Raw genomic sequence first — 144,179 nt, 5'->3', positions numbered from 1 at the left:
TCCGCTGAGCCACGCTGCTTCTCTGAGATAACTGAGGCTCAGAGAAGTTAAGTGGCTTGCCCAAGGTCACACAGCAGACAAGTGGCAGAGTCAGAATTAAAACCCACATCCTCTGACTCCCAAGCCCCTGCTCTTTCCACTAAGCCATGCTGCTTCTCCATGGACTGATCGGTTGAAGTATAGAAGACGACAAGAAGATAAGCCATAGGTATTTATTGAATGTCTTCCAGGCAGACAGTGTGGTTCAAGGGCCTTGGGGTTACAGAGTTGTTGTTTTTTTAAAAAAAAGCTAGGGTCCCACCTGCAAGTAGTTTACAATTTCAGCGGTTCGAAGAGGATGCTGCCAAATGAAAGTGAGGCTCTTCCCATGAATGAGCCCGGGAGACTCTCTTGCGCACTCCATCCGTGAAAGTACAGTCGGCCTCCTTTTCTAATTCCTGACATTTAGGTGAACACTGCTTAGGCACTTGTGCAGAAGAGGGAAAATGATAATAATAGTAATAATAACCGTATCTGTTAAGTGCTTCCTACGCCCGAGGCACTCGACCAAGTGCTGGGGTAGATCGAATGAGATCAGATCCGACGCGGGCTCCGTCCCGCGTGAGGTCCGCGGTCTAAGCAGGAGGAGGAACAGGTGTCGAATCCCCGTCTGACGGGTGAGGAAACGAAGGCTCGGAGAAGTCAAGTGACTTTCCGACAATCACACAGCAGGCAAGTGGCAGAACCGGGATCAGAATCCAGATTCTCTGATTCCCAGGTCGGTATTCTTACACTAGGCTACGCACAGGTGCTTGAGTTGTTTTCGCAGTAGTGGCGATGCTTTGTATCGAATCAATCCCGCTCTCTCACTCATTTCCCCTGAGCCCAGAGGCACAAACTACTCTAACAATGAGTGTTTATGAATTACAAGAGTAAACCGAGGGTCCAGATCGGATCTGAGATTGTGCCGGAAGATTGGAGAAATGGTGGGACTTTGTAAACTCAGCCCTGCTCTGCAGGCCCGGAGAGCAGTTGACTTTCTCCAAATGTAAGCAGCCCTTGGAGATCTGGCTGGAAGGAAGGGGAGTCTCTCCAGCTCTGGGGTCGGGGGTCAACCTCCCTTAAGCCTCATTTCTTTAAAAAAAAAAAAAAACTTTGTAAAACTTGCACACATGTGAGCCAGGTGTTTGTAATCTTTCTCTTCCTCTCTCTCTCTCTCTCTCTCTCTTTCTCTTTTCTCCCACCCCCTTCCCCTCCACAGGCCTGGGAATCAAAAGTAGCTGGGTTGTAATTCCAGCTCTGTCACTTGCCTGCTCTGTGACCTGGGGCAAGTCACTTCACTTCTCTGTGCCTCAGTTCCCTCATCTGTAAAATGGGGATTGAGGCTGTGAGCCCGAGATGGGACAGGGACTGTGCCCGAACCTATTTACTTGTATCCACCCCAGCACTTAATAATAATAATAATGATGGTATTTAAGTTTTTACTATGTGCCAAGCACTGTTCTAAGTGCTGTGAGAGTGCCTGGTACATAGTGAGTGCTTACCAGGTACCATAATTACCCTTTATTCATCCCCATCCCACCCCTGCCCAGCCTCACAGCACTTACGTACATATGTGTAATTCATTTATTCATATTAATGTCTGTCTCTCCCTCTAGACTGTAAGCTCACTGTGGGCTGGGAATGAGATATTTTTTAAGCATTTACTATGGGTCAAGCACTGTTTTAAGTGCCTGGGTAGATGTAAGAACATCAGGTGGGAAACAGTCCCTTTCCTTCATGGGGCTCACAGTCTTCATCCGCACTATGCAGATGAGGTAACTGAGGCCCAGAGAAGTAAAGTAACTTGCTCAAGGTCACACAGCAGATAAGTGTGAGGCAGGATTAGAACCCAAGTCCTTCTGTTAACCAGGCCTGTGCTTTGCCCACTAGGATATGCCTGTAATATTGTTATACTGTACTCTCCCAAATGCTTAGTATAGTGCTCTTCACACAGTAAGCACTCAATGAATACAATTGACTGACTGACTGTTTTTCTCTCTTTCTCTCTCTCTCTCTGTATTTGTTAAGCACTTACTGTGTTCTAGCACTTACTATGTGCTAAGTGCTGGAGTAGATACAAGAACATCAGGTCAGACACAGTCCAGGTCCCTCCCTGGACTCACAGTCTCAATCCCCATTTTACAGGTGAAGTAATTGAGGTACAAGGAAGTTAAATGATTTGCCCAAGGGCACACAGAAGATATGTGGTGGAGCTGGGATTAGAACTCAGGCCCATCTGACTCTCAGGCCTGTGCTCAATCTACTAGGCCATGCTACTTTTTCTTTCTTTCTTTCTTCCTTCCTTCCTTTCTTCCTTCCTTTCTTCCTTCTTTTCTTCCTTCCTTCCTTCCTTCCTTCCTTCCTTCCTTCCTTCCTTCCTTCCTTCCTTCCTTCCTTCCTTCCTTCCTTCCTTCCTTCCTTCCTTCCTTCCTTCCTTCCTTCCTTCCTTCCTTCCTTCCTTCCTTCCTTCCTTCCTTCCTTCCTTCCTTCCTTCCTTCCTTCCTTCCTTCCTTCCTTCCTTTCTTTCTTTCTTCCTTTCTTCCTTTCTTCCTTTCTTTCTTTCTTTCTTTCCTTTCTTTCCTTTCTTTCCTTTCTTTCTTTCTCTTTCTTTCTTCATTCCTTTTCTTCCATTCTTCCTCTAGTTCTCTCTCTGTTTCTGAGTCTCTCTCTGTGTCTTTGACTCTCTCTCTCTCTCTCTCTCTCTCTCTCTGTCTCTCTGTGTCTCTCTCATTTGTCACAGTGGTCTCATTATCCCTATGCAGTAACATATCATTTATGTGGTGTGAACTAGCCTAACTGAGCATCTTAAATTTCCACAAATTACTCCTAGTGGGTGTGTAGTTATGTTACTCAGGTCTCTTCACTATAAAAAAAAAAATGGAAGTTGAAGAGAAGCGTTACAGATACCAACCCCCTTCTCGCTCAGGGCTTCACGTTTACCGTTCGTGAAGTTTTCATAAGTTGTCGGTCAACAGGGCAGGAAAATAACTAGAAATTACTGCAAGTCAGGATTATAGTGTAGAAGATTGAAGGTTTGAGGTATTATTACAATTTTCTTGGCTATCTTCCTCACTCAAAATTTAAAGTAAATAAAAATCATTTTTACTGGTCCATAAATTAAACTTCCAGTTGGCTTTATAACCCAGCCAGGAAGGCCTGCAGCTTCCTTCTTTTCTTTTTTTTTATCGGTATTCAGCGACCATTTCAGGCTATCCCCAGCTGGATAATAATAATAATAATAATAATTATTATTACTATTATGTTATTTGTTAAGTGCATAGTCCGTGACAGGCACTATACTAAGCACTGAGCCACTGTACTGATCGCTGAACTGGGACTCTGACCCTCTCACCCCTTTGTGTCTGACCTACACTTCCCGAATCATTGGCAGATAAAATAAGACTCTAAAACTGCCAATGTCTCAATGTCGAGATGGCTGATGCTCCCACGGGGGCTACTCAGGGTAGCTCCACTCACTTCGTTCCACTGCCTCGGATCCAGAACTGTTTTTATTAAATTCTCCATCGAGAATAAGTGAGAAATTGTCACTTTTTTGGAAGGGGACCAGCATCTCTTATGAGGGATATAAGAGGGCCACCAAATTGAGTTTTGAAAATATATTCCCGAAATTCACACATACGAAAGTATCAGACTTGTCATAAGTTTTTGCTTATATGGACATTTAATTGCACTGGGCATAGAATCCGTACTTGAACATTCTAGGACAAACTAACAAATCAGTAAATTTGTCAGTGAAGGTTAAGAACATAGTAGCAAACATGAGTAAAACACTCAGAGTCAAATACATTGTTAGAGAAAACACGGGATAAAACTTGTAATCAGCAGCTAAATATCCTCAGACAGGCTGACGAAAATGACTTAGTGTTAATAATAACATTATTCATAGAGAACATGCTACAAAATTTGAGACTCAAAGTCAAAGGCATCGATAGCGACAAGTCAAGAGAATGCTTGAATGGCATCCTAAAATGAGTACCATACCAACACAGGAGTTAGAAACTATTTAAATCTTTGAAGTCAATATTTCTGGCAAGTACAATTTATTTACACTCTAATCAAGCTGAGATGGAATCGAGATTGTCATGAAGTCCAGCCCCAAATGTTTGCCTCCTTGTGTTCTGATTGAATATACGGAGAACATGAAAGTATTCCTTGGTCTCTGCTAGAGAAAGATTATGTGATTTTTTTTTTTTTTTTAACGGTACTTGTTAAGTGCTTACTCTGTGCCGGGCTCTGTAATAAAATACTGGGATAGTTAGTAATTATGGTATTTGTTAAGCGCTTACTATGTGCAGAGCACTGTTCTGAGCGCTGGGGTAGATACAGGGTAATCAGGTTGTCCCACGTGAGGCTCACAGTTAATCCCCATTTTATAGATGAGGTGACTGAGGCCCAGAGAAGTGAAGTGACTTGCCCACAGTCACACGGCTGCCAAGTGGCAGAGCCGGGATTAGAACCCATGACCTCTGGCTCCCGAGCCCGGGCTCTTTCCACTGAGCCATGCTGCTTCTCTAAAGTTAAATGATAATCAGGTCAGACACAGTCCCTGTTCCGCACAGGGTTGACGGTCTTATTCCCCATTTTGCAGATGAGGTAATTGAGGCTCCAAAAGGTTAAGGAACTCGCCCGAGATCGCACAGCAAACAAGCGGTAGAGCCAGGACATGCTGCCTGCACAACCAAACACGGTAAAATATTCCAAAGAACCATTTCTAGCTGATAGACTCTACTTCTGGGTAATTGGAATCGCCTGATTAAGTTGGGTGGTCCCTTGCTTGAAAGACTCAGAGAGTTGTGGTCATTCATTCATTCAGTCAGTCAGTCAGTCAGTCAGTCATATTTCTTGAGTGCTTACTGTGTGCAGAACACTGTACTAAGCACTCGGGAAATACAATTCGGCAACAAATAGAGACAATAATAATAGTGTTGGTATTTGTTAAGCACTTACTAGGTGCCAAGCACTGTTCTAAGCCCTGGGGTAGATACAGGGTCATCAGGTTGTCCCACGTGGGGCTCACGATCTTCATCCCCATTTTACAGATGAGGGAACTGAAGCCCACGAAGTGAAGTGACTTGCCCACAGTCACACAGCTGACAAGTGGCAGAGTCGAGATTCGAATCCATGACCTCTGACTCCAAGGCCCGTGCTCTTTCCACAGAGCCACGCTGCTTCCTCCCTACCCACAACAGGCTCACAGTCTAGGAGTGAAGAGACTGACATCGAAACAAGTAAACGAGCATCAGCGGAGTCATTATAAACGAATAGAATTATAGATATAATGATGACAATGGTTTTTGTTAAGCACTTACTGTGTGGAAAGCACTGTTCTAAGCACTGGGGTAGATACAAGGTAATCAGGCTGTCCCACATGGGGCTCACATTCTTAATTCCCATTTTACAGATGAGGCAACTGAGGCACAGAGAAGTTAAGTGACTTGCCCAAAGTCACACCAAGTCACATAGATATATACACATCTTTAATAAAAATAAATAGATTTATAATCATAAATGGAGGGAGCAATACAAGTGGCCTCCCCTCTTTGTTTTTTGTACGCTGAGACCTCCTAGTTGTGTGGAACATGGATAGACTTGGGTTCTCACCCTGGCTCTGCCTCGCGTCTGCTGTGTGACCTTGGTCAAGTCACCTAACTTCTCGGTGCAGCAACTCCTTCCTCTGTAAAATGGGAATTACGACAGTGAGCCCCATGCGGGACATGGACTGTGTCCAACCTGATTAGCTTGTATTTACCCCAGGCCTTAGTAATAATAAAAATAATGATGATGATATTTGTTAAGTGCTTACTATTTGCCAAGCACTGTTCTCACGACTGAAAGCAATACAAGGTAAGCAGGTTGTCCCGCGTGGGGCTCACAGTCTTAATCCCCATTTTACCGTGTTGTGTCTTCTCCTAAGCGCTTAATGCAGTGCTTTGCACACAGTAAAGACTCAATAAGAACAACTGATTGATTGATTGATTGATTGATTGATTGATTGATTTAAGATGAAATCCTCACCAGGATGTGCTTTATAAGCTTGACAGAGGTTTTCCTCTGTCTCAACATGGCCTAGTGGCAAGAGCATGAGCCTGGGAGTCAGAGAACTCGGATTCTAATCCCAGCCGTGCCACTTGTCCGCTGCTTGACGTTGGGCAAATCACTCAGCTTCTCTGTGCCTCAGTTTCCTCACCTGTAAAATGGGGATTGACTCCAACTTCCTCCTATTTAGACTGTGAGCCCCATGTGGAACAAGACTATGCCCGACCTGGTTATCCTGGATCTGCCGCAGTGCTTGCGACACAGTAAGTGCACGGCAAGTGCCGTAATTATTAGAAGAGCCATTTTATCAAGTTCATTGGTTTGGTCCTAGTTTGTCTTCATTTTCCTTCCTGCCAAGTGCAAGGACCGGAGCTCCAGCTGTTTCTCATGTACGAAAATGGAAAGCAATTGAAGAGTTGAGAGCGGGGAAGGGCATTTCTTTCCGCTGAAACTTTCTAAAAATGAATGCTTGATCACAGCCCAGAGGTTTAGAGTTCAAGCCCCAGAGCTCCTTTCTCTTGAAAAGGGTGAAACCCCCAAGTGGTTAGTTTGACCAGGCCTTTAGTCGGTGGTTCGAAGTTCCCAGGCTGCAGCTTGTGGTTTCTGCAACTCGGTCTTACCTAAACCACCCAAGAGCACCCTCTAATTTTAGACTGGCAGGGGATCCCTCCTGGCTATAATTTTGGAAGAAAATGGCATAATTCTCAAAGGTTTATCTTTTAAAACGGTAGCGAAATACTCTCTCTGAGAAGGCACTGCAGTATTTTTGTATCGACGTTTAGACGGAAGGCATTTCTTAACAGACACCTGGCAGTAAGGGCTGGCCGGCTTTCGAAAACCACCTTGGTCTGTGGATCACTTCGGAAGATTGTTCTTTTTATAGATGACTGCAACACCACGTAAGTAACTCTGCCTTATCGCTCACATTTAGAATGAAAAAGTTCACTCCATGTTTCAGAAAGAATGGACAGGTTTTTCATGAATTCTTCTAGCATTCTCTAAGATTTATTGAGATCCTACTATGTGCAAAATACTGAATTGAGAGGTTGGGGGCATACATTAGAATTAGTAGGTATAATCCCTACCTTTGAGAATCATAATAATAATAATAATAACAATAATTGTGGTATTTATTAAGTGCTTACTAGGTGCCAGGCACTGTACAAAACGCTGGGGTGGATACAAGAAGAGCGACGGGACACAGTCCCTGTCGCAAGTGGGGCTTACAGTCTCAATCCCCATTTTACAGATGAGGTAACTGAGGCCCAGAAAAGTGAAGTGACTTGCCCCAGGTCACACAGCAGACAGGTGGTGGAGCTGGGACTAGAACCCGTGGCCTTCTGACTCCCAGGTCCGTGTTCTGTCCACTCTATTGAGTGGGGTTTAAATTACAGATCATGTTACGTTTTGGTAGTTGACCTTTTTTGACAGAACTTTATCTAGATCGATCCATTGTATTTATGGAGCGCTTACTACATGCAGAGCACTGTCCTAAGCACTTGGGAGACTGGAATGCAACAGAATAAGCAGGCACGTTCCCTGCCCGTAATGGGTTTATAATCTGGGGGGGTGGGGGGGGGCAGACATCAATAGAAATATAATCAATTAGTGGTAAGTACATAAGCACTGTGGGACTCAGCGGAGTCAAGGATGACACCGAGGCCGCGGGCCGGTGAGACGGGAGGGACGGTCGGGCCATCCACAGGGATGGGAAAGTCACGGAGAAGACAGGATTTGGGAGGGAACATGTCAGTCTTGGAAATGTTGAGTTTTAGGTGGTGGGAAGACATCCAAGTGGAGATGACCTGGCTTCCACTCCCCGTTCCGCCACTTGCCCTGGGCAAGCCACCTAACTTCTCTATGCCTCAGTTTCCTCATCTGTAAAAGGGTGATTAAATACCTGTTCTCTCTCCTACTTAAACCGTGATCCCCATGTAGGACAGGGACTACGTCTGACTTGAAAATTTGTATCTGCCCCAGTGCTTAATATAGTGCTCGGAACATAGTAAACACTTAATGAAGGCCATTATTATCATTATTATAAGTTGTAATAATACTAATGGGAGTGGGAAAGGGAAGACCAGAGAGAATGGGGTAGAACTGGGGACAGGAGGAGGAAGTTTCAATCGGTCTGTTAATCACTTATATTTATTGAGTGCTTACTTGTTATTTACTGGGTACGGAGCACCGTATGAAGCACTTGGGAAAGTTATTAGACGAGTTCCTTGCCCACAACAAGCTTACAGTCTTAAGGGGGAGAGGGGTGTAAATATAAATAAATTACAGATATGTACGTAAGAGCTGTGGGACTGAGGGAGGGGTGAATAAAGGGAGCAAATCCAAGTGCAAGAGTGACCCGGAAGTCGGCGGGAGAAGAGAAAATGAGGGTTTAGTCTAGGAAGGTTTCTTGGCCGAGATGCGTCTCCAATAAGGTTTTGAAAATGGGGAGAGGGAGAGATGAAGAGGGAGGGCATTCCAGGCCAGAAGCAGGGTGTGGGTGAGGGGTCGGCGGTGAGATAGATGAGATTGAGAAAGTGAGAATGCCGGAATTAGAGGAGCAAACTGTGGGGTCTGGGTTGCGGTAGGAGAGTAGCAAGTTGAGGTCGGAGGAGACAAGGCGTTTGAGGGTTTTCAAGCTGATGGTGAGGAGTGGGGAAACATGGATCGAATGTTTTTGTGGAAAAATAAACGGGGCAGCAGAGTGAAGTATGGACTGCAGTGGGGAGAGACAGGAGGGAGGGAAGTCGGCAAGGAGGCCGATACAGTAATCAAGGTGGGATAGGATAAATGCTTGGATTAATGTGGTAAACAGTTTGGATGCCGAGGAACGGGCAGATTTTCGCGATGTTCCTTTATCCGTTCATCCGTATTTATTGAGTGCTTACTGTGTGCAGAACACTGTAATAAGGATGTTGGTATTTGTTAAGCGCTTACTATGTGCCGAGCACCGTTCTAAGCGCTGGGGTAGACACGGGGGAATCAGGTTGTCCCACGTGGGGCTCACAGTCTTAATCCCCATTTTACAGATGAGGCAACTGAGGCACCCAGAAGTGAAGTGACTTGCCCAAAGTCACCCAGCTGACATGTGGCCGAGCAGGGATTCGAACCCATGACCTCTGACTCCAAAGCCCGTGCTCTTTCCACTGAGCCACGCTGCTTCTCTGTACTGTACCGAGTGCTTGGAAAGTACAATTCAGCAATAAAGAGAGACAATCCCTGGCCACGTCGGGCTTACAAGATGGAACCTATAGGGTTGAGTGATAGATTGAACGTGTGGGTTGGAGAGAAAGGAGTCGGGGATAACAACGAGTCCACAAAGAGGAGCTGCAAAGAGGAGCCGGACCACAGATGCCCGAGAGAAAATCCAGGGAAGTGGAAAAGTCGAAGGGAGTGGGAAGAAGACAGAATGTACGTGGGGAGATGGGCTTGAAAAGAACAACAGAACTATCGACGAATCACTCCAACCATGTTGGGGTCAAAGCCCCTGGATGGAGAGAACATTTTGGAGAAGCGATGTTTTTCATTTTAAGAACCTTCATTATATGAGGTCTTCATCCGAAATGGCTCTTCCTTCTCTTCACGGAGGAGGAAAAATAGGCTTATAGTCCTCTTGCAATGTGTGCTTTTGGCAATAGGGGACTGGATAAGAGACAGTGTGGTGGGCTCAGTGTAAAATGACTGTATTAATGAAAATCAACCAAGCGTGTTTCCTGCTGGCCCCGGGATGCCCCATTATTACATCCTCAGTGGTGGCATCTTGGAGGATGAAAGCCATCTACATACAAACTTTATTCATTCATTCATTCATTCAGTAGTATTTATCGAGCGCTTACTATGTGCAGAGCACTTTACTAGCTCCTGGGATGTACAAATCGGTAACAGATAGAGACAGTCCCTGCCCTTTGACGGGCTTACGGTCTAATCGGGGGAGACGGACAGACAAGAACAGTAGCAATAAATAGAATCCAGATAGCAATAAATAGAATCAAGAACTTAGTTTTTGGTCTCTTTGTTACATTAGACGTATATGCCAGTGAAACCCAATTTACATAATAGCACAGACATTGAAACACCCCTATTATTGTGCTCTGCACATAGTAAGTGCTCAGTAAGTACCACTGATTGATCTGGGATCCATTCTATTATGAAACGTTGTTCTTTTGCAAAGAGCACTCCCATTTATTAAATTGAATGCAAGGCTTATGGAAGTCACTCTTGTCCCTAGGGTTGAACAATAATAATAACAATGATAATGGTATTTGTTCGGCACTTACTATGTGCCAGGCACCGTACTAAGTGTTGGGGTGGATACAAGCAAATCGAGCTGGACACAGTCCCTGTCCCATGTGGGGCTCACAGTCTCAATCCCCATTTTACAGATGAGGTGATTGAGGCCCAAAGAAGTGAAATGACTTGCCCAAGGACACACAGAAGACAGGTGGCGGAGCTGGGATTAGAACCCATGACCCTCTGACTCCCAGTCCCGTGCTCTTTCCACTAGGCCATGCTGCTTCTCAGAAAAAACGAAAAAGTCATCATTTTAATTAACTGGGAAACAGCTGAACGAAATTCAAACTGACATTTGATCTGTGTGGGGATTTGCCCCTTTATTTGTGAATGCGGACACGGAAAAGTCAATTATTTCATATAAATGTTGAAAGGGGAAGAGCAGTGTGTTTTTTCATGTAACATGATAGCTACTAACATGAGAATCGTCTTGCTCAGGAATTCTCAAGAGGGAATCTTGCTTGTTCCAAGAAAAATAGTTTAGACATTGTTCTTCCTAAGCATTCACATGCTGTTTTATGGTGGGTTATCAACTTAAGCAGCAGGGGATTTGGTGGGGAAGACTCAGTTATTGCTACAGCCCTGATGAACTAAAATATACTTTTGATTCAGGAAGTGCCTTTCTTTCACCTTTTCTGCATCTGCACATTCGCTTCACAACATCCCTGGGAGAAGAGATCATTTGTTCATCACTTCTCGGAGCCGGAGAAGGTAACTTGCCAAGAGTTGCAATTAGTCAGGCAGAACTGTTTCCTCAGGACTTTTGTACATATTTTCATTTAGTTGTACATTTTATTACTTTGATTATTTCTGTAAATACGACAGTGTTCATCTCCCCTCTTGTAGCTCTTCACGGACAGCGGATGTTTCACTTCTTTCTTTTGAAGAACTTGATTGAGGACCAAGTGGGTCCTCGGTAAATACCCATCAACACTTGTTAAGCCCTTCCTGTGTGTCAGACACTGTTCTAAGTGTTGGGGTAGATACAAAGTAATCAGGTCGGATGCCCTCTGTGTTTCACAGAGGGCTCACAGTCTTAATCCCCGCTTTACGGATGAGGTAACCGAGGCACAGATAAGTGAAGCGACCAGAGGGCTCACAGTCTTAATCCCCACTTTACGGATGAGGTAACCGAGGCCCAGATAAGTGAAGTGACTTGCCCTAGTTCACACAGCGGACACGTGGTGGAGTTGGAATTGGAACACACGTCCTGTTGGCCCCCAGTCCTGTGCTCTGAGCTCTTACTGCACACAGAGCACAGTGCTTGCCACAGAGTATAAGCGCTTAATAAATACCAACATTATTATTATTATTGTAACTGAGTGCCTGGGAGAGCATAATACAAAAGAGTTGATCCCTACCCACAAAGACCTTATGGAGGAGGAGAGAGACATTAAAAGAAATTACAAAAAAACGGAAATGGCAGGGGGTATGGATATGTCAATTCATTCATTCATTTATTCAATCGGGCTTATTCTTGTGTGCGGAGCACTGTACTAAGCGCTGGGGAGAGTACAGTGCAGCCATAAACAGCCGCATTCCCTGCCCTCAGTGAGCTTACAGTCTAGGGGGGGAGACGGACATGACTACGAATAAATAAAATTGTAGACATGTACATAAGTGCAAGTGCTAAGGACTGAGAGTGGGGTAATAATGTTGGTATTTGTTAAGCGCTTACTATGTGCAGAGCACCGTTCTAAGCGCTGGGGTAGACACGGGGGAATCAGGTTGTCCCACGTGGGGCTCACAGTCTTCATCCCCATTTTACAGATGAGGCAACTGAGGCACAGAGAAGTGAAGTGACTCGCCCACAGTCACACAGCTGACAAGTGGCAGAGCCGGGATTCAAACTCATGATCTCTGACCCCAAAGCCCGTGCTCTTTCCACTGAGCCACGCTGCTTCTCGAGTTGTTTAGAGTGGGGTGAATATCAAGGGCTTCGGGGTTACAGATCCAAGTGCATAGGGAAGGGAGGGCAAAATGGGGAAAAGAGGGGTTAGTCAGGAAAAACGTCTCGGAGATGTAATTTTAAAAGGGCTTTAAAGCTGGGGTCATGTGGTAGCTACTCTCACTATTTATGCCTGTCTCTGACCTCTAATGAAAAAGACACAGAGGTGGGAATCAGGAGACCTGGGTTCTAAACCCAGCTCTGCCACTTGCCAACTGTGTGACCTTGACCAAGTCACTTAGCTTCTCTGTTCCTCAATTTCCTCATAAATGGAGATTAAATACCTGTTCTCCTTCCTCATTGGACAGTAAGCCTGATGTACCGCAGAGACCCAGTCCATTCTAATAATCTTGTCCCTACCTCATCACCTTGAACGGTGCTTGACTCAGAATAAGCATTTTACAAATATCACTATTATCATAATTATCATCATCATCAGGAAACATAAAAAAAACCCTCAATCAAAAGGGCGATGTATCTTCCTTGTAGAATTTTAATGCAAGATCAAGAGGAAATCTCTTTCTCTCTTTATTGCTGAACTGTACTTTCCAAGCACTTAGTACAGTGCTCTGCACACAGTAAGCGCTCAATAAATATGATTGAATGAGATAGAGAAGGAATCTTTCAGAGTGAATAAGAAATCTCAGTATTCTTAAAAATATTTTTGAAATGATATGAATTTCACCTCATCAATCAGCATGGCCTAGCTGAAGGAGCACCAGCTTGAGAGTTAGAGGACCTGGGTTCTAATCCCGGCTCCCGGCTAACTGTGGTACCTGTTGAGCACTTACTATGTGCCAAACACTCTTCTAAGCTCTGGGGTAGATACAAGTTTTTGCTAAATTGGGCACAGTCCCTGTCCCACGTGGAACTCACTCTCTTAATCCCAATTTTACAGATGAGGTAACTGAGGCCCAGAGAAGTTAAGCGACTTGCCCAAGGTCACAGGTGGCGAGCTGAGATTAGAGCCCATGTCCTTCTGACTTCTAGGCCTGTGGTCTATCCGCTACACCTTGCTGCTTCCGTTCTAATAATAATGGTATTTATTAAGCGCTTACTATGTGCCAAGCACTCAAATCTGCTGGATGACCTGTGTGTCATCTATAAATGGGGATCCAATACCTGTCCTTCCTCTTAAAGTGTGGGGAGCACTGTAGTAAACGCTTGGGAGAGTGCAATGCAACAATAAACAGATAGAATTCATTGCCCCGGATGAGCTTATATTTCAACAATTCCACAATACAGGGATCGTTATCTTTTATTGTGCAAAACCCTCCATTACCCCCCCGCCCTTTCCCTCTGCTCCTCCCCCTCTCCCTTCCCCTCCCCTCAGCACTGTGCTCGTCTACTCATTTGTATATATTTTTATTACCCTTTTTATTTTGTTAATGAGATGTCCATCCCCTTGATTCTATTTATTGCTACTGTTTTTGTCTGTCCGTCTCCCCCGATTAGACTGTGAACCCGTCAATGGGCAGGGACTGTCTCTATCTGTTGCTGATTTGTACATTCCAAGCATTTAGTACAGTGCTCTGCACATAGTAGGCGCTCAATAAATATTATTGAATGAAAACCGAATTCACTGGCACTGTGAGCCCCTAGTGAGATCGGGATTGTGTCCAATCTGATCATTGGGTATCTTCCCCAGTGTTTAATACACTGTTTAGCACTTAGTAAGTTCTCCATCAGTGAAATAACGTCTTCCCCTTCAATCTGGTTCATTTCTTAATCCCCCTGCTTTTCCCTCATCATTAATTTTATTTATTAATGATGTCCAGGGTTCACGGAGCCATTCATTAATAATAATAAAAATGATGGTATTTGTTAAGTGCTTACGATGTGCCTTCAAGCACTGTTCTCAGCACTGGGTTAGATAGAAGTTGATCACGTTGTCCTACGTGGGGCTCACAGCCTTAATCCACATTTTATTGATGACGTAACTGAGGCACAGAGAAGTGAAGTGACTTGTCCAAAGTCACACAGATGACAAGTGGCGGAGCCGGGATTAGAAACCATGAACTCCGACTCCCAAGCCCGGGCTCTTTCCACTAAGCCGCACTTTCTGACACGAGCCGCCTTCCTTCCTTCTAGAGAGCTTTCACACTGGAGATAAGACAAATCCAAAACCGGACCCTCGATCAGTCAGTATTGTGTGCAGAGGATGGTCCTGACAGCTTGGGAGAGCACATGTGAAAAATTCCTCTTTGCCCCACGGTCCAAGGCAGGAAGGAAAGGGAACAAAGATGGGGAGCGAGCATGAAAAGGGGCCACAGAAGAAGATGCTGATCTAAGTCCAAAAAGAAGGGTGGAAAGAGGAAAAAATGAGAGCGAAGCAATGAAGCTAAACAAGTAGAAGAAAGGAAAGGGGAAAACTTTACCTATTCTAAGACATCTTAAATCTGTTTCATAAAATGCTTGCACCAGCCAGGGTGAATGAGATTCTGGAAGCCGGAAAATCTTCCCGACTCTGAATGAACGGCGCTTTAACTCCATCTAAGGATTCAAATTCCCACCCTGGGATTTCCACATCTGGTTTAATTCAACAGGCACTAACAGCCCTCATGCTTCTAAGTGAAGCCTCAGTTGTGGACAGGGCACATGTTGACCAACTCTGTTCCACTGTGCTCACCCAAGTGCTTAGTACAGTGCTCTGCACCTGGTAAAAGCTCAGTAATTACCACTGACTTCTAAAGGATTTTTCAACAGTGTAGTCTAGTGGTTAGAACCTGGGCCCGAGAGTGAGAAGGACTCAGGCTCCATCAGGGGCTCCACCACTTGTCTGCTTAGGGTCCTTGGGCAGTCACTTAACTTCCCCCGTTCTTCCGTTAACTCATCTGTAAAACGGGGATTAAGACTGTGAGCCCGACAGAGATTTAGATCGGTGCTCTGCACACAGTAAGTGCTCAATAAATACCGATGATTGAGTGAAAACCAATTTTAGGGTCAAAAAATACACCACTCTCTATGTTCCGGTTAGTCGTTCATTACTCGGGACACGGGGCATTATATCGGGCAAACGCTAATGCCAAGGTTAAGTCCTCAATTAGCAAATCTTAAATGCCCAGACAATAGACATAATTAAAAAAATTAATTAGAGCTGGTATTTGAAAAACACAATTGCATCCAGGAAGACCTCCAAGCGTCAACACATTAATAGAGACGAAACATGAGTTTCTTCAGGAGCCAGAAAATTTTGTGTATAAAGACACCGGCCTGGGGGTCAGAGGACCTGGGTTCGTCTCCCGACTCTTGTTTGCTGTGTGACCTTGGGTAGGTCACTTCACTTCTCTAAGTATAATTTACCTCATCTGTGTAAAGTGGGGATTAGGACTGTGAGTCTAATGTGGAATATGGGTTCTGTTTGTGTCTACCCCAGTGCTTAATACAGTGCCTGGCACATAATAAGCATTTAATCTTGAAAGGAAAATACTAATCCCTAGTATTAGAGATTAGTTTAGAGAAGCAGCGTGGCTCAGTGGAAAGAGCCCGGGCTTGGGAGTCAGAGGTCATGAGTTCGACTCCCGGCTCTGCCACTTGTCAGCTGGGTGACTGAGGGCAAGTCACTTCACTTCTCTGGGCCTCAGTTACCTCGTCGGTAGAATGGGGATGAAGACTGTGAGCCTCATGTGGGACAACCTGATTACCCCGTATATCCCAGCGCTTAGAACAGTGCTCTGCACATAGTAAGCGCTTAATAAATACCAACATCATTATAATCAATCCCACCTTTCCTCATGCTGTGACCTTGCATAGGGTGCTTTGGCCTGGATCGGACCATCCCAGAGTGGCCCCTGGAACCTCCTCCTTCCCCTGTGTCCCTCTCTTGTGCACCGAGGCCTGCTGGCAACCTAGCAGTGTAGCCTAGTGGCAAGAGCACAGGCCTGGGAGTCAGAGGACCTGAGTTCTAGATCCAGCTCTGCTCCTCGTCTCCAGTCTCTAAGCTCGTCGTGGGCAGGGAATGGATCTGCCAACTCTGCTGCATTCGAATAATAATGTTGGTATTTGTTAAGCGCTTACTATGTGCACAGCACTGTTCTAAGCGCTGGGGTAGGCACAGGGGAATCAGGTTGTCCCACGTGGGGCTCACAGTCTTAATCCCCATTTTACAGATGAGGGAACTGAGGCGGCACAGAGAAGTGAAGTGACTTGCCCACAGTCACACAGCGGACAAGTGGCAGAGCAGGAATTCGAACCCATGACCTCTGACTGACCTCTGACTCCAAAGCCCGTGGTCTTTCCACTGAGCCACGCTGCTTCTACTCTCCCAAGTGCGTAGTACAGTGCTTTGTACACAGTAAGTGCTCAATAAATATCATTGGTTGATTGTCTGTGGTGTGACCTTGGGCAAGTCACTTCTCTGTGCTGCCTCAGTTACCTCATCTGTGACCCTGAGCCCTGTGCGGGACAGGGACCAGTCCAACCTGATTAGCTTGCCTCTACCCCAAAGCTTAGTAACCGTCCCGTCACACGGTAAGCGCTTAACACATATCATTTACCGAAAAAGCCGCTTAACTTCTCCGTGCCTTGATTTCCTCATTTGTAAAATGGAAATTAAATACCGGTTCCCCTTCCCTCTTAGACTGTGAACCGCCTTAATGATAATGCTAAGCGCTTACTATGTGCCAAGCACTCTTCTGAGCCGTGGGGTAGATACAAAGTAATCAGGTTGTCCCATGTACGGCTCGCAGTCTTCATCCCCATTTTACAGATGAGGTGACTGAGGCACGGAGAAGTTAAGTGACTTGCCCAAGGTCACACAGCTGTGGGATAGGGATTGATCTGACCGTATTGCCGCTTATGGGAAGCAGCGTGGCTCAGTGGAAAGAGCCCGGGCTTGGGAGTCAGAGGTCATGAGTTCGACTCCCAGCTCTGCCCCTTGTCGGCTGTGAGACTGTGGGCGAGTCACTTCGCCTCTCCGGGCCTCAGTGACCTCCTCTGTAAAATGGGGATTAACTGTGAGCCCCGCGGGGGACAACCTGATGACCCTGTATCTACTCCAGCGCTTAGAACAGTGCTCTGCACCTAGTAAGCGCTTAACGAATACCAACATTCTTATTACCGCAGTGCTTAGCACAGTGTTTGGCACACATAGAGTGCTTAGCAAGTACCACGATTACTATTGTTAGTGGCTGTGGAGAGATGGGGCGAGGCCTGCCAAATCTGCTCGGAGGTCGAAGTCTGAGGCTGCGTCCTGAAACAGACACCGTCACCGACTCTGCCCTGCCCGAATGCTATTGCAGGATTCTGACTCCGGCCTGTCTAGTCGTGCAGAAGTCAACTTCGTGATTTTTCTGTTGCAGATGTTTTTGTAAAAAAAATAATAATCATGATAATAATATTTGATAAATGCCTATTATATAATAAGCACTGTACTGCTAATAATAAAATAATGACGACTTCGCTAAGCACTTACTATTTGCTGGAGTCGTTAGAAGAAAATCGGTTCACGATCCCCGTTCCCCGTGAGGCTCACGGTCTACGTAGGAGGGGAGGAAGGACAAAGGAGGAAAGTGAGGGAGAAGGGAGGTATTTGGTCTCCATGTGCCCAAGGAGGAAACCGAGGCACAGGGAATGTAAGTCAAGGAATGAAACGACTTGTCCAGGTTCTCCCAGCGGGCGAGTGACGGAGCGGGGTTCGGAACCCAGATTCCTCCACCGCCCCACCTTCCATCGACAGTACGTGCCGTTCTAAGGATCGTCTTTCCGAAGCTCTCCTCGGTAGCGCTCCTCTAAATCCCCCACCGGCCTGGAGTTTCGTGGCTCGGTGGAAAGAGCCCGGGCTTTGGAGTCAGAGGTCGTGGGTTTGAATCCCGGCTCGGCCACTTGTCAGCTGTGTGACTCTGGGCGAGTCACTTCACTTCTCGGTGCCTCGGTTACCTCCTCTGGAAAATGGGGATTAAGACTGCGACCCCCACGTGGGACGACCTGATTTCCCCTGTGTCTACCCTAGCGCTTAGGACAGTGCTCGGCACATGGAAAGCGCTTAACAAATACCGACATTATTATTATTATTACCACAGATTCTAGGCTGACCGGTGACAACCCGACCCACAGTCTTCTTTCCTCGCAAGCCCACTTCCTAACTAGGCCCGGCTCTCAATTCTCCCCCCCAACTTCCCTCCCTCACAGTGATCCCCCCCCCCCCAGCTCGCAACTCCCTCCCACCCACCTGGGGCGGATGGCTTCTCTCCTCTCTGAAATCCCACTCCCTCCCGCCAGCTTTTCCAGATGAATTTTCCAGATCGATTTGCCAGCACTCTGAGTCGTATCATCGCCTCGGCCAGCTCTAGCACTTAGGAACTCATTTACAACCCCCTTACCGTTCCTATGTTCACGTCCGTATGTATTTTAGACCTCTCTAGCTGGGGAAGCAGCGTGGCTCGGTGGAAAGAGGCTGGGCTTCGGAGTCAGAGGTCATGAGTTCGACTCCCGGCTCTGCCACTTGTCAGCTGTGTGACTGTGGGCGAGTCATTTCACTTCTCTGGGCCTCAGTTCCCTCATCTGTAAAATGGGGATGAAGACTGTGAGCCTCACGTGGGACAACCTGATGACCCTGTATCTACCCCAGCGCTTAGAACAGTGCTCTGCACATACTAAGAGCTTAACAAATACCAACATTATTATTATTATTAAATGCTTTTAAGTCTGCCCTCCCCATTAGAGTGCAAGCACCTTATGGGCAAGAGGTTCAATGGGAAGAGCACGGGCTTGGGGGTCAGAGGTCATGGGTTCGAATCACCGCTCTGCCACTTGTCAGCTGTGTGACCGTGTGCCTCAGTTCCCTCATCTGTAAAAGGGGGATTAAGACTGTGAGCCTCATGTGGGACAACCTGGTTACCCTGTATATTCCAGCGCTTAGAACAGTGCTCTGCACATAGTAAGTGCTTAACAAATACCAACATTTTTTTTTTTTTAGTATTTATTGAGCTCTTACTATGTGCAGAGCGCTGTACTAAGCTCTTGGAATGTACAAATCGGCTGCAGATAGAGACAGTCCCTGCCCACTGACGGGTTTACGGTCTAATCGGGGGAGACGGACAGACGAAAACAATAGCGATAAATAGTATCAAGTAATTATGGTATTTGTTAAGCGCTTACTATGTGCAGAGCACTGTTCTAAATACTGGGGTAGATAGAGGGTAGTCAGATTGTCTCACGTGGGGCTCACATTTTTTAATCCCCATTTTTTACAGATGAGGTAACTGAGGCACAGAGAAGGCCCAAGGTCACACAGCAGACAAGTGGCAGAGTCGGGATTAGAACCCTCGACCTCTCTTTTTTTTAATTCTGAACTTCCCAAGTGCTTAATACAGTGTCCCACACCAAAACCTTCAATAAATCTACTATCGTTAGCATTAGTATTATTATTAGCAGTAATACTATTATTAGTATTCCTACTATTAGTAGTAGTAATACTATTATTAGTATTCCTACCACTAGTACTACTTAGAGAAGCAGCACGCTCGGTGGATAGAGCCCGGGCTTGGGAGTCAGAGGTCATGAGTTCTGATCCCGTTTCTGTCACTTGTCAGCTGTGTGACCTGGAGCAAGTCACTTCACTTCTCTGGGCCTCAGTTCCCTCATCGGTAAAATGAGGATTAAGACTGTGAGCCCCACCTGCTTACCTTGTATCTACCCCGGCGCTTAGAATGGAGCTTGGCACATAGTAAGCACTTAACAAATACCATAATTATTATTATTACTATTATTATTATTGGATTTAAACCCAAAGATCAACTTCACCGTCAGTGATGTTGCCAAATATGGAGGATAACTTTGTGTATCCAATGGTATAAGAGTATTGTAAATATGAATCTCCTAAATGAAGGGCAATTTTACTCTTATTGAGCCTGTCTTAGGAAAAAAGGAATCCACATTACAGAGCACTTGAGGTTGACTTGTACATCTGATTTTATCCCCTACAGGTATGGTTTATTTTCTCCACTCTGAACTTTTCAGACCCCCCAATTTCTTTCTAAAAAGCTTGCAACAGAACTGGATTTTAATTTTATTTTTGCTCCTCACTTTGATTTTTGAACCGATTTAGTGAGATAGATTTTCCTAATCACTTTGGAAGGTCCCTAAGCAAAGATCTGAAACCTTTCAATTCCATACAGCTGAAAATGAATTCTGCGGTTCACTAAATGCACTTATCTATTTTTTTCTTTTATACCTTATTTTGAACAATGATTCATGAAGATGTCTGTCAAGACACTTTAACACCCTCACTTTCATTCATTCATTCAATAGTATTTATTGAGAGCTTACTATGTGCAGAGCACTGTACTAAGCGCTTGGAATGAACAAGTCGGCGACAGATAGAGACGGTCCCTGCCGTTTGACGGGCTTACGGTCTAATCGGGGGAGACGGACGGACGAGAACGATGGCGATAAATAGAGTCGAGGGGAAGAACGTCTCGTAAAAACAATGGCGACTAAATAGAATCGAGACGATGTACATTTCATTAACAAAATACATAGGGTGCTGAAAATATATACAGTCGAGCGGACGAGTACGGTGCCGAGGGGATGGGAAGGGAGAGGGGGAGGAGCGGAGGGAGATGGGGGGATAAGAGGGTTAAGCTGCGGAGAGGTGAAGGGGGGGGCAGAAGAGGGAGTAGAGGGAGAAGAGGAGCTCAGTCTGGGAAGGCCTCTCGGAGGAGGTGAGTTTTAAGTAGGGTTTGGAAGAGGGGAAGAGAATCAGTTTGGCGGAGGTGAGGAGGGAGGGCGTTCCGGGACCGCGGGAGGACGCAGCCCGGGAGTCGACGGCGAGGAGGTGGGCGGCGGAGGAGCGGAGCGTGCGGGGTGGGCGGTAGAAAGAGAGAAGGGAGGAGAGGTAGGAAGGGGCAAGGTGACGGAGAGCCTCGAAGCCTAGAGTGAGGAGTTTTTGTTTGGAGTGGAGGTTGATAGGCAACCACTGGAGTTGTCTAAGAAGGGGAGTGACATGCCCAGATCGTTTCTGCGGGAAGATGAGCCGGGCAGGAAGGGAGATCGGAGAGAATGCCGATACAGTAGTCTAGCCAGGATCTAACGAGAGCCCGTAGCAGTAAGGGAGCCATCTGGGTGGAGAGGAAAGGGCGGATCTTGGCGATATCGTAAAGGTGAAACCGGCAGGTCTCGGTAACGGATAGGATGCGCGGGGTGAACGAGAGAGACGAGTCGAGGATGACATCGAGATCGCTGGCCCGAGAGACGGGAAGGATGGTGGTGCCATCGACGGTGATAGAGAAGTCTGGGAGAGGACCGGGTTCGGGAGGGAAGATGAGGATCTCGGTCTCGCTCGTGTTGCGTTTTAGGTGGCGGGCCGACATCCAGGTGGAGACGTCCCGGAGGAGGGAGGAGATGCGAGCCTGACGGGAGGGGGAGAGAACTACAACCCAGAGGAGATGGAGTATCAGCTTCCTGTGCTCCTTGCTCTTAGAACAGTGCTTGGCACATAGTAAGCGCTTAACAAATACCATAATTACTACGGAAAATGAATTCCTTTTCTGTAACTAAAGGCATGTGCCGTTCAAAAGATGGCTTCTCGTGTGCTAACTTCCAAAATTTCAGGGATGACTCACGAGCTCTTTAACGTAAGAAGCAGCATGGCTCAGTGGAAAGAGCCTGGGCTTCGGAGTCAGAGGTCATGGGTTCGACTCCCGGCTCTGCCCCTTGTCAGCTGTGTGACTGTGGGCAGGTCACTTCACTTCTCTGGGCCTCAGTTACCTCATCTGTAAAATGGGGATGAAGACTGTGAGCCTCACGTGGGGCAACCTGATGACCCTGTATCCACCCCAGCGCTTAGAACGGTGCTCTGCACATAGTAAGCGTTTAACAAATACCAACATTATTATTATTATTAAAGCAGTGCTGCCTAGTGGATAGAGCACAGGCCTGGGAGTCAGAAAGACCTGAGCTCTAAGCCCAGCTCTGCTCCTTTTTGCTGCGTGATTGGGAGCAACCACTTAGCTTCTCTTGGCCTCATTTGCCTCATCGGTAAAACTGGGATTAAAACTGTGAGTCTCGTGTGAGACACGGGCTGTGTCCAATCTGACTAGCTTCAATCTACCCCGGCGCTTAGAACAACGCCTGGCACAGAGTGACTACTTAACAAACACCCCCAAAAAACAAAAAAAGTCTCCAGTCTACACCGAAACCTCGGATGTCGTGAGAGCTACGCGCATTCGCTCAATCAGTGGTATTAACTGAGCACTTACTGTGTGCAAAGCACTGCATTACGTGTTTGGGAGAGTACATTACCGTAGATGTGGTAGACACGCTCCCAGACCACAGTGCGCTTAGAGTCTAGACAGACATTAATATAAATAAATGATATATAATAATTAATTTAAAGATATTTACATAAGTGCTTCTACCCTGTAAACCCATTACAGGTTAGACCGTAAGCCCGTCAAAGGGCAGGGACCGTCTCTATCTGTTGCCGATTTGTCCATTCCAAGCGCTTAGTACAGTGCTCTGCACATAGTAAGCCCTCAATAAATGCTACTGAATGAAAGTAAACCCAGCGTGGGCAGGGAGTGTCTCTCTCTATTGCTGAATTGTACTTTCCAAGCGCTTAGTACAGTGCTCTGCACACAGAAAGCGCTCACTAAATCCGACTGAATGAATGTGGGACTGAAGGGCGTATAATGAATGTCCAAAGGGCACAGATAATAATAATGTTGGTATTTGCTAAGCGCTTACTATGTGCAGAGCACTGTTCTAAGCACTGGGGGTAGATACAGGGTAATCAGGTGGTCCCACGTGAGGCTCACAGTTGAGCCCCATTTTACAGATGAGGTAACTGAGGCCCAGAGAAGTGAAGTGACTTGCCCACGGTCACACAGCTGACCAGCGGCAGAGCCGGGATCCGAACCCATGACCTCTGACTCCCAAGCCCGGACTCTTTCCACTGAGCCACGTTGCTTCAAGTGAGAAGACGATGCAGAGGGGAGAAGGAGCTGGGGAAAAGAGTAAGCTCGTCCTCTAGCCTGTAAGCACCCAAGCATTTAGTACAGCGCTCTGCACAGTGAGTGTTCCTATAAATACGATTGGTTGGTTGATTGATTGACTGATTGATTGATTGATTGATTGATTGAAAGAAGGGCTTAACTAGGGAGGGCGTAATCGGAGAAGGCACTGTATTAGCCAAACAGCAGAGTGTAATACGATGCCACATGGATCCTTTTGTGGAAGTCAGCATGAACCTAGAGAGCTTTACCAGGGAAATGCCTCAACCTCCCCCTCATTGCAGCCACTGCATTTCCGGTCTACATCCCTCTGAACCTTCATTCATTCACTCATTCGGTCGTATTTATTGAGCGCTTTACTGTGCAGAGCACTGTACTAAGCGCTTGGGAGAGTCCAAGATAACCACAAGCGGATATATTTCCTGCCCAGGTTCCATACCTCGAAACCCAGAGACCGGAGCTGAGGCAGAGAGAGGCCTGTAAGCTCCTTCCGCGGAGGAACTGCGCCTTCGGCATTAATAACTGTGGTCCTCGTGAAGTGTTGACTATGTGCCGAGCATTGTGCTGAGTGTTGGGGTAGGTAAAAGCTCACCTCCTCCAGGAGGCCTTCCCAGACTGAACACCCCCTTTCCTCTGCTCCACCTCCCCTCCCCATCTCCCCTACTCCCTGCCTCTGCTCTACCCCCTCCCTGCCCCACAGCACTTGTGTATATATGTACATATTTCTTATTCTCTTTATTTTATTAACGATGTGTATCTATCCATAATTCTATTTATATTGATGCTCCTGATGCCTGTCTACTCGTTTTGTTTCGTCGTCTGTCTCCCCCGTTCTAGACTGTGAGCCTGTTGTTGGGTAGGGATTGTCTCTATCTGCTGCCGAATTGTACTTTCCAAACGCTTAGTACGGTGCTCCGTACACAGTGAGCGCTCAATAAATACGATTGAATGAATGAATGAATGAATAAAAGATAATCAGGTCAAATATAGGGCCTGTCCATCATGGAGTCTAAGTAGTAGGAGAGAGAAAGGAGGCTCTTTCCACTAGACAATGCTGTTTCCCCGTCTGCTTCCTTCCCTTTGCTCTCCCAAGCACCTAGTACAGTGCTCTACCGAGACTAAGTGCTCAATAAATACCACGGATTGATCGACAGATAGATTGGGGCTAAAATAAAATAGTAAAGATCTGGCTGGTCCTCGCGAAGTGTTTACTATGTGCCAATCATTGTGCTGAGTGTTGGGGTAGGTAAAAGCTCACCTCCTCCAGGAGGCCTTCCCCGACTGAACGCCCCCTTTCCTCTGCTCCACCTCCCTGTAAGCTTATGGTGGGTAGGGAAAGGGTCCATTACATTGCTGTGTTGTACTCTCCCAAGCGTTTAGTACGGTGACCTGAGCACAGTAAGTGCTCAATAAATAAGACTGATCGATCGATGACATATCTGACCCGGGCAAGGGACAGATGCACCGAAAACTGGGCCATCCAGTATAAAGCCAAGTGCAACGGTCACCCTGAGTAAGAGCCGCTTGGTTGAGGGCCTCCTACGGAAGAGGATTCTCCTCTGAGGTTGGGGAGCTTCGGGCAACCCTCTGTAATGTGTTTCTAGCCCCAACTGTACCTCCGTCCTAGCTTGCCCAAGGGGCCAGTGCTTGGGCCAGACCGCACTGCTACGATGACGTGAAAAACTTAAAGGAATGAACGGAAGGGCAGGAGTGGAGCCTGTGGATTAATTGGACTCGACCCTGGAAACCTCACCCGGCCTGGACCCGGAAAAGAGTAACAGATTTATTGTTGTGTTGGACTTTCCCGTACCGTGCTCTGCGCACACTAGGCGCTCAGTAAATACGATCGAATGAATGAGTGGATGAATCGATAGCTCTTTCTCGAAACCGTGGGTGACGGTTCATGACCGTTCTTAGTTGGTGGAGAGATGGGTCTAGTACCGATGACTGTCTCCCCCCTCTAGACTGTAAGCTCGTTGTGGGCCGAGAAAATGTCTGTTTATTGTTGGGTTGTATTTTCCCAAGCCCTTAGTACAGTGCTCAGCACAGAGCTCAAATAAATACGACCAAAGGAATCAAGGAAGTTCAGCCTGGCCTCAGATCTGGCACATCCTGGCCAGCCTGGAGTTCCAGCCATTTTGGCCAACTGAAGGTTGGGTCTGTGCCTCCAAAGTGAAATAATAATAATAATAATAATAATGGTATTTGTTAAGCGCTCCCTATGTCCCAAGCACTGTGCTAAGCACTGGGGAAGATACAAGGTGATCAGGTCATCCCACATGGAGCTCACAGTCTTAATCCCCATTTTCCAGATGAGGTAACTGAGGCACAGAGAAGTGAAGTGACTTGCCCAAAGTCACACAGCCGACAAGTGGCGGAGCTGGGATTAGAACCCGTGACCTCTGACTCCCAAGCCTGGGCTCTTTCCACTGAGCCACCCGGCTCTCCTAAATTTCAATCGGAGGCTCATTCCCTTAGGCTATTTGAGAAAATGAAGTTCCAGGAGAGTGAGTACCAGTCTTGTAGCCTGGATTTTCAATTTATATCCGTTGGATTTAATTGGAGGCTGATGTAATATTTAAGACGTTCAATGATTAATAAAAATACGGGGTTCTTTCGGCTGATGTATAATATACGCGTATCTTTCGGGGTTTGTTTCATTTCGTACCTTTCAAATATATGAAATATTAACTTTTGTCGGGAAATGTACTTAGATCTATTTATAAAACGCTGCTATATAGCTAAAAGATGCAAGATTTGGTTTTAATGTGGCTTCTGGGAGAATCATGAAAGCCTTGGTGGAACACATTGCTCCCAGCTGCGGTGAAATATCCATCACTAAAAATCACAGCGCTTTTAATTCCTTCTCAATGACATCATTGGGATAATTGAAATATTATGAACATGTGGGAAGCAGTTTTCCATGGATGAGAAATTATCAACACAACGGGCTCAAAGAAAGAACTTCAGTCGGGAGAAATGGGACGGGATCTTCTTTCCCTTTGTCATTATCCCGTTTTCCCGACAATTCCAAAATGGCAAAATGTACACTGGGTTACCATCCTAAACTAGTGGGAGAGAGAGAGATGAGGTTCTACGGTGACCAGAAAAGACACGGGATTTTTCTTCAGCTCTCGGAGGTTTAGTCCATATTCAGATGGAAAATTATCCTTTGATTTCAGAAGGAAAATAGTGGTATTTTGAGGAGCTTGGGAGTGTAGGGCATAGGTGGATTCGGGCTAGACTAGCAGCAGAAGGACATGCCTACTTGTGCCCAAGGAGGGGCAATCAGAAAGGTGACCCGATAAGGAGAGGGAAGCTCCGAACGCGGCAGCACTCGATCAATCAATCGGTTGTATTTATTGAGCAATTACCGTGCGCAGAGCACTGTACTGATCGCTTCTATTCATTCAATAGTATTTATTGAGCGCTTACTATGTGCAGAGCACTGTACTAAGCGCTTGGGATGAACAAGTCGGCAACAGATAGAGACGGTCCCTGCCGTTTGACGGGCTTACGGTCTAATCGGGAACGATGGCGATAAATAGAGTCGAGGGGAAGAACATCTCGAAAAACCGATGGCGACTAAATAGAATCGAGGCGATGTACAATTCATTAACAAAATAAATAGGGTAACGAAAATATATACAGTTGAGCGGACGAGTACGGTGCTGTGGGGATGGGAAGGGAGAGGTGGAGGAGCAGAGGGAAAAGGGGAAAAGAGGGTTAAGCTGCGGAGAGGTAAAGGGGGGATGGCAGAGGGAGTAGAGGGGGAAGAGGAGCTCAGTCTGGGAACGCCTCTTGGAGGAGGTGAGTTTTAAGTAAGGTTTTGAAGAGGGAAAGAGAATCAGTTTGGCAGAGGTGAGGAGGGAGGGCGTTCCGGGGGCGGAAGAGGGAGTAGAGGGAGAAGAGGAGCTCAGTCTGGGAAGGCCTCTTGGAGGAGGTGAGTTTTAAGTAGGGTTTGGAAGAGGGGAAGAGAATCAGTTTGGCGGAGGTGAGGAGGGAGGGCGTTCCGGGACCGCGGGAGGACGTGACCCGGGGGTCGACGGCGGGATGGGCGAGACCGAGGACGGCGAGGAGGTGGGCAGCAGAGGAGCGGAGCGTGCGGGGTGGGCGGTAGAAAGAGAGAAGGGAGGAGAGGTAGGAAGGGGCGAGGTGATGGAGAGCCTCGAAGCCTAGAGTGAGGAGTTGTTGTTTGGAGCGGAGGTCGATAGGCAACCACTGGAGTTGTTTAAGAAGGGGAGTGACATGCCCAGATCGTTTCTGCAGGAAGATGAGCCGGGCAGCGGAGTGAAGAATAGACCGGAGCGGGGTGAGAGAGGAGGAAGGGAGGTCAGAGAGAAGGATGGGGGAGACGTGGGCATGTTTGAAGGCAGAGGGGAAGGAGCCCTTGGAGATTGAGTGGTTAAAAATAGAAGTTAAGGAAGGTAGGAGGGCAGGGGCGATGGTTTTAAGAAGGTGAGAGGGAATGGGGTCCGAGGCGCGGGTGGAGGGGGTGGCACTTGCGAGGAGGGAGGAGATCTCTTCTGAGGATACTGCAGGGAAGGATGGGAAAGTAGGGGTGGGGGTCGGTGGGGGGGAGGGGAGAGGCGGAGGGGTGACTTTGGGGAGCTCAGACCTGATCGTGTCGATTTTCGTGAGGAAATAGGCGGCCAGATCATTGGGGGTGAGAGATGGGGGAGGGGGAGGAACAGGGGGCCTAAGGAGAGAGTTAAAGGTCCGGAACAGTCGGCGGGGGTGACGGGCATGGGTGTCGATGAGGGAGGAGAAGAAGCTTTGCCTGGCGGAGGAGAGGGCAGAGTTAAGGCAGGAAAGGATAAATCTGAAGCGCGTGAGGTCGGCTCGGTGCTCGGACTTTCGCCAGCGGCGCTCGGCAGCTCGAGCATAGGAGCGTAGGAGGCGGACGGAGGAGGCGATCCGGGGCGTGGGTTAGTGGAGCGAGAGCGGCGGAGGGAAAGGGGGAGGAGAGAGTCGAGATGAGTAGAGAGGGTGGAGTTGAGAGCGGAGACCTGATCGTCGAGAGTGGGAAGAGAGGACAGGGCGGCGAGGTGAGGAGAGATGCTATTGGAAAGACGGATGGGATCGAGAGAGCGGAGGTCTCTGCGGGGCAGTAGCGAAGATTTGCAGGGGGAGGGAGTGTGAGAGATGAGGCAGGTGAGAAGGTTATGGTCAGAGAGAGGGATTTCAGAGTCGGTGAGGGAGGAGATAGCGCAGCGGTAGGAGACGACGAGATCGAGGGTGTGACCGAGTCGGTGAGTGGGCGCGGTACGGTGGAGGAGGAGGTCGGCAGAGTCGAGGAGGGATAGCGGGCGGGCGGCAGAGGAGTCGTCGGGTACATCCGTATGGATGTCGAAGTCTCCGAGGATCAGAGTGGGCAGAGAGAAGGAGAGAAGATAGGTGAGAAAGGGGTCAAGGTGGTCGAAGAAGTCGGAGGTGGGACCGGGAGGGCGGTAGATGACGGCGACAAGTAACCGGAGGGGGTGGTAGAGGCGAATGATATGGGCTTCGAAGGAGGGGAAGGAGAGGGACGGGGGAGGAGGGATAGCGCGGAAGCGGCTCTGTGCTGTCACTCACACCACCTCCTCCTCTCCCCCACAGGGACTGAAATGGAACTAAATAGTAAAGTATTCCGCAAAATGGTGCTCATTTGTTTTCCTTTTTTACCATATCTGTTAAGCACCTACTATGGGCCAGGCACTGGGTTGGACACGGTCCCTGTCCCACATGGGGCACCCGATCTCAATCCCCGTTTTACAGGAGAGTCACACACGGTCACACAGCCGTCAAGGGGTGGTGCCGGGATTAGAACTCATGTCCTCCGACTCCCAGGCCTGTGCTCTCCACACTAGGCCGTGCTGCTTCTTGGAAATAATGATCTATTCAATGTATTTCCTCACCGATCTGCTCAATCAATACTACGGATTGATCGATCGCTTCCCATGTGCAGTCGTGGCCTCTCGTTCTGATGGACGATTCTTGACCAGATTGAATTAGAGCGCCTCTCTTCAGCCAAATAGAAGATTGAAACGAGTGTCGAGATTATTTAGGGAAAATTAAAATAAAGTTTTATTTTTAACTGAATCACAGCCTGGATGATATCCTTGGTCTTCTTGTAATTTACGGTCCTAATAATGATAATAATCATGTTATTTGTTAAGGGCTTACTATGTGCAGAGCACTGTTCTAAGCGCAGGGGGAGATACAGGGTCATCAGGTTGTCCCACGTGAGGCTCACAGTCTTCATCCCCATTTTACAGATGAGGTCACTGAGGCACAGAGAAGTGAAGTGACTTGCCCCCGGTCACACGGCTGACAAGTGGCAGAGCTAGGATTCGAACCCATGACCTCTGACTTCCAAGCCCGGGCTCCCGCCACTGAGCCACGCCGCGTCATGCCGAGCACTGGAGTCACTACGGATAATCTACGAGACACGGTCCTTGTCCCACACTGGGCTCTCTTTGGTGGAAATGTATTTTATAATCATAATAATTATGACAGTATTTGTTAAGCACTCATTATGTGCCAAGCACTCTTCTAAGCACTGGGGTAAGGACAAGGTGATCGGGTTGTCCCACGTGGGGCTCACAGTCTTAACCCCCATTTTACAGATAAGGTAACTGAGGCGGAGAGAAATGAAGTGACCCGCCCCAGGTCCCACAGCTGACAAGCGACGGAGCCGGGATTAGAACCCACGACCTCTGCCTCTCAAGCCCGGCCTCTTTCCACTCAGCAGGCCACTTGAGAAAACTGTGATTCCAAGAGGTTCAGAGACTCACTTAAAGGTCTCAGCGCAGGTCAGTGGCAGAGCTGGGATTAGAACCCGGGTCTCCCGTCTCCCCGCCCCAATTTTTTCCCCTGGGCCACGCTGTTTTTCACCTGTATGTCCGGGAAATGAGGTTTTCATTGATTTAAATGTGCATATGGAAAAAGCTAAATTTTCCACTATCCACAGACTTCGTGTGCCAGTCTCCCAGAGTTCAAAAGGCGGGCTCGTGATCCTGTCACACAGCTTCCGACCAATGTGTGATCCCCGGCGTGTGGGGGTGTGTGTGTGTAAATGTGCACACGTGTGTGTTTGGGGGCAAGGGGAGCCTGAGAAAGTGGAGGAGAAAGGGGGCCTAGTTGGGATTTTCCAGGCTGGGCCCTCTGACAGCCCTGGCCGGGCACAGGCAGTGCGGTTCAGCGGCTAGAGGCCGGGCCTGGGCGTCAGAAGGTCATGGGTTCTAATCCCGGCTCCACCCCGTGTCTGCTGGGTGACTTGGGGTAAATCACGTCACTTCTCCGGGCCTCAGTTCCCTCATCTGGAAAATGGGGATTGAGAGTGTGAGCCTCATGTGGAACAGGGACTGTGTCCAACCTGATTAGCTTTTATCTCACCCAGCGCTTAGAGCGCGGTGCTTGACACAGCGTGAGAGCTTAAGAAATACCACTATTGTTATTACCAGAGGTCTTTTCCAACAGCCCTTGGCGTGGCTACTCAGGGGGAGGGCCAGCTGCCGGCCAGGACTCCCGCCACCTGAGCATCTGGAACCGAGAAGGAAGTGTCTTCTCCTCTCCTCCTCCCCTGGAGGAGCCGCTCCAAGATGATGATGCTATTTGTTAAGTGCCTACTATGTGCTAGGCACTGTACGAATCGCTGGTTGTGAAGGAGAAATCAGCACAGCCCAATAGGCCATCGCAGGGCATCGCTCATCCACAGGCGCGGCTAAAATAGCAGCGTGCCTTAGTGCAAAGAGCCCGGGCTTGGGAGTCAGAGTTCATGGGTTCGAATCCCCGCTCTGCCACTTGTCAGCTGTGTGACTCTGGGCAAGTCACTTAACTTCTCTGGGCCTCAGTTCCCTCGTCTGTCAAATGGGGATTAAGACTGTAAGCCTCACGTGGGACAACCCGATCACCCTGTGTCTATCGCAGCGCTTAGAACTGTGCTCTGCACCTAGTAAGCGCTTAACAAATACCAACATTGTTATTATTATTATTATTACCTCCGTGAGATGTGTTTTCTTATTAATTTCCCGATCTGAAATCCTGCAATCTGGCCGACCTTCCAAATCCCAGGCAGGTTGCGCCTTGGAGGCGGAGATGCCCCCGACGGTTAGGGACGGCGGGTTGCCCCGGGATGTTGACGTTCATCTGTAGGAGATGCAGACGTTCTGCATTTGAGCAAATTCTATGAAAGCTGAACATTTTTTGCCCCAGGCCACGCTTTCAGAAAGTTTTGTACGGCTGCAATCAGGGCGCGCTCAAATTATGCATAATTTTGTTTCCGTGGTTTGGATCTTGGATCACAAGAAGTCAAGCGTAATTACTATCAAAATGGAGAACGCTACACTTACCTTGGGACGTTCGGCATGTGCTTATTAACGACGCTAAGAAATAATTTCCTAGTCACTGGATTTTTTTTTAAAGTTTTATTTGATCGTTTCCCTCAGAGGCATATGGAGTTGCAATGGGTAATCACGAACTGCAAGAAAATGCTCATTAAAATATAATGCTATTATAGTGAAAAGTAATATCAGGCAGAAGTATTGAGCTTTAAAACCAAAGAGTCATGATACAGTAAAATTCCCATGATGTGCTTCTGACAGCTGAAATAAAGATGGATTTGCTAGATTTTTTCCTTAAAGATGAACTAGAATTTTCTGAAATTTCCATTGCATAAAATAATTAGGGATCGATGCCAAATGATTGGGAATAAGCTTCCCTTCTTTAGTAAATAAACAACTCAGTTTTGGAATAGCAGCACTCCTGATAGTCTGTAAGCCCGTCAGTGGGCGGGGACTCTCTATCTGTTGCCGATTTGTACCTTCCAAGCGCTTAGTACAGTGCTCTGCACATAGTAAGCGCTCAATAAATACTATTGAATGAGACAGAGGACCTGGGTTCTAATCTCTGCCGTGCCACTTGTCTTCCGTGTGACTTTGGGTTAAGTCGCTTAACCTCTCTGTGCCTCGATTTCCTCATCTGTAATTTGGGGATTCAATCCCTGTAATTCAACACCTGCTTGGACCGTGAGCCCCATGTGGGTCAGGGACTGTGTCCAACCCAATTTACTTGTATGTCACCCCAGCTCTTAGAACAGTGCTTGATACATAGTAAGTGCTTAAAAAATACAATCATCATCATCAGTGGTGTTTACTCGGCACTTACTGTGTGGAGAGCAGTTGTACTAAGAACTTAGGAGCGGAAAATATAACAGAGTTATTAGATGCGTTTCCCGTCCACAATGATCTTACAGTCTAGAGGGGGAGACAAACACTAATATAAAAAAATAACGATAATAATGTGTCTGTTTTATCGTTGCATTGTAGTCTACCAAGTCTTTAGTACGGTGTTCTGCACAGAGTAAGTGCTCAATAAATACAACTGACTGTCTGATAAATTGACTCATAATATTAGTGATAATAATAATGTTTATCCGAGCCCAGAAAGGGAAGACAGCTGAGCCCAACTCTGAGTTAAATAATAATAATCATAATAATAATATTTGTTAAACCCTTACTATGTGCCAAGCACTGTTCTAAGCACTGGGGTAGATATAACGTCATCAAGTTGGACGCAGTCCGTGTCCGCTTCATTCATTCAATCGCATTTATTGAGCGCTCACTGTGTGCAGAGCACTGTACTATGTGCTTGGCTCTATACTAAGCCCACTTGGGGCTCACTGTCTTAATCCCCATTTTACAGATGAGGTAACAAAGGCGCACAGAAGTGAAGTGATGTGACCAAGTTCACGCAAAAGACAGGTGGCAGAGCCAAGATTCAAACACAGGCCCTTCTGGCTCCCAGACCATGCTCTGCTTCACAATCGATCAATCAATCAGTGGTATTTATTGATCTCTTACTCTGTGGAGAACACTGTGTTAAGCGCTTGGGAGAGCACGACGCAGTAGAAGAAGTTCTAGGCAATCCCTGTCCACAAGAAACTTCCAGATTATCTGATCCCTTCTGGTGAGGAGTGACCCATCGTCATGCCCGCCGCCCACCCCCGGCCCTTTCCCATCTCTACCTCTTTTTTCTTTCTGCCTTCCTCACTCACTCTTTCTTTCCCCCCTTCTCACTTCTTCCTTCTTCCCACTTTGCCTTTCTCACTGTCTCTACTTTGTTCCAGACCCTGCACTTCTGCCCTTTATTTTTTATGGTTTTTTTTTGAGCTCTTACGACGTGCCGAGCTTTTTAGTGAAACACCGAGGTAGATACAAGCTAATCAGGTTGGGCACAGTTCTGGTCCCACATGGGGGACCAAACTCATTCTCTTCCCCTCTTCAAAACCCTACTTAAAGCTCACCTCCTCCAAGAGGCCTTCCCAGACTGAACTCCCCTTTTCCCTCTGCTCCCTCTACCCCCTCGTCACCTCTCCTCAGTTAAGCCCTCTTCTCCACCCTTTCCCTCTGCTCCTCCCCCTCTCCCGTCCCATCCCCTCACCACTGTACTCGTCCGCTCAACTGTATATATTTTCATTACCCTATTTATTTTGATAATGAGATGTACAACACCTCGCTTCTATTTAGTTGCTATTGTTTTAATGAGATGTTCATCCGCTCGATTCTATTCACTGCCATCGTTCTTATCTGTCCGTCTCCCCCGATTAGACCGTAAGCCCATCGAAGGGCAGGGACTGTCTCTATCTGTTACCGATTTGTCCATTCCAAGCGCTCAGTACAGTGCTCTGCATATAGTAAGCGCTCAATAAATACTATTGAATGAATGAATATGGGGCTCACAGTCTTAATCTCCATTTTACAGATGAGGTAGCTAAAGCACAGAGAACTCGAATGACCTGCCCAGAGCCACACAGCAGGTAGTTAGAAGCAGGCAGAAGCAGCGTGGCTCAGTGGAAAGACGCTGGGCTTGGGAGTCAGAGGTCACGGGTTCGAATTCCGGCTCCGCCGCTTGTCCGCTGTGTGACTCTGGGCAAGTCACTTAACTTCTCTGTACCTCAGTTACCTCATCTGTAAAATGGGGATTGAAACTGTGAGCCCTACGTGGGACAGCCTGATCACCCTGTATCTCCCCCAGCGCTTAGAACAGTGCTCTGCACATAGTAAGTGCTTAATAAATACCAACATTATTAAACAACCTAGCCTGGATCAGAACCCAGGTCCTCTGACTCCCAGGCCCATGCTCCTTTCCCGGTCACGTTCCTTCTCTATAAATATCTATTTCTAAATTATCTATTTATATTAGCGTCCATCTCTCCCTGTAGACGCAAGCTCGACATGGGCAGGGAACTAGGCTTTGCTGCTTGTCTGCCACTCCGAGGTGGAAGCATGAAGGGCTGTAATAATGATAATAATAATAATGATGGTATTTGTTAAGTGCTTACTATGTGCCAAGAACTGTTCTAAGCGCTGGGTCGGATTCACCTTTACAATATCGCCAAGATCCGCCCTTTCCTCTCCACCCAAACGGCTACCTTACTGTTACGGGCTCTCGTTAGATCCCGGCTAGACTACTGTGTCGGCCTTCTCTCCGACCTCCCTTCCTCCTATCTCGCCCCGCTCCGGTCTATTCTTCACTCCGCCGCCCGGCTCATCTTTCCGCAGAAACGATCTGGGCCTGTCACTCCCCTTCTTAAACAACTCCAGTGGTTGCCTATCGACCTCCGCTCCAAACAACAACTCCTCACTCTAGGCTTCGAGGCTCTCCATCCCCTTGCCCCTTGCTACCTCTCCTCCCTTCTCGCTTTCTACCGCCCACCCCGCACGCTCCGCTCCTCCGCTGGCCACCTCCTCGCCGTCCCCCGGTCTCGCCCATCCCGCCGTCACCCCCGGGCCGCGTCCTCCCGCGGTCCCGGAACGCCCACCCTCCTCACCTCCGCCAAACTGATTCTCTTCCCCTCTTCAAAACCCTACTTAAAACTCACCTCCTCTAAGAGGCGTTCCCAGACTGAGCTCCCCTTCTCCCTCTACTCCCTCTATCACCCCCCCTTCACCTCTCCGCAGCTAAACCCTCTTTCCCCCCTTTCCCTCTGCTCCTCCCCCTCTCTCTTCCCATCCCCTCGGCACCGTACTCGTCCGCTCGACTGTATATATTTCCATTACCCTATTTATTTTGTTAATGAATTGTACATCGCCTCGATTCTATTTAGTCGCCATTGTTTTTACGAGACGTTCTTCCCCTCGTCCCTATTTATCGCCACTGTTCTCGTCTGTCCGTCTCCCCCAATTAGACCGTAAGCCCATCAAATGGCAGGGACCGTCTCTATCTGTTGCCGACTTGTTCATTCCAAGCACTTAGTACAGTGCTCTGCACATAGTAAGCGCTCAATAAATACTATTGAATGAATGAATATAAGGTAATCAGGTTCCCCTATGTGGGGCTCACAGCCTTAACCCCATTTTACAGATGACGGAACTGAGGCGCAGAGAAGTTGAGTGACTTGCCCAAAGTCACACAGCTGATAAGTGGCGGAACAAGGATTAGAACCCACAACCTCTGACTCCCAAGCCTGGACTCTTTCCACTGAGCCACGCTGCTTTCCCTACTTAAGTCTGGCTCGTGACTGCCAGACCCCCTAGGAGGTTGCATAAGCTTCCATCAGTCTGTTTTCAATTCTAGCATCTTTTTAGTGAAGAAATTACATTTTTCTTCTTTCTCTTTGCTGCGACACAGAGCATGAAGATGTACATATTTATAATTCTATCGATTTATTATAATGATGTGCATTTATCTATAATTCTATTTATTGCTATTGATGCTGTTGATGCCTGTTTACTTGTTTTGATGCCTGTCTCCCCCCTTCTAGACTGTGAGCCCACGGTGGGCAGGGATTGTCTCTATTTGTTGCTGAATTGTACTTCCCAAGTGCTTAGTACAGTGCTCTGCACACAGCAAGCGCTCAATAAATACGATTCTATGAATGAATGAACACAGAGGACGCGCCGAACACGATCGAACGTGGGTCAGGACTGCCCATGGTCCAATCTCAGAGTTCACCGGTTCAACGGGGGCCCGGCCTCCCGCTGGGGAGTCACGGGTCGGGCCGGGCCGGCTCAGGATTCGCTCAGTCAGTCGTTGTCATCGAGCGCTTACTGTGTGCAGAACACTCGAAGCACTGGAGAGAGTACGATACGACAGTAAACAGACACATTCCCTCTCCACAGTGAGCTTATTTACAGTCTGGAGAATTCCAGTCTAGAGGCCCCGTCTGCTTCCAAATCTCACCAAGATTCATTCGTTCATTCTTTCAATAGTATTTATTGAGCGCTTACTATGTGCAGAGCACTGTACTAAGCACTTGGAATGGACAGATCGGTAACAGATAGAGACGGTCCCTGGCCTCTGCTGGGCTTACAGTCTAATGGGGGAAACCTCTTTTGGCTTTCTCATTCATTCGTTAATCATGTTTATTGAGCGCTTACTGCGTGCAGAGCAATATACTAAGCACTCGGGCGAGTACAATGCAATAGAGCTGGTATAGACACAATCCCACGTGTCACCCCACCAAAAGCCCATCCTTTTCCCATCCATCCATAACTCTGAATCCCTTGTTCCTCCAGGAAACAAAAACAACTTCTGCTTATTATCAGAACGATGCTTGAAAAGCTGTTCTCCATTTGCACTGAGGAAATAATAATAGAAAATAATCTTAAATTGCAACGAGGAGAAGGAATAAATATAATTTTTTGACTAAAAAGATGTTAGAAATGAAAACAGAATGATGGAAGCTTACACAACCTCCAAGATTTAGAAATACTTCTCCCTGAGGCTGGTCGGGGGTGGGGCAAGCTGATCTTTGAAGATCTACTTGAACTCTGGGGTTCAATCACACAGCAAGTAATGTTACTAAAATGAATACAATACAGTGAATTATTGGCAAGCTATCAAGCATTTGAGAAAACATCCAAGACATTATCACCAGGCCTATTTGATTCCTCATTTGTACTTCTGATATGGTAGAAAAGAAAAATGATGTCAAAAATACCCTAATGCCTCCAATTTTTAAATGTTATTATTAACTAATTAACTAGAGAAGCCATATGGCTTTTTCATTGAATCGCATTTATTGAGCACTTAGCGTGTGCAGAGCATGGTACTAAATGCTTAGTGAAAAGAGCAAGAGCCTGGGAGATAGAGGGCTTGGGTTCTAATTCCCGCTCTGCCACTTGTCTGCAGGGTGACCTTGGGCAAACCACTTCAGCGTGGCTCAGTGGAAAGAGGCCGGGCTTGGGAGTCAGAGGTCATGAGTTCGAATCCCAGCTCTGCCACTTGTCAGCTGTGTGACTGTGGGTAAGTCACTTCTCTGTGTCTCAGTTATCTCATCTGTCAAATGGGGATTAATTGTGAGCCTCCCGTGGGACAACCCGATTACCCTGTGTCTACCCCAGCGCTTAGAACAGTGCTCTGCACATAGTAAGCGCTAAACAAATACATGATTAACTTCACTCCTCTGTGCCTCAGTTGCCTCATCTGCAGAGTGGGATTCACTACCTGTGCTTCCTCCAACTTACACTGTGGAACCTGATTATCTTGTATCCATCCCAGGGCTCAGTACGTTTCTTGGCACACTGTAGGCACTTAGCGAACACCACAATCATTATTCATAACGCATAATATTGTTATCCGTGTGCCACTCCTGAATGACTGGAATAGTTATTCCATTAGAGGATTAACTCCTTGTAGTCAGGGAACAGGCCGCTTTTCGGTTCTGAAGTTCCCAAATGCATAATAATCAATTAATCAGTCAATCCGTGGTTTTTATTGAGTGCTTAAACATTTGGGAGAATACAAGAGAGTAGGTAATCATGATCCTAATCCGTAAGGAGCTTACAGAACGGTGGGGGAGACGTACGACGCTAAAAGAAATTTCGGATGGTTAAGTACACAAGGTGCCTGTTGTGGGCAGGCAATGTATCTGTTTACTGTTGTATTGTCCTCTCCCAGGCATTTAGTACAGTGCTCTGCACACAGTAAGCGCTCAGTAAGCACAATTGACTGACTGACAAGTTCTGAGAGGGTGAAGGTGAGGTGCATATCAAAGGCTTTAAGGGGTACAGACCCAAGTGCACAGATTATGCAGAAGGGAAGGCCATCAAATACGGAAACTGAGGGTTTAGTCAAGGCAGGGCCTTGGAGATGTCGGGAAGGAGTATGGCATAGTGGATAGAGCAAGGGCCTGGGAGTCAGAAGGTCACGGGTTCATTCATTCCTTCATTCCTTCATTCAGTCGTATTTGTTGAGCGCTTACTATGTGCAGAGCACTGTACTAAGGGCTTGGAAAGTACAATTCGGGCAACAGATAGAGACAACCCCCACCCAACAAGGGGCTCACACTAGAAGGAGGAGACAGACAACAAAACAAAACAAGTAGACGGGCATCTGATCCCAGGTCCACACTTGTCTGCCGTGTGGCCTTGTGCAAGTCACTTCCCTAGTCCGGCCCTCATTTGCCTCTTCTGTAAAATGGAGATGAAGACTGTGAACCCTATGCGGGGCAGGGACTGAGTCCAACCTGGTTTGCTAGTATCCACCCCAGTGCTTAATAGACAAATAGTAAGAGCTTAACAAATACCATAATAAGAACAATGACTATTATTTTGTGATTTTAGGAGGGCTTCAAAGGTGGGGAGTTTGGTGGTCCGTCAAACATGAAGGGGGAGGGAGTTCCAGTTCACGGGGAGGACTTGGGCAAGGAGGAGGCAGCAAGACTGCTGAGATCAAGGTGCAGCGAGGAGGTTGGCATTAGGGGAGCCAAGCGTGAGGGTTGGGTTGGAGTAGGAGAGGAGGGAGACAAGGTAGGGAGGAGTAAGCTGACTGAGCGCCTGCTCGGTGCCTGATTCACTTGTGTCTACCTCAGGCGCTTAGTAAAGTGACTGAAACATAGTAAGTGCTTAAGAAATACCCTAAAAATGAAGATATGAAGGGTTTGAGGATTTACAATAGAGGTGAAAAGACTGAGTTTCTGTTTGATGCAATGTAGAATGGGCAACCACTGGAGGGTTTTGAAGAGTGGGGAGATGTGAAGTGAGGATTTTTTTAGAATAATGATCAGGTAGCCCATGGACGTGTGACTGGAGAGGTGATAGACAGAACTGCATTGTTGATTACGGTATTTGTTAAGCGTTTACTACTATGCCAAGCACTGTTCTAAGGGCTGGGGTAGATAGGAGGTAATCAGGTTGTCCCAGGAGGGGCACACAGACCCAATCCCCATTTTGCAGATGAGGTAATTGAGACACAGAGAAGTTAAGTGGTTTGCCCAAGGTCAAACAGGAGACATATGGCAGAACCGGGATCAGAACCCAGTCCTCTGACACCCAAGCCCGGGCTCTTTCCATTGAGCCACACTGTTTTTCACAAGCATCTGAGGATTTACAGTAGAAGTGAGAGCAAGGTATCCCTCATCTAGAACAGCGTAGAACTGCGCCAAGCATGTTTTCTCCAACTCTCTCTGTTCCAAACACTTTTCTATACCACCTTGATAATAATGTTGGTATTTGTTAAGCGCTTACTATGTGCAGAGCACTGTTCTAAGCGCTGGGTAGATACAGGGTAATCGGGTTGTCCCACGTGGGGCTCACAGTCTTCATCCCCATTTTACAGATGAGGTAACTGAAGCCCAGAGAAGTTAAATGACTTGCCCACAGTCACCCAGCTGACAAGTGGCAGAGCTGGGATTCAAACCCGTGACCTCCGACTCCCAAGCCCGGGCTCTTTCCACTGAGCCACGCTGTACTTCACCAGCCTCTTCAATGACCTCCTCACTGACCTCCCTGCCTCCTGTCTCTCCCCAAACCAGTGCGCACTTCACTCTGCTGCCCGGATCACTTTTCTACAGAGAGTTCAGTCCACGGTTTCCCACTCCTCAAGAGCCAGTGTGGGGAGGAGGAAGCCTCCTATTCAGGGGTGCGGGGACTTTTCTCAGAGCCCTGCGATTCCGACTGGGCCCGATGCCTCCCCCTCCAGATTATAAACTCAGAGAAGCAGCGTGGCTCAGTAGAAAGAGCCCGGGCTTGGGAGTCAGAGGTCATGGGTTCTTATCCCCGCTCTGCCACTTGTCAGCTGTGTGACTGTGAGCAAGTCATTTGACTTCTTTGTGCCTCAGTTGCCTCAACTGTAAAATGGGGATTAAGACTGTGAGCCCCACGTGGGACAACCTGATTACCTTGTATCTCCCCCAGCGCTTAGAACAGTGCTCTGCACATAGTAAGCTCTTAACAAATACCAATATTATAAACTTGTTTTGGGGAGGGAATATGTCTGTTAATTCTGGTGCATTGTTCTCTCCCAACTGCTTAGTACAGTGCTCTGCACATATTAAGCACTCAGTAAATACCATTGATTGATTGATGCATGCTTGGCATACACATACCTGTGTCACAAGCCAGGTCTTACCAGCAAACCGCCCTGAGACCATAAAAGAAATAATAATGTTGGTATTTGTTAAGTGCTTACTATGTGCAGAGCACTGTTCTAAGTGCTGGGGGAGATACAGGGTAATCAGGTCGTCCAACGTGAGGCTCACAGTTAATCCCCATTTTACAGATGAGGTAACTGAGGCCCAGAGAAGTGAAGTGACTTAATAATAATAATAATAATGTTGGTATTTGTTAAGGGCGTACTATGTGCCGAGCACTGTTCTAAGCGCTGGGGTAGACACAGGGGAATCAGGTTGCCCCACGTGGGGCTCACAGTCTTAATCCCCATTTTCCAGATGAGGTAACTGAGGCACCGAGAAGTTAAGTGACTTGCCCAAAGTCACACAGCTTTGTGTGACACAGTACAGTCACACAGCTGTGATGGCTTTGGGGAGGAGCTCACCCAAAGGGCAGAGGAGTGAGTTCCCTTCTCTGGGGGGCAGCTTGTGGGGAGTTATGTCCCCAGTTAATCCGCCTCTCAGAAAATTCTGCTAATGTCATTGATTCTCTTTCCATGGTTCACATATTTAATTTCTAAATAGTTGAGCCGGCAACCCGATTACATTCGTTTACACTGAAGCGATATTTGCAGAGTGGAAGGGGAACCGGAAGAGCAGCTGATGGTTCTTCTATTTCTTTTTTTCTAAATTTTAGTGGGGAGAACTAAAGCCATTTCTCTGCAACCTTCCGCCTCTTCTCTGAGAAGGGAATGAACTTTTACATTTTGGCACTGGTACCCTATCTTTGCCTCGGAAGGTAGTGTAATGAGCTAGAAAGGATAGGGTTAGGTTACACAGTACAGCCACCGTTTGCTTTTTGCAACATCATCTCAGCTATTTGGGCCCTCTTTTTTTCACGGCTTATCTCTTTTCCCTTTTCACAGTTCACACTTAGACAAACTATATCATTCATTCTAATGATAAAACCAGCACTGAATGTTTTGCTTTTATTCTTTTTGTTGGATGTTAAACTGACAGTTTAACACCTCTATTACTTTTTATCTGTGAGTCCGTTGCCCTTGCCAACACTGGAGATAAGAAGGGATCTCACACAGGAAAAGGAAAACTGTAAAGAGCCTCGCCTCCTTACTCTCCTTCTGGTTATCCAGCAGCTGGGGTCTGTCCTTTCATTTGGAAAATGCATGCGATATGTCACTGACCAAAACAGAGTTATAAAGGAGAAACTGTCTTGTTTGATTTAGATTACTTTCAGCTGAAAGTAAATATCAAACCACTGGTTAACCAATATGAATCTCTGATCATACGCAAGTTGCGCAGGCTGTGAGGAAATTTGAAGCGTGACATAATTTTAGCCTGAGTGTTAAAAGACCAGCAGCCTCTGCTTACCTAAAATGAATAAGGATTACGTGGCAAGTGATCAAGGTATCGGGAATTTAAAAAGAAAATGGAATTAAGGTTTTCTTTTTTGAAAAAGAAAAGTTAGTACTCGTAAGATTTACAGAGCCCAGAGACAGTTCCAAAACCAATTCCCCGTGAATTTGGGGCAATGAACCCGATTTTCGTAACCCCTATTTGATTTTACCTCCCCAGAAGTATACTATTTATGATGATGATGATGATCACGGTATTTGTTAAGCGCTTACTGTGTATGTCAAGCACTTTTCTAAACACTGGTCTAAACACTCCCAGACTAAGGCCCCCCTTTTCCTCTGCTCTCCTTCCCCGTCCTTCCCCCCACTTGCTCCCTTTGCTCTACCCCCCTCCCGCCCCCACAGCACTTGTGTATATATGTACATATTTACAATTCTATTTATTTATATTAATGATGTGCATACATCTATAATTTTATTCATTTATATTGATGCTATTGATGCCTGTTTACTTCTCTGGGTGCCTGTCTCCCCCCTTCTAGACTTTGAGTCCACTGTGGGCAGGGATTGTCTCTATTTGTTGCCTAATTGTACTTTCCAAGCACTTAGTACAATGCTCTGCACACAGTAAGCGCTCAAAAATACGATTGAATGACTGAATGGATAGATTCAAGTTAATCAGGATGAAAATTATCCCTGTCCCATCTGGGCTCCCGATCTAAGTAGGAGGAAGATCACATATTGAATCTCCATTTTACAGATGAGGAAGCTGAGGCAAATATAAGTGAAATTACTTGCCCAGGGTCACACAGTAGGCAAAAGGCACAGGGGGTGGGATTAGAATCCAGGTCCTCTTCATGGTCTTTCCATTTAGGCCACGCTTTTCCTCAAAAACTATACTATCTAAAGCAGCTGCTTGAGAAGCAGCGCGGCTTAGTGGAAAGAGCACGGGCTTGGGAGTCAGAGGTTGTGGGTTCTAATCCCGGCTCTGCCCCTTGTCAGCTTTGTCACCTTGGGGGCAAGTCACTTCACTTCTCTGTGTCTCAGTTACCTCATCTGTAAAATGGGGATGAAGACTATGAACCCCATGTGGGACAACCTGATTACCTTGTATCTACCCCAGTGTTTAGAACAGTGCTTGGCACATGGTAAATGCTTAACAAATACCAACATTATTATTGTTATTATTATTAAAACTCTGTCCCCTCTACACTACCTTATGTTTCCTCCCAAGAACCTACCTTTACAGTGGAGCTGGGTGTAAGCAAATTTACTCAGAGCAACTTCAATAAGACTTCCTTGCCCTCCCTCCCCTCCACTTCTTTTTCACCTTCCTGGCTCATTGCTAGAGAAGCAGAAAAATCCATTTTCAGATATGCCTTCTCTACCCTTTTGGTTCTGCCGAGCCCCAAGTTTCGACCTCCTCTCACTTGGGCTAAATTCAAGTCTCAGTGAACAGTGAATTGTTACTGCACGTCTAAGGATGGGGAACCAGATGCAGTAGGAGGAGTGAGAGGCTGATTTTGCAAATCAGCTAGAGAGAACAAGCCAAATCAGAGTAGATCAGGAAGCTACGGATACACTGTGCACAAATTTCCCTGTCTCCAGGTGGAGTTTGTGCGTGCACGCACGTACACACACACACACACACACACAGACACCCGGTTCACACATGGACACCCACACGAAGTCAGTAAGTCAATCAAATTTATTGAGCGTTGACCATGTGCAGAACACTGTATTAACTGCTTGGGAGAGTACAGTATAACAATATAACAGACACGTTCTTTCCCCACGGTGAGCTTTCAAAGAGGCATATACAAACCAACACTACGGAGAAATTCGGAAAAACAAAGGCACACAATCATACATGCTTGCATTTCTAGATGTAGTATATCTTTTAAACATAAGTTTAATGGTATTTGTTAAGCCCTTACTAAGTGCTGGGGTGGCTACAAGCTAATCAGATCGGACACAGTCCCTGTCCCACACGAGGTTCGCGGGCTCAATCCTCATTTTACAGATGAGGGAAAGGAGGCACAGAGAAGTTAAGTGAGTTGCCCAAGCCGCCTCTAGCTGGTAAGTTCTTTCTGGGCAGGAAATGTGTCTGTTTATCACTGTATTGTAGTTTTCCAAGCGCTCCGTACAGTGCTCTGCAGATAATAAGTGCTCAATAAATACAACTGAATGAATGAGTGAATGAAAGTATCATCTATGATACGAGGCACATTATGTAGTAAAAGGTGTATTCCCCTCTCAGAGTCACACCTGGAGAGTTTCCAGTACTCGACGACTACAGGAGGGAGAGTCAAGCAGAGGCCTTTCCATTCCATTCCTAGCTTGGCCAGTGGCTAGCGAGCGGAAGCCCATCTGCTACGAGTCAAAACTCACCTGTGCCGGGCAGCAGCGGCCCGGGAGAGAGTCGAGGGCGGAGGATCAAGTTTACTGCGCGGAAGGAAGCGATGGTAAACCACTTCCAGATTTTTACCCAGAAAACTCTCTGGATCCACTTCCAGAACGATTGCAGATGGAGGTGGCGTGTGTCGGGGGAGATTCATTCATTCATTCGTATTTATTGAGCGCTTACTGTGTGCAGAGCAGATGCGTCCGTGGCGTCGTTATGGGTCGGAGACGACTCAACAGCACAAGACAAAAAGTGTATTAGGGGACGATCGTGGCGTCACGAGCGAGGGATGGGGATTCAGAAGTCCCGAGTTCCAGTTCCGCCACGTGTCCACTGTGTGACCTTGAGCAAATCACTGAACTTCTCTGGGTCTTGGTTTCCTGCTCAATACACTGGGGTTAAAATACCTGCTCCCCTTTCCTTCTTAGACTGTGAACCCCACATGGGCCTGGGACTGAGCCTGATTAGATTATATCTGTCCCAGAGATTAACTTGTGGTAAACGCTTAATAAATATCCTAATGATGATAAGAGATATATGTACAAAAAGTAGTGACGCTGTAATTTTCTTAAATGCTACTCTGTGCCAATTATTTCAAAGTGAAAAATCTGAAGGCTCAAGACAAATTCCTTTTCACTCAACTCATTCATCAGAGTTTCATATTACACACTGCCAAGAACACAACTACAGGGCTCTTCGAGGTTTTATTCTATTTCCAAGAAAAAGAACCACAAGGCTGGTATGAACCTCAAGAGATCGTACTGGGATCAACCAGACTGTCTATGTCTGTCTATACCTGGTTGCAAATCTTTCACTAAATTACTGCTTTTTCCTCTTTCTTTTCCTTTTCCCAGCCATTTGCCATTTTTACTGGACAGATCATCCTGATTTAATGACCAAATCCATGGTCTTTATAGCATGACAGATACTGAATTTCAGAAAAAAACAAAAAAAAAAAAACAAAATCTATTCCCTTTGAATTGACAGACTTGGAGGATTATTATGACTGTTTGGAAACTGTTCAGTCGATTTGCCTGCCTTGGGGTGTTTTTTAAGATTCTGAGAGTTTTTAAAAAGAGGTGAAGTGACAGGCCCAAAGTCACACAGCAGACAAGTGGCAGAGCCAGGATTAGAACTCACAGGCCAGGGGGTCAGAAGGTCTTGGATTCTAATCTTACTCTGCCATTTGTCTATTTCATGATCTGAGGCAAGTTACTTCATTTCTCTGGGCCTCAGTTATCTTACCTGTAAAGTGGGGATGAAGACTATGAGCCCAATGTGGGACAGGGACTGTGCCTGACCCACTTACCTTGTATCTACCCCAGTGCTTAGTAGAGTGCCTGGCACATAGTAAGTGCTTAACAAATGCCATATTTATTATTATTGCTATTATTATTGTTATTACTATGATGTGCCTCGATACATCAGACCTGAATGTGGCGTCTCTGATCCATTCACGATTGCCAGTGGTGTAAAGCATATTAGAGAAGCAGCGTGGTTTAATGGAAAGAGCACGGACTCGCGAGTCAGAGGTCACGGGTTTTAATCCCCGCTCCGCCTCTCGTCAGCTCTGTGACTTCAGGCAAGTCTTTCAAGTTGCCTGTGCCTCGGTTTCCTCATCTGCAAAGTGGGGATTAAGCTTCTGAGCCCCACGTTGGGACAACCTGATTACCTTGCATCTACCCCGGTGCTTAAAGTGGCGCTTGGCACACAGGAAGCGCTTAACAAATACCGACGTTATCTTTATTATTTATGCTGAGCCCCTCTTCAGTTCACATTATTCTAGGCAGCCTTTCTGGAGACTACAGTAATAATAATCGTGGTATTTGTTAAGTGTTTACTGTGTGCTAGGCGCTGTACTAGTGCTGGGGCAGGTACAAGCAAATCGAGTTGGACATAGTCCCTGTCCCACATGGGGTTCCCGGTCTCAATCCCCATTTTACAGGTGAGGTAACTGAGGCCTAAACCAAGGTCAGCCAGCAGACCAGTGGCGGAGCCGGGATGAGAAATCATAACCTTCCGTCTCCCAGGTCTGCGCTCTATCCACTGTGCCATGCTGCCTCGGGAGAAAGCTCTTTCACTTTTTGTTGTGGGCAAGGAACAGGTTTACCAGCTCAGTTATTTTGTGCTTTGTATTTCTTGCTCTGCACATAGTAAGTGTGCAATAAATACCATTGATTGATTGATCGATTGATTCCAAGAAACCCATAACAGGCTACTACGAGCAGCATCAAAAGCCCTAGAGGCAGCTAGTAAAGGAATGTACTTTTTCAAGTACTTAATGCGGCGTTCTTTTGTTTCTAAGGGGAGGACTTAGTACAGTACTCTGCACACAGTAAGTGCTCAATTAAATACCACTGATGGATCAATAGACTTGTTCTGTGTAAGTGATTGCACCCTAGAGGCACACAGCTAATTAGACATGTCAAAAATTATAAACACATTGGCCAAATCAGCCAGGTGTTAAGGACTAAGAAGAAGAAAACGGAAGCAGTTAACAACGAAATGAAAGAAAGCTGAAGCAACACTAGGAAAACCCAACACCTAACCGAAGATCTTCATGGGTCACAGGGAGAGGAACCATTTAATCCATCACGGTCATTTTCTGAGCACCTACTCGATGTGAAGCACTGTATTAAGTTCTTGGAAGCGCGTCGCCCCGATCTTTGTCCTCAAGGAGCTAGTGGGGGAGACAGGCATTAAACTGCACCCTGTCGCAGAATCCGGTTACATCGAGGACACGCTGATCAGGCCTGCAACGGTAACTGGGGAAATGGAAAATCCATTTTAAGAAGCCATTAAGAAGGCCAGCCCATCCTTTGGTAGTCTCTTACCCAAGCGTGGTGGGCTCGTGATCATTACACTTCGAAACAAGCTGAAAGTGAAGAGCTAGAATGCTTTGCGACGTTTTCTCTGGTTCCGAGACCGAGATTCCTCCCTCAAAGTTCCAAATTTGGCTCCTTGATCATTTCCATCCGTGTCTCTTACGGCCTATAAGCCACACGGGGTGCCCAGGCAGATAAGTCCTGGCAGACTCCTAATATCCCCCCGTGTTCATCCCAACACAGTTTCGCCGGTTGGGATATACGAGGAGAACAGATCGCAGTGGGCTAACCGGACGGCTCCGGGATGGCAACTGTAATCGGGCAACCAGAATCAAGGAGTACAGAGGAAATATTTTCATGAAACTGTGACAGAAAGATTGAGACCCAGCTCTGTGTCAGCTGAAAACGTGGCACACTACAGTGAAGAAAGGCCTTTTATTGATCAGCAGCTGCCAGAGGCTTGTGAGGCCAAAGCAAAAGTGAAAATGATCGAGATGGCAGTCTAACAAAGGATGGTTTTAGTGAGGGCAGGGTGTGGTCCAGATTGTGGATCCCATACCAGTCATTGAGGCCACAGGGACTTTGGTTAAGTGCTAACTGATTCTTTTATATCTACCCCAGTTCTTAGAACAGTGCTTGATACATAGTAAGTGCTTAACAAATAAGCGCTCCATAAATACCACTGATGAACAAAGACCATTAAAAAAGCCCAAAACTGCATCTACTAAAGCATGTTACTCAGCGCTAGGAAAGGTTACGAAGATGAAACTCTGACAGGGCTCCTGGCCCTCAAGAGGTTCATAGTATAAGAATAAAGGGGGAAAGAGGACTGGCGAAGGACACAGAAGGGGAAAAAAATAAAATAGAAATAGAAAATCAACATAAAAGATGGAGGACAGCAGTAACGGCAACCTAAGATAAAACAACAGCTAAAGGATACTGTGATGCCGACTGTTATATCGTAATAATAATAATTATGGAATTTGTTAAGCGTTTACTATGTGCCTTACACTGTTCTAAGCGCTTAGAACAGTGCTCAGCATAGAATAGTGCTTGACACATAGTAAGCGCTTAACAAATATCATTATTATTATGAGTATCATTCATTCATTCAATAGTATTTATTGAGCGCTTACTATGTGCAGAGCACTGTACTAAGCGCTTGGAATGAACAAGTCGGCAACAGATAGAGACGGTCCCTGCCGTTTGACGGGCTCACGGTCTAATCGGGGGAGACGGGCAGACGGGAACGATGGCAATAAATAGAGTCAAGGGGAAGAACATCTCGTAAAAACAATGGCAACTAAATAGAATCGAGGCGATGTACATTTCATTAACAAAATAAATAGGGTAATGACAAAATAAATAGGGTATTAGAAGGTAATCAGTTAGTATCCTACTCTCACAAAGCTCTCAGTCCAGTGCTCTGCATACAATAAGCGCCTGATAAGTGCGATTAATCAATGCATCAACCCACGACTGATCCATACCAAGGCCAGGAGAGCAGAGATTCAGGTTTCTTAGGGCTCTGAATCTAACAGCCAGTGGCTCCCAAAGGTGAGACCTTTCCACCATCTTCCATTTTGTGGAGGCGGCCTGCCCGCAGGAGAGACGGTAACCCTCCAATATGACCGGAATCATCTCGGGGAGGCAGTCGCCCGAACTGAGGCCCAGAGAAGTGAAGTGACTTGCCCCAGGTCACCCAGCAGGCAAGCGGTGGAGTCGGGATTAGAACTCATGACCTTCGGACTGCCAGGCCCATGGTTGCCCTTAATAACGATAAATAATAATCATGGATGGCAATCACCAAACACAGGCTATGTGGTTATTATTATAAATGATAATCATGGGTGGCAGTCGCTAAACAATGCTCCAAGCATTGGGGTCGGCCCAAGATCATCAGGTTGAACACGTCCCCTGTCCCGCGGGGGGCTCGCAGCCTAAAGGCGAGCGGGTATTAAATTCTCATTTTACAGATGAGGAAACTGAGGCATATAAAAGTTAAGTGACTTGCCCAAGGTTACTCAGGAGGCAATTTGTGGAGCTAGGATTAGAACTCGGGTCTTCTCTATTCACTCCCTTCATCCAACTGGGCGGGCACCACTGGAATTGAGGGAGTGGGGGAACTGCGGATTGAATCAGCCTGAATGGGGACAGAGCACATTTTAGCAGTAAATAACCTCTTTATAGGAAAGAAGCCCCCACTCTTTCTAAAGCAAACAGGTCAACAAATAGATTCCGCCAAGGGTGGCTCCTTTGAGAAGAACAGTCTTAAAAAAAAAAAAAGTTGGTATTTGTTAAGCGCTTACTATGTGCAGAGCACTGTTCTAAGCGCTGGGGCAGATACAGGGTAATCAGGTCGTCCCACGTGGGGCTCACAGTCTTAATCCCCGTTTTCCAGATGAGGTTACTGAGGCACAGAGAAGTGAAGTGACTTGCCCACAGTCACACAGCTGACAAGTGGCAGAGCCGGGATTCAAACCCATGACCTCTGACTCCCAACCCTGGGCCCTTCCCATTGAGCCACACTGATGGCACCCAAGACACGTGTTTCCTGTACTGCTTAGGGGTAGAGGGAAGCCACCCCTGCATTCACTCCCGCAGGTTTTCTGGAAATAGGAGAGGTGGCTCCAGACGGGGGTGAGAAAAACAACTAGGACATTCATCCAGCTTCTCAATGAATCTCGATGAATCCTTTCATCTCCTCCTGAGCTTTGTGTCCCGTGACGGCCACTTGGAGATGAGGTCAAAAGGACTGCTTCCGAGTCATTTAATCCTCTCTCATTTCAGAAGTCACTGGGACAAGAACTCACCTAAAATTCCTAGTGGAACGAATGCTGGGGGTTAGAAGACCTGGGTTCTAATCCTAGCTCCACAAGCTGCCTGCTGTGTGACCTTGGGTAAGTCATTTAACTTTTATGCGCCTCAATTTCCTCACCTGTAAAATAATAATAATAATGTTGGTATTTGTTAAGCGCTTACTATGTGCAGAGCACTGTTCTAAGCTCTGGGGTAGATGCAGGGTCATCAGGTTGTCATTCATTCATTCATTCATTCAATAGTATTTATTGAGCGCTTACTATGTGCAGAGCACTGTACTAAACGCTTGGGATGAACAAGTCGGCAACAGATAGAGACGGTCCCTGCCGTCTGACGGGCTTACGGTCTAATCGGGGGAGACGGACAGACGAGAACGATGGCACTAAACAGCGTCGAGGGGAAGAACATCTCGTAAAAACCGATGGCAACTAAATAGAATCGAGGCGATGTACAATTCGTTAACAAAATAAATAGGGTAACGAAAATATATACAGTCGAGCGGACGAGTACGGTGCTGTGGGGATGGGAAGGGAGAGGTGGAGGAGCAGAGGGAAAAGGGGAAAATGAGGCTTTAGCTGCGGAGAGGTAAAGGGGGGACGGCAGAGGGAGTAGAGGGGGAAGAGGAGCTCAGTCTGGGAAGGCCTCTCGGAGGAGGTGATTTTTAAGTAAGGTTTTGAAGAGGGAAAGAGAATCAGTTTGGCGGAGGTGGGGAGGGAGGGCGTTCCGGGACCGCGGGAGGACGTGACCCGGGGGTCGACGGCGGGATAGGCGAGACCGAGGGACGGTGAGGAAGTGGGCGGCGGAGGAGCGGAGCGTGCGGGATGGGCGGTAGAAAGAGAGAAGGGAGGAGAGGTAGGAAGGGGCAAGGTGACGGAGAGCCTCGAAGCCTAGAGTGAGGAGTTTTTGTTTGGAGCGGAGGTCGATAGGCAACCCCTGGAGTTGTTTAAGAAGGGGAGTGACATGCCCAGATCGTTTCTGCGGGAAGATGAGCCGGGCGGCGGAGTGAAGAATAGACCGGAGCGGGGCGAGAGAGGAGGAAGGGAGGTCGGAGAGAAGGCTGACACAGTAGTCTAGCCGGGATATAACGAGAGCCCGTAACAGTAAGGTAGCCGTTTGGGTGGAGAGGAAAGGGCGGATCTTGGCGATATTGTAGAGGTGAAACCGGCAGGTCTCGGTAACGGATAGGATGCGTGGGGTGAACGAGAGGGACGAGTCAAGGATGACACCGAGATTGCGGGCCTGCGGGACGGGAAGGATGGTCGTGCCATCCACGGTGATGGAGAAGTCTGGGAGCGGACCGGGTTTGGGAGGGAAGATGAGGAGCTCAGTCTTGCTCATGTTGAGTTTTAGGTGGCGGGCCGACATCCAAGTGGAGACGTCCCGGAGGCGGGAGGAGATGCGAGCCCGAAGGGAGGGGGAGAGGACAGGGGCGGAGATGTAGATCTGCGTGTCGTCTGCGTAGAGATGGTAGTCGAAGCCGTGAGAGCGGATGAGTTCACCGAGGGAGTGAGTGTAAATGGAGAACGGAAGAGGGCCGAGAACTGACCCTTGAGGAACTCCAAGAGTTAAAGGATGGGACGGGGAGGAGGCTCCGGCGTAGGAGACCGAGAATGATCGGCCAGAGAGGTAAGAAGAGAACCGGGAGAGGACAGAGTCCGTGAAGCCAAGGTGAGATAAGGTATGGAGGAGGAGGGGATGGTCGACAGTGTCCCACGTGAGGCTCACAGTTAATGCCCATTTTACAGATGAGGTAACTGAGGCCCAGAGAAGTGAACTGACTCGCCCACAGTCACCCAGCTGACAGGTGCCAGAGCCGGGATTCGAACCCATGACCTCTGGCTCCCAACCCCGGGCTCGTTTCACTGAGCCACGCTGCTTCTCCGTGAGAGAGAAATGAGAATTTAATACCTGTTTTTCCTCGTCTTTAGGCCTTGAATCCCATGCGGGAGAGGGGATGTGCTCAACCTGATTATCTTGGGCCGACCCCAATGCTTGGAGCATAAGAGTTTCCAGAGGTCATGGGTTCGAACCCCGGCTCTACCACTTGTCAGCTGTGTGACTTTGGGCAAGTCACTTCACTTCTCGGTGCCTCAGTTACCTCATCTGTAAAATGGGGATTAAGACTGTGAGCCCCACGTGGGACAACCTGATTCCCCTGTGTCTACCCCAGCTCTTAGAACAGTGCTCGGCACATAGTAAGCGCTTAACAAATACCAACATTATTATTATTATTATTAGCGATTTAGCGATTACCCTCCATTATTATTATTTTTTATCGTCATTAAGGTCAACTAATATCAGATTCCAGTAATGGTATTACCTTGGTCTTGGTGAGAGTTTCAATTTGTCCATACCAACTATCTCATTTTTTTTTTCCTCACAAGGTCTCTGTAGGTTGGGAGACAGAAATAATTATCCCCATTCTGTATCTAAGGAAACTGGCCCAGAGTGGTTAAGTCGCTCAGCCAAGGCCACACAGCAGGCTAGTGGCAGAAGACCCAGGTATTTGACTCCCATTGTCATGACCCATTCCACAGAGCAGAAAGAGCACACGCTCAATTTTCAAAGATAATGTTGGTATTTGTTAAGCGCTTACTATGTGCAGAGCACTGTTCTAAGCGCTGGGGTAGATACGGGGTAATCAGGTTGTCCCACGTGAGGCTCACGGTCTTCATCCCCGATTTGCAGATGAGGTAACTGAGGCCCAGAGAAGTTAAGTGACTTGCCCACAGTCACAGAGCAGACAAATGACCTTACTGATGGTGAGGTACTTATAATAATTATAGTAATAATAATTACAGTATTTGTTAAGCGCTTACTATGTGCCAGGCACCATTCTAAGAAGTGTGGCAGATATAAGATAATCGGGTTGTCCCATACGGAGCTCAGAGTCTTAATCCCCCGTTTTACAGATGAGGGAACTGAGGCACAGAGAAGTGAAGTGACTTGTCCAAGGTCACGCAGCAGACAAGGGTCAGGATTAGTCAGGATTAGAAGTCATGACCTTCTGACTCCCAGGGCCGTGCTCTGTCCAGTGGGCCGTGATTCTTCTCTAAGGAAGCCTGGGCATGATGCTGCTGGACCTCATCGTTGCTAGACTGTGAACACGTTGTGGAAATGAGCTCATTCTCAGTCTCCTTCACGGGCTCCTCCTCCCCGTCCCATCCCCTAACTGTGGGGCTTCCTCAAGGGTCAGTTCTCGGCCCTCTTCTGTTCTCCATCGGTGAACTCATCCGCTCCCACGGCTTCAACTCTCATCTCTATGCAGATGACACCCAGATCTACCTCTCCTCCCTCGTCCTCTCCCCCTCCCTTCAGGCTCGCATCTCCTCCCGCCTCCAAGACGTCTCCACCTGGATGTCCGCCCGCCACCTAATACTCAACGTGACCAAAACTGAGCTCCTCATCTTCCCTCCCAAGCCCGGTCCTCTCCCTGACATCCCTGTCACCGTGGACGGTACGACCCTCCTGCCCGTCTCTCGGGCCCGCGATCTCGGTGTCTTCTTCGACTCGGCTCTCTCGTTCACCCCACGCATCCGATCCGTCGCCGAGTCCTGCCGGTCTCACCTTTACGATATCGCCAAGATCCGCCCTTTCCTCTCCACCCAGACGGCTCCCTTACTGCTAACGGGCTCTCGTTAGATCCCGGCTAGACTACGGTGTCGGCCTTCTCTCCGATCTCCCTTCCTCCTCTCTCGCCCCGCTCCCGTCTATTCTTCACTCCGCCGCCCGGCTCATCTTCCCGCAGAAACGCTCTGGGCCTGTCACTCCCCTTCTTAAAAATCTCCAGTGGTTGCCTGTCGACCTCCGCACGAAACATAAACTCCTCACTCTAGGCTTCGAGCCTCTCCATCACCTTGTCCCCTCCTACCTCTCCTCCCTTCTCTCACTCTCCTGCCCACCCCGTACACTCATATCTACTGAGTGCCTACTGTGTGCAGAGCACTGGACTGAGCGCTTGGGGGAGGACAACAGAACAAAATAACCGAGTTGGTAGAAACCCTGCTCGCAGTGAGCTTCCAGAGAAGCAGTGTGGCTTAGAGGAAATAACCCCGGGCTTGGGACTCAGAGGTGGTGGGTTCTAATCCCGACTCCACCGCTGATCGGCTGTGTGACCTTGGACAAGTCACTTCACTTCTCTGTGCCTCAGTTACCTCATCTGGAAAATGGGGATGGAGACGGTGAGCCCCGCGTGGGACAACCCGATCTCTCGTATCTACCCCAGCACTTAGAAAAGTGCTTGGCACATAGTAAGAGCTTAACAAATGCTATCATCATCATCATTATAAATAAATAGACTACAAATATGTATATGTGTTGTGGGGGTGAGAAAGGGGTGAATAAAGGGAATAAATGTGAAAGTTTGATGGAGAATGGAATGGGAGAGAGGAAAGGGGGGGCTTAGTCAGGGAAGGCCTCTTGGAGGAGATGCACCTTCAATAATAATGTTGGTGTTTGTTAGGCGCTTACTATGTGCAGAGCACTGTTCTAAGTGCTGGGGGAGATACAGGGTCATCAGGTTGTCTCACATGAGGCTCACAGTCTTAATCCTCATTTGACAGATGAGGGAACCGAGGCCCAGAGAAGTGAAGTGACTTGCCTACAGTCACACAGCTGACAAGTGGCAGAGCCGGGATTCGAACTCACGACCCCTGACTCCCAAGCCCGGGCTCTTTCCACTGAGCCACGCTGCTTCTCTCATAAGGCTTCGGAGGTTGGGAGAGCGATCATCTGTTGGCTATGAAGAGGGAGGGAGTTGCAGGTCAGAGATAAGTTGCAGGCGCGAGGTCAGTGGCAATATAGACGAGGTACAGTGTGGGACGTAGTGGAGAGAGCACAGGTTTAGGAGTCAGAGGACATGGGTTCAAATCCCGCCTCCGCCACTTCTCTGTTGTGTGACCTTGCGCCAGCCACTTCACTTCTCTGTGCCTCAGTTACCTCATCTGGCAGAGCACTGTTCTAAGCGCTGGGGTAGATACAGGGGAATCAGGTTGTCCCACGTGGGACTCACAGTCTTCATCCCCAATTTACAGAGGAGGCGACTGAGGCCCAGAGAAGTGAAGTGACTTGCCCACAGTCACACGGCTGACAAGTGGCAGAGCCCTGGAGTCGAACCCATGACCTCTGACTCCCAAGCCCGGGCTCTTCCCACTGAACCACGCTGCTTGTATCTATCCCGGCGCTTAGAACAGTACTTGGCACATAGTAAGCGCATAACAAATGCCATCATTATTATTATCAAGTGAAGTGACTTGCCCAAGGTCGCTCAGCAGATGAGTGGCGGAACCGGAATTAGAATCCGGCTCCTTCGACTCCCAGGCCCGTCCTCTTTCCACTTAGCCATGCCCCTTCTCTAAGCCGCGCTGCTTCTCTTGGACTTACGTCCATATCTGTAATTTATTTATATACTTATAAGTGTACTTATATACTTATATTTATATACTTATATTTATAAGTCTGTCTCTCTCCCCTCTCCAGACTGTAAACCCGTTGTGGGAAGGGATGAGTCCGCTTATTGTTGGATTAGTACTCTCCCAAGCGCTTAGTACAGTGATCTGCAAGAAGCAGCGTGGCTCAGTGGAAAGAGCCCGGGCTTGGGAGTCGGAGGTCATGGGTTCGAATCCCAGATCTGCCACTTGTCAGCCGTGTGACTGTGGGCAAGTCACTTCACTTCTCTGTGCCTCAGTTACCTCATCTGTAAAATGAGGATTAACTGTGAACCTCACGTGGGACAACCTGATGACCCTGGATCTCCCCCAGCGCTTAGAACAGTGCTCTGCACATAGTAAGCGCTTAACAAATACCAACATTATTACAAAGTTCACTTCTCTGGGCCTCCTTTACTACCTCATCTATCCAATGGGGATGAAGATTTTGAGTCCCACTTGGGACAACCTGATTACCTTGTATCCGACCCAGTGCTCAGAACAGTGTTTGGCACATAGGAAGGGCTTAACAAAGACTAGAATAATAATCATTATTATCATTATTTTTCAGTACTGTGGGGCTGGGAGGAAAAGGGAGGAAGTCAGGGCGAGAGGGAGAAGGGGAAAGGAGGGCTTTAGCCTGGGAAGGCTTCTTGGAGGAGATGTGCTTGATTAAATGAGCAGGCCATGGGAAGAGGGGGTCGAATCGGCCGCAAACAACACGGGCCGGAGAGGAGCAGGGCGGGCTTAATAATAATAATAATAATAATGATGATGATGTTGATATTTGTTAAGTGCTTACTGTTCATAATAATTGTGGAATTCGTTAAGCGCTTACTGTGTGCCAAGCACTGTTCTAAGCGCTGGGGTAGATACAAGCTAATCAAGTTGTCCCACACGGGGCTCACAGGCTTCATCCCCATTTGACGCACGAGGTAACTGAGGCTCAGAGAAGTGAAGTGGCTGGCCCAAGGTCACACAGCAGATAAGTGACGGAGCGGGATTAGAACCCATGACCTCCGACTCCCGAGCCTGGGCTCTTTCTACTAAGCCACGCTACATGTGCCGAGCACGGTTCTAAGCACTGGGTGAGATACAAGGTGATCAGGCTGTCCCACGTGGGGCTCCCAAAGTCTCTTAACTTCTCTGTGCCTCAGTTACCTACCTCATCTGTAAAATGGGGATGAAGACTGTGACCCTCACGTAGCCTCTAAGCCTCTAAGCCCCAGCGCTTAGAACCGTGCTCTGCACAGAGTAAGCGCTTAACGAATACCAACATAATTATTCCCATTTTCCAGATGAGGGAACTGAAGCCCAGAGAAGTGAAGTGGCTGGCCCAAGGTCACACAGCTGACAAGTGTCAGGATTAGGACCCACGACCTCTGCCTCCCAAGCCCGGGCTCTCTCCACTGAGCCACACTGCTTGGAGAAGCAGACCAGAGGTCATGGGTTCTAATCCCGCTCTGCCACTTAGCAGCTGTGTGACCGTGGGCAAGTCACTTCACTTCTCTGGGCCTCAGTTCCCTCATCTGGAAAATAGGGATGAAGACTGGGAACCGCACGTGGGACAACCTGATGACCCCGTATCTCCCCCAGCGCTTAGAACAGTGCTCTGCACATAGTAGGCGCTTAACAAATGCCAACATTATTATTTGCTGTGCCTCAGTTCCCTCCTCTGTAACATGGGGATGAAGACTGTGAGCCTCATGAGGGACAACCTGATGACCCTGTATCCCCCCCAGTGCTTGGAACAGTGCTCTGCACAGAGTAGGTGCTTAACAAATGCCACCATCATTATTATTCTCTGTGCCTCAGTGACCTCATCTGTAAAATGGGGATGAACTGTGAGCCTCACGTGGGACCCCCTGATGACCCTGTATCTCCCCCAGCGCTTAGAGCAGTGCCCTGCACATAGTAAGTGCTTAACAAACGACAACGTTATTATTATTATTATTATTGCTATTATTATTATGTAGGGGCAAGAGCAAGGCGGGTTGGGCCTGTCTGCCCCGGTGGCTGCCGGGCCATTGGGCCTCCCTCGGGGAAGCCTCAACTTCGGACTTCCGGCCGTGGCGGCTCCGCCCCTCCCCCACCTCTGCCCGCCCGCGCGCGCGCCCCCCCCCCAGCCCCCCTCGCCTCGCGGCCGCGCAGCTGTCACGTGACCGCGGCGCGAGGCCCCCTCGCGCCCCCCCCCCCCCGCCTCCACCCCGCGCGGGCCGGGCGGCCAATAGGAACGAGGGACCCGGCGCGCGGCGGCCCCTCCCCCTCCCCCCCGCCCTCCCTTTCCTCCTGCGCTCCCAGGGCAAGGGGCGGGGCCTGCCGCGGGAAAGCGCCTGCTGGGCGGGGCCTGGGGGTCAGTCATTCATTCAAGAGCATTCATTCATTCATTCGTATTCATTCCTTTTATTCATTCATTCATTTATCCACTCATTCATTCATTCATCCACGCATTCGCTCACTCACTCATTCATTCATTCGTATTCATTAATTAATTCATTCAATAGTATTCATTCATTTTCATTAATTCATTCATTTATCCCTTCATTCATTCATTCATCCACTCATTCGCTCACTCATTCATTCATTCGTATTCATTAATTAATTCATTCAATAGTATTCATTCATTTTCATTAATTCATTCATTTATCCCTTCATTCATTCATTCATCCACTCATTCGCTCACTCATTCATTCATTCGTATTCATTAATTAATTCATTCAATAGTATTCATTCATTTTCATTAATTCATTCATTTATCCCTTCATTCACTCACTCATTCACTCACTCATTCTTTCATTCGTGTACATTAATTCATTCAATAGTATTCATTCATTTTCATTCATTCCTTCACTCATTCACTCATTCATTCCTTCCTATTCATTCATTTTCGTTCATTCATTCATTCATCCATTCATTCACTCATTCGTTCCTTCGTATTCATTAATTCATTCATTCAATAGTATTCATTTATTCACTCACTCACTCACTCATTCATTCAATAGTATTCATTCATTTTCATTCATTCATCCATTCACTCACTCATTCATTCCTTCCTATTCATTCATTTTCGTTCATTCATTCATTCATCCATTCATTCACTCATTCGTTCATTCGTATTCATTAATTCGTTCATTCAATAATATTAATTTATTCACTCACTCACTCACTCACTCACTCATTCAATAGTATTCATTCATTTTCATTCATTCACCATTCACTCACTCATTCATTCATATTCATTAATTAATTCATTCAATACTATTCATTGATTCAACTGTATTTATTGAGAGCTTGCTGTGTGTAGACCATTCATTCATTCATTCAATAATATTTATTGAGCGCTTACTATGTGCAGAGGACTGTACTAAGCACTTGGAATGAACAAGTCGGCAACAGATAGAGACGGTCCCTGCCCAGCGACGGGCTCACAGTCTAATCACGTGTCAGACATCACGGGTTCGAATTCTAACCCTGCCACTTGTCTGCTGTGTGACCTTGGGCAACCTGCTTCTCTTCTCTGGGCCACAGTTCCCTCCTCTGTAAAATGGGGATGAAGACTGTGAGCCTCACGTGGGACCACCTGATGACCCTGCATCTCCTCCAGTGCTTAGAGCAGCGCTCTGCACAGAGTAAGTGCTTAACACATACGAACATTATTATTGTTATTATTATTATTGCGGTTGCTAGGCGTGTCTGATGGTCGCCGGGGCGTGGTTGGCGGTTGCTAGGCGTGTCCGACGGTTGTCGGGGGCGTGACTGGTGGTTGCTAGGCGGGTCCGTCGGATGCCGTGGGCGTGTCTGACGGTTGCTAGGCGTGTCTGATGGTGGCCGGGAGTGTGGTCGGCGGTTGCTAGGCGTGTCTGACGGTCATCGGGGGCGTGGTCGGCGGTTGCTAGGCGTGTCTGACGGTCATCGGGGGCGTGGTCGGCGGTTGCTAGGCGTGTCTGGCGGTTGTCGGGGCGTGGCTGGCGGTCGCTAGGCGTGTCTGGCGGTTGTCGCGGGGCGTGACTGGCGGTTGCTAGGCGTGTCTGACGGTCATCGGGGCGTGGTCGGCGGTTGCTAGGCGTGTCTGACGGTTGTCGGGGCGTGGCTGGCGGTCGCTAGGCGTGTCTGGCGGTTGTCGCGGGGCGTGACTGGCGGTTGCTAGGCGGGTCTGATGGTCATCGGGGGCGTGACTGGCGGTTGCTAGGCGTGTCTGATGGTGGCCGGGGGTGTGGTCGGCGGTTGCTAGGCGTGTCTGACGGTCATCGGGGGCGTTGGTTGGCGGTCGCTAGGCGTGTCTGGCGGTTGTCGCGGGGCGTGACTGGCGGTTGCTAGGCGGGTCTGACGGATTCATTCATCCATTCAATAGCATTTATTGAGCGTTTACTATGTGCAGAGCACTGTACTAAGCGCTTGGAATGAACAAGTCGGCAACAGATAGAGACGGTCCCTGCCGTTTGACGGGTTTACAGTCTAATCGCCGGGGGCGTGACTGGCGGTTGCTAGGCGTGTCTGATGGTGGCCGGGGGTGTGGTCGGCGGTCGCTAGGCGTGTCTGACGGTCATCGGGGGCGTGGTCGGCGGTCGCTAGGCGTGCCTGACGGTTGTCGGGGGCGTGACTGGCGGTCGCTAGGCGTGTCTGACTGTGGCCGGAGGCGTGGCTCGCAGTTGCCGGGCGTGGTTGGCGGTTGCCAGGGGCGGGGCTTTCGGGGGGCGGGGCTTGGCGGTTGCTAGGCGTGCGCGGTGGTCGCCGGGGGGGCGGGGCGTGCGGGGGGGGCGGGGCGTGCGGGCTCGGCCGCCTGTGCCTGTTGCGGCGCGGCGGAGGCCGGAGGCTGTTGCGCGGGGCCCCCGAGGCGCGGACCCTGTGCCCCGCACGCCGCGCACCGCCCTCCCGGGAGCGGCCGGGCCATGGGCCCGCTCGTCGTCCCGCTCGTCGTCCCGCTCGTCGTCCCGCCCGTCCTCCCGCCCGTCCTGCCGCCCGTCCTGCCGCCGCCGCCGCCGCTGCTGCTGCTGCTGCTGCTGCTGCTGGCGCCGCCGCCGCTGCCGGGCAGCCCTCCGGGCTCCCCCCCGGGCTCCCCCCCGGGCTGCCCGGCCGCCTGCCGCTGCCTGGGGACCCTGCTGGACTGCAGCCGACGCTCCCTCGCCCGGCTGCCCCTCGCCCTCCCGCCCGGGCTGCAGCGCCTGTAAGTGCCCCCCTTCGTCCTCCTCCTCCTCCTCCTCCTCGTCCTCCGCTAAGCGCTGCCACTCTGCCGCAGACCCTGCCTTAAACGCTGCGAGCGGGGCTCCTCCCTCCCACAGGGGGCTGCCCGGGCTCCCGTTTGGAAACCGAGGGCCGCCCACTCGCCCCAGGTCTTCGGCGGGGGCGGGATTAGAACCCAGGACCGGCCGGCTCCCGGCCCAAAGGCATCCGACCTCCCGGTGCCTCCCTTTGCTCCTCGGAGAAACGGGGATGAGACCCCCCCTTGCCCCTCCCCCGGGGGACAGTCGTATTTCTGGAGCCCTTACTAGGCGCAGAGCACTGTGCTAAACGCTTGGGAGAGCGCGGTCTAACCGTTTGATGGTATATTGGATTCTTCCAAGCGCTCGGTTCGGCGCTTCGCACGCAGTAATACTGATAATGATTGTATTTGTTAAGCGCCTACTGGGTGCCCAGCGCTGTTGTAAGCGCTGGGGTGGATGCAAGGTCATCAGGTTGCCCCACTTGGGGCTCACAGTCTTCATCCCCACTTTACAGCTGAGGGAACTGAGGCTCAGAGAAGTTAAGTGACTTGCCCAAAGTCGCACAGCAGACCAGTGGTGGAGGCGGGATTAGAACCCACGTCCTCTGACTCCCAAGGCCGGGCTCTTGCCGTTAAGCCACGCTGCTTCTCGGTAAGTCCTCAATAAGTACGATTGATAGTAATAATGATAGTGATAATGATAGTAATAATGATATTCCCTGCCTGCAAAGAGCTCGATCGGCCCCCACTGGGACTGGGTTAATGTCGTTGACCCCAGAGCCCAGATCAATGCTTGGCACAGAGTGGACGCTTAAGACTGTGAGCCCGTCCTTGGGCAGGGATCGTCTCTATCTGTTGCCAAATTGTCCATTCCAAGCGCTCAGTCCAGTGCTCTGCACATAGTAAGCGCTCAATCAGTACTACTGAATGGAGATATTATTTATTTGTCATTAATCGTGCCACCTTGGCTCAGATCTCGATGGAGCCCGCTTTGCCCAGGCCCTGCCGACCCCCAGTCGAATGGGGCGGTTGTATGTGGCTCAGAGCGACCGGGGTTTTCTGGCAACAACCCTCCTCGTCCTGGCTGGTGGTTGCCACTTTTGTGCATTCGGTCCTATTTATTGAGCGCTCGCTGTGTGCAGAGCGCTGCCCTGAGTGCTTGGGAAAGTGCAGTCCGACAATAAGCAGTGACATCCCCTGCCCACAACGTGTATCCCATTAGCCAGGCGCCTGTCCTCGTTGCCTTCCCCGCTCTGACTGTAGTTCTGAAAGGTGTGAAGGTTATATCTGTGATTTTATTTCGTATAGCTGCAGTTTTATTTATTTCTATGGATGTCTGTATTGAGTCTGTCTCCCCCGCCTCTACACCAGGAGCTCGTTGTGGGCACGGATTGTCACTCTCTATTGGTCTATTGTACTTTCCCCAGCGCTTAGGGCAGTGCTCCGCACTCAGTAAGCGCTCAATAAATAGGAGTGACTGAAAAGAAGACCCTCTTTTAGTTGGAGGTGCAGGGGAGAAGAGTTGGTGGGGGGCAAGCCCGTTATTGGGCAGGGATCGTCTCTATCTGTTGCCGAATTGTGGGTTCCAAGCGCTTAGTACAGTGCTCTGCACATAGTAAGCGCTCAGTAAATGTGAATGAATGAATGAAAAGCAGGCAAGAACATTGGGAACTGTTGAGAGGCTTGAGGAGCTGTTTGTTGTGCAACTTCTTGGATTTGGAGAGGTGGAGCCTGGAGATTTGAGACTTTGCCAGGTGGGTGGAAGAAAAATGGAGTTTGCTTGGAAATGGGGCTGATCACTCCCTCCACAGCCCCCCCAGTTTAGCTTGCGGGGGTTTGGCGGGGGGCTGATGGTCCAGAAAGGGATTTATAAGTATATAAGGTATGAAATGATTAGATTTCAGTTGAAAAGGGGGGAAAAAAAAAACCAACAAACCCCTTGCCTGTAAGTTTTATTGAAACCAGTCCTAGCCTGAGTAGATGCTGGAAAAATTCCGGCTAGTTTACTGAAGTTAGATTGCTTTCTAAAATTACAATGGATGATTTATAATGCATTAGTACTTTATAGGTGATTCTGAGTTGGCCAGTTAAATGAGTAGTTGTTGGACCTCCCCCCCACCCCCCTTCTTAAGGCAATAGCATCTCTGCTGGAAAAGCGTGTTTGGAAAAAAGTAATAATAATAATAATAATGCACGTGCTCAGCAAAGTCTCGTAATCGGAATCGTGCAGGAGACCGATTTTTAGTCGCCCACTCGGCATCGATGCTTAGAAGTGTGTCTTAGAGAAAGGCAAGTGAGAAGGTTGGGATTCATTTTGGTTTGTCATCGTGATTTATTTGGTGTTTTCCCGACACTTCCAGAGGAAGAGATAGTGGCTTTAGCGAAAAAGCAGGAAGACTTTCAATTAGTCGAGGCTAATTCTGTTCAATTGCCTCATCTGGAGGTCAGTGGTGCCGTATTCATGAGAGGTGAATGGCTCTATCCTCAACACAGGGAACTCAGCATTTCAATTAGTTTGCAGAGCAAACAGCTCTGAACTATTTCCCGACTCGGAAAAAGAAAATGACTTTTTGCAGTCTACAGGTTTGCTTGAAGAGAGTTTGATCAGCAAGTCTGCCTTGCGTCGAAGAACGACTCGGTCGTCGCTTGCGCGACCAAGGCCAGATCTTTTCGTTACCGCCAAGGTCTCGAAGGCCTCCTCAGTCCCCTTGATGATAATTGAGTGCAGTTAAACCAAAAGAGATTCGGAACCATCTTTAACAACCCCCAGAAGTCTGCTGACCTAATTAAGATTTTTGTTTTGCACATAATTGAGGAGGCAGCGAAAAACAAATTACGATTTATTTGGTTAGCGCGGCCTCTAATTAGATTTCCGCTGGCAACGTAAATTGTCTATATGCAAGTTCGCATTCCTTGCGTGTATGTGAAAATAAGTTCCACTTGTATAAATAAGCATCGAATCTGTTGTCAGAAACCCTGCTGCGATCACTCATCAAACAACTATGTCATTCTTGTACTCCTGTGACTTTTAAGACCATCATTGTAGGTATTCCCAGACCATGTGGTCTGAATTCTTTAAGGTAAATGTTTCCTTTGTGCCAAAAGTGTTAGAAGCCCCCCTGCTTCCCACCCTTTAAAAAAAAAAAAACAGGGGAGGGGGAGGGAAGGGGAGTGTGGAATTGTGCCATACCCCCTGCAACTAAACGTCTTGAGGTGTAAGATAGCTACTACTGAAATTTTGTGTAATTAGAAAAGTTGTAGTGCCACATGGAAGAGGTGGGAGGGCTGTAATCACATCTTTTTTTCACTAAGCAGGCATTTGATTTCAGAGATCGTGGCTACAAAAAAAAAAAAAGAAAAAGGATTTGACACTCCTTTCGACAAAACAGATGTGTGCACTTTCCCCCCTCCCCTTATGTTCCGAAGAAAGTAAACTTAAAACAGTTCAGTGATTCCCGTTATGGAGGTAACTGCCACAACTGAGTTGCCGGCCTTTAGATGACTTTGTTTACGCTGAGTTGTTCAGCCTAGTTTCTTGGCATTTTGACACCTTTCGGGAGGGCCGGAGTGGGCCTACGACCAGCTCTGCTGGAGTGGTAGAAGGAGGTAGACGGCTTTCCTTCTGGAAAACGATTCTTCAAGTGGATTCCAATAAAAGAGCTAATGAGAACTTGAGAGCTAACTTGAGAACTAGTCTTTCTAAAGGTTTTATTTTCAATTGTCTTTTAAACTCATATAGATAGTGGTTGTTTAAAATAGCCAGCCGGTGTGTTTCCAAAAGTGTCCTGAATCTGAAAGAATGATGCTTTGTTAGGGGGCCGGAAGGAGAACTTGTATGAATGCCAATCGGTGTCATGGCTGGCTTTAAATTCTCCTCGGAATTTTAGAATTATTGACTTAGGCTCCTCGGGATCCCAGTGAAGCCCAAGTCAACGTCCAAAATATCATTTCTGCTAGCGTTCGTTGGATCTGTAGCGTTTGCCTCTTATAAGTTTGGAATTGTCAGAGGAGAGAAGAAAACAAAAAAAGACCCTCATGGCTTTCACAGCTGTTTTTCTATATTTTCCAGACTCAAACTCCAACATAGCAAGCTGATTTATGAGTCACTTTGGATCAGTGTCTTAAAACAGTTTCAGGCTGGCTTTTTGTTTTTCAGTTTTCCAGATTTCTGCTGAATTAGCAGCTCTAAAGGCCCCAGTGGGATTGATTAAGAAGAGCTGTTGCTGGATTTGCATTTTAAAAATTGGCTTGGGAATCAGGTTTCCCAGAGCTTCAAGGGGAGAAACTGATAGCTGCAACTAAACGGTCTAAATTAAATTGGACCCTCAAATTGATAGTTTCTCACTCTTGAAAATGCGTAAAGGAAGACTCTTCTCATTGGAGTTTTGATTTCCGGTATTTTGTCAACTACATTTTGGGTTAATACTTTTCTAAAGAATCTCTTTGGTCCCTTCCCTTCCACAGCACCTCTCCTACCACTTCCTCCCATCCCACGCCCTCAATCCCAGAAGTTTGCTATTCAAGAAGATGTTCATTTGATTATGTGAACAATGTGCTTTCTGGCGTTTGTAAAACCAAATGTTAAAAGTACCCAGAGAGATTGTGAAAGTGTATGTGTGTTTGTGTGTGTGCACGGAGGGGAGATGGAATGGAGTTTAGTTCTAACTAGATGACTCGCATTTAAAGTCATACTTTCCAAAAATCTTTCAACTATGAAATTATTTTTATGTCCAGATTGTAGTTTTTTTAATCTAATTAGATTCACTTTGGATGTTTCATATAGGTAAGTATTTAGTAGGTGAGATTTTCCCCCTTCAGACAATCAGGTTCTTTGAGGGCAAAACATCAGACATGGAAAAAGTGTTAACATTAACCGAAATAGTTGGTGTCACCAGCTTCTGTGTATGGAACTGAAAATGTTTAGCACAATTCATTTTCAGGGCATAAAAGGGAGGCTGTCATTGGAAAGAAATTTTGTTTGAGGAGCTCGTCAATTCCAGCCAAGGAATTCAACGTATTTTTCCATGAATACAGTTGTGTGTGAGCAAAAGCCAGAGACTTTTTATGTGATGAAGAATAAAAATTCATCTGACTAATAGAACAACCTATGAGACTTATTTTTGTCCTCCCAAATTTCTCAGAGGATTAGAAAATACATGTCCCCGTCTCTGTTGGTGGATAGGGGAAATGCCGGAAACAAGAATAACTATGATTCCACGTTAATGTCTCGATGGCTTTCTCTGGTTTTCGTCCCAGGTACAGTGCTCTGCACACAGTGAGTGCTCGATAAATACAATGAAATAAATACTGAAAAACAATAAATAGAATGAAAGAACTATTGTCTTTGGTGCAGATGCGAACATAGCAATCCAAGCACCCAAAGGGTGTCTGCAGTGTTAAAAAACAAGCCAATTTTGTTTGAAACATAATGTAAGTTGTTAAGCTCACGGTTTCCTTGATGGACTCCAGATGGGTGTGTGTTTGAGTTGTGAGTGAAAGTGTCTGGCTCCAGTGTGGTGATCATGCACAGCAGTGGTTGTAATTGCAGGATTTTTATAGTTTAAGTACTCCGCCAGGTTTTTTGGTTTTTTTTTCCTTCATGTTACAACTCTAGCAGAACAAATCTACTCACGTCTTGTTGCTGTCTGGTAGGTCCGTAGGCAAACGTGTTTCAAATAAAGCTTTTTGAGAAGGGAACGTAGGAATTCAGGTCAACAGTGTGTGTATTGAAAAGTCACTGATTAAACACGATTGCAGATTTGCAATTCTAAAAGAAAAAAAAATAGTATGCTCAAATAATGCCTGAGACTTCACTGAATTTGGACCGTTTATTTGTATAATTCTCACAATCCCCAGAGACCAAAGCCAAATAGTGAAATAACTTGAGTATTTGTAGTTGTAAAACTTCTGTAATTGAATACAAATTAGCTTTTAATTTACTTTTTTGGCAGATGAAAAGTCTGTACTGTCAAAAGGGTAAAGTGGTATACTTTTGGGGATCTTAAATGGTGCTCATTTTTAGAAATCAAACCTAAAGGGGTGAACTGTGTGTTGAAACACAGAGTGAATTCATTTGCAAGAACAGATCATTTAGGGGACTGCATTAAGCCTTTTTAATTTCAAGATTGAAGTTTTTGGTTGTGGTTCTGTTTGAAAGTACCAGGTAGAAACCATCAGTGCAAGATTGTGACGCGTATGGAGAACATATTTGCCACGTTTGGTGCTTAAATGTACGGGGGAAGCCTGTTGTACTTAGTGTTCTTGTAATTTTATATCCAATTCACTCATACCAGTCTCACCTCTGCCCGTCCCTGAATATCGAGTTCTGTATTTGGAAAGACAGGCCAAGTTTCCGGAGATCTGAGTGGGAAATAAGATTTCTGTGGCTTTTGAGGGTCACAGATCAGTTTATAAAACGGTTTACTTTGTTTCAGGGTATTTGTTTTGGATGAAGTTGGTTTAATCGTGTAGAATCTGACATGAAATTGGGATGTGATGATGTATAGAATCTGACATGAAATTGGGAAGTGATGATCTTAGGAAATTGACTTATCTCTTCATTTTTCTAAGCATTACAAGGTTTTTGACTCCTTTAACGCCTCTTCCAAAGGAAATAAACACTGTGGAAAAAGTCTCCCTGGTGTTTTGTTTGGCATTAGAAAGTGCTTTAATACTTAATTTTATGGTATTAAAAAGATAAGGGGTGGTTCTAGATATGTTCAGAAGCTACCGTTTCAGCATCCTACCTAACTAGCCTGATTTTTTTTTTCCCCACTTGGTAGTACATCATCATCTCACGTTTGGGGGTGGGAGGGTTGGGGATGGCAGGGCTGGGATGGGGCAAATTTACAACAATCAATTCACAAAGGGCCTGTTCACCCAGTGCCAAAACTCCTTTTAATAAAAGTTTGGATGTTTACCAGCCATAGTAGTAAACTCTTGCTGTTCAAAATGAGTATTTTCAGTTTGGCATTTTATCGTGATTTGGTTTGTGGAAAAGGATAACTATCTTTTAGCCTCTTTTTTGATTGCCTCATGCTTCGTAAGTTGTATCAAAGCATAATTACATGTCACTGAGTCGTAGGTGATATTTTTTGTATCCCTAGGGACTTAGCACACAATAGATGGTCTCTGATCAACTGGGAATCGTTTGTGATTTGGTGTGTGGAAAAGGATGACTACCTTTTAAGCCCCTTTTTTACTGGATTGATTTATGTATTGTTAAGTCATTTCAAAGCATAACTGCATGTCATGGAGTCATAGCTGATGATATATTTTGTTTCCCTAGGGACTTAAGTCACAATAGATTGTCTTCGATCGAGGCAAGTTCCATGAGTCACCTCCGAAATCTTCGAGAAGTGTGAGTATCAAATCTCCTTTATGTCATAGGGATTCTTCTCTGAGATGTTTACTTCAGGGAGTGTGGCAGAATGGGCCTTTATAAATAAAAGGACTGAACGAGAGTCATTTAAATAAGAAGTGACATAAACTTGTGGCTTGGGAAGAATTGTTCAGCTTCTGGATAATAATTTACCCTGTGATTCTTTGCATTTAAATGGATTCTCATCAATCAATTTAGGAAATTGAACAACAATGAGCTGGAGGCCATACCAAATCTGGGAGCCGTGTCAGCAAATATCACCCTTCTCTCCTTGTAAGTAAATGTGATATATATATATATATATATATTTTTTTTGCATTTTCAATTTCTGTTGTGACAACATCCATAGTTTACAGAGAAAGATCTTAGGAGCCCAAGTGTGTGGTAGTTTTGTGTATTTTATGCATTCTTTGGTGTTAGTGCTGGCAGGTGGTTGTTTCCTTGAAATAATTGTGTGTTTCTTGGGTTTCAGGCCTTTGCTTTTGTGGCAGCCTTAAGTTTTAAGTCCCATTTAAAACATCTCTCTAAAGTAACATACAGTACAGGGAGCAAGTTGAATGTGCTGCCATATTTTTGAGCAAGTTCCAGGATGTGTGCAGTTGTCTTTGCTCTTTCAGAAAATCCCGGATATCATATAGGCCAGAGATTTGGTCTGAGGTCTGCTGGTTATTTATCTTTCCTTGGGGAGAAAGATCAGGGTTAAGTCCAGGTGTAAGGAGTAGCAGGACTTTGTAAGAAACCATTGCGTTACTTGACTAGGGTGCTTCTAAAGGAGAAAAAAAAACTAGCATTTGCTTATTCAAAACTTTGATTGTCATTCTTTAAGTAGCATTATAATCCTATTTTTCCATGTCCTTTTTTCTAGTTAAAGGTGTTCCATTTCTCTTTGTTCTTAGACTATACTGTTTATATTATGAGATTCAGCTTAATGTGTCTTTTAAGTTCAATACTGGGATACATCCTTACCTCACCTCTTAAAAGCTGCATTCCTTTTAAGTGAGTTATTTTCGGCATAAAAGTGAAATACAATAATTTGATTCCTGCAAGAAATCTTTAAAAACGTTATGTTGCAAGTTGTCGTTGGGAAAGGTATCAGATGGGTTAAAATAATACAGTAAATTTCAGGGGAGCTGTTCAATTAATTAAAATGATCACTAGTCAATTGCTTACATCTGGTAATTTCTCGGGGTTTGTTTTTATTGGGGGCTCAGGTCAGCCAAGTCCCCTGGTGCAGCCGCTGTGTCTGAACTCCTCTGTTTGAATAAGGACTAAGTGACATTTGATACTGATGTGGTTTTTCCACAGATCAGGATCAGAAAAGAATGAAAGAAAAAGCAGATGGCGTGTGACAAATGACTATTGAATTTTAAAAGAACTCTCGGGGTTTTGTGGTGTTTGAGTGGACACCCCTTCTCCAGAGCACAAGATTACGTGGCTTTTTGGGGAATCATGGCTTTGGTCTGTGAATATCTTTACCTGTGTGCGTCTTGGGGACTGTTTAACTTAGGGGGGAGGGGAGGGGTTTGCTTTTTTAGTCGTTTCCAAGGCCTCTGGGGGTTCGACACACTCACCGGCTTGTTCTGAGAGCCCTGTGCACCGTACAAGGGAGTGAATACCAGAAGTCATCCGAAGTAGTCTTGGATTCATTTCATAACCTGGGTCGGGTGTGTCTGTGACTGACAGAGCAGAGGAATTAGAAATGTGCGCAGAAAATACCGTGGTAAGAAATAGAGTAATGTTCCAGCCTTAAAATAGGTCTACTAGTTAAAAGAAACTCGAGTAAAATAGAAGAAATTGAGCCCTCTGGGATACTGGGCACTTCCATCCGTCCCAGGAAAGCGTAATGCAGAAAGTGTAAACCGGGAGTGACCGAGCTTCCAGGATTTCACCGCTTTTAATAAATGCACATCTCACCCATTTTGAAAAAGGGGAGGGAGGTCGGGTAGGGCGAAGGCTTCACATCATGGAATGAAGTGGGGAGAAAGTTTTGGGTTTTGTGTGGATTCGATAAGGGACATAAAAATTGTTCAGCCATTACGGCTCCTGTCTCCACGGGATCCTCTTTCTGCCAAAGGAGAATCTCAAACTGTATCCCACTTGAGGGACAAACTGGATTCCACTCCAGAATATTCCATCGCTGGCTACCTTCCCGTCTTCTTGCTCCCAGCAAAATATTGAGCTGGCCAAATTCTGCTTTGCGTTGTTTCGTTGACTTAGTGGAATTCAGTTTGATTTGCAGTGTGTTCAGTGACACTGGAAAGTATTACCTTGGATGAGTTGAGCTGCGATCGCATATTGGAAATGACAATATTCATCCACCCGGACTGTATATGAACCCTGCTGATGGTCCAGTGGAAATGGCGTGACTCTGGAAATCAGGAAAGCTGGGTTCTGAGCCCAGCTCTCCCGTCAGTAGTAAAGATTTCTGACTGAAGAACCACCTAAGGCATTTCACGAGGTGGACACGGCCCAGCAGAAATCCCGAAAAGTTGCCAGCCATTGAGACCGCAGTGTGAACCCAGATGTGGCGTGTGTTGTCTCTTTGCCGAAAATTGGGTCCTGCGTGTAAAAAAGAAAAAAAAAAAAAAAAGGGAGAAAAAACTTTGCTTTTTGCAACTTGCTGCCCCATTTCCTCCTGCTTGGTCATTGTATTTAGAAGGAACCTGACCAGTAGGGAACGAGAGGGTGTCATTCATTCAGTGATATTTATTGAGCGTTTACTGTGTGCTAAGCTTTTGGCAGCGTACAATATAACAGTAAATAGACACGGTCCCTGCTAGAGGCGCTGAACATGTTGCTGTCTACGTAATCAAGTTTTGGGCCTGAAGAGAGGTATCTTAATTGATAATAAGTATCGTATTTGCTAAGCGCTTCCTGTGTTAGATACACAGTCATGAGGTCAGGCAAAGACTCTGTCCCTCATCAGGCTCACAGTTCTAGGGGGATGGGAGAAAGTAAGGTCAACAGTTTGTGAATTTTAGAGTGAGTGCTGCAAGGGGGGAAATGGGCATGTGGATCAGTATCAAAGAGCATCAGGACAGCTTTGGCTTTGTCCACGGGGAACCTGAGAACTTTTTGATTTCACTTTTTCACCATGAGTACTCTAGAGATCAGAGTGATGGTGATGACACAAGGAAGAGAAAAGCTCAGTGAGCAAAGGAAGACGTTACCAGTGAAGTCTTACTTGGAGATCACATTCCGAGTCTCCTGTGTGCTTGGATCTGTACCCGTTAAGCACTCGACGTTCACCACACTCTCAGCCCCACGGCACTTAGGAACCGTAGGTGGTTTTTGTTTGTTTGTTTTTTTTTTAATGGATGACTGTCCTTTTAGACTGTAAGCTCCTTTTGGGCAAGGAATGTATCTACCAATTCTGCAGGATTGCACTCTCTCAAATGCTTAATGCGGTGCCCTGTACACAGTAAATGCTCAACAAATATCGTCGATTAATTGATTCGGACAAAGATATCGGAAAGCACTCAAATATCGGAGACGTGCTGCAGACCTTATATGAAGCCCATCAATCAATGGTATTTGAGAGTTTACTGTGTACAGAGCACTGTACCGAGCACTTGGGAAAGTACAGTATGACGGAGTTGGTAGACGTGTTCCTTGCCCACAACAGGCTAAATATGGATTGGTCATGACGCTCTGCGTCTGGAAAACACACTTAGGTAACACTGGATCCAGAGAATCTGACAACAACCTTGCCGAAAAGTCACAGTGGGGCTGATCTAGTGATAGAACTTGTGGGTCAGACACGAAGGCGATATGCTCAAGAGCGAATGCAGCGTTACTGCGGTGGAGTGACAACCGTGGTCTAATGAAGAATAAGGTACTTGAGGAAAGCATAGAGAAAAGACTTCTTTTGGAACCTGCGTTTTATTTTTTTAATAGAATGACTTTCTTTGACAGAGTTCCATAGATTCTTACTCACTAAATGTAAAGGAGGCAGTGTGGCCTCCTGGAAAGAGCATGGGCCTGGGACTCAGAGGACCTGGGTTCAGTCGCCGCTCTGCCACTTGCCTGCTGTGTGACCTGGGGCAACTCGCTTAATTTCTCTGTGCCTCAGTTTCCTGATCTGCAAATTGGCGATTAAATCCTGCCTCTTCTTAGTTAGACTGTGAGCCCCACCTGATTATCTGGAAACCAACCCCAGCACTTAGTATAGTGTCTGGCTTAGGGAAGGGCTTAGGAAATAAGGGGATGAATATTTAGTTAATGGCTCAGTGTTTTTGGTGCTGTGTTTTTCCTGTGCTTCCCCTTTCCCCTTCATCTCCATGTTACCTTACCGCCCATGCTTCCTACACACAGTAGCACTTTCCCTTGTCATCTGATGTTCCGGCATACTTCTAATTGGTCACATTGATCTTATCTTTCTTAAAATGGTCCCTAGATCCTCAACCCCTTTACTCCAGAGACTCAGAAAACTGATGTAAACCCCATAGCAGAAGCCCAGGCTGGTGTAGGGCCTTGATCACTTCACCTTGAAATAATAATAATAATAATTATGGTATTTGTTAAGTGCTTACTATGTGTCAAGCACTGTTCAAAGCGCTGGGGTAGACACAAGGCAATTAGGTTGTCCTACTGTGGGGCTCACAGTCTTAATCCCCATTGTACAGATGAAGTAATTGAGGCCCAGAGAAGTTACGTGACTTGCCCAAAGTCACCCAGCTGACAAGTGGCAGAGCTGGGATTAGAACCCACGACCTCTGACTCTCACGCCCGGGCTTTTTCCATTAAGCCACGCTGCTAGTTGAAAACATCACACAGTTGAGGGATTAGGGGGAAAGTCAAATGGATGATCAAAAATGAGTGAATAACATCATCTTTAGAACACATCCGACTCTTAAAACTCAGTAATAACTGAGAGCTCCCATGGAGGATAGGCAGCTTAATGGTCAGACTCTTTCTTTCCCCCGGCCCCGCCCCTCCCAGTGTATAATCCCTTCTTCCCTTCTGGCCCCATTCCTGGAGGCTTTGCTGGTTTGTCCCCTCTTGGGCTGACAGCAGGGAGTGCTTGGCGGAGGCCTGGCTCTTGGCCTCTGAAATGGCCGAAAGCTACCTACTCTGTTGGTCCAGGGACCGTGATGTCAACTTTGAAGAATGCCGTGAAATGGCGTGGCTTGTAGAAAGTGGTCCTTGCAGAGCGGGAAATGGACCATCCCTCTCTTCCTCCTCCTCCTCCCTTCCTTCATTTGGCCTTGGGGAAAGTCAGTAGTAACCCCTGAGGTAGAAAAGAAGGCAGGAAACATCGAAGTAGGAGAAATCGCTCCTATTTCTCCCCCATCCCCAGTCAGCTTAACCTTCCATATCTAATTAAGAATTGAAGATCCAAAGTTCGTTTCATCTTAAGCCAAGATTCATCGAATCTTACTGGGAGTAGTTTTTTTGCGAATCTTGAGCGATGATTGCTTTTTTTGCCCCCAAACCCGATAGAAGTTTTCATTGTGTCTCACCAGCGGTATCCAGTTTGTTGCACTGCTTACTGTCTGCGTGGAACTGAGGTCATGATTTTCTTTCCCAGTTTTACACCCTCTCTCCCATGCCTCTGGACCAAAATCTTGAACACTAAACATTGTACGTAGAGTAAATATTTATCCCTTTGGCTGTGGGGGTTGGATTATCTCTTGGTTTGTTTTTCAGTTCTTTAGGTTCGTATGTAATGTTAGTGTGCACTGATAGGTATTTTAGATTGTAAGCATTGAGAAATAAGAATTATGCTATTTGTGTAGAGAGGAAGGAGCGTGGTTGTCTTGCCTTCATGGGTCCATATGTTCAAATGGGATTTGATGAACTACTCTGTTTTTAGCATGACCAAAATTGGATGTTTTGGAAGTTTTGAAAGTACTTGGGTTTAACAGCTATCATTAGCAGGTTGAAATTTTTGTGAATCCCTCCCGTGATAGTTGTACCACAAGAACAGTTGGTAGACACGATCCTTGCCCTCAAGAGCTTACAGTCTAGTGAAGAGCTAGTTGTAGGTAATAGCAAAATGTTGTATGTGAAAGATGCTGTCCTGAATTTTCTGAAATAATGTACTGGCGATCTTAGCTAAATTTTGAAAAGACTTCAGCATGTTGCCATGAGTTGATATCCCTCTGACCGAGAACTAGAATCAAGCAATTGCCTCGAGCAAGATGGATTGATTAGTTTTTCTTCACTATTCCTTAAACTGGTGGTGATCTATTGATTAGTTTTGACACCCTCAACGCATACAGCGGTCTTCTGGTATGACCCGCATCAGTAATTGCTAGGAGGTCTCCGTCCCTAACTAGAAATGTGTTTAGTAAATGCTAAGTAAGAGCCCAGGAATGATTGGTTGCACGTACAAGATGTATTTGCTGGCCGTCCCGCTGTTGGTTTGGAGGGAGACGTCCTGCTGTGGAATCTGGAGACCTGGGTTTTGGTCATTTGAGCCTGTTGAGTCCAGGCCTTTACTGGTGAAAGTTTTGGCCGAGGAATCACCTGGAACATTCCACAAGGTGGATGGTCCCAGCAAAAATCCAAACAGGAAGCTGGCTTCCGTGGACAGCCTTTAATATAGCAAACACCTTCTGGGTCTTGGTGCTCGAAAATGTCATTGAGGGGGTGGTGTGAAACCTTACTAGACCTATTCTGGAAGCATTTGCTCATTTTTTAAAAATTGTATTTAAGTGCTTACTACGTGCCAGGCACTGTACTAAGCACTGGAGAAGCTATAGTCTAATAAAATTGGACACATCCCGCTCCCACATGGGGCTCTTAATCCCCATTTTACAAATGACGGAACTGAGGCACAGAGAAGTTCAGCGCAGATAAGTGGTGGAGCCAGCATTAGAACCCAGGTCCCCCCGACTCCCAGGCCTCTACTCTATCCAGTAGGTCATGCTGCTTCTCCATTGAAACGGAATGGATTCCACTGTCACCCCTCTTACAATAAAAGGAGAATCACACTGAGGGGGGTATCTACTTGGGTCTTGAGGGTGAGAGTAAGGCCAGCAGCTCCAGCAGCAAAACATAGCCCTTCTCCAGTGGAACATTTAAGATGGCGGTCACTGGTCCGCATTTCTGCTCCAGTGACTTGTTTTAAGAAACAAACCAAAAAAAATGAATTTGAGATGTGGAGAGATTTCAATCACTGGCATATTATGCAAGTGAGGACTGTATTCCTGCTGCTTTAGCGGGAGGGATTTTGGTAGCAAATTTGTACTGCTGAATATGTGTGGTTCTTTAATCATAATGTTGTTTTTAAATGACTGCCCTGTTGGTCACAAGCTTAAAATTGGCCACTTGTGTGATTGATAGTTGTTGCCCGCAGTTCCGAATACACATTTGTTAAACTTTTATTTGCTGTACTTTGAGCACCATCAGCAGCTTGAGCTATCCCAATCAGGACTTTAGTCTAATGATTTGAAAGGGTTGAGTTAATAGAACACTAGCTACTAGTTAACTCGAGGTCAGCATCAGCTGGTGACAGCTTTTTTTATATACCAGGCCAAATAATCTTCAGGAAATTGGAGCAACGTCTTTCTGATACAGCTCTTGAAGAGCATACTCTGATAAAAGATTAAATTGACACCTCTAGGCTCAACTGACAGCCCTTTCCTCTCGACTGTAAGCTCGTCGTGGTCAGGGAATGTGCCTGTCGTTTTGTTATAGTGTGGTCTCCCAAACAGTGTCTGCACACCTTAAGCGTTCAATAGAAAGGATTGATTGATTGACTTACAAGAGAAAGGTAACTCCCCCCCGCCCCCAGGTAGGGAACCAAACGGCAATCCCCTGCCGCAGAGATTTAGACATCATGGGAGGTGAAACCTAGAATCTGTTCTCCCTCAACCACTGCATCTGTAACACAGAGAAGAAATGGAGCAAAGCGAAGGAAGCCTCGAGAAATCGTATAGAATGCCAGTGGAGAAAGGCCAATGTTTTCTGATATTGAGCACTCAGGGAAGGACTGTTAGCTGTCTCAATTATTTTGAGGTGCTTTTCAGTTGTCATTGTGTTGGTGGGAATGATACCGATGTGCTTCCCCCTTTCGTCCTTCCTTTTAATAATAGTAATTGTGGTTTTTATTAAGCGCTTTTTATGGGCCAGATACCCTATTAAGCGCTGGGGTCGACACAGACAAATCGAGTTGGACACAGTCCCTGTCCCACCTGGGGCTCTCACAGTCTTTACGGATGAGGTAACCGAGGCCCAGTGAAGTGACTTGCCCGAGGTCACGCAGCAGACGAGCAGCGGAGCTGGGATCAGAACGCAGGTCCTTCTGACTCCCAGGCCCGTGCTCTATCCACTAGGCCATGCTGCCTCTGGGTTTCTTCCTTCCCCTTCCCCTAGACCGTTGTCTCCTGAGGCCGGCACAGGATCGTTTCGTTCTCCTTTTCTCTTTTTCCCTCTTCCTATCAATTGATTCGATCTTGTGTCTTAAAATGGGGGTACGAAATGTAGTGTAAATGGACTTCTGAACCAGGTTTCCTCTTCCTAGTCACTCCGAGGAGGCTTTTTATGATTTTTTCCCTAGAAGCTGCATATCAAAACTGTAGATATTCCGGTGTTTATGGTCTAAGAGCTAATTGTCTTTTGTGTCGACCTGGATTTTAGCTGGAAGGAAGCAGAGCTGACGCTTCTCCTTCTGCCCGGTGGATCATTTTTCTGCTTTGAATCATTAATTCCTAATCAAGAATCTGTCTCCTCGCAGTGTTTCCTCAGTTGGCAGCGTTCATTGATGCCACCATGCCAGCAGGCTAGCCTACACAAGTTTTCCTGTAACGCATCTTCTTAATTACCTTTTTAAAAGAGTTAAGGAGAGTTTATTTTTATCTACATGGGAGAGGCCTTCCCCTTGCCAAATCTACATATTTAAGAAACGGCTTGACGCTTCCTAGGCCAAACGTTAGGTCTTTCAGTTGAAGTCATCTTCAAGGCAGACCCGTTTGCCATCTTCTTGGTGTAAAATTGGGGATTTCTTTGTTTCACGGGACTAAGAAGGACTGCACACCTTCAGTCACTTAGCAGACCTCTGCATACATCTGATTGACAGAGTCAAAACCCTAGCCGTCTATAAATCTAACGTGCTCAGTTGCTGACGGTATGGAATGACCATTAATTTAGCAATTTGTTCTTTGCAATAACTGTGCGGGTTTAAAGGATGTGGTTAGAGTAATGACTTTTTCGAGGATAAAACTTTAGTACCTTAAATGGCTTCTGATTAATTTACAGTGCACACACCCTTTCTGCAGAGGGAACGAAAGCTGCATGCTAGCACCTTCTTTGGGCCCACACCTTCTCTAAACAGCCAAGATTGCACATCTTTGCACGCTAGAGCCAAAAAGCCTAAGGGTGCATCTTGAGCAATCGTTCTGAGGCAGTTGCAATGTGTTGACAGTTATTCGGTCTTCATCAGAAGCCGCAATCCCATTGGTTCAGATTTTCCTTTTCGAGAACTTGATATTCTTGTTTTTCACGGACCCGAGGCGGGGGGAAAAGCCAAAGCAACCTATGCAAGCATCGCAGCTAGTAGCTTTTTTCTCCTAGCACTGTAACATGGCGTCCCTTTAAAGAGTGCTTAGAAACCCTTGAACCAAAGACAGGTTTGTGCTTTATCAGTATCCCATCAAAACGGGAAAATTGATCTACATTCTCCCTTCTAGTGTATTAATTAACCTATGTGATCTTGAGCCTGTAATTCAACAGTGATTACTCACCATCTCCTTAAGTTTGTATGGATGAAAGTTTGGGCCAAAACCAAGCGTACTTAAGTTTTTTTCTGGAGACCAAACTTCTCTGTAGAATAGAAATCGCCCTTCCGTCTGGGCTTGAACTCTTGGACTAGGGTTTTATTGATACATAACTGAGAAGTCTCAGGAAGCAAGGGGATCGCAGCCGTCTCTAGACTGTAAACTTCTTATGGGCAGGGAACCCGTCTTCTAAGTCCGTCGTATTATACTCTCCCAAGCACGTAGTACAGTCCTCTGCGCATAGTAGCCGCCAAATGAATACCACTGATTGATTGATTGACCTGCACGGGAGAAAAGAACAGATCGTGCACGGGGCCTGCTCTATGAAACCACTCAATGGATATGAGTGCTGAGAGCCTCGAGCAATCGGTTTGTATTTATCGAGCGCTTACTGGCTGCGGGGCACTGTACTGAGTGCTTGAGAGAGAATAACACGGCAATATAACAGACACACTGCCTGCCCATGACGAGCTTAAGGTCTAGAGGGGGAGAGATGCTAGATGAAGAGGTTCACCGTCAGGGTGCCTGACCCAGTCTCTTAAATTGTTCACAGTTACTCCCCAGTCGGCTTCCAGGCACAGCACACCCACAGTCCGTGCTCTTCTGCCTGCTCTGCTGGAGACAAGGCTTATGATAATAATAATTATTATATTTGTTAAGCGCTTACTATGTGCCAAGCTGTTCTAAGCGCTGGGGTGGATACAGGGCAATCAGGTTGTCCCACGTGGAACTCACAGTCTCAATCCCCGTTTTACAGATGAGGTAACTGAGGCCCAGAGAAGTTAAGTGACCTGCTCCAGGTCACACAGCAGACAAGTGGCGGGGCCGCGATTAGAATCCACATCCTCTGACTCCCAAGCCCCAGGCTCTTTCCACTAAGCCACGCTGCTTCTCAGATGCCCGATGAGGTTTCACAGTGTCCCCAGGATCCTAAAATCAAGAACACAGGCCTGTCAGTCAGAAGGTCATGAGTTCTAATCCCGGCTCTGCCACTTGTCTGCTGGGTGGCCTTGGACAAGCCACTTCACTTCTCTGGACCTCAGTTACCGCATCTGATGACCTTGTGTCCCACCGGATTTGTCTGTATCCACCCTAGCGCTTAGTACAGTGCCTGGCGCATAGTAAGTGCTTAACGAATACCGTGATAAGTATGTCATTTTCTTGATTTAATAGTGACAAGGCCTAAAAGATGAGGTACGTGGGTTTTAGGTATAACCTTGATAGAAGCTCTACAGGATACTTCTTGTGGGCAGGGATGGTGTCTACTTAGATCAGTGCTAAGTGCTTGGGAGAATAAAATACGACAGTTGGCAGACACATTCCCTCCCCACATTAAGACCTCAAATTGGACATCGTAATGGTCATTCGTTTTGAAAAACATCCCGGAAGAAACTTGTAAGTGGTATCTTATAATGCCTCAAATTCGGTATCTTTTTATAGATGAAGAGATCTTAAGGCACATTCTCTTTATAAGAAAATTCTCAGGACAAGATTAAGGTTCTCATCCTTTGTAAATCGTGTTGTTTCGTTAACTCCTTTTATTTGTCTGGAATGGGAGTGAAAGGAGTTGTATGTGGAAACAGTTTTTTTTGTTTTTTTTTCTTTTTCTACCTGCTTTTTCCAAGAAAGTCTGTGGAGGTATGTATGTACGCTTGGGTAGGCTTTCACAGCCTTTAATAGATTTGGAGTCTCTGTGTTTTTGATCTGTACTGGCTCTGCCACTTGTCAGCCGTGTGACTGTGGGCAAGTCACTTAACTTCTCTGTGCCTCAGTTACCTCATGTGTAAAATGGGGATTAATTGTGAGCCTCACATGGGACAACCTGGTTACCCTGTATCCACCCCAGCGCTTAGAACAGTGCTCTGCACATAGTAAGCGCTTAATAAATACCAACATTATCATTACTGGGAATAGAGTAAGGCCCTAAAACTCTAAAGCCTTTTTGCCCTTTCTCATATTTTTCTTCCCTTTGACATACTGTATAGCAGGCTTTTAATAGGTCCTAAAATTATTTGCTTAGGAAGATGTACATCAATAAAACTGCAGAAATGTACCCAAGTGCTTTTATAATGTATAGGTTTTGGTGTTCCACATCTCCTGCAAAGGTTTCTCCAGGCTTTCCCGTGGGTGGAAGTGGCCTGCTAAGTAAACAGGCCATGATTGCCATCCATTTGAAGGTTTGTTGTATTCCTTAAATGTTGTCTTAGAGGGAGATTTTGTGAACATCAAGCTGGTCAGTTACCGGGAGGGGGAATCGAGGTACTTGCTACACTGCAAACTTGTGGCTTCACTGGGGCGGTTTCTTTATTCTTCTCTGCTCAACTTTCCACCACAAGTGCTGTTTGGGAAACAATTTCAGAAAGTGACAATTTGAAGCAGTGGAAGGAAGAGAATCTCAAAAGAAGCCACTGGTTTGATAAAGATTATATAGAAAAGCCTCGTGGCACAGTGGATAGAGCATGGGCCTGGAAGTCCAAAGGACCTGGGATCGAATCCCAGCTCTGCCTCTTGTCCGCTCTGTGAGCTTGGGCAAGTCACTTAACCGCTCTGGGTCTCAGTTATTTCCTTTGTAAAATGGGGATTGAGAGTGTGAGCCCCATGTGGGACAGGGACCGTGTCCAACCCGATTAACTTTGTCCACTCTCGTGCTTAGTACAACACCTGACACATAGTAAGAGCTTAACAAATACCATTGAGGAAAAAAAGCATTTAGTGAGGTGGAATATTAAAATCATTGGATAAAACAAATATTAAAGTTTCTCCTAAAGGGAGCATGCACCAGATCAGACTGGAGCGTGAAAGCTCCACCTCAGCTCCTGGATTCCAGATGATTCCCAACTGCAGTGGGTGAAGCCCACGCAATCTCCTTTTGCCTCCTTGTCAAGGACATCGAAAGTGGGTTGGCCGGCCCAGGCATATGTGACCGGCCGTTGATTGGGCGGGCGAGGTTCTTCCTTGTAAGGGAGTTCCCAGCTACAACTAGGAAGCTGTTCTTTGTTCTCTTGAATCTCTCCATGCCCACTGAGGGTGCGGGGAGTGAGCTGGTAGGAATCCTCATTCCCGTTCCTGCATTCATCCTAGTCTGCCCTGCCCCGCCGCCAACATCTCCACGCACCCCTAACAGGAATATTTGCTAAGGCACACTATGGCCATGTGGCTAACTGACCACAGGCAAAAGAGAAAAAGGCTCCGGTCACTAAAAAACACAAGATCAACAATGTGTCTGTGGCTGGCCTTTGGATCCCGCACCACTTAGAACAGTGTTTGACGCACAATAAGCGCTTAAATACCACCAAACACGCACTCACTCATAGACATGAAGGAGGGCTGTATTTATAGAGGAAACAATGAGGCCTAGTAAAATGAGTGAGGACCTGGTTTCTAATCTCACTTCTTCTCGCTGCCTGCCGTGGGAACTTGGACAAGTCACTGGTTCTTTGTACCTCGGTTTTCTAATCTGTAAAATGTGGATTAAATACCTCTTCTCCCACCTATTTAGACTGGGGAGCCAGGTGATTAAGGAACTATGCCCAACCTAATCATCTTTTATCTACCACAGTGCTTTGGCACACAGTAAGTGTTCAAGAAATCGCACAATGACTACTCTTTCATTCATTCAATTATATTTATTGAGCGCTTACTGTGTGCAGAGCACTGTGGAATGTGCTTGGAAAGTACAATTCAACAACAGAGACAATCCCTAACGGGCTCATAGTCTAGAAGGGGAAGACAGACAACAAAACAAGTAAACAGGCATCAGTAGCATCAATATAAATAAATAGAATTATAGATATATGCCCATCATTAATAAAATAAGTAGAATTGTAAATATGTACAAATATACACACAAGTGCTGTGGGGGGTAGAGCAGACAGAGGGAGTTGGGGAACTGGATTGTACTTTCCAAGCGCTTAGTACAGTGCTCTGCACATAGTAAGTACTCAATAAATACTATTGAATGAATAAATACTATTGAATGATGGTGAGGGGAGGAGGAACAGAAGAAAAGGTGGGCTTAGTCTGGGAAGGCCTCCTGGAAAAGGTAAGCTTTCAATACGGCTTTGAAGGAGTGAAGTGTGAGGAGGGAGAGCATTCTTTCACATACATTCATGCATTAGGTTGCATTTATTGAGCGCTTACTGTGTGCAGAGCACTGTACTAAGCGCTTGGAAAGTACAATCCAGCATCAGATACAGTCCCCCCCCCAACAATGAACTCACAGTCTAGAAGACATACATGCATCGCCGTATGTTGTATATACCTTATATTTCCTCACTCCTTGGAAATCAGCGTTAACCTAGGGAAGAGTAATTCCTAAAATGTGTTACCCTTTCCCGTTTCTGTAGGTGATGTCGTCTCTAGGCTGTGAGCTCGTGGGCAGAGAATGTGTGTGATGTTAGTACAGTGCTTTGCACACGGTAAGAGCTCAGTAAATACAGTTGAACGAATGAATAGTTTTGGTGTGAACCGCCTGTGTTACCCACGTATGTGGTCTTGGAATGTGCAAGTGGATGACTGAGTTGGCTGATTCTCCAGAACATGGTGTGAGAATCCAAGCGCGCATTTTTTTTTTCTTTTTTCCCTGACTGGAAAAGTAAGATGAGAAGTGCAGACTATTTTCTTAATTTCTAGAGTTTCAGTCTTTGGGTCTCCAGGCATTCCGTCTGTATTTTGACAGACTTCGGAAAACAGCGGGAGAACTGTTATACGTATATAGTCCGTGAGTTGTTATTCTATGTAGTGAAGAAAACCTTTCCCGATCTCTTCCGTCTCTTCCTTATTCTTCACTCCCAAGATGTGAAGCTGGGTCTCTCGTGGAGCTTGTTCATGTCAGGTGGTAATTTGCTAGTTAGTTGGAGATTTAATTCGCAGCCAGTACTTGGATTTTATTCCGTTCCATTAAGACAGACTTACATTTTTGTGATACAGGGGCTATTATCCTGCCAGTTGTAAGGAATTTTTGTTTTATGAAGCATGTCTGACACAAAGACAGCACTGTATAAACCGGGACTATAACAGGACACTTTCACACTGCAATTTAGGAGGCGTGCAGTTCAGGAAATTGCTGGCTTTGGCTGAAGTACACTTTTACTGCAAGGAAAATTTTATTCGTCACTCAAGTAATTGGCAGTTTTAATACCTTATTAGTAATAACTTTATAAACAAACTGATGTTATAAACCAAAGGTTGTCTGACTTATCTTCTAGCTTGCATTTGGCCAGTGCAAAAGACACCTGGGTGTTTTTTGCTCAAAAAAACTAATTTACTTAATTTGTAATAAACTTTAAATTAGGCTTTTTATTATTATTTTTTAATTAAATGCAGGGATGCCTCTAAAGTCCCAGACAGCCCGAGGGCTTAACTCAGACATAAAACTTAAGAAAAGGGGGTTGTGGGTTCTGGATTTAATGTGTTTTTATTATTATTTTATATGTTTTTAAAAGAACGGTAGAACTATCCGATAATCTAAGCATTCATTTTGTGCATTTGTGGGGATTTTGGTCTACCTAAGCTAATACCTCTTGTTCCCAGCACCCGGGGTTTTGGCTTTCGGATTGATTCTCTACTCCAGTCGCTGGTATTCGTTGAGCACTTACTGCGTGCAGAGCATTGTATTAAGTGCCGAGGAGTGTACATTATAAAAGAGTTGGTCCCTGCCCATGATAAATTTGCAGTGTAGAGGGGTGAAATGAGAAAGTTTCTTAGGTTTGTCCTTTTTTTTTTAAAAAAAAAAAGTGTTTGTTCTGGGCTTACTATATGTCAACCACTGTTCTAAACCCTGGGGTAGTTGCAAGTTAATCCCAACGAAGGCAATAACTGTTTCACATGGGGCTCACAATCAAGTGGGAGGGAGAACAGGTATCGCATTTCCATTTTGCAGTTGAGGAAACCGAGGCACGGAGAAGTTAAGTGACTTATACAGAAGGTCACACCGCAGGCAAGCGGCGAGCTGGGTTTATAACCCGGGTCCTCTGATTCCCAGGCCCGTGCTTTATCCACTGAGCCATCCTACTTCATATTTCGTATTGCTTCGTGCTGCTCAATTTGTTTCAAATGTAGAAACGTCTCTGATGCCAAATGGACGGGACGGCACAGCTAGACCATGTCATGGGTATATTTAAAATTTGAGATATCCGTTTGGCCAGTATGGAGATTGTGTTTTGAATGTTTCAGTTGGGGCTTCCTTTTCTGGAGCTGTAGTGAGCGTGGGGAAGTCTTTGAATCCAAAAGGGACTTAGGGAAGGTGCCTGGCCTTTACTGAGCACCTTCTGAGTATTTAATAAGTATTATTGAGCACTTTTGGCACTGTACTAAATCATGGGAGGATGAAGTAGATAGAGTTAGCAGGTGTGAGTCCTGTCTTCAAGGAAATTACACTCTAGCCAGGGAGAAAGATTCTAAAATCATTGACCTATAGGAGGAATGAGGGAAAAGAAGTGTGTACATGCATGAATTCCCAAAGAAAAAAGGTTTTGGGAGATAAACTCGTCTTTTGGGCAGCACCACACTTAGACCGGAGCGGACGGATAATTATTTTTCCTGTTTTTCATCCTCTACAATAACCCGTTTCAGTGTTTAATTTGTTTTTTTTAAATGGTATTGAAGCGCCATTAAGCTAAACGCTGGGGTTAGAGACGAGCTAATCAAGTTGGACACAGTCCATGTCCCACTTGGGACTCCCAGTCTCAATTCCCATTTTAGAGACGAGGTAACTGAGGCCCAGGAAGGGAAGTGACTTGCCCGAGGTCACGCACAAATAATTTGTAGTAATGTCCGTCTCCCCTTCTAGACTGTAAGCTTGTTGTGGACAGAGAATGTGTCTATTGTTATATTGTACTCTCCCAAGCGTTCAGTAAGTGGTCGAGCCGGGATCAGAACCCAGGTCCTTTGACTCCCAGCCCGGTTCTCTTTCCACTAGGCCAAGCTGCTTCTCAATGATTCCCAGGAAATCCTGCCTCCTCCCTTAAGGTAAATCCCTTCTACTGCCGTTTAAGCCCATTTCCTCCTGATCACTCCATCATGGGGGAGGAACAGCTGGTCATCACCCTCTAATCCTCTAGCTAATAATCCTCAATCTCCTTGAATGGCAAACTGCCATTTGGCATTTTATGGTCATGGCGTTTTATGGTCACGGTGCACATCCTGGCGGAGCACTTCGCACCTGGTGGGCGCTGGAGTAGAAAGTCGCCCCGCCCAGCCCCACCCGCCCCGCCATGCAGGCTCTTTGCCTGCTTGGAACCTGCCTGGTGGGAAAGACTCTCTTTCCCGTATCCTGAGCTCTCCGAATTCCCATCTGCCAGTGTTTACCTGGCTGGAACGCTCCCAGAGTCACTTGGGATAGTTGGCCAGGAGCCCCGGTACATCGAGGTTGGCAGGGGGGCCGGTGGGCGGCGGTCAGGGTTAGGTCCCAGTTTGAAATCCTCAGGGCCGGTCGAACCTCACTGGGCGTTGGTGGTGCCTCTCCAGTAGCCCCTGACGTACACTCTGGGACGGAGCCCTAAGAGTAGCCAGCAGGTCTTCCACTGCAGTATGCAGGTGGATTAACTAGGTCGCGACCAGAATATCCGTAGGCGTTAATAATGTTGGTATTTGTTAAGCGCTTACTATGTGCAGAGCACTGTTCTAAGCGCTGGGGTAGACACAGGGGAATCAGGTTGTCCCACGTGGGGCTCACGGTCTTAATCCCCATTTTACAGATGAGGTCACTGAGGCACAGAGAAGTTAAGTGACCTGCCCACGGTCACACAGCTGACAGGTGGCAGAGCTGGGATTCGAACCCATGACCTCTGACTCCAAAGCCCGGGCTCTTTCCACTGAGCCACGCCGCTTCTCGCGTTAGACTGCAAGCCCGCTGTGGGGAGGGAATGTGTCGGTTTATCGCTGTATCGTACCGTCCCAAGTGCTTAGCACGGTGCTCCGCGCTCGGTAAATACGATCGAATGAATGAAAGGCGTAGGGAAGACCCAACAAGCTTTTCGACAGGAAGCCGTCGTGGGGAGGGAATAGTCGTAGTGATTATGGTAGTCGTTGAAACGCTTAGTAAGTGCCAAACACCGTTCTAAGCCCTGGGGTAGGTACGAGTTATTCAGGTTGGACACCGTCCCCGTCCCACATGGGGCTCACGGTCTTAATCCCCATTTTACAGAAGAGGTAATTGAGGCACAGAGAAGTTAAGCGACTTGCCCGAGGTCACAGCAGACAAGTGGCGGAACGGCGATCGGAACATCAGAACCTCGGTTCTTGTGACTTGCAGGCCTGTGCTTTATCCAATAAGCCACATTGCTTCCGTTGTGTTGTACTCTCCCAAGTGCGTAGTACAGTACTCTGCACACGGTAAGCGCTCGATAAATACCATGGATCGATTGAGGTGGGATGCTTAGACTGGAGAGATTCAAGCCTAGGCCGAGTGAAAACGAGGCAAGTCCTTCCATGGACCTTGAAGAGGGGTATATGTGCCCGAACCCGGTGCCACAGCATTGTGTATCGTTGACGCCACTCTTGTGTCTGGCAAGTAGAGCATCTTGAAGGTAACACTTCAGCGTCCACCCTTAGAATCGAGGGCTCCGGAGAAGAGTTAGCTTGACGACGTGCGATGCCGTGGCTTTCGGCTCGACGCCGACCGGTTACCTCAGCAGTTAGCCGTAAAAAAATGGCATCGCTTCCAGATCCGATGGCCCGCCTGTCGAGATGGACAGACTGGCAGATCACGTTCAGCTCTGTCACCCGCGTCGACCCTCCCCTGTGGGTGGGAAATGGGAACGGGCGACGGGATTTCAGAGACGCCAACCTCTCCCACCGTGTTCAAGGAGCAAGATGACCCTGACAGTAACCACGACCGGGGCATTGCGCTGCTTTCCGTTGCTGGCAAGGGTCTCACCGGAGTCCCTTCTCCCCCCTGACCAGGCTGGCCAGACGCCGTCGTGAACCGTGCCCTCCTGGGAATTCTTCAGTGCAGCTTTAGACCACAGCAGAGCAGAGCGGGTCTTCCCAGTAGATTAGGAAAAATGGAAAGAACGACATCAGAAGCGTTGGACGCTATCAGAAGGCCCATCCTTATTAAGCTCGTCCCTAGACTGTAAGCTCGTTGTGGGCAGGGAATGTGTCATGTTTATTGTTTTATTCTGCGCTCCCAAGCGCTGAAAGTGCTCTCTGTCCAGAGACTAACATAAACCTTTCAGGAATACACAATCTTTTCTGTCACTATCCTAAAATAAATGGTAGAGCTGCCTGCTTTTTTTTTTTTTTTAAAAATAATGGTATTTAAGTGCTTACTATGTGCCAGGCGCTGTACTAAACATTGGGATAGATACAAGATAACTGGGTTGGACACAATCCTTACCCCACACGAGGCTCACAGTGTTAATCCTCATTTTACAAAGGAACGGACGGGCGTCTTGCCCACACAAGGGACAAGTAGCGGAAGGAGGATTAGAACACACGTCCTTCTGGCTTCCCGGTCTATACTCTATCCACACTGCTCCCCTCTTTACTGTAAGCTCGTTATAGGCAGGGAACGTGTGTGCAGACTCTGTTGTACTCTCCCACGCGCTTAGTACAGCGCTCTGCGCATAGTAATTGCTCATTAAATAACATGGATCGACTAGAAAATGGACTTGGACTGCAGTCATTTGAGCATCAGAACATCGCATGCGACATCACCCCCTCCTTGGGTGGACCAGGCAAGGAGCCCAGACGACAGCAACAAACCCGAACCTCGCGATTCTGTGCTGAACTAACATGAGGAACCTGGAAACGGACAATTTGGAGTCACACTGCGCATAAACACAAATGATGTGGCGTGGTTACGGAAAACTCACCCCTCCAAACGGTCCTTCGCATTCAGGAATCGCCGTCGATCGGCAACAGCCGGAGACCCTCGACTCGGTTTGGCACCCGCGCCCCCTTTGCCACGCCGCGTCTCGCAGTTTGTTACAAACTGAACTGACCTTTTGATTCCGTACTATAAATCTTTGTGGGCCCTAGTAAATTGCAGCACTTACAGCGAGAGTCACTTCACTTGCACACAATACAGAAAGGATGGTTGACTTTTGTTAGTCGTTCTTCAGCTGTGCCGACAGACATCGGGGAAGCAGCGTCATTTAGCGGACAGAGCACGGGCCTGGGAATCAGAAGGATCTGGGTTCTAATCCCGACTCAGCCACATGTCTGCTGTGTGACCTTGGACAGGTCATTTAGCTTCTCTGTGCCTCAATCACCTCCTCTGTGAAATGGGGATGAGTGTGGGTCCCACGTGGGACAGGGACTGTGTCCAACCTGATTAACTTGTATCCACCCCAGTGCTTAGAACAGCGCTTGGCACATAGTAAGCTTAAAATCACCATAATTATTCTTGTTATAGTGATGCAAGATATTTCAGTAGCCTCATTTTAAAATCTAGAGTGCAGCACGTGTCTATACGCTGCCTAGTCTTGTAGCTTTATTTTCTGACAACTAAATACCTATCAAAATTGCCCTAACTTTTTTTCGATGACTACCCCTGAAATGTCATCAGTAGCTTTCAGGTTATCCCAACTTCTTATTAGAATGCTGAAAATGCACCCTTCTGATGCACGTGAAAGTATATTACATATCGTGTGTATAAGCGAGGCACAGACGTGTGTGTCGTGTATATGTAGGTGTATAAATATGAGATACCCACTCATATATGTGTATTGTGTCTGTTTACAGAGAGCTGTAGGAGATAAAGAGAATCCAGGAAAATAGTTTAAAGGAGACCTTTATATAATTCCCTTATGAAATACGGGACGTTTTTCTTTGGTTTCCGGTTTCGAAGGTCTCCTTTAAACTGGATGCTGTTTTACTTGGTTATGCATGGTATTCTTACTCATTTTTCCTCGTCTCTCTCCCTGTATACTTCTGAATCAAGCAGTCGCGTTGCGTGCTTACCGCGTGCAGAGTTCGGGCCAGGGAAAGTACAGTATAAGAAGCGGTAGACTTGCTCCCGGCCCATAGGAAGCTTACGGTCTAGAGGAAAGACTTGTAAAATGGTACACGGAACACGGTCGGCGGAAAGAGCACGAGATTTGAAGTTGGGAAGCTAGGGTTTGAATCCCAGCTCTGCTACTGGACAAGCAGCGTGATCTTTGGGAGTTAGTTAGCCTCTTGGAATCCTCATCTGTAAAAGGATAAGATAAATCGGATAAATGGCGGGCTGTGCAGAAAGGCACCGTGTCTGATCTCATTCCTTCTCATCTACGGCAACGCTTTGCACAGCGTAAGCATTTAATTAATGACGTACATTATTATTATTAGTGTTCAAAAGTAGGGTAGCTAGGTGACACGTATGGACACATGAAACATTTTCAGACTGTATTACTACTAAGCTTGCTTCTGTTAAAAGTGGTCATTTCTGGAACCCTTAAATTTCAGGGCCAATAACAAGATTGATGACATTTTACCTGAACACCTGAAATCATTTCGTTCCCTGGAAACTCTGGATCTGAGCAGCAACAACATATCAGAGCTGAAATCTCCACTTCCATCTATACCACTCAAGTATCTGTAAGTATATATTTCTTTTTTTTTAAATGACTGTTGACAAAGTGGGTATGAGAGCTGGGTACCATATGCAGGGGAAGAATTATAGCCCCAGGATTGTGACTACTTCAAGTCTCAATTTGTTTCTCCGATACACTCAGTTCCCCTACTGCACGTGGGCTAGCTTCCCGATGAACCGGCCACTGAGGGAAACCTGGGTTAGCATAAGCGCGTCTTCACACGGAATAGTTCCCTTCCGATGTAGCACCTCCTTCTATCCAGATGAGTGGGTTGGCAGAAAAACCTACCCTAAATCCCTGCTATCATCTCACCCAAATGTATAACGTTCTGGAAGGACCGAGGGTGCAGTGCCCTTTTCAGTAGCCACCTTGTTTGGGCAACGTGGCTTAGTGGAAAGAGCACCGGGTTGGGAGTCAGAGGTCGTGGGTTTTCATCTCGCCTCTGCCACTTGTCAGCTGTGTTGACTTCGGGCAAGGCGCTTAGCTTCTCTGTGTCTGTTACCTCATCTGTATAATGGGGATGAAGCCCGTGAGCCCCACGTGAGACAACCTGATGGCCTTGTATCTACCCCAGAGCTTAGAGCAGTGCTGGGCACATAGTAAGTTCTTAACAAATGCCATCATTGTTATTCACAAAACTTTAATAGACCATTAATTTCAATATTATAATTCTAAATTTAATTTATAATCATATAAATATATCCATATATTATATCTATGCAATATATGAGTATCGATAAGTAATATCATTTATAATTACTATTTATGATACGTTTATGATTAATTATAATTTTAATATTGAAACTTGAATAGACCCCGCTGACCAAAAAGGCACGTGAACACTGTGAAAAAGTAAACCCCTAAAGGGGGCTGAAATAGCAATATTGGTGGCAGGTGAACACTGTGAAAAAGTAGACCCCTAAAGGGGGCAGAAATAGCAATATCGGCGGAAGGTACTCATGATCATTTCACGAGAAGCAGCCTGGCTTAGTGGATAGAGCCCAGGCCTGGGAGTCAGAAGGTCACGGGTTCTAATCCCGGCCCCGCCACTTGTCTACCGTGCAACCTTGGGCAAATCACTTTACTTCTCTGGGCCTCAGTTACCTCATCTGTAAAATGGGGATTGAGTCAGTGAGCCCCACGTGGGACAGAGACTAGGTCCAACCTGATTTGCTTGTTTCCACCCCAGCGCTTAGTACAGTGCCTGGCTTATAGGAAGCACTTAACAAATGCCACTTTACTTTTTTTTTTTAGTGTGTGCTTGAGCAGAATTAACGTGCTACATTTTATTTCAAATGAAGAGTGAAGTTTCAAAGTAAATTTCATCAGTTCACGAGCTAATTCTCAGGTGCCAGAGCCGTCTAGGCCGTAAGCTCGTCCTGTAATAATAATAATTGTGTTATTTGTTAAGCGCTTACTATGTGCAAAGCACCGTTGTAAGCGCTGGGGGATACAAGACGATCAGGTTGTCCCACGTGGGGCTCACAGGTTTTTTTTTTTTTTTAAATCCCCATTTGACAGATGAGTTAACTGAGGCACAGAGAAGTTAAGTGACTTGCCCAAGGTCACACAGCTGACTAGCGGCGGAGCCGGGATTAGGACCCATGACCCCTGACTCCCAAGCCCGCGCACTTTCCACTGAGCCACGCTGCTTCAGACTGTAGACTGTAGGCTCACTGTGGGCAGGGAATGTGGCTGTTTATTGTTATAGCGTACTCTCCCAAGCGCTTAGTACAGTGCTCTGCACACGGTAAGTACTCAATAAATAGGAATGAACGAATGATTGAGCTTCAAATTTTCACATTCCTCCAGGCCTGCAGGTGGCCACTACTTAAGGTGATGCAGAGTCAGTAGGTCACACTCCGCACCAAACCACAGAAACCAGCCCAAATGGTCACAAGCTACAACGGGTCGATCCCAGCCTCAAAAATAGTTCTCCGCAATGAGGAGGCATAAGTTTGCAGGAAAAGAGGAAGCTCATCTCGAATTTTTCTTTCCCCAGGTACTTGAACAACAACCGGATCGAGTCGTTGGAGCCCGGCTCATTAGATGGCCTTGCCAACACTCTTCAGGTGTTGAAACTGAACAGGAACAAAATCACCTCCATTCCTTCGAAGATGTTTAAACTGCCCCATCTCCAGCACCTGTAAGTGCACTAGGCGGTGGGGTTTTTTTCTTTTAGCTTTTTCCCCGTCCAAATGTGCAAGATCCCGAACCTTTCAAATTGGGCTACCATCTTGCCAAAAGGTGACTCTTGGATGCGCCGGAGTCTTAATGTACTCCGAATGCTTATTCGTGATGTGTTCTGTATCAAAGTCAGCAAGTGGAATAAAAAGAAAGAATGTTTCCAATAATAATAATGTTATTTGTTAAGCACTTACTATGTGCAGAGCACCGTTCTAAGCGCTGGGGTAGATACAGGGTAGTCAGGTGGTCCCACGTGAGGCTCACAGTCTTCATCCCCATTTGACAGATGAGGTCACTGAGGCCCAGAGAAGTGAAGTGACTCGCCCACAGTCACACAGCTGACAAGTGGCAGAGCCCGGGATTCGAACCCATGACCTCTGACTCCCAAGCCCGGGCTCTTTCCACTGAGCCACGCTGCCAAGAGAAACTTGGGGAGGCAGCTTGGGGTTTTTTGACTTCCGTGGCTTCATGAATTAAAATATGAAATCGCCCAAGTCACCTACGGCAGCTATCCTTTGCATCATCTGGAAGAAGGTGGATAACCATGTAACCAGTCAATTAAAGTGGTACTTATTGGGCGCTCTCTATGTGCAGAACACTGTACTAAGCATCTGGGAGAGTACAGTACAACACGGTCGGTAGGCCCTTCCCCTGCCAACGAAGGAGCTCACGGTCTAGATCGGAAGTCAGACATCAAAAATGAGAAGCGGCGTGGCTCAGTGGGAAGAACCCGGGCTTGGGAGTCAGAGGTCATGGGTTCGAATCCCGGCTCTGCCTCTTGTCAGCTGTGTGACTGTGGGTGAGTCACTGAACTTCTCGGGGCCTCAGTGACCTCATCTGTAAAATGGGGATGAAGACTGTGAGCCTCACGTGGGACAACCTGATTACCCTGTATCTACCCCAGCGCTACGAACAGTGCTCTGCACATAGTAAGCGCTTAACAAATACCAACATTAGCATTATTATTAAAATAACTAAATTGTGGTTAAGCACTTAGACGTTTAGGGGCTGAGGGTGGTGTGGATAATATACAGTCTAGTAGAGAGAAAAGACTAAGATAAATGTTTGTTTTTAGATAGTAATTGGGGCCCCAAAGGGAGAGGTTTTTATTTCCTTGGTGATAATGTCGGCTTTTGTCAACATCAGACTGTAAGTTCATTATGGGCAGGGACCGTGTTGTATTCTCCCAAGAGCTTAGTACAGTGCTCAGTAAATACGATCGATTGATAGTGCCTTTAGGGGTGGGAGATGCTGATGCGACTTTACTGATTCATGTAAAATTTAAGGTGTGTGTACAGTGTTGCAGCCCCTCTTCCTGGATTTAATGCAATTATTAATTACTCACGTAACACTATTGAAGATGTCTGCCCTTCCCTCGCATGAATTTGTCTCTGAAACGATCTGATTTTTAACAACCTGAAAGCATATGCCCATAGCATGAGGAAAGAAGGTTTTAGATGGAAGGTAGACTGCTAAATAAGCTGCTGCTAAATAGAATGCACTGAAAATTGTGTTTAATAATTGAGGTAACCTAATCGTGGAAAAACCGAGGGGCCCTACCGGGGTAAGTCGGTTCTTTCTGCCTAGCGAACTGTGTGTCTGTGACTGCTGATTATGGATTTAAGGTCAACTAAACTCATTTTTTTAACTTAAATTTTATGAAGAGAATTAACCCGCAACAAAATTAAAAGAATCGATGGACTCACCTTCCAAGGACTTGGAGGCCTGAAATCGCTAAAGCTGCAGAGAAATGGAATAATTAAACTTATGGACGGAGCATTTTGGGGGCTCAGCAACATGGAAATCTTGTAAGTCTGAGCTTTCGCGTTTTCTTATGGAATATATAGTAGTTTAGACAATGGTACTCCAGGCGGTTTTTCTTTTTTCCACCAGTGTGATTTGTGTTGGATTTTAGCCTTCTCACAGTACCCCATTACTCACTTTTTTCCTCCCGGAATCTGTGTCTCTGTATCCGCCTCTGTCTCTTTTTCTTCTCTCGTCCCTCTCTCTCTCTCTCTCTCTTCTTCTAGCTGTGACCTGCTTTCTCCTCTCTGGCCACAGCCATCAAGGCAGCAGAAGCGGGCGGTCGGGGTGGTATCTCGGGCCCGACGTCAGCGTCTCTGAAGCGTCTTAGAGGGGGAGTTGCTCTCCTCCCCTTCAGCCAGCTGCCAACCTGGACCGCTGCAGCGGGGCAAGCCGTACGGCGCCCCCGGGGATGGCAGCTAGGGCCGGGCGGGCATCGCGTTGGCCTGGGCACTGGTTTGGGCTGTCTCACCTCAAGGATGGGTTGGCTGGGAGTCGCGGGGTGCTCGCTGTAGTCAGCCTCGGAGGCGACTCCGGGCAATCAATCAACCAGTGGCATTTATTGAGCGCTTGCATGCTGCTGGGGAAACGGCATGACCTCTTGAATAGAGCCCGGTCCTGGGAGTCAGAAGGTCATGGGTTCTAATCCCGGCTCCGACATGTGTCTGCTGTGTGACCTTGGGCAAGTCGATTCTAATCCCGGCTCCGCCACTTACCTGCCGTGTGACCTTGGGCCACCTCAGTTCCCTCATCTGTAAAATGGGGACTAAGACTGTGAGCCCCACGTGGGACAGGGACTGCGTCCAACTTGATTTGCTTGTATCCACCCCAGCGCTTAGTACAGTGCCTGGCACACAGTAAGCTCTTAACAAATACTATTATTATTATTGTTATTACAGTAAGCTGAGCACTGACGGAGCGCTTAGTAGCGTGCAGTAAACTAGGTTGGTAGGTATGATTCCTGCCCTCAAGGAGTTTTTAGTCCAGTGGGGCTGCCCTCCTTGAGGATGGAAGGACCAGGGTGGCCACTGAGCTGGTGAAGTGTTCAGCTTTCCGTTTTGTCCCCCTTTCTGCTGGACCCTCTTTAACTTTCCTCCCTGCCCCTCACTCCATTTGTTTGGTAGCAGAGGTCAGAATCAGAGACCTTGTGTTCTAATTCCCCCTCTGCTAAGAGAGAAGTCTAATAATAAACCTTTCAATTGACTGTGGGTTTTTTTTCTGTTTGAGTTCTATTTGATAATGTTAGTATTTGTTAAGCGCTTACTATGTGCAGAGCACTGTTCTAACCGCTGGGGTAGACACCGGGGAATCAGGTTGTCCCACGTGGGGCTCACAGTCTTCATCCCCATTTTACAGATGAGGGAACTGAGGCACAGAGAAGTGAAGTGACTTGCCCACCGTCACACAGCTGACAAGTGGCAGAGGCGGGATTCGAACCCATGACCTCTGACTCCAAAGCCCGTGATCTTTCCACTGAGCCACGCTGTTTGATGTAACCAGTGCTATTGGAATGCATATCCATTGGCATCTTAGAGAACAAACACTTTTTTTTGAAAAATAGAAGCCAAGTACAATAAAAGCCTTTTAGTCTAATTTCCCAGGGAAATGGGAGGTGCCGGTTCATCAGAAATTCCGGTAGAGGAAGATGCAAGGCTGCATTGGGAACTCTCTCCCCGACGGGCTTTTGGAAGGGGACGTTCTGTGAACTAGCTGGAGCCACAAAATGCAGATCGGCACCCCAGAACCAGCTACGTCAGGACTCCCCAGGGAAGTGGAGGATCCAGCGTTCAGATTCACTCTAGATTGCCTCCTCCATGTGTCTGTTGATTGTTGCATTCTCCCAAGTACTGCAAAGAAATAGAATAAACTTATGGATGGAGCGAACCGTGTGTAATCTGCACCCAAGAAGCGCTCGATAGATACCACTGAATGGACTCGAGCAGCTTCGAAGTATCACGGATTATTCTGAGAAGCAGCACGGCCTAGTGGAAAGACCACAGGCCCGGGAGTCAGAGGACCTGGAAAGGGCAGGGACTGTCTCTATCTGTTACCGATTTGTACATTCCAAGCGCTTAGTACAGTGCTCTGCACATAGTAAGCGCTCAATAAATAGTAATGAATGAATGAACGATTCTGCCTCCGCCGCTCGACTGATGTATGACCTTGAACAAATCACTTTACCTCTCTGTGCCTCAGTTATCTCATCTGTAAAATGAGGATTAAGACTGTGAGCCCTCTGTGGGCCAGAGACTGTGTCCAGCCTGATTATCCTGTATCTACCCGATTGCTTCGTACAGTGCCTGGCAAATAGTGCTTAACAAGTACCGTATAAGGGGGAAAAAAGGATTGACAAGTTATTCCTGCTGGGGAGGGACATTCCCCAGGAGAATGAGACGGTTTATTTTTGGAGGCTATTTGAAATGTCTGCTCCCAGAGTGTACGGTCGGATAGAGTTCGGAATAATCCAGCTCTCTTTGTATTGAACAATAACTAGAACGTGAGTCGTCACCCCACCCCTTCGTGCATCAAAGAATGGCCCTCCAGTCTCCAGCCTCGACTCGTCTGCTGGTGACTTTTCACTTTTTGAGGCTCACTTCGTGACCCTCTTCTTTCCATCGGTCAGTCGACCAGTGAATGGGATTTATTGAGCACTTCCTACGTACCGAGGACTGTGCGAACCGCCTGGGAGAGTACAATGCAACGGGGTTTGCAGACGTAACCCAACAGAGTTGGCAGAAACGTGGCTTAGTGGACAGAGCCCGAGCCTGGGAGTCAGGAGGATCTGGGTTCTAAACCCGGCTCTGCCTCTTAATAATAATGTTGGGATTTGTTAAGCGCCTACTATGTGGAGCGGAAGCGTGGGTGGTGGGAAAGTGGCAGAGTTCTGTGAAATAGCCGTAGCGTAAGTGGAATCCCCAGTGGTGCAGACAGACTGAATGGAATAATTCCCCTCTTTTTCTTGGTAGCAGCTGGGAGGGTGGTATATGTCACTGGCCCTCTTTATCCCCGCCACCCCCCAAAAATCCTTTGGAATGGCACAGTGGTAGGCCTAAAGAAAAATATACGAACAGATGTATCAAAATTGCCATCTCGAATTGCTGCGTGACCCCGGGCAAGTCACTTGACTTCTCTGTGCCTCGGTTGCCTCCTCTGTAAAATGGGCAATAAAACCGGTGAGCCCCAGGTGGGACATGGACCTGGTCCAACCCAATTAGCTCGTATCTTATAGCGATCGGCACGTACTAAGCGCTTAACAAATCCTATTTTTTTTTAAAAAAAAAGCGAGTCCACCTACCATTCACAGGGCGAGCGTTTGAATGGTGTGCTTTGTCCTTTCGGCTCTGTAGGCAGCTGGACAAGAACCACCTGAGCGAGATCACCAAGGGCTGGCTTTACGGCCTGCTGATGTTGCAGGAGCTGCATCTCAGCCAGAATGCCATCAGCAGGATCAGTCCCGACGCCTGGGAGTTTTGCCAGAAACTCAGCGAGCTGTGAGTCGCCTTTCATTCCCTTCCAGGTTCGAGCGCGGAGTTCACGCCAGAGCACGAGCTGCTTGCCGGCGAGCTGTGAAATTGTCATAACAAGGTTTCCGAGGTGCAACGGCAGTTTCTTTTGTGTGCGAGATGGGCGTACTTTGTTACGAGAAGTCGAAACCAACCGTGACCGCCTCGCTTCTCTCCGACACTTGTGTTCGAACGGCGACACGATCACATTTTTAAATGAGAAGATGGCATTCTGTTGTGACGTGCCGGGGCCGGAAATAATTCACAAGCTGCGTGCAAATAGAACAGATTTTTTTTTTTTTTCCCGTGAGCATTATTATTACCAAAGAAGTTTGCTTTTGTAAAATAAGGGTGTCGAATACTAAGCATATCATTAGGAAGACAGTATAGTTTAATGGAAAGAGAACGGGGCGGAGAGTCAGATTCATTCATTCATCCAGTTATACCCATTGAGCGCTTATTGTGTGCAGAGCACTGTACTAAGCACTTGGGAACGTAAGGATAAATAGCATCTGGGTTCTAGTCCCAGCTCTGACACGGGCCGGACCCTTAACCTGTTTGGGCCTTGGTTTCGTCATCTGTAAAATGGAGTTAGTCATGTCTGCCTCTTCCTACCTCAAAAGGAAGTTGTGAGGATAAAATAAGATAATCTATGCAAAAACTCCTGGGGAAAAATAGAAGCTATCTACCAGTAGAGAAGAAGCACGGCTTAGTGTATAGATCACAGTCCTGGAAGTCAGAAGGTCATGAGTTCCAATTCCCACTTGCCTCTTGTCTGCTCTGTGACTGTGGGCAAGTCACTTAACTTCTCTGTGCCTCAGTTACCTCATCCGCAAATTGGGGATGAAGACTGTGAGCCTCACGTGGGACAACCTGACGACCCTGTATCTACCCCAGCGCTTAGAACAGTGCTCTGCACATAGTAAGCGCTTAAAAAATACCAACATTATTATTATTATTATTACCTTCGGGGAAGTTAATTCACTTCTTCTGGGCTTCAGTTACTTCATCCGTAAAGTGGGGATTGAGACTGTGACCCCCACGTGGGACGGGATCTTTGTCCAACCTCACTTGCTTGTATCAGTGCCCGGCTCATAGAAAGTGCTTAAAAATACCATCAGTATTATTATTATTACTATTAAAAGCAAGTTATCATCATCACAACTAATGCTTTTTTTTTCCTTTTACTTTCCAGCGACCTGACTTTCAATCACTTAACACGATTAGATGACTCAAGCTTCATTGGTTTAAACTTACTAAATACACTCTCTATTGGGAACAACAAAGTAAGCTACATTGCCGACTGTGCTTTCCGAGGACTTGCCAGTTTACAGACCCTGTAAGTTGAATGTTTCGCTTCCTGGACATGAAATTAAAGAATTATTTCTTGACAACCGTTATTTTTTTACCTGTAGAATGTATGCACCATGTGGGATTAGTGATTTAATGTTTGTTAGAGTATTTGGGCTACTTCATTATGTTTGTTACTTCTAAGAATTCAAGAGGACAGGGTTGCTGCTATAATGCCACAGTGTCCCTGCCTCTTAGTGGGGCATTTATCTCCTGTGGCAACTGATCAGAGAAACATTTAAGTGAAGTCTTAATCCTTTCTAGCCTCTAGATTCAAAAAGGGCAGAGAACTATATATATGTGGGTGAAAAGCAGCGCGGTCTAATGGAGAGAGCCCGGACCTGGGAGTCAGAAGGACCTAGGTTCTAGTCCCAGCTCCGCCACTTGCCTGCTGCGTGACCTTGGGCAAGTGATTTCATGTCTCTGTCCCTCAGTTACCTCATCTATAAAATGGGGATTAAGACTAGGAGCCCTACGTGGGGCAGAGACTTTGTCCAGCATCGTTACCTTTTAGCTACCCCAGCGCTTAGAACAATGCCTGGCACATAGTAAGTGCTTAACAAATACTATATATATATATACATATATATACACACACACACACATATATATATAGAGAGAGAGAGATTTAGATATCTTTTCCTCCCTCCTTCTCTCCAAATATATATATATATATATATATATATATATATATATATATATATGTGTGTGTGTGTGTGTGTAAGGTAATTAGGATGGAAGGGTGTGAGAAGGATCTTCAGTTGATTTAGAAACTTAACGTCGGAATTCACTGCTGGGTTGAAAAGTCTTGAGTTCGTTCGACCTGGGGGAACTGAGTTCATCGTGTGAATGGCAAAGGTGTAAGATGGCAAAGGTGTAAGGTGCTTTGGGTGCCCTGTCAGCCTCTTCCTCACGTGGTTGGAATGTTGGCTTCAGGTTAATATTTTCAGGGGTTGGCTTCTACCTGCTCATCTGAGCGTTTGAAGCTGCCTATCTGCCGCTGCATTTGGTGCTCTCAGACTCCCTTGAGGAGGTGGGGAACTCAAGGGAGTCGGTTCCTTGGGTTTTGGGGTCAGAACCTTGAGCCGGATGGCTCCTCGGTCATTTTTCATGATCTCGCGGTACTGGGTAAGTGCTTACTATGTGGCAAGCAGTGTTCAAAGTGCTGGGATAGATTCAAGATAACCGGGTTGGATGTAATCCCTGTCCCACATGGGGCTGACAGTCTTAACCCCCACTTTGCAGATGAGGGAACTGAGGCCCAGAGAAGTGAAGTGACTTGCCCAAGGTCACGCAGCAGACAAATAGATTAGAACCCACATCCTCTGGCAGCCAGACCCGTGCTCTTTCCACTAGGCCACGCTGTTTCCCGTATTTACGGAACGGAGGATGTGTTTGTGTTTCGGGCGGTTCTTCGAGCCCAACCCTCGTGATTTGTGCGGTTCGAGGAAGCTTTTTACTTGGGTCGGACGGTTATCGGTTGGAATGCCTTCAACGTCACCTTGTCTTTGGCCAACAGGGATCTGAAGAACAATGAAATCTCTTGGACTATTGAAGATATGAGCGGCGCCTTCTCTGGACTCGATCAGCTTAAAAAGCTGTAAGTGACCATTTCCCGGACGGCCCGTCCGCATCACGTTCTGACCACTGGGGTGGGCCACCCGATGACCTTCGTAAATCGCATCTGAAGTTGTACTTGAGCCGGTGGGCCCTTGGCAGCTAGTTCAAGGCATGGATTTTTTTTGCACGGAAAATCAATCAGCATCGATTAAGCCCTCAGATATAGCCGGAGCAGAGGTTTATACGTTTGCTGTTTCCGAAACTCACATCGCCATTTCCTTGTGGGTGGAACGTGGGCCTGGGTTCTAATTCTGCCTCCGCCACTTGTCTGCTGTGTGGCCTTGGGCAAGTCACTTCAGTTCTCTGGACCTCGAGTCCCCCGTCTGTTAAATGGCGACTGTGAGCCCACGTGGGACAGGGACAGCGTCCAACCCGATTTGCGTGTATCCACCCCAGAGCATATTACAATTCCTGATATGTAGTAAGCGCTTAACAAATGCCACGTATATTATTAGTAGTAGTAGGACTATTTATAGCCCATCATAGGAAATATGAAGCGGTTGTATATCTGTACAGAACTCCTAGGTCAAGCCTTTAAGTTCTTTGAGGGCAGGGATCAGGACCCTACCAACTATCAGATGGTACCCTCCCAGGTGCTTAGTACAGAGCTCTGCACACAGCTCAGTAAATACCATCAACTGGTTGATTGAATATTCCGTAGTGAAGCTATCCAGCGTATAGTGGAGTCGGGCTGTGAGGAAATGCCACAGCGAGAGGCTTATCTCAGTCAAAGAAGTTCTATCAACTTATTGTAGATGTTCATTCATATTTATTGAGCGCTTACTGTGTGCAAAGCACCGTACTAAGCACTTGGGAGAGTAAAATACAACAGCAGACACATTTCTGCCCACCACGAGCTCACAGTCTACAGGGGAAGACAGACACTAATGTACATACGTATATTTATTTTATATACCAGTCACCTTGAGAACCTTCCATAACATATACAGTTAGGCTCAGGGGATGTACTTGTTGTTTCATTGAAAAGGAAATGAGCAATCCATTCCCATTTTCAAAAAACACTGTCATAGTAAGTTCATGAAACAGCAATTGTTGGGTTTCTTCAGAGCTCTCCAACTGTCTCTTTCTTTGCAATATATATTTAATTTTAGGATGCTTCAAGGAAACCGGATTCGATCTGTTACAAAGAAGGCATTTTCTGGCTTGGATGCACTCGAACACCTGTGAGTAGTTGAAACCCCGTTGACTTCACCGTGTCCAAAACTAACCATACTATGTTTATTTTTGAAATCCTCATTGGAACGTAAAGTCGTAGCTACAGCTCTTGACTGCCTAAAAAAAAAAGCCTGTAGAAATCTGTGTATTGATGTGATAGTGAAAGTTGCTGGACTTTTTCTGATTGAGGGTGTATTTTTCCTCTTTTTCCCTGCCTTTTTTCCTTTCAGCTTTTCATTCTTTTCCTCTCTCTCTGTCTCTCTGTTCCTAGCTTGGTCTCTGCTTGTCCCTGAGGCTCACGCCCATGCCATTCATCCTCTCTCCCTGGGTCGGAACCCCTGATGGAAGATCCAGACCTTGGGCTGCTGCTTAGCACTTGGCTTTTGTGGTTCATTCACCCTCTCTGCCTTCTGCGAGAAGCAGCCTGGCTTAGTGGAAGGAGCCCAGGCTGGGGAGTCAGGTCACGGGTTCTAATTCTGGCTCCACCGCTTGTCAGCTGTGTGACTCTGGGCAAGCCACTTAACTTCTCTGAGCCTCAGTTACCTCATCTGTAAAATGGGGATTAAGACTGTGAGCCCTACGTGAGACAAGCTGATAGCCTGCTGCGTGGCGTAGTGGATAGAGCACGGGCCTGGGAGTCAGAAGGTCATGGGTTCTAATTCCGACTTTGCCACTTGTCTGCTCTGTGACCTTGGGTAAGTCACTGGACTTCTCTGTGCCTCAGCTCATCTGGAAAATGGGGATTAAGACTTTGAGCCCACGTGGGACAACCTGACTACTTTGTATCTACCCCAGCGCTTAGAACAATGCTCGGCACATAGTAAGCGCTTAACGAGTATCGTAAATATTATTACCCCAGCGCTTGGAACAGTGCTTGGCACATAGTAAGCGCTTCAAACATACTATCATTACCATTATTATTATTATTATTATTATTAGTTGTCCTGGGACCGACATGACTTTATACAATGTAGGCAAATAGTTTTAGTATATTAAGGTGTGTGTGTTTATGTGGAGAGAAATATTGAGAGAAATCGACACACGTCGACGCACGTAGGGACGTAAATATAATATATTGCCTTCCGAGCTTTTTGCCATCTGCATTTTTACAGCATCTTATTGCATTTTCACTGAGATCTGTAGTCTTGGATGAGAATTTGACACCGGAATTCTATTTATTTATTTCCCCGCCCCCTAACCTCAGGTCTGTTGTAACTTGCCCCCCCGCCAACCCCGCACCTGGTTATTTGGGGTCATCTGGGTGGCTGCCGGAGCTTCAGGGGGCTCCCAGGACGAGTGCCCGAAGGTATTTAAGCAGATGTTTGGGCCGAAGCTCCGGCCCGCCGGCCACGGCGCGGCAGGGCCGCTCAGCCGGCGGTCCCGTGAGAAGCAGCACGCTAAGGCAGGGGCTGGGAGGGAAGGACGGCCCGCCGCAACGTGGCTTGCGTCTTGGAGAAGTCTAGGCGGTCTTTAACTGTGCCCGTAGTGTTTTGGAGGCTTTTGTTTGGACTCAGTTGTCCCCGAAAAACTGCTTTGGCCTTCTTCTTGCCTCACTCCGGGGAAAAGAAAATTAATGGCCGCACCCTCACTGACTTTTCATTTCTCTGACCTTTTGTTCTTCTCTTGGCGGTCTTTACCTCACTCTTAATCTTTCCGCTGATTTCCGAGCCCTCGGGAAGGAACCTCGGTAAACAGAACCGACTGGGGAGAAGCAGCGTGGCTTAGTGGAAAGAGCAGGGGCCTGGAAGTCAGTGATCCTCGGTTCTAATTCCGGCTGTGACATTTATTTTTCTTTCATGGCATTTAAGCGTGTATTTTGTGCACTGTACTAAGCATTGGCATAGGCACAAGTTACTCAGATCGGGCACAGTCCATGTCCCACGTGAGGCTCACGGCCTTAATCCCCGTTTTACAGATGAGGAAACGGAGAAGTGAAGAGACTTGTGTAAGGTCACACAGCGGAGAAGTGGTGGAGCTGCAGGGTGGCCTGCTGTGTGACTTGGGGAAGTCATTTAACCTCTCTGTGCCTCATTTTCGCTCTTACGGGTGGGGAATCTGTCTGCTAATTTTGTTGTAGTGTACTCTCCCAATCACTTAATACAGTGTTCTGCACACAGTAAGTGCTCAGTAAATAACATTGATTGATTTACTCATCTGCAGAATGAGGATTCTATATCTGTTCTCCCTCCTACTTGGACCGTGAGCTCCATCCATATGGAGTGGAAAGAGCCTGGGCTTCGGAGTCAGAGGTCATGGGTTCGACTCCCGGCTCTGCCACTGGTCAGCTGTGTGACTGTGGGCGGGTCACTTCACTTCTCTGGGCCTCAGTGACCTCATCTGTAAAAGGGGGATTAACTGTGAGCCTCACGTGGGGCAACCTGATTACCCTATATCTACCCCAACGCTTAGAACAGTGCTCTGCACATAGTAAGTGCTTAACAAATCCCAACCTTATTATTACCTGATTCTCATGTACCTACCCCAGCACTTAGTACAGTGTTTGGCACATAGTAAGCGCTTAACAAATACCACAATTATGATCGTATTGCGTTACTGTTCTCCTGACTCCTAGCTCCTGCGCCCTTTCCAGTAGGCTGGGCTGCTTCCCACGGTAGAAATCATAAAATACCAAATGACAGCTGGTGGTCTTCCAGTGTTACCAAAAAAAACAAAACAAAAAAAGGATTAATTGGACATCTGTCCACGTGGATATGTGCCCTTTAGGCATTTGTTATTCCCCCACCCTCAGCCCCACAGCACTTGCGCATATATGTGTAAATTTTTCATATATATTATTGTCTATCTCCACCTCTAGACTGTAAGCTTGTTGTGGGCAGAGAGCATGTTTGCCAACTCGGTTGGATAGTACTCTCCCAGGCACTTAATACAGTGTTCTGCATACAGTAAGCACTCGATTGATCTGCATTTACAGTAAACTATTAATAGAAATTATATTTTCTGAGATTTTCGTTATTCAATTCGAGACAGGCACCTTCCTGGTTAACGTGAAATCTCTCTGTTGAATCTGTCGTACATGTGAGGTGTTTTTCTTTTTCATTTTTCAGAGACCTGAGCAACAATGCCATCATGTCTATACAGGGCAATGCATTTTCACAAATGAAGAAACTTCAGGAATTGTAAGTTTTCATCCTTAGGTTATTTGATGTGGAATAGAAGGCGTTGACAGCACCCCTGAATTCCTTCAGCTCTCTGTGAACAGAGACCATGGCGTTATTCAAATTTTCCACGTACCATACATCGTTTCAGTGAAAAACGTTTCGTGGGTGGGGCCTGGAAAGTAATTTGTGGATCGGTCCTTGATCGGGTCGCGTCGCCCTCAGTGGAGTTCCGTAAATCGAAAACTCCGATGTTAATGTTATAAGGGTTGGGAAACCAGAAATGCGGTCCGGTCGATAGACCTTGCAATACAATAAATCTGTCCAGCGAGCCGGTTTATAATGTCAGCTCTATTGTCTGCAGCCTGAAACGCATCGGTCTGTTTGTAGTCAGGGTAGACTTTGGCTTATAGAGATCTTCACTTCGTATGAAACAAATTGATTGTAATTATTCTCCGCAGGCATTTAAATACATCCAGTCTTTTGTGTGATTGCCAGCTAAAATGGTTTCCACAGTGGGTGGCAGAAAACAGCTTTCAAAGCTTTGTCATTGGCAGTTGTGCCCATCCTCAGCTGCTGAAAGGGAGAAGTATTTTTGCTGTGAGCCCAGATGGTTTTGTGTGTGGTGAGTATATTTGTTTTGCCATCCTCCCCCGTCCCAAAAATGTTGATTTTTGTGGGAACCCTTTTTTCCAGTAGCAAAACATTGGACGTTTTTGTTTCTCCTTTCCTAGAGTTAATATTTATTACACTGATCTCCAGATGGAGAGAGTTTTCTAATTTAGCGTCCCCACAGAGCACCCTAGCTAGCGAAGGATTTTTTTTTTTTTAATGCTCTTAGGTTACATTTTTAAATTGTGTTTTTGAAAGTATCTTTAAGTTATATTAAGGCATCAAGGAGGCTGATAGCGACCCTTTTGGGCTCTTGATCAAAGACTTGTAAGATGAATAGACATAGAAAGTGTGAATTTAATATCTTAAATTGTAATGAAATGATTTAACAGAAAAGTTTGAGGCACGTGCCAGAGCTAAAGTACATATGATGGTGTATGAGCTGCATGTCTTTGGGGAGAATAGAAATAGAAAGTCCTTTTATCCCCTGAATTATTCCTTTATGTAATCTCGTGTTGGGCTGAATCTTGGATTTTCAGATTTTTTTTATGGTATTCGATAAGCGCTAACTATGTGACAAACACCCTTGTAAGCGCGGGGGCAGGTACAAGTTCATTAGGTCAGACACGGTCCCTGTCCCCTCATGGGCTAACAGTCTGAGAAGGAGGGAGAACAGGCATTTGATCCTCATTTTACAGCTGAGAAAATTGAGTCTCAGAGAAGTGAAGTGACCTGCCCAGGGTCACACAGGAAGCAACTGGCAGAGTCGCGATTAGAACCCAGGTCCTCTGACTCCCAGGCCCATTCCCTTTCCACTAGGCCACGCTGCTTCTCAAGAGGTCCTCATAATTCGATCACATTCATTTCTTCTACATAACTTTAGTTTTAAAATGTAACATTTCCAATTATTGCCTAGGAACATAATACTCTCTTCTCCAAAGAACACTGGCGCTTTTAGATATGTGACGATGGTAGTGCAACAAAATTTGGGTCTGCCCTTATCCAGCCTTTAGTGCTTTCTTTCTGTGAATGCCTACAGTTTCTGCGAGGCATGTAATAGAAAAAAGTATTTCTGTTTTTAAAAAGCTGTAGTTGCCTTCCCCTCCTTTCCCCTAAAAGTGTCACATCAATGACCGGTCCAGAACTGTGGAAGAGACGCCCAGTTCATCATTTCAATATACAAACGCTCATTCTCACGCTGGCGTGAATTTGAAATTTGCATCTTGAGAGGTGAATCTCGGTTATGTTTTACCATTGGAAGAATTGAGATGATTAATCTGTGACTGAGTGAGAAAATTATTATTATTTTTTTTTAATATTGGCTAGACGGAGTGTATTTGAAATTCCACCCTTTTGGATTTTTATCAGTGGTACGAAACTGTAATTCAAAAAGGTGACTGGAACAAAAAGTTACAGAAAATTGAAAATACCTCATTCAGAATTAGCATTGGCCAGATCTAATTATAGCACTACTCTGGAATGAAACACCATCTCAATGGATTCTCTGTTTTAAAACTAACATTTTATAATTGCCAATATTTTTCATTACGCGGGGTCTTTTTTTCCTTCGCACTGTCGGTATGTCCTTGTGGTAGGCTCATATCTAATATCGAGGGCTTATTTTTATTTCCCAATGTGGTTTGCTCTTTTTCTGTTGTAGTCCGGAAATTCTCTCGAAGTTACGTGAAGGTTGAGCGAGAAGGCCAAACCTTGGCCAGCTTCTTAAGAATTCTTTTGGGAGAATTAATTGATATTAACAGCCAGAGATCTAGCAACAGAAAATATATTTTATGGTACTCCCAAAATGGGAGTTTTCTTTTTGGCACTATTCAGTGAGATTATTTAGTGGGTGAGAGGTATTTACTCCTTTTAAAGAGCTCTAGGCCCACCCCTGAAGCGTGTGCGGAACTATCTGACATCAGGAAGATGAGAAACTACAGAGTGAAGACTTGACCTAGTCCCCGTTGGTTTTCTCAGTGTTCCGATTTGAGATTTTTTCAGAACTCCAGAGGCTTAACGGTTCTTTTCCCTTGTAACATTTTCCCCTTTCTTTTTCCCATCGAACAGATGATTTCCCGAAACCTCAGATCACAGTCCAGCCGGAGACCCAGTCGGCAATAAAAGGCTCCAATCTGAGTTTTATCTGTTCGGCTGCGAGCAGCAGTGATTCCCCGATGACTTTTGCGTGGAAGAAGGACAACGAACTGCTTCCCGATGCTGAGATGGAAAATTACGCCCACCTCCGGGCCCAGGGGGGCGAAGTGATGGAGTACACGACCATCCTCCGCCTGCGCAACGTGGAATTTGCCAGCGAAGGAAAGTACCAGTGCGTCATCTCCAATCACTTCGGATCATCCTACTCCATCAAAGCCAAGCTCACTGTTAATAGTACGTCATCTTTTTCTTTGCTTCATTAGAGGGCTACTGCCTGAAATAAGAATCATCCTAATATTTATGGTACTTGTTAGAAGCGCTTACCATGTGCCCAGCACTCTTCTCAGCTCTAGGGTAGATATAGGTTAAGCAGGTCGGACACAGTTCCTGCCCCATGTGGGGCTCACGCTGTTTATCCTCGTTTTACAGATCAGGTAACTGAGGCCCAGAGAAGCTAAATGACTTGCCCAAGGTCACACGGCGGAACCGTGGAGGAGCTGGCATTAGAACCTAGGTCCTTCAGCCTCCCAGGTCCATGCTCTAGCCACTGAGCCACGCTGCTTCTCTATATGGTTTTCTTCTTTCCCTTTCCTCCCCCCGCCCCCCATCCCCATCTTCCAGTTTCCAGCTTCTCCCCTGTCTCTCTATCCCCTCCCTCATCTCTGCTTTTTTTATGGTATTTGTTAAATGCTTAATATGTACCAGGCACCCCACTAAACGCTGGGTTAGATACAAGGTAATTAGGTTGGTCACAGTCCCTGTCCCACAGGGGGCTCACGGTCAACCCCCGTTTTACAGATGAGATAACTGAGGTAGAAAGAAGTTAAGCGACGGGCCCAAGGTCACATAGCTTCTTTGCCCACTGTCCCTTTTTCTCCCCTTCCTTCCTTCTCTTTCCCCTTCTCTCTCCCCTTATGCTCATCACACTAGTTGGACTGTTCTGATTTAAATTGTTAATTTAATTTAAATCCTGACATTAAAGAAGCTGGCACTTGTAAGCAGATAGTGATTTTCCAGGCCTCTAGGCTTCGCTTGGCTTAGTGGAAAGAGCACGGGCTTGGGAGTCAGAGGTTGTGGCTTCTGATCCTAGATCCGCCACTTATCAGCTATGTGACTTTGGGCAAGTCACTTAACTTCTCTGTGCCTCAGTTACCTCATCTGGCAAATGGGGATTAAGTCTCTGAATTCCATGTGGGACATCCTGATTACCTTGTATCTACCCCAGTGCTCAGAACAGTGCTTGGCACCTAGGAATCTCTTAACAAATATCACTGTCATCATCACAGTAGTAACCGATAGCCATTGGGAGATCCCTTTAAGAGGAGCGGTACGGTGTAGCGACAAGCAGCTCGGCCTAGCGGAAGCTTGGTAGCTTCTATCTACCCCAGCTCAGTGTTTGACACAAAGTAAGCGCTTACCAAAAATGCCATCATTATCCCATGATTAGGAAGGGAACGCGATTCGAAGGAAGCTTGAACGGGGCCTGCGGAGGAAGGCCAGGTTCATCCCCGTCGGGGTTTTCATCGTCTTTATTTGGTTTCTCTTTCCCCCTTCCCCCCCCAGTGCTGCCTTCGCTTACAAAGATGCCCATGGATCTGACCATCCGAGCAGGGGCAACGGCCCGCCTGGAGTGTGCCGCCGTGGGCCACCCCGCTCCCCAGATCGCCTGGCAGAAAGACGGCGGCACAGACTTCCCCGCCGCTCGGGAGCGGCGGATGCACGTCATGCCCGAGGACGACGTGTTCTTTATCGTGGATGTCAAAATCGAGGACGTTGGCGTCTACAGCTGTACCGCCCAAAACAGTGCCGGGAGCATCTCCGCTAATGCCACTCTCACTGTGCTGGGTGAGTCGAACTTTCAAAGATCTGCCCCCAGGGTAGATTTATCGATCTTCTTGGGAGGCCTCAAGAAGAATCGTAGCTGGGTGTGGAATGGAAGGGTGCCGTGGGGCTCGGGTCGGCTCTCCCACTTTCACGGATCTCAGCCAGTTGGACTTTAAAGGACCCGCTGGGGGGACCCGAAATGGCCAGAGGACCCCCTCGCCGGCCAGGGAAGCAAAACTGTCCACTTTTCTTGAGTTCACTAATATTTATTTTCAATAGTATTTATTGAGCACTTACTATGTGCAGAGCACTGTACTAAGTGCTTGGAAAGTACAATTCAGCAACAGATAGAGACAATCCCTGCCCATTGAGGGGCTTACAGTCTAATACTGACAGTATTTCCTAAGCGCTTACTATGTGCCAAGCACTTTTTAAGCACTGGGGTAGTTACAGGGTAATCAGGTTGTCCCACGTGGGGCTCACGGTCTCAAGCCCCATTTTACAGATGAGGTGAGTCACAGAGAAGTGATTTGCCCAAAGTCACACGGTGGGCAAGTGGTGGAGCTGGGATTAGAACCCATGACCTCCGACTCCCAAGCCCATGCTCTTCCCACTAAGCCGTGCCGCCTCTCAGAGAACAGATCTTTTCTTCCTCTTTTCTTCCCTCCTTTCCCTTCCCCCAAATGCCTTACGCTTCAGAGGAGGGACTGAGGATCTCTGCCCTTCTGCCCTGCCTTGCAAAGTTTTGACCTGTAAACTGTAACAGGATAAAGTCAGGTGCCCGAGGGAATAAAAGCCAACTGAAACACCCCTTACTTTAAAGTGGTGAGAGAGAAAAGTTGCACGAAATGAATCCAACTTTATTAGCTAAAAATTTCATAATAATAATGTGTGCTTCTTAGTGTAGAATTAAAAGGCAGGAATCCAGGGATTTTCAGTTAGGAGCTGAGCTTCACGCTCTCAACTTCCATTCCACCGTCTTCCCCTCGAAGCATCGTGGAGGTTAGGGTTTCTTTTGCATTGTTAATCTCAAGGTTCGACGATATAAGGATATCCCATCTTGCCTCGCTCGGAATGCTTCCCTGGTGTAAAACCAACGAAGTGAAAGAAGGGTTGATATCCAAGCCAAGAATAAAAGTGAAGATGAATGTTCAAAAAGGGTAAAACCAGAGAGTGCCGTCGAAGTGAGGAAACAACACTCCACATTCTTGCCCCTGACCCTAGCATGGGAAAACAAAGTCGATTCTAGAGCCCCTACCTACTCTCCGTCTGCTTCAGTGCAATTGTTTTGAATCAGCATGTATAAAATGGACATATTCATTCCCAATAGGTGGATTTTGTCGTGGGGTGGCATTTTCACGTTTAACCTTTTTACTGCCCAACCCACCGGATATAATCTTTTGTTAAGAAATGGTATTTGTTTAGCACCTAGTATGTGATAGTGTTCTAAGCACTGGGAGAGATCCAGGTTAATGGGTCGGACATTGTCCCTCTCCCACATGGGGCTCACGGTCTAAGTAGCGGGGAGAGTGGGTATTTAATCCCCATTTTTCTGTTGAGGAGACTAAGGTGCAGAGAAGTGAAGCGACTTACCCAGGGTCACACAGCAAGCAGTCGGCAGAGCTGGGATTAGAACCGAGGCCCTCTGATTCGCAGGCCATAGTGTTTCCACCAGGCCATGCTGCTTCCCGTGTTATAGTCGGAAAGGTTATTAGTCGTAAAATTCCATTTTGTGCACTGAATAGTAAGCATTTTTTGAGGATGCTTTAAAGACACGCTAAATGCCAAGCACTTTTCCAAGTGCCGGGGTAGAGGCAAGGTATACAGATAAGATAACTGAGGCACAGAGAAGTGAAGTGACTTGTCCCAGGTCACACAGTAGACAAGTGGTGGAGCCGGGATTAGAACCCATGTCCCATGACTCCCAGGCCCATGCTCCGTCCACTCAGATAAGAAAACTGAGTCACTGAGCAGTCAAGTGGCTCGTCTGAGGTCACACAGCCGGCAGGTGACAGAAAGAGGATTTGAACCCCGGCCTCCTGACTCCCAGTCCCGCGCTCTTTCCCCCATAATCAAGCAGCTTCTAGAAAAGATCGGTGTTCCCAGTTTCTTTTTTTTTTTTACCAGCTAAGTATCATGACCGTAATAATAAAAATAATAATAATGAAATAATAGTCATAGTACGGCTTGCCGTATTCCAAACGCTGCGGTAGATACCAGTTAATCAGGTCCTTGTCTCACATGGGGCTCACATCCTAAGTAGGAGGGAATAGGACTTAATCCCCATTTTGCAGCTAGGGTAACGGAGGCTCAGGAAGTTAAGTAATAATAATGGTATTTGTTATGCGCTCACTTTGTGTCAGGCACTCTAAGCGCGGGGATGGATACAAGCAGATCGAGTTGGTCACAGTCCCTGTCCCACATGGGGCTCACATTCTTCGTCCCACGCTGGGAAGCAGCGTGGCTCAGTGGAAAGAGCCTGGGCTTCGGAGTCAGAGGTCATGGGTTCGACTTCCGGCTCTGCCACTTGTCAGCTGTGTGACTGTGGGCGAGTCACTTCACTTCTCTGTGCCTCAGTTACCTCAACTGTAAAATGGCAATTGACTGTGAGCCTCACGTGGGACAAGCTGATGACCCTGTATCTCCCCCAGCGCTTAGAACAGTGCTCTGCACATAGTAAGTGCTTAACAAATACCAACATTATTATTATTACTATTCACCCCCATTTTCCAGACGAGGGAACTGAGGCCCAGAGTAGCGAAGTGCCTCACCCAGGTGACACGTGGCCGAGCTGGGTTTAGAACCCAGGTCCTCCGGCTCCCAGGCCCGCGCTCTTTCCACTGGGCCACAGCGCCTCACTCAGCGATGTCCCTAATCGGGGCGGCGTGACGGGGGAACGTTTCCGTTGGGGACGGGAGCCTGAAAACTCCTTCCTTTCCAGAAACCCCGTCCTTCTTACGGCCGCTGTTGGATCGCACGGTGACCAGAGGGGAGACGGCGGTGCTGCAGTGCATCGCGGGCGGCAGCCCCCCGCCCCGGCTCAACTGGACCAAGGACGACAGCCCCGTGGTGGTGACGGAGCGCCATTTCTTCGCCGCCGGGAACCAGTTGCTGATCATCGTGGACACGGACGTGGAGGACGCCGGCAGGTACACCTGCGAAATGTCCAACACGCTGGGGACGGAGAGGGGCGACATCGGGCTGAACGTCATCCCCACGCCCACCTGCGACTCGCCTCAGAACTCGGCCCCGTCCCTGGACGACGACGGGTGGGCCACCGTGGGCGTGGTGATCATAGCGGTGGTTTGCTGCGTGGTGGGCACCTCCCTGGTGTGGGTGGTCATCATCTACCACACACGGAGAAGAAACGAAGACTGCAGCGTGACCAACACAGGTGCGGAAACGCGGGCTTGGCGCGCGGTCCGGCCGCTGTGGTTCTGGGGCGATTTGCGTCTCGAAGCCCCTCCGAGCCTCAGACGGGCGACTCGTCGGTTGCGTTCTCGAGAATGCCAGCCGGTGCCGGCTACCCGTTATGAACCGAAATGTTCGACCCTTTACGTTGAGGGACCTTCCGGCTACCCGAGCGAGACGTCTCCCGGACGGTCCCGCGCTGCCGGACACACCGACCGAAATAGGGCAGATGGGGGGCTCCGGTCGACGGCCGGAAACAGCGTTAGACTCCTCTCTCGCTTAATCGATGTTTTTTATTGAGGGCTTACTGCGTGCGAGCACTGTACTTACTAAATGCTTGGGACAATAAGACAAGATGGACACGGTCTCTCCTAACAGGGAGTTTACCGTCTAGAGGGGAGGCTCGGTCTGTTTTGGGTGGTAGGGAAGGTAGGAAGAGACAGAATTAGAGCTGAACTTGGAGAAAGTTCAAAGAATAATGCCAAGAAATCCTAATTGTCTCGGAAAACGGCACGACGGAGATAATAACAATGACAATAACTCTGGTATTGGTAAAGCGCTTACCGTGTGCCGGGCACTGTTCTAAGCACTGGGGTAGATACATGACAGTCGGATTGGGACCGTCCCTGTCCCACGTGGCGCTCAGAGTCTTAATCCCCATTTTACAGATGAGGTCAGTGAGGCCCAGAGAAGTGAAGCGACTTGCCTGAGGTCACCCAGCAGGCAAGTAGCGGAGCCGGGATTAGAACCCAGGTCCTCCCAGATCCTTGCTCTCACCATTAGACCATGGTCGTAGTCTCATTTGATTCGCCTCGCACATGGTTCCGTCGGATCCGTTATGTCCCTCTAGACTGTAAGCTCGTTACGGGCGGGGAACCCGCCCGCTCATTCTGTTGTAATAACCGTGTTGGTATTTGTTAAGCGCTTACTATGTGCAGAACGCTCTTCTAAGCACTGGGGGAGATACAGGCTAATCGGGTTGTCCCACATTTGGCTCACAGTTAATCCCCATTTTACAGCTGAGGTAACTGAGGCCCGGAGAAGTTAAGTGACTTGCCCTCTCCCAAGCGCTTAGTACAGTGCTCTGCACATAGTAAGCACTCGGGAAGTTCGACTGATGGATTGATTGGTCAGTTGGGAGGGAGGGAGAGGGAGGGGGAGTTACCGTCCTGAAAGTACTCAGCGTCGACAAACTGTGGTGGTTTTCCTTTCAGATGAGACCAACCTGCCGGCGGACATTCCCAGTTATCTGTCCTCCCAGGGGACCCTCGCCGAGAGGCAGGATGGGTACGGCTCGTCGGAGAACGGGAGCCATCATCAGTTTGGGGCTTCTTCCGCGGGCGGCTACTTCTTCCAGCAGCGCGATAGTAACGGTAGGTGCGGGCCGGTGTGGCGATCTCATCGACGCGTGCGGTGTCTCGAAATCCCCGGCCATAAGCCAATTAAGTGAAAGTGGTGGGCTTCGGGAAACCTTCTCCACCTAGCTGAGGCAGAGAGGTTTGGTCATCTGTTGATGTTGTTGTACTCTCCCAAGCGCTTAGTACAGTGCTCCGCACCTAGTCAGCGCTAAATAAATATGACTGACCGAGAGCTGAACTAAGGCCTAGAAGCCGGAAGCTTTGTTTTCCTTCTCTGACAGTAGAAAAACCCTTCACTGTCTCTCGGTACAAAAAGCCAGGGATTCGAGGTGAATTTTCACCTTGGTGAAATTCTGGGGTGAGTTCAGCTTTCCAAAAACCCTAAATGGGCTCATGTGAGGAGCTGCAGAGCAGATCCGTGCTTGCCTTTACTTGCCATTGCCCCTGGTTGAGTTAGGCAGTGTCATTCCGATCATTCCTAGATTTTAATTCACACCTCTCCCGTCTTACTGTCAGGAGCATTCATTCATTCATTCAGTCGTATTTTTTGAGCGCCTTCTGGTGCAGAGTACTGTACTGAGCGCTTGGAAAGTACAATTCAGCAACAAATAGAGACAATCCCTGCCCACAACCAGCTCGCAGTCTAGAAGAGCAGAAGGGTTTGGGTGAGAAAACCTCTTCTGACACCTGTTAAAAACCGCATTTGCAAGTGTGGGAGGAAGGAAATCCAACCGCTATTCAGTCAGTGCCTCATGAGTGCTAAGCACTGTTCTAAACACCGGGGAGAACACAACAGAAAGGGCTCGTGCATTCCCTGCCCAAGGAGCTGTTTGAGAACACTTTTAAAATGAGATATCTGGCCGACAGATCACTGGGAGAGGATCAAGCGGCCTAGACTTCCTGGAAAGCTTTGTCTCTAGGCTCTGCAGATACGGGAAACAAGACGGGATCATCAAGTAATTAACTGATGTGTGTTTTCAAGGTACCTGCCATATCGACACCAGCAGCGAAACGGACGTGGAAGCTATTCCGGATCCATTCTTATGCCACTACGTGGGGTCTTCGGGACCTGTGTACTTGAAAGGAAATGCTTACGGTCCTGATGTGTTTGAAGCGTGCCACGCAGGTGAGGCTAACTCTTCTTTGAGTTCTGGATCTGTCCTGATGCGATTCAGAACCCATCTGGGATCCTAATATCCTAATCCTGTCGCTTCCTTCTTTTTTCCCCTCTTTCCAAAAAAAAAAAAAAAAAAAAAGGTTGCAGCCCCGACCCAAGAAGCGTTGGCCCAGATCATTACGAGTCTAGTTATTTAAAGAAAAAGGAATGCTACCCGACCATCCACCCGTCTGAAGAGTCTAATGACCAGAATATGGGTACGATGGGAATGCCGTCTCCGGGGAATAAACGGATCCATTCCATGTACGCGCAAAGCGAAGGACAAGGGATCAGATGCCTGAGCCCAAATTCAAACCCTGCAGATTTTAGTGGCCACCAGGAGCCAATGTCTGCCGCACCGAGTTGTGCTTTTATGGGTAAGTCTGTCCGCCGCCCGGACTCTGTAATAATAGTAATGTTGGTATTTGTTAAGCGCTTACTATGTGGAGAGCACCGTTCTCAGCGCTGGGGTAGATACAGGGTAATCAGGTGGTCCCAACGTGAGGCTCACAGTCTTCATCCCCATTTTACAGATGAGGGAACTGAGGCCCAGAGAAGTTAAGTGACTCGCCCACAGTCACACAGCTGACATGCGGCAGAGCCGGCATTCGAACCCATGACCTCCGACTCCCAAGCCCGGGCTCTTTCCACTGAGCCACGCTGCTTCCCTCGATGGGTAGCCCTCACCCGTTCCATCTGTGCGACCGACAGGCGATGCGGCAGTCGGTTATCACAAGAGAAATATCGGTTATCACGGAGAAGCAGCGTGGCTCAGTGGAAAGAGCACGGGCTTTGGAGTCAGGGCTCATGAGTTCGAATCCCAGCTCTGCCACTTGTCGGCTGTGTGACTGTGGGCAAGTCACTTCACTTCTCTGGGTCTCAGTTCCCTCATCTGTAAAATGGGGATTAAGACTGTGAGCCCCACGTGGGACAACCTGATTCCCCTATGTCTACCCCAGCGCTTAGAACAGTGCTCGGCACCTAGTAAGCGCTTAACAAATACCAACATTATTAACATTATTATTAAATAAACCCCAGTGCAGTAACCGGGGGGAGGGGGAACCTATTTTGAGAAGCGGTTTGGTCTCTTTTACCGGTTTTGAAAGGGACACCCCTAGCAGTCTTCTGGGCCACCCTGTGTGTGGAAAACCCTTGGAAGCAAGAATTAGGGAGTGATGTAGGCCTTCAGCTTTTCGGCCTTGTGGGGGGAAAAAAAAAGTGGTGTGGGACTACAAAGAGCTGTAGGGTGGAGCTGTGTCCGCAAGATTGTGGTTTGTTATGTCTGGTAGCCTGTAACTGGCTGTACTGTAGGAGACGGGGAAACGGCAGCCGACCCGGCAGCCATGGGCAGTTCCTTTGGCCGGACGGGGTCGTTCTCACTTTAAACTTGAAGTTGTGTGTTAGAAACCGGGTAGCCACAAGACTGGAAGGCAGAGGGTGGGGGGAGATGGAAGGGAGGTGTGTGTGCGTGTGTCTCTGCCTGTCCTAGATCATTTCCTCCTCCCTCTTTTGTCTCCTGCTTCCCTCAGTTTCAGGTCTGGTCTCTGACGGGCCACGCATTTACACAGACTCTTAATGATTGTGGTATTAAGTACTTGCTCTGTGCTAAGCGCTGTATTAAGCACTGGGCTAGATGCAAGCCATTTTACAGTCCCCGAGCTTACAGACTCCATGAGGGAGTCTGGGAAAACGGGGGAGGGAGAACAGGTGTCACAAGCTCCATTTTACAGATGGAAACTGAGCCCCACAGAAAGTCAGTCACTGGGCCAAGGTCACACATCAGTCCCATGGCAGAGCCGCGATTAGAGGCCAGGACTTCTGGGTCCCACTGCGCTTAACTCTTTGTGAGACTAGAATGAACGTTTATTCGATAGTAATGTAGAAAACGTGTGCAACCACAGCACGGCCTGGCCTCGAGCGATCTCTCGGAACCTTTCCGTTGAGCAGCCGCGGAGTGCACTTGCCGTCTTTGAGAGCCATCTTGCAGTTTGCCCCGTTTTCTCGTTTGGGGGACAAAGAAAGAGAGTGGGAATGGTTCAGTGCAACCCATCACCGCCGCTGGAAAAAACAAATGCCCCTTGAGGGAGAGGTAATACCGCGTCTGACCTAATTTTCTTACCTACCCCAGCACTTTTAGTACAGCATTTGATGCATAGTAAGCGCTTAAAAAAGCACTGTTACTATCATTGCGTCCTCTCCTCGGAACAATCCGTAGCCTTTTTTATTGCCTCCTCCGTGGCTGAAAAGCCAGCCAGGCCTGTCGTCAGCTACCTTCTTGTCCGAACAGCTCTCGAATTAGGGTCGAGCGCTTAGTACGGCACTCGGCGCACCGTACGCACTTAATAAATACGATCGGATGAATGAACGCCATCGATAACGCCGATTGAGGGGACTAACACCGATCACCCCGATTGAACAAGAGACCAGAAAAGGTGCCTGGTTGCCTTTAGGGGGAAACAGTACCAAAGAGACTGCCTTTGAGGTCCCTTCAACAAAGATAAAATCCCCCCATCAGCCGCATTGCTTTGGGAGCTCTCGGGACACGGGTGTGCGGGCTGTGTTGACATTTGGCCTGGTGCCGAAGAAAGGTTGAGAACCACTGGAGAGTTAGTTCATCTTCATAAAAAAGCAGAGTCAGAATAACTGATAGATGAACTGTGATTTCCTCCTCCTTCCCCCACCCCCCCAAATCTGAAAAGGACGCTAATGTTTGGAAGTACAGTTTAAATATTTGAAACTTCACGTCTGTAAAATGTAGATGAAACCCAGGCAAAGGACCGACCAATCCTGCCGAATTATTTTTTTGGTAATGTTCAGCCCCTACGGGAAAGAGTAGAAGAGAAACCGATGTATCTATTTAACAGTCGTTCCACCGAGCCGTGTCTCTTACCAAAGAACTTAGAGTGAAATTACAGTCTAAGTTTTGGAAGAGGATGTGGCCTGAATCCAGACTTCGCCTGAGAGACTGCATGTTTTCTGAAATTCCCTCAGGGGACAACTCAGGCCTATTGTCCCCACAGCAGGAAGTAGAATTAAGATGTGTTGCCATTAAAAGGTCATTTTCAAGGAGCAATTATAATCTTTCTTTAACTGGTTTCAGCATCCCTCTTTTTCTTCCGTTTGGCTTCTCTATAGATTGTATGTTAGCTGTGGGCAGGGAACCTGTTTCCCGGCAGTCTCCTGTTGTATTCATTCATTCAATCGTATTTATTGAGCGCTTACTGTGTGCAGAGCACTGTACTAAGCGCTTGGAAGGTACAACACAGCAATGAAGAGAGACAGTCCCTCCCCACAAAGGGCCTATAGTGTGGCGGGGGGGCGGGGGGCGGCGAGGAGACAGCGCTCCCAGGTGCCTAGATACAGCGCTCTGCACTCGGTGAGAGCTCGATAAATACCGTCGATGGATTCTTAGCCCCCTCTTCTTTTTAACAGGGACATTCGGAAAGCCTATTTGGAGGCCGCAACTGGCTCCATCGTCCAATCCGGAACAGCCATCCAACTGTACCTTAAAAGCCTCCCTTCTTAACCCTCATGCCTCGCTGGACTTTGACTCGGAGGCGGAGGAAGATGGAAAAAACAGGACACTTGTTCAAGAAGAAAATCACGCGTATGTCTATAAACAGGGTTTGGAAAACTACAGGACTCCTACTTTTCAGACTTCTGACTTGGACACATAGCTACTTCTGAATTTACCATTGATGGGGACCAGAGACAAATTTTAACGTTCTACCTCACTGGAACTTTTATTTAAAAGAAAGAAGAGAATCCTATCTTTTGAATGGAGTGAAAAGCATATTTATAAAATAAGCCACAATTACCGAATGGTTATAGAATTTCCTACAAGGAGTATCTTCCACATAAGAATAACATTTTGAACTGTTGTATAGCTTTGTTTATGCAGATAGCCTCTTTTGTAAATTAATGGGATACATACCGTGACTATTTTGTGTATTTTTATATTGTCAGATTTCCTTTTATCGAAAATGAGTACTAAAGCATTTTAAATAATTGCATAGTCTGGGAACCTTTCTCTGAATGGACATTTGTCACTTTTGCACATTAGATTTAATAAAATGTGGATCTTGATCATCCTAAGGCTTTCTTATATCGCAGTCAAGGTGCAGTGATGCTGTGCATACTTTTTAATTGTTTCTGACATTTTGGGTGCAGTCTTTGTTGAATAAAGTAAGCATATTACATTGTACAAGAGGACTATGTACTGACTTGAAGAGAAAATGATGTTCGAACCATGGTTTAGAGGATGAATATTTACTCTCTCATTCCACTGTGAGAGGAACATTCTTTTAATTAATATGTGTTTAAGCACTCTGTGTTCTAAGCCCTGGAACAGACACAAGGTATTCAGGCTGGATGTAGTCCGAGTTGGAGGGAGAATGGGAATCGAATCGCCATTTTGCAGGTGAGGAGACTGAAGCACAGAGAAGTTAACTGACTTGCCCAAGGGCACACAGCAGGCAAGTGGAAGAGTGGGGATTAGAACCCAGCTCCTCTGGCTCCCAGGCCCACGTTTTACCCACTAGGACGTGATGCTTCCCTAACATTAACAGTTAAAAATTCCTGGATTTAAATTGTTTGAACAGGGACGTCGAGTTGTAGATAAATTGGATTTGAATGAGGTGAAACTCTTCGAGTTCAAAGAAATTCATCGAGATATCCAAGTCACGATAAGGTTTCATTTGTTCTTTAAGGTAGAGGTACAGTTTTTTGTGGTTTGGTGTTTTTTTTTCTTTTTTAAATCCAAACTCTACCAATGGGAGATTAAACTAGACATCATGAGAGTTTAATATCACGGCACACCGTGTATTTAAATCTACTGACTTGGAAGGTGTAAATTCATGTAGCTGTCCGCCTTTTTTGAAACAAAATTGAAAGCAGCTGTTAGCATAGCACATCATAGACATGTTTCTCAGAGTATACGTATTTACGCACCGGGGGCAAAAAGTCTTACCTAGCTTAACGTCGCTGAGTTTTGAGCTTTGTTTTGAGACAGAAACCTGGAGCCCAGATTGCAATAGAAATTTTTTCCTTTTCATTTAGGCGCCGGAATTCCAGACAGGAAGTCGATCTTTCCTTAGACCACCAGAGACTAAGTACATAAAATGGATTTTGCATGCTATGGCTTATCATATTGCCAGATTTCTAAATCATCTTGTTAATTTGCGTTCATTATTACCAGATGTGGTAATGTGGCAGACATCGGTAGGGCTATTATTTCTTGACTATGACATTCATTGTGAAAGATGAATTTTTCCTGACATATGCCCAAAGGTTTAAGTCAATAATGCATGAAATTTCAAAATTAGATTCACTCACTAAATCAGCATAATTTTCTTCTCTTTTTCTGTTTTAAGTATATTTTAAAATTTGTGGATCAGATAGACTTTGCATGTCTGGAATGCAGCCAGGAAAATCGTCTCCCTTGGTATTTGCAAAAAATGTCATTTAAGAGTGCAGTGGAAATCACTCTTCAGGAGTGAGGAGGTAGCCCAAGTCCAGAAGCAATGCCTTTCAAAGCGGTTGGGGTTTCCTGCAGTGTGAATGAAACTACCAGGTCAGCTATTCAGAGATTTTTGGCAATTGGAGCGAGCCTTCGGCAGACGTGTTCTGGTTTTAGTTTATTTTTTTCCTTTGAAGTAAACCGTTTCGAGGCAAACGCATGCATTCTTTGCCTTGTTTATCCATGATGTCATGGTGGCTCTCGGGATATTTTTTTTTTTTTAATATAACATCCTATTTCCATCAGTGATAAATGTATGGTAGCTTTCATCTATTGTTTTAAGAACATTGGAAAGTTACTATTGTTTAATTATAATGCTATTTTGCAGATAAGTACCTACGATATATTGCCATATTTTAACTATGCTCCTGAAGAATAATAGCGATATTTATCGACCACCCCCAGGGTGTAATGCACTGTACTAATCAGTGGTATTTGCTGAGCTCCTTACTTTGTGCAGAGCACCTTACTAAGCGCTTGAGAGAGGACAATAGAATTAATAATAATAATTATGGCATTTAAGTGCTTCCTATGTGCCAAGCACTGGGGAAGATACAAGTCAATCACTTGGACACGGTCCCTGTCCTACATAGCTCATACCGTTAATCTCCATTTTACAGATGAGGTAACTGAGGCCCAGAGAAGTGAAGTGACTGACCCAAGGTCACAGAGCGGACATGTGGCAGAGCCAGGATTAGAACCCAGGTCCTTCAGACTCCCAGGCCCACACTCCATCCACTAAGCCAATCTGCTTCTCTGAAAAGCTTGCCCTCGAGGGTTTGCGTTCTTCTGGGGGAAGTGGACAGGAAACTAAATTGCAGAAGGGAGAAAAAAGGCAAGGAAGATGTGGATACGAGATAGGCCTCAAACCATAGATTGTTTAAGATATCTACTTAAGGGTTATAACAGATTGGGACTACTTAGTGCCTAGTGGCAGATAGGAGATAAAATTAGGGACAACAGAAATTACTAAATGCTGCCGATGTGAACAAAAGCATGTTCAAAGAGTGGTGATGCTCTTTGTCACTCTAGACACATTCTGATTTAATGTGGTATTTAGGTGCTTATTGTGTGCCAAGCACTTTACAGGCACTGGGGTAGGTGAGTTCTAATGAGATTGGCCCCAGTCCCTGCCCTACATAGTAATGCTGGTATTTGTTTAGCGCTTACTATGTGCAGAGCACTGTTCTAAGCGCTGGGGTAGATACGGGGTAATCAGGTTGTCCCACGTGAGGCTCATAGTCTTCATCCCCATTTTACAGATGAGGGAACTGAGGCCCAGAGAAGCTAAGTGACTTGCCCACAGTCACACAGCTGACGAGTGGCAGGGTTGGGATTCGAACCCATGACCTCTGACTCCCAAGCCCGGGCTCTCTCCACCGATAATAATAATGTTGGTATTTGTTAAGTGCTTACTATGTGCAGAGCACTGTTCTAAGCGCTGGGGTAGACACAGGGGAATCAGGTTATCCCACCTGGGGCTCACAGTCTTAATCCCCACTTTACAGATGAGGTAACTGAGGCACAGAGAAGTTGAGTGACTTGCCCACAGTCACACAGCTGACAAGTGGCAGAGCTGGGATTCGAACCCATGAACTCTGACTCCCAAGCCCGGGCTCTTTCCACCGAGCCACGCTGCTTCTCTACATGGGGCTTACAGTCTAAGGAGGGAAGAACGGATGTCGAATCCCCATTTTACAGATGAGAAAACTGTATTAAGGACTTGCCCAGAATCACCCGGCTGGTAAATGGCGGAGGTAGGATTAGAACCCACCTCTCCTGACTTCCAGGGCTGTGTTCTTTCCCACTAGGCCGAGCTGCCTGGACCTTCACATGAATCGGTGCCAAATAATAATAATAATTGAGGTATTTGTTAATGGCTTACTGCGTGCCAGGGCCTGTACTAAGCATTGGGGTGGATACAAGTAAATCGGGTCGGACACGGTCCCTGTCCCTCATGGGGCTCACAGTCTCGATCCTCATTTTACAGATGAGGTAACTGAGGCACAGAGAAGTGAAGGGACCTGCCAAGGCCACACAGCAGGCAAGGCAGGGATTAGAATTCATGACCTTCTGACTGCCAGGCCCGAGCTCTATCCACTAAGCCATGCTGCTTTCCATGCTATTCTGCTTCCCAAAGTAGTTTTAGCATGGAAAACATCTGGAAAATGGGGATTAACTGTGAGCCTCACGTGGGACAACCTGATGACCCTGTATCTACCCCAGCGCTTAGAACAGTGCTCTGCACATAGTAAGCGCTTAACAGATATTATTGTTATTACGGGATGTTTAGGAAGTACAGAATAAAAAGTGACACGCTCCCTGCCTACAGGCTAATGGGGGAGACAGATAGGAAAAATTTTCCAGTGTGAGTACCCAAAAGAAATAATTGAGTGTCCAGATAATAATCATGTTGGTATTTGTTAAGCGCTTACTATGTGCGGAGCACTGTTCTAAGCTCTGGGGTAGATATGGGGTAATCAGGTTGCCCCACGTGAGGCTCACGGTTAATCCCCATTTTACAGGTGAGATAACTGAGGCACAGAGAAGTTAAGTGCCTTGCCCAGAGTCACGCAGATGAATAAACATCTCTCCAGGAGTGCTAAGGGTGGCTCGAAATATATTTTCCGATGGATCCAAACGGTTCGGATTGCCGAGAGATGAAATAGGGCAGGCTTGTTGGAGAAGGTGAGGTTTCTGGAGCCTTCGAATGTGGGGAAAGCTGTGGTCTCTCAGATAACCTAGGGTAATTGCCGGGGTGGAGTCAAGAATGAGGTACACTTAGTTTGGATAATTATGAAATTAATAATTATGATGTTTAAGTGCTTACTATGTGTCAAGCACTGTTCTAAGCGCTGAGATAGATCCAGGTTGATCAGGTCAGACACAGTCCTTTGTCCATTTGGAGCTGACGGTCTGAGTAGGAGGATGAAGTATTTAATGCCTATTTTGCAGATGAGGAACCTGAGGCAGAGAAATTTTTAGGGCATTACGCGCTTTATTGTATGTCAAGCATTGTTGGAAGCGCTGGAAAGCAGGGCAGACATAGTCCCTGTCGTACATCGGGGTCCCAGTCTGAGAGGGAGGAAGATTTTGTGAGCTAGTGGATAGAGCACAGGCCTGGGAGTCAGAAGGAACTGAGTTCTAATCCCAGCTCTGTCACTTGTCTGCTGTGTGACCTTGGGGAAATCATATCACTTCTCCGTGCCTCACCTCTTCTGTAAAATGGGGATTAAGACTGCGTCCAACCTGATTAACTTTCCGCCCTTCTAGACAGGGCGCCCGTCGTTGGGTAGGGATTGTCGCTATTTGTTGCCGAATTGTACTTTCGAAGTGCTTACTACAGTGTTCTGCACATAGCAAGCACTTGATAAATACGATCGAATGAATTGATTAAATCCCCATTTTACAGATGAGGTACCCAAGGCACAGAGAAATTAAGCGACTTGTCCAAGGTCACACAGCGGACGAGTGGCGGGGCTGGGATTATCCATTCATTCATTCATTCAATAGTATTTATTGAGCGCTTACTATGTGCAGAGCACAGTACTAAGCACTAGGAATGTACAAATCGGCAACAGATAGAGACACCCCCTGCCCTTTGACGGGCTTATAGTCTAATCGGGGGAGACAGACAAGAACAATGGCAATAAATAGAATCAAAGGGATGAACATCTCATTGAAACAATAGCAAATAAATAGAATCAAGGTGATGTACATCTCATTAACAAATAGGGTAATGGCAATATATGCAGTTGAGCCGACGAGTACAGTGCTGAGGGGACGGGAGAGAGGGAGGAGCAGAGGGAAAGGGGGGAGAAGAGGGTTTAGCTGCAGAGAGGCGAAGAGATGAGGAGGGGGTAGAGGGAGCAGAGGGAAAAGGGGAGCTCAGTCTGGGAAGACCTCTTGGAGGAGGTGAGCTTTAAGTAGGGTTTTGAAGAGGGGAAGAGAATGAGTTTGGCGGAGGTGAGGAGGGAGGGCGTTCCGGCACCGCGGGAGGACTCGGCCCGGGGGTCGACGGCGGGATGGGCGAGAACGGGGGACGGTGAGGAGGTGGGCGGCGGAGGAGCGGAGCGTGCGGGGTGGGCGGTGGAAAGAGAGACGGGAGGAGAGGTAGGATGGGGCGAGGTGATGGAGAGCCTCGAAGCCTAGAGTGAGAAGTTTTTGTTTCGTGCGGAGGTCGATAGGCAACCACTGGAGGTTTTTAAGAAGGGGAGTGACAGGCCCAGAACATTTCTGCGGGAAGATGAGCCGGGCAGCGGAGTGAAGAATAGACCGGAGCGGGGAGAGATGGGAGGAAGGGAGATCAGAGAGAAGGCTGACACAATAATCTAGCCGGGATATTACGAGAGCCCGTATCAGTAAGATAGCCGTTTGGGTGGAGAGGAAAGGGCGGATCTTGACGATATTATAAAGATGAGACCGGCAGGTCTCGGCGACGGATCGGATGTGTGGGGTGAACGAGAGAGCCGAGTCGAAGATGACACCAAGGTTGCGGGCCCGAGAGACGGGAAGGAGGGTCGTACCGTCCACGGTGATAGGGAAGTCAGGGAGAGGACAGGGCTTGGGAGGGAAGATGAGGAGCTCAGTCTTGCTCATTTTGAGTTTTAGGTGGCGGGCAGACATCCAGGTGGAAACGTCCCGGAGGCGGGAGGAGATACGAGCCCGAAGGGAGGGGGAGAGGACAGGGGCGGAGATGTAGATCTGTGTGTCATCTGCATAGAGATGATAGTTGAAGCCGTGAGAGCGGATGAGTTCACCGAGGGAGTGAGTGTAGATGGAGAACAGAAGAGGGCTGAGAACTGACCCCTGAGGAACCCCAACAGTTAGAGGATGGGAAGGGGAGGAGGAGCCTGCGAAGGAGACCGAGAATGACCGGCCAGAGAGATAAGAGGAGAACCAAGAGAGGACGGAGTCCGTGAACCCAGGTCCCCTGACTCCCAGGCCCTTGCTCGTTCCACTAGGTCATGCTGCTTTAGATCTGATCTAAAGGAAATTCCAGCCGATATTGTAATGCCTATTGATTCCTTTACAGCAGTAGGAGAAGGAAAAGTAGCTTAAAAATGCTCGCTGGCATCCGACGCTGTTTGGATCGACAGCGATTGGAGTTTGGAAATAGCCATTTAGGACTTCTTAATACAACATTCTCTTACTCATTGAACAACAAAATGTTCTGCCAAGGAAATAATTAGGGGCTGCATAGTGGCATACAGTTTCCTTGAGCAGTGAATACTTTTAACACTTTAGCCGTAACTACCCTGTATCTACCCCAGTGCTTAGAACAGTGCTCTGCACAGAGTAAGCGCTGAACAAATACCAACATTAATCAATTATTTACCAGAACCTCTCACCAAGTGGTTCTTAAAACTAATTACATTATATACTTGAAATACATCATCTTCACGTTGTGAATTTATGCCTTTTGGTCTTTACTCTGCAGTGGATAGACCACGGGCCTGGGAGTCAGAAAGTCATGGGTTCTAATCATGGCTCCACCACTTGTCTGCTGCGTGACCTTGGACAAGTCACTTCACTTATCTGTGCCTCAGTTATCTTGTCTGTTAAATAATCACGGGATGGAGACCGTGAGCCCCATGTGGGACGGGGACTGTGTCCAACCCGATTTCCTGTATCCACCCCAGTGCTTAGTATAGTGTTTGGCATGTAGTAAGCACTTAATAAATACCCTTATTGTTGTTATTATTGTTATTACTACTACCGTTTCATTGAGTTTTAAGTCCCCGAGGCCAAAGTGCTTCATAAATTGGTCAGGATTCTAATTTCCTCTTTAATAATCATAAAACCTCCCTGTGTTTGTGGTCTCCAGGAAGCCCTTTCTGGACTAGTTGATGGTTCCCGTCAGACTTAACCTTGGAACAAACACGTTCGTTTGGATACGGATATTTGTTTTAAATTATGTGACTTCATTCTCTCCGAGCAAAAGTGAAGAGACGAGAAGCTAGATCTAAGATATGTTATGAATTGCAATGTCAAATTTTTCAACATTTACCTACAGGCTATTCCTAAATCGTAAGGGTTTGGGTATCCAGGAAACTTTACTGTCCCTCATGTAGACACGGAGCTGAGTCAGAGTGTTTGCCTGAGGGCTGTGTGATTTTTAAATTCTCCAGTCGGAAGTGGGAGGGGTACATGCCTACCAACTCTTAGATGGTACTCTCCCAAGCTCTTAGTACAGTGCTCTGCACCCAGTAAGTTCATTCATTCATTCAGTAGTATTTATTGAGCGCTTACCATGTGCAGAGCACTGTACTAAGCGCTTGGAATGTACAGATCGGTAACAGAGACAGTCCCTGCCCTTTGACGGGCTTACAATCTAATCGGGGGAGACGGACAGACAAGAACAATAGCAATAAAACAAGAACAATAGTAAGTGCTCAATAAATACAGTTGATTGAAGTCTGCTTGAACACTAACTTCCAGGGGAATTTCAGGGAAGGAATGGAGGAAACTACATGTTCCAAGAGGAAAAGGGGTTAGTTGTCTACGTTTCCCAGCAGCCACTGGATTTTTCTGGGGGGTGTTTGGCCCTCAGGGCGAGGGGTGGAGACCCTATCCAATTGTGGCTCAGGAGTTGCAAATATTGTAAAGCTGCTATATTACTCAGTTCGGGATACCCTGGCTCTGTAATAATAATAACATTGGTATTTGTTAAGCGCTTACTATGTGCAGAGCACTTTTCTAAGCGCTGGGGTAGGTACAGGGTGATCAGGTTGTCCCACATGGGCTCACAGTCTAATCCCCATTTTACAGATGAGGTAACTGAGGCCCAGAGAAGTGAAGTCACTTGCCCACAGTCACACAATTGAAAAGTGGCAGAGTCGGGATTAGAACCCATGACCTCTGACTCCCAAGCCCGGGCTCTTTCCACTGAGCCACGCTGCTTCTCTCCTTTCTGACCTAAAAGGATGTGGTGAGTTGTTTGTTTTTTTTTCTCTTTCTGCTTAATTGGTATTTACGGGAAAATAGGGAACTCTTATTTGAGATCATTTAATATTAATCGAAGGTCAATTAATGATTGTAGGATTTTTTAAGTACTTACTATGTGCTAAGCAGAATACTACGCCATGGGGTAGATAAAAGATAATGAGGTTGGACACAGGCCCTGTCCCGCATAGGGCTCCCAGTCTAAGAGGGAGGACAGGAATTCAACCGCTAGTGTTCAGGTTAGAGAACGGCCACCCAGAAAAGTTGTGATTTAACCAAGGTCACACAGCAGGATCATGGCAGAGCCAAGATTAAAAACTCTGGTCCTCTGACTCCCGGGCCCAGGCTCTTTCCACTAGGTCATGCTGCTTCTCTCTTTCTATTTTGAGAAGCAGCATGACTCAGTGGAAAGAGTAGCGGCTGGGCAGTCAGAGGTCATGGGTTCAAATCCCGGCTCTGCCACTTAGCTGGGTGATTTGGGGCAAGGCACTTCACTTCTCTGTGCCTCAGTTCCCTCATCTGTAAAATGGGCATGAAGACTGTGAGCCTCATGTGGGACAACCTGATTACCCCGTATCTACTCCAGCGCTTAGAACAGTGCTTGGCACATAGTAAGCGATAAACGAATACTATTATTATTGCTTTAAACCTTGGCCGTTGCCTTTCCAAGTGCAAGCCTGAAAGAGAAGGGCACCCGCTTTCTCTGGAATCTGAGGCTCTTTATCTCTTCATCAAGCAGTGTGTGTATGGAACAGTGTGGCTCAATAGAAAAGAACCCGGGCTTGGGAGTCAGAGGTCATGGGTTCGAATTCCGGCTCTACCACTTGTCAGCTGTGTGACTGTGGGCAAGTCACTTCACTTCTCTGGGCCTCAGTTCCCTCATCTATAAAATGGGGATGAAGATTGTGAGCCCCAAGTGGGACAACCTGATGACCCTGTATCTACCCCAGCGCTTAGAACAGTGCTCGGCACATAGTAAACGCTTAACAAGTACCAACAAAAAAAGTCAGAGGTCATGGGTTCTAATCCTGGCTATGCCATTTTTTCAGCTGTGTGACTTTGGGCCAGTCACTTCACTTCTCTGTGCCTCAGTTATCTCATCTGTAAAATGGGGATTAAGACTGTGAGTCCCACGTGGGACAACTTGATCACCTTGTATCCCCCAGTGCTTAGAACAGTGCTTGGCACATAGTAAGTGCTTAACAAATACCATCCTTATTATTTCAAAAACTCTCTAGCATCCTATTCCATTGTATCTGATTAAAGTAAGGCTTGCTGGGAGACCTAAAAAATCATAGATTTATAAATCTCCAGAGGATTTACACAAAATTTTTACTTGGAGTCTTGGACATAGCCTGCATCTACACTTTTCCTTTTGAAAAGTGGTCTTGGCTTAGCTATTATTTTAAGAGTGAAGGAAGAAAGGGCAAACTTTTCTCTCAGAGTCCTCCATCGTCAAAACTGTACTAAAAATCATATCTCCTCCAAGAAGTCCTCCCTGACTCAGTTCCCATTTTCCCTCCCTACTGCCTCTCCCACGCACTTAGTAATAATAGTAATAATGATTGTGATATTTGTTAAGCGCTTACCATGTGCTTAGCACTATTCTAAGTGCTGGGGTAGATACAAGGTAATCGGGTTGGGTACAGTCCCTGTCCCACGTGTGGCTCACAGTCTTAATCCCCATTTTACAGATGAAGGAACTGAGGCCTGGAGAAATGAAGTGATCTGCCCAAGGTCACACAGCAGACAAGGGGCGGAGCTGGGATTAGAACCCACATCCTCTGACTCTCAGGCCCGCGTTCTTGCCGAAGCAGTGGGGAAACAGCGTGGCTCAGTGGAAAGAGCCCGGGCTTGGGAGTCAGAGGTCATGGGTTCGAAGCCCGGCTCTGCCACTTGTTAGCTGGGTGACTGTGGGCAAGTCACTTCACTTCTCTGGGCCTCAGTTACCTCATCTGTAAAATGGGGATTAAGACTGTGAGCCTCACGTGGGACAATCTGATTACCCTGTATTTATGCCAGCGCTTAGAACAGTGCTCTGCACATGGTAAGCGTTTAACAAATACCAACATCATCATTATTATTATTAATGGATAGAACTAAGGCCTGGGTTTCAGAAGACCTGAGTTCTAATCCACTTCTGCCACGTCCGCTAGGTGACCTTGGGCAAGTCACTTTTGTGCCTCAGTTTGTGTGTCAGTTGCTTCATCTGTAAAATAGAGATTCATATTGTGAAGTTCATGTGTTCATGGACTGTGTCCAATCTGTTTAGCTGGAATCCACCCCAACGCTTGATACTAAACCTTAACAAATCCCATCGAAAAAAAAAAAGTTTGAACATCCCCATCAAGTTTTGTCTCCGTTGTTGTGATTCCCTTCCTTTTCTTTTATAATTCTGGATGTACCTCATTAGACACCAAGAATTATTGTCACTCTTCCCCAGCTTTTAGTTGCTTATCACTCCAGAATTAATTTAGAAGTGCTTGCAGGTTTGTTTTTTTTTTAACCATTTAAAGAAACCATACAAATCACCATGGGCTCTCAGATCTACTAATTGCCAAACTGAGATGTTGGAAAAAATTAGCTGTAATAGTAGAAAAATTAAGTATTTGAAGTGGGAAGTGTAGACATCGATCACTCACTATTTAACACAGTGCAAAACACTGTTCTAAGTATCTGAGAAAAATAATTGCCTGAGAACAATAGAGTAGTAGACATCTCTGCTCTGCTGGAGTTTACAATTCAGTGAGGAAGGCAGACTTTAAAATAAATTACAGAGAGGAAGCAATAGACTATAAATTTGGGGGAGAAAGGAGATGGGCAGAGCGTTAGGCAGATTGTGAATACTCAATCTCCCTTCCTCCTGTCTCACCCCGCTCCAGTCTATTCTTCACTCCGCTGCTCGGCTCATCTTCCCGCAGAAACGCTCTGGGCCTGTCACTCCCCTTCTTAAAAACCTCCAGTGGTTGCCTATCGACCTCCGCACCAAACAAAAACTTCTCACTCTAGGCTTCGAGGCTGTCCATCACCTCACCCCCTCCTACCTCTCCTCCCTTCTCTCTTTCTACCGGCCACCCCGCACGCTCCGCTCCTCCGCCGCCCACCTCCTCACCGTCCCCCGTTCTCGCCTATCCCGCCGTTGACCCCCGGGCCACGTCCTCCCACTGTCCTCCCTCCTCACCTCTGCCAAACCCATTCTCTTTCCCTCTTCAAAGCTCTTCTTAGAGCTCACCTCCTCCAAGAGGCCTTCCCATACTGTTTCTCCTTTTCCCTCTGCTCCCTCTGCTCCCCCTCTACCCCCCCTTCACGTCCCCTCAGCTAAGCCCTCTGTCTGTGCCTCAGTTCCTTCCTCTGAAAATGGAGATTAAATCCTAGTCCCTCCTAATTAGTGTGGGAGCCCCATGGGGGACAAGGATTGTTTCCAACCTGAATGTCTTGCATCTACAGTGCTTGGCAGATAGTGAGTGCTTAACAAGTACTATCAAAAAAAAAAAGGGGGAAAGTGACAGGAGATGGGGAGAGGGATATAGAGTGAGGAAATGAAACCAAGAAGGGATGACCTCTTGGAGGAGATATTTCAGAAGGGCTTTGAAGATGGGGAGAGTAGTGGTAATAATTATAATTTCTTACTCTGTGCTAAGTACTGTACTAAACAGTGGGATTTACAGAGCACTGACTGTGTGCAAAGCACTGTACTAACTGATTGGAAAACTACAAGAGGGTTGGTAGACATGATCTTACAGCCTGGATGGAGCCATCCACTAAAATAAACTATGGATGTGTACATAAGTGCTGTGGGACTGAAGGTGGGCTGAATATCAAGTGCTTAAAGGCTACAGATCCAAGCGAATAGGTGAGGAGAAGGGAAAGGGAGTCAGAGAAATGAAGGTTTAATTGGGGAAGGTCTCTTGGAGGAGATATGATTTTAATAAGATTTTGAAGGTGGGAAGAGTGGTGGTCTGTCAAATCAATTATATTTAGCATTTACTGTGTACAAAGCACTTTACTAAGCACTTGGGAGAGTTTAATATGATAGAGTTGGTAATAATAATAATAATAATGTTGGTATTTGTTAAGCACTTACTATGTGCAGAGCACTGTTCTAAGTGCTGGGGGAGATATAAGGTCATCAGATTGTCCCACGAGAGGCTCACAGTCTTCATCCCCATTTTACAGATGAGGTAACTGAGGCACAGAGAAGTTAAGTGACTTGCCCACGGTCACACAGCTGACAAGTGGCAGAGCATTGATTCGAACCCATGACCTCTGACTTCCAAGCCCATGCTCTTTCCACTGAGCCACGCTGCTTCTAGACACATTCCCTGCCCACAGTGAACTTACTGTCTAGAAGCAGAGACAGATGTGAATGTCAGTAAATGATATGTACATACGTTTTGTGGATCAAGGTGATTGAATGCTTTAAAGCCAATGGTAAGTAGTTTCTGTGTGAGGCAGCATGAGAAGCAGTGTGGCCTAATGGATAGAGCACCGGCCTGGGACTCAGAAAGATCTGGGTTCTAAACCCAGTTCCACCATGTGTCTGCTGTGTGACCTTAGGCAAGTCACTTCCCTTCTCTGGGCCTCAGTTACCTCATCTGTAAAATGGAGATGAAGACCATGAGCCCCATGTGAGACAGGGACAGCGTCCAGCCCGATTTGCTCGTATCCACCCCATCACTTAGAACAGTGCCTGGCATAGAGTAAGGGCTTAACTAATAACAGCATGGCTCAGTGGAAAGAGCACGGGCTTGGGAGTCAGAGGTCATGGGTTCGAATCCCAGCTCTGCCATTTGTCAGCTGTGTGACCGTGGGCAAGTCACTTAACTTCTCTGTGCCTCAGTTACCTCATCTGTAAAATGGTGATTAACTGTGAGCCCCACGTGGGACAACCTGATTACCCTGTATCTACCCCAGCGCTTAGAACAGTGCTCTGCACATAGTAAGCACTTAACGAATACCAACATTATTATTACAACACAGTTATTATGTGGAAGTGGATGAGCATGGACCGATGGGTTTTGTAGAAAAATGAGCAGGGCATTAGAGTGAAGTATGGACTGGAATGGGGAGAGATAGGCAAGGAGGTCAGCGAGGAGGCTGATGCAGAAATCAAGGCAGGACAGGATAAGTGGGAAGGATAAGTGGGATAGGATGGAGAGGGAAGAGCTGATTATAGCGATGTTGTGAAAGGTGAGCCAACAGGATTTTTGACAGATTGAATGAAAGAGATAAGTCAGAGATAACATCAAGGTTACTGGCTTGTGAGACAGGGAGGATGGTGGTTCTGTCTACGGTGATGAGAAAGTAAGAGAGAGGACGGAGTTTGGGTGGGAAAACGAGAAGTTGCTTTGCACATGTTAAGTTTGAAGTGTCGGTGGGACATCCAAGTAGAGTTGTCCTGAAGGCAGGAGGAAATGCGAGACTGCAGAGAGGTCAAGGCTGGACATGTAGATTTGGGAATCATCCACATGGAGATGGTAGCTGAAGCCATGGAAGTGAATGAGTTCTCCAAGGGAGAAGGTGTAGATGGAGAGCAGAAGGCGACCCAGAATGGAGCCTTGAGGGACCCCCGTGGTTAGAGGGTGGGAGGCAGAAGAGGAGCCTTGGAAAGACACTGAGAATGAGTGGCAAGAGAGATAGGAGAAGAACCAGGAGAGGACAGTGACAGTGAAGCCAAGGTTGGATATATCGTCCAGGAGAAGGGGATGGTTGACAGTGTTGAAGGCTGCCGAGAGGTCGAGGAAGATTAGGATGGAGTAGAGGCTGTTGGATTAATAATAATAATAATAATAATATTGGTATTTGTTAAGCACTTACTATGTGCAGAGCACCGTTCTACGCTCTGGGGGAGATACAGGGTGATCGGGTTGTCCCACGTGAGGCTCACAGTCTTAATCCCCATTTTACAGATGAGGTCACTGAGGCACAGAGATTAAGCAAGAAGCAGGTCATTGCCCTGCACATATTAAGCGCTCAATAAATATTACTGTGACCTTAGAGAGAGCGGTTTCTGTTGAGTGAAGGTGGAGGAAGCCGGGTCAGGGAGAGAAATGGAGGAGAGTAAATGGAGACTGTGGGTGCAGACAACTAGCTCAAGGAGTTTGGAGAGAAGTGGTGGAGGGGTTGGAGATATAAATTAATCGGATTGGATACAATCCCTTTCCTACATGGGCCTCACAGTTTGAGGTAGAAGAGCAGGTATTTAATCCCCACTTTGCAGATGAGGAACCTGAGGCATAGAGGAGTTAAGTAATTTACCCAGCGGTGAGTGTTGGCCTTGGGATTAGAATCCAGTTCTCCTTATTCTCAAGGTCATGATCCTTCTGTGAGGCCGTGGTGCCTCAATATCCTGATTCTCTCTCTCTCATTCCCTTCCTACCTATCCAACACTCCCAGGGTCTCTCTGCTGTCCTCTCTGGAGGGGGCAGGAATGAAAGGGAGAATTTGGAGAGATCCTATGTTTTTTTTTTTTCTTTTTTATAAATATTTAATTATTCACTACGTACCAGGCAGCGTACAAAGCTCTGAGGTAGATGCAAGATAATCAGGTTGGACACAATCTGGGTCCCACATGGGGATTGCAATCTTAATCCTCGTTTAACAGATGAGGTAATTGAGGCACAGAGAAGCGAAGCCACTTGCCCAAGGTCACACACGGCAGACCTGTGGTAGAGCTGGCCTTAAAACCCAGGTCCTTCTGACTCCCAGGCCCAAGCTCTATCCGCTAGGCCGTACGGTTTCAGTTTTCCGGGAACGCCCATTAAGGCTGTTACAAGAGGCTCTTCAGTTTACTCACTTCTATCCCTTCTAGGGAGCAGGAGAGCCGCCAGATTTCAAAAGCTTCAGGAGAGCGGCAAGATGTCGGGAATTTGGATGGCCAGGCTCAGCCTGAGCTAGAATGGCTGAGCAGAATTTGAAACCCCCGAACCCCAGGTTTCGAAGCTTTTTCAACAGGGTAAGGCCAGCCGGTTAGTAGTGGGGCTGTATGTGTCCCGCCTTTGCCACTTGTCAGCTGTGTGACTGTGGGCAAGTCACTTGACGTCTCTGTGCCTCAGTTCCCTCATTTGTAAAATGGGGATTAAGACTGTGAGCCTCACGTGGGACAAACTGATTACCCTGTATCTACCCCAGCGTTTAGAACAGTGCTCTGCACATAGTAAGCACTTAAATACCAACATTATTATGACACTGCATCTCACTAGAACATGGACCCCAGAGGAAAGGTAACTCAACTGAATATTTTCTTTAAAGCACTCAATCACCTTTCCCCTCCTACCTTACCTCACTCCTCTCCTATTACACCCCAACCTGCACCCCTCACTCCTCTAATGCCAATTTACTCGCTGTACCTCCATCTTGTCTCACCACCTTCCCCGTGCGCACGTCCTGCCTCTAGCCTGGAACACCCTTCCTCTTCAAATCCAACAGATAATAATGATAATTATGGTATTTGTTAAGCGCTGATTATGTGCCAACGACTGTTCTAAGCACTGGGGTAGATAGAAGGCAATCCGGTGGTCCCACGTGGAGTTCACAGTCTTAATCCCCTTTTTACAGATGAGGGAACTGAGGCATAGAGAAGTTAAGTGACTCACTCAAAGTCACACAGCTGACAAGCGGCGGAGCCGGGATTAGAACCCACGTCCTCTGACTCCCAAATCCGAGCCCTTTCCACTAAGCTACGCTGCTTCTCTGTAGATGTGGATGATGGCTCTCCCCACCTTCAAAGCCTTATCGAAGGCACATCTCCTTCAAAAGGACTTCCCTGAATAAGTCCTCATTTCTTTTTCTTTCACTCCCTTCTTTGTCACTCTGGCACTTGGATTTTGCACCTTTATTTACCTCCCCCTCAACCTCAGAGCATTTATGCCAGCTGTGTGACTTTGGGCAAGTCACTTTTCTTCTCTGTGCCTCAGTTACCTCATCTGGAAAATGGGGGTGAAGACTGTGAGCCCCACGTGGGACAACCTGATTGCCCCGTATCTACCCCACATTTAGAATAGTGCTCGGCACATAGTAAGCGCTTAACAAATACCAATATTATTATTATTATTTACATATCTGTAATTTATTGATTTATATTAACATGGGTCTCACCTTCTAAACTGGAAGCCCACTTTAGGCAGGGAACACATCTACCACCGCTGTTATGTTGTATTCTTAGAGAAGCAGCTTGGCTCAGTGGAAAGAGCCCGGGCTTGGGAGTCAGAGGTCATGGGTTCAAATTCTGGCTCTGCCACTTGTCAGCTGTGTGACTGTGGGCAAGTCACTTCACTTCTCTGTGCCTCAGTTACCTCATCTGTAAAATGGGAATTAACTGTGAGCCCTCACATGGGACATCCTGATGGCCCTGTATCTACCCCAGCACTTAGAACAGTGCTCTGCACATAGTAAGCGCTTAACAAATACCAACATTATTAGTAGTAGTAGTATTATTATTCTCCCAAGTGCTTAGTACAGTGCTTGGACACGGTAAGCGCTCAGTATTTATTGAACGCTTACTGCATGTGCAGAGCACTGTACTAAGCACTTGGAAAGTACATTCAACAACAAATAGGGACAATCCCTATCCAACAACGGGCTCACAGTCAAATTGGACACAGTCCCTGTCCCACATAGGGCTCACCCTCTAATCCCCATTTTACAGATGAAGTAACTGAGGCCCGGTGAAGTGACCTGCCCAAGGTGACACAGCGGACGTGGCAGACGCAGGATTAGAACCCACGACCTCCTGACTCGCCACTCAGCCATGTTGTGATGCAGTCCCCTCCGGTGTAGAAAGCGGAGGGAGGGGATACAGTGGAAACTCAGCACTGACCATAACTAGCTTCGGCCCCTGTTGTTTCCGTAGCCGAAGCAGAAATCGTTGGAGGGAGGAGGGCAGGCGGGTGGGGAGGGGAGGGCAGGGGGTGCGACCGGGAAAATGTGGGAGCCGAGCGGCTCTGAACCTGGGAAGTGGGGCTCCGAGGGCCCTTTGGGACTCTGTTTCCCAGGACTCCTTGACTCCAAAGATGCCATCACCAGAGTTTGGGGTGGAAGACTGAGAGGTGTTTTTCTCGCCTTTAAAGCCTGGCAGTGTGTCAAAGCCCTTTGAAGTCTGAAGATAAACTGAAAACAAGGGGGAGAAAGCGGAAAAATACTCTTTTCTCCTGCCTCCCCGCTAATCTCCGTGGAAAACCCTAGAAGGACCCGCATCCAGCCTCGCCCCTCTTTGGCCTGCGCTTCCTGAAACGGAAAGGGCTTTGATAAGCCGCCTAGCAAACGGTCACTTGGAGGAATTCAGCAAATCGGGGGATCGTTGCCACAAAATCAGGTTCATTCAATGGTATTTATTGAGCGCTTGTCGTATGCTCAGCACCGTACTAAGCGCCTTGGAGAATACATTACAACATCAACAGGCCCACGACGAGTTTGCAGTCTAGAGGGTTCATTCATGCATTCATTCAATCATATTTATTGAGCGCTTACTGTGTGCAGAGCACTGTACTGAGCGCTTGGAATGTCCAATTCGGCAACAGATGGAGACAATCCCTGCCCCACAGTGGGCTCACAAGTTCCAAGCCAGGGACACAGGAAATAGTATGAGAAAAAATGTCGCCTAATGGGTAGAGCATGGACCTGGAAGTCAGAGGAACTGGTTTCGAATCCCGACTCTCCACTTGTCTGCTCTGTGACCTTGGGCGAGTCTCATAACTTCTCTGTGCCTCAGTTCCCCCCCTGTAAAATAGGGATTAAGACCGTGAGCCCCATGTGGGACAGGGACTGTGTCCAACCTGATTTCCTTCTATCAACCCCAGCGCTTAGAACATTGCTTGGCACATAATAAGCGCCTAACAAATCTCATCATCATCATCTTAAGGGACTGTGTCCAACCCGATTATCTTGTATCTACCCCAGACCTTAGTACAGTGTGTGGCACATAGTAAGTGCTTAACAAATGTCATTTAAAAAAAATAGGTGAAAGGTGGGAGAGTTGAGGATGAGGTACGGGTAGAATTTTTCTTGGGAAACTCAAAGAGAGCAAGCAGGGGAATAGAGGGTGAAAGGAGCAGATATGTAAAGTCGGGGCAACTTGGTAGATGGCCTTAGCCCTACTTAGAGAAGCAGCGTGGCTCAGTGGAAAGAGCCCGGGCTTGGGAGTCGGAGGTCATGGGTTCGAATGCCGGCTCTGCCACTTGTCAGCTGTGTGACTGTAGGCCAGTCACTTCACTTCTCTGGCCTCAGTTACCTCATCTGGAAAATGGGGATGAAGACTGTGAGCCCCAAGTGGGACAACCTGATCACCTTGTATCCCCCAGAGCTTAGAACAGTGCTTTGCACAAAGTAAGTGCTTAAGAAATACCACAATTTATTTATTTATTTTACTGTGAGGAGTTTTTAATAATTATTATTATGGTACTTGTTAAGCACTTACTATGTGGCAAGCACTATTCTAAGCGCTAAGTTAGTCCAATTTAATCAGGTTGGACATCGTCCCTGTTCCACGTTGGGCTCACATTCTTAATCCCCATTTTTTACAGATGAAGTAACTGAGGCACAGAGAATAATAATAATGTTGGTATTTGTTAAGCGCTTACTATGTGCCGAGCACTGTTCTAAGCGCTGGGGTAGACACAGGGGAATCAGGTTGTCCCACGTGGGGCTCACAGTCTTAATCCCCGTTTTACAGATGAGCTAACCGAGGCACCGAGAAGTTAAGTGACTTGCCCAAGGTCACACAGAAGACATGTGACAGAGCCTAGATTCTATCAGGCCAGTTTTTGCTCAAAGCAGAGGGAAATCATTATGTCGCACATGTTCTCAGATCCAAAGTCTCAAGAACAAGGCTTGTCCATCTTGAAGGTAGTGGGGTCTGATGAAAAAAAGCTTGGGTCTGGTAGTAAGGAGGCCTGAGTTTTAGTCCCAGCTCTGCTTCTGTCAACTAAACCTTCCCGTGCCTCGGTTTCCTCATCTGTAAAATGGCAATAAGATGCATATCCTTCCTCCCATTTAGCCTGGGATACCTGGGTGAGATTGACTGCCTGATCTGATTGAGAGTAATATTAGTATTTATTGATTATCCATTTGGTACCGTACACCGCCTAGGCACTTGGGAAGTACAGAACAAAAAAATGACACTTGGCCTACAGGAGGCTTATACTCAATCGATTGTATTTATTCAGGGTTTATTGTGTTCAGGGCACCGTACTAAGCGCTTGGGAGAGTACAATAGAAGAGAGTTCATCCATTCAATCATACTTATCGAGCTCTTAGTGCGTGCAGAGCACTGTACTAACCATTTGGCAAAGCACAATACAACAGTAAACAGTGACATTCCCTACCCCCGAGAATTGGTAGACATTTCCTCAACCCACAGCGAGCTTACAGTCTCCTATCCCAGGACTATTCAACTAGGAAAGTTTAATCAATAATTCAGTAATTCTTCTTTTTCCCCAACAGGAGACTCGAACACTCTAAGGAGTTTGGGACGTCTCCTTCCTTGGATATTCTCCCGGGTTCCCTCTGGCTTAATGTGCACCAGACCATAATTTTCCCCACTTTCAAAGCCCTCCTCAAATTGCATATCCTCCGGGTGGCATTAATTTAAATTAATTCTCGATTAATTTTTCCTCTCTGTGGTCCTATCCCCTCTGCCCACCCCCACACCCGCCACACCCACACCTCGGCTTTCATTCTCCGGTTACGCACGTATGCACCCGCAATAAATTCCCTCTTGACTTGACCTCTCATTTAAACACTTACTCCTCTTCATATCCATATGTCTTTCTCTTCTTTCTCTGAATAGTTTTGAGCTTGTTTTAATAATAATAATAATTATAATGTTGGTATTTGTTAAGTGCTTACTATGTGCCGAGCACTGTTCTAAGCGCTGGGGTAGATACAGGGTAATCAGGTTGTCCCACGTGGGGCTCACAGTCTTAATCCCCATTTTTCACATGAGGTAACTGAGGCAACGAAAAGTTAAGTGACTTGACCAAAGTCACACAACTGACAGGTGGCGGAGCTGGAATTAGAACCCATAACCTCTGACTCCTAAAACCGTGCTCTTTCCACTAAGCCAAGCTGTTTCTCCTTCCTTAGATGGCAAGCTCTTAAAAATCCGGGATCATATCCTCAAACTCTCCATTAATAATAATGTTGGTATCTGTTAAGCGCCTACTATGTGCAGAGCACTGTTCTAAGCACTGGGGTATATACGGGGTAATCAGGTTGTCCCACGGGAGGCTAACACTCTTAATCCCCATTTTACAGATGAGGTAACTGAGGCACAGAGAAGGTAAGTGACTTGCCTAAAGTCACACAGCTGACGAGCGGCAGAACCGGGATTAGAACCCATGACCTCTGACTCCCAAGCCCGGGCTCTTGCCACTGAGCCAAATTAACTCCTTAGTACAGTGTCTTGAACACTGGTGCTCGATAATTACTGTGGGTAGACAAATGAAGCAGCCTGGCTTAACGGAGAGAGCACGGGGCTGGGAGTCAGAAGACCTGGGTTCTAATTCCGGCCCCACGACTTACCTGCTATGGAACTTCAGGCGAATCACTTAACTTTTCTGGGCCTCAGTTTCCTCATCTGCAAAATGGGGATTCATTCATTCAATCGTATTTTCTGAGCGATTACCGAATGCAGAGCACCGTACTAAGAGCTAGGGAGAGTATACTACTACAATAAAGAGACACATTCCCTGCTCTCATCCTGTTCTCCCTCTAACTTAAACTGGAGCCCCAAGAGTGACCTGATTATCTTGTATCTAGCCCAGTGCTTAGTAGAGCAAAGCATGGCCAAAACTGAGTTCCTCATCTTCCCCCCAAGCCCTGTCCTCTTCCTGACTTCCCTATCACCATGGACGGTACGGCCATCCTTCCCGTCTCTCGGGCCCGCAACCTCGGTGTCATCTTTAACTCGGCTCTCTCCTTCACCCCATACATCCGATCCGTCACCGAGAACTGCCAGTCTCACCTTTATAATAATGCCAAGATCCTCCCTTTCCTCTCCACCCAAACGGCTATCTTACCGGTACGGGCTCTCTTAATATCCCGGCTGGATTACTGTGTCAGCCTCCTCTCGGATCTCCCTTCCTCCTCTCTCTCCCGGCTCCAGTCTATTCTTCATTCCGATGCCCGGCTCATCTTCCTGCAAAAACGGTCTGTGCCTGTCACTCCCCTTCTTAAAAACCTCCAGTGGTTGCCTATCGACCTCCGCACGAAACAAAAACTTCTCACTCTAGGCTTCGAGGCTGTCCATCCCCTTGTCCCTTCCTACCTCTCCTCCCTTCTCTCTTTCTACCGCCCACCCAGCACGCTCCGCTCCTCCGCTGCCCACCTCCTCACCCTCCCTCCGTCTCGCCTATCCCGCCGTCGACCTCCGGCTCACATCCTCCCACGGTCCCGGAACGCCCTCCCTCCTCACCTCTGCCAAACTAACTCTCTTCCCTCTTCAAAGCCCTACTGAGAGCTCACCTCCTCCAAGAATCCTTCCCAGACTGAGCTCCCCCTTTTCCATCTGCTTCTCCTCTACCCCCCTTTCACCTCCCCTCAGCTAAGCCCTCTTTCCCCCCCCTTTCCCTCTGCTCCTCCCCTCTCCCTTCCCATCCCCTCAGCATTATACTCATCAGCTCAACTGTATATATTTTCATCACTCTATTTATTTTGTTAATGAGATGTACATCACCTTGATTCTATTTATTTGCCATTGTTTTAATGAGATGTTCATCCCCTTGATTCTATTTATTGCTATTGTTTTTGTCTGTCTGTCTCCCCCGATTAGACCGTGAGCCCGTCAAAGGGCAGGGACTGTCTCCATCTGTTAGCGATTTGTACATCCCAAGCGCTTAGTACAGTGCTCTGCACATAGTAAGCGCTCAATAAATACTATTGAATGAATGAATGAAATAGAGTGCTTGGTACATAGTAAGCACTTAACAAATCTCATAGTATTGTTGTCATTATTAGTCTGCCTATGGCAACGGGATGGGTTGGGTGACCTACGGTTCGACCTTCCAGGGGTCTTTTCTGAAGTATTTTTGAAAGTGGTTGATGCTGTCATTGTCTATGCAGGCTGAGATGATGGAATAATTATGGCATTTGTTAAGCATTTACTACATACCAGGCACTATACTAGGCGCTGGGGTGGATACAAGCAAATCGGGTTGGATGCAGTCCCTGTCCCACGCAGGGCTCACAGTCTCGATCCCCATTTTACAGATGAGGGAACTGAGGCCCAGAGAAGTGAAGTGAGTGGCCAAGGTCACCCAGCAGACAAGTGGCGGAGCTGGGATTAGAACCCGTGACCTTCTGACTCCCAGGTCCAGGCTCTATCCACTATGCCATGCTGCTTCCCCAGTACATCATCTGAGCTGTTTATAACTACGTCCTCCCACGGTCCCGGAACGCCCTCCCTCCTCACCTCGGCCAAACTGATTCTCTTCCCCTCTTCAAAACCCTACTTAAAACTCACCTCCTCCAAGAGGCCTTCCCAGACTGAGCTCCCCTTCTCCCTCTACTCCCTCTACCACCCCCCCTTCACCTCTCCGCAGCCGAACCCTCTTTTCCCCCCAATTTCCCTCTGCTCCTCCCCCTCTCCCTTCCCATCCCCTCGGCACCGTACTCGTCTGCTCGGCTGTATATATTTTCATCACCCTATTTATTTTCTTAATGAAATGTACATCGCCTCGATTCTATTTAGTCGCCATTGTTTTTACGAGACGTTCTTCCCCTCGACTCTATTTATCGCCATCGTTCTCGTCCGTCCGTCTCCCCCGATTAGACCGTAAGCCAGTCAAACGGCAGGGACCGTCTCTATCTGTCGCCGACTTGTTCATTCCAAGCGCTTAGTACAGTGCTCTGCACATAGTAAGCGCTCCATAAATACTGTTGAATGAATAAATGCAATTTCTCCAAGGCAAAATGATTTGAATTCATTAAATGATAGTTTATGTACTTGGATCTGTGACTTTTGGACATTTGATATTAACCTCCACCCTGCCCCACCTACAACTCCACACCACTTAAATAAATATCTATAAGTTATTTATTATAAATTACTTATTCATAAATCTGTCTCCCCTCTAGACTGTAAGATCTTCATAGGCAGGGAACCTATCTGCTAATGCTGCTGTAATCCTGTCAGCTCCACCTTCACGACATCGCTAAAATCCTCCCAGTCACACTGCTATCACGTTAATCCAATCACCAGGTCATTTTTTTTTTTTTACAAAAACATTCAGGACATTCATTCATTCAATAGTATTTATTGAGCGCTTACTATGTGCAGAGCACTGTACTAAGCTCTTGGAATGTACAAATCGGTAACAGAAAGAGACAGTCCCTGCCCTTTGACGGGCTTACAGTCTAATTGGGGGAGACGGACAGACAAGAACAATGGCAATAAATAGAGTCAAGAGGAAGAACATCTCATTAAAACAATAACAAATAAATAGAATCAGGGCAGGACATGTCACCCTGCTCCTCAAAACACTCCAGTTGTTGCTCATAATAATAATAATGTTGGTATTTGTTAAGCGCTTACTATGTGCAGAGCACTGTTCTAAGCGCTGGGGTAGACACAGGGGAATCAGGTTGTCCCACGTGGGGCTCACAGTCTTAATCCCCATTTTACAGATGAGGTAACTGAGGCACCGAGAAGTGAAGTGACTTGCCCAAAGTCACACAGCCGACAAGTGGCCGAGCCGGGATCCACCTCGGCATCGGACAAAAACTCCTCACCGTTGGCTCTCAAGCCCTCCACCACGTTGCCCCCTCCTACCTCAGCAGCGTGGCTCAGTGGAAAGAGCCTGGGCTTCGGAGTCAGAGGTCATGGGTTCGACTCTCGGCTCTGCCACTTGTCAGCTGTGTGACTGTGGGCGAATCACTTAACTTCTCTGTGCCTCAGTTCCCTCATCTGTAAAATGGGGATTAAATGTGAGCCTCACGTGGGACAACCTGATTATCCTGTATCTACCCCAGTGCTTAGAACAGTGCTCTGCACATAGTAAGCGCTTAACAAATACCAACATTATTACTTCACCTTGTTTCTCTCCTTCTAAGACCCGGCCCGTGCACTCGACTCCTCTTGTGCTAACCTTCTCACTGCGCCTTCATCTCGCTTATCTTTGAAGGCCCGTCTCCTCCAAGAGGCCTTCCCTGACTAAGCCCCCTTCCCTCTTCTCCCGCTCCCTTCTGCGTCGCCCTGATTTACTCCCTTGATTCTTCCCCTATCCCAGCCCCACACCATGTCCATATGTCCATATCTGTAGCTTAATTACACGTATTAATCTCTGTGCCCCCACCCAAGACTGGAAGCTCACTGTGGGCAAGGTACGTGTTTATAGCAGCATGGCTCAGTGGAAAGAGCACAGGCTTGGGAGTCAGAGGCCACGGGTGCAAATTCTGGCTCTGCCACTTGTCAGCTGTGTGACTGTGGGCAAGTCACTTAACTTCTCTGTGCCTCAGTTACCTCATCTATAAAATGGGGATGAAGACTGTGAGCCCCATGTGGGACAACCTGATTGCCCTGTATCTACCCCAGCGCTTAGAACAAATACCAATATTATTATTGTTGTATTGTCCTCTCCCAAGTGCTTAATACAGTGCTCTGCACACTGTAAGCACTCAATAAATATGAATGAATGAATGTTGTACTCTCCCAAGTGCTTAGAACAGTGTCCTGCACATAGTAAGCACTCAACAAATACGGGTTGATGGGTTGATCGATCGTTAAAGAAAGCAAACGACGAAGGTCTGAAGGAAGCCAGGTCCGGGCAGTTTTTCTCACCTCTCCATCAGAGCCCCAAGGGATCCCTCTCTCCGCTCTACCTTCTCTCTAACTGGAACATTCCCGCAGGCCAGATGTTCCTCAGCGGCACAGATGGATCTGTGTTTAGACTTTCAAGAGAAAAGTTTATAACGGGACCCCTATGCCAACGTAGCATTTATTGAAAACTTCGGTCTGTCACAAAGCAGACGTCTTGAGCCTAGGCGGACGTCTTATTTAAGTTCCAGATTTTCCCCTGGAAAGGAGTCTGCCTTGCGAGTCCAGGTGTTCCCTCCCATTAAATTAAAACAGACCAGCAAGTAACTCAGTCCTCCCTTGCCACCACCTCCTGAACAGTACTAAAATTTTACATTGTGGCATTTGTTAACCCACCTACACTTTTAAACGTGTCGCTTATTTCCGAGTCTCTATTTCTAAATTTCC

At 47.0% G+C, this 144,179-nt stretch overlaps 1 protein-coding gene across 1 annotated transcript; it reads left to right on the top strand.

Moving 5' to 3' along the window:
* Positions 1 to 47,912: 47,912 nt before the first annotated feature.
* On the top strand, positions 47,913 to 118,723 carry LRIG3 (leucine rich repeats and immunoglobulin like domains 3). Its single transcript, XM_039914737.1, has 20 exons — positions 47,913 to 47,977; positions 60,460 to 60,591; positions 67,916 to 67,987; positions 68,207 to 68,281; positions 89,122 to 89,253; positions 91,252 to 91,395; positions 93,101 to 93,244; positions 96,587 to 96,730; positions 97,938 to 98,081; positions 99,612 to 99,692; positions 100,825 to 100,896; positions 103,954 to 104,025; positions 104,466 to 104,629; positions 106,684 to 107,004; positions 108,334 to 108,615; positions 111,536 to 111,988; positions 113,220 to 113,378; positions 114,346 to 114,489; positions 114,621 to 114,896; positions 117,952 to 118,723. Exons 1-20 carry the CDS (start codon positions 47,913 to 47,915, stop codon positions 118,194 to 118,196), a joined length of 3,321 nt encoding a protein of 1,106 aa, XP_039770671.1. The 3' UTR covers positions 118,197 to 118,723.
* Positions 118,724 to 144,179: the final 25,456 nt, after the last annotated feature.

This window comes from Ornithorhynchus anatinus, chromosome 2, assembly GCF_004115215.2.
Source record: "Ornithorhynchus anatinus isolate Pmale09 chromosome 2, mOrnAna1.pri.v4, whole genome shotgun sequence".
Lineage (NCBI taxonomy): Eukaryota > Metazoa > Chordata > Mammalia > Monotremata > Ornithorhynchidae > Ornithorhynchus > Ornithorhynchus anatinus.
The sequence above is the reverse complement of the archived record's forward strand: the minus strand, read 5'-3'. Positions and strand labels throughout refer to the sequence as shown.

Coding starts and splice junctions, on each gene's coding strand:
- LRIG3 (XM_039914737.1), top strand. CDS start 47,913: ATGTTACTCAGCGCTAGGAAAGGTTACGAAGATGAAACTCTGACAGGG. Junction 104,026..104,465: donor ATGAAGAAACTTCAGGAATT/GTAAGTTTTCAT, acceptor TATTCTCCGCAG/GCATTTAAATACATCCAGTC. Junction 104,630..106,683: donor CCCAGATGGTTTTGTGTGTG/GTGAGTATATTT, acceptor CCCATCGAACAG/ATGATTTCCCGAAACCTCAG.